This window comes from Elgaria multicarinata, chromosome 3 (assembly GCF_023053635.1).
Source record: "Elgaria multicarinata webbii isolate HBS135686 ecotype San Diego chromosome 3, rElgMul1.1.pri, whole genome shotgun sequence".
Lineage (NCBI taxonomy): Eukaryota > Metazoa > Chordata > Lepidosauria > Squamata > Anguidae > Elgaria > Elgaria multicarinata.
Window position 1 is genome coordinate 97524488 of NC_086173.1, and position 119043 is coordinate 97643530.

Genomic DNA, 119043 nt, shown 5'->3' on the forward strand with positions numbered 1-119043 from the left:
CTGGACGACAGGACAAGAGGCTCAGGGCTGGTCTCCCAGCATTGTTGCAGGACATGCTGCTGAAAGGCCAGTCTGAAGGAAGCCAGAGCTGCCTCTGCCACCTGCTCTGTTAGCCCAAGTGCTGGGTTTGCTCATGGGCTTACCCCTGCCGGTGGAATGCTTGGGCTCTGCACCTCCCTGGGCGCCACCCTGCCTCCCTGCAGCTCTGCTTCACCCGAGGCCTTCTAGGTTCCCTGGCTGAAGCCTGTGTGCTCCCAGTCAGCCATCCAACAGACCACCTGTGAATCTCACCATGCATTGCGGGCTCTTCGCCCAAGTGGAGCCGGGCTGGCACAGTTACCTTCTTGGCAGGCTGGATCTCCTCGGTGGATTTGGACCGAGCTTTCACTCCCTGCTTCTGAGGGGAGCTGGGTTGCTCCTGTGGCACAGGAAGGAGGGATGCATCAGATGGGCGCGTGGGTGGGTGGGGGGCGTGAGCCCTTCATAAACCCGTTCTCAGCACTGGGAATGAGGGGCAGCTCGGTGCAGCCACTCCAGAGAGAGATGACAGGATCTTCATACACACCCCATTTGCATGTACTCCTAGTGCTGCAGGAGCTCCTTCTGCATGGCAAGATCCCATACTATCGCAACTTCCACATGAACCATATTAGGTGGGGCGAATTTCACAGCTACATTCTATCTCTTTGTCACTTGGGCTGGAAACTGGGAAGGAGGGAGCCAGGTGGTTGGATATGGCCAGGATGCAGATGCATACCATGGTGGCATAAGATCTCACTACAGTGAAGCTTCTCCCATGCCACCAGCGGCATGCATCAATGGGACTGGCAGGGCAGGGCCAGCTGCACAGACATTCCTAGCAATAGCCTGGGGGAGCACACTCTGTGTAGCACTTACACCGAGGAAGCAACTGAAGAAGGCTCTGTGGGCTGGACTGGGGCCCCCCCGCAGGCCAGATTGAGGATCCCAGCGGACCAGATTGTGTGCTGTTTCAGTCACTGTAAAACAGCAGACAAGCTGGGAGTTCTGCACCCCTGGGGTATCCCTCATTCCACTACAGATGGCCCACTTACCACGAAGTGGCTCCTGGCACTCCCCCTTCAGCACACTATGAACGAGGGAAGTAAATATTGGCAGTGAACTGGATGAGCACATCTGACATCACAGAGCACGCTGGGGCGCACCTCCCAGCTTGTGTGCTGTTTCATGACGACTGCAAATTCCAAGACAGGAGTTGAGTCCCAGGAACCCCCGCAAAAAGTTAAAGGAAGCCAGAGCACACATTTTGAGGCAAAGTTTGCAGGCCTTTGAGACTGGCTGTCCATGGAAACGATATAGGACCATCTAGCAACCAGGAACTGAGAGGTGCGGCAACATAGGTGCCTTGACACGGAAACCAGTAGGGGGAGCCAAGCCTCTCATCAGTCCCTATAGTCCATGGCCCATGCTCCTATACCTGTCTGAGCAAGATTTACCGATGAATGGGCTCGCCCATGGCAGTTCCAATCTGCAAAGACTGGAAACACACTGATAAACTGCCCAGATTTGACCTCTTTTAGGTGATGCGTAAGATCTCAGGCAGTGCTCTTTCCCAGCCCTCACATCCAAGATCATAGTTTACTGTTGATAACTGGAGAATTAACTTGGGACCTGTTGCCTGCAGATCATGGGCTCTTTCATTGAGCTATGGCCCCTTCACAAGAGGATTTAGGGTTGGTGTGACACAACTGCGACACTCTGCACAGCACAGTGGCTCTCTACCAGATTACCTTGGGCAGGACCCTCTACACACCTGGGGGCTGCCTAGAAGATCTGAAAGCCCCATGCTGGCTGCAAGGTGGCGCTGCATCAATCATACAATACAGCAGCCACCTTTCAGCCACTGCGAGGCTCTCCCGCAAAGCTGCGACTTAACAAAGTTTTTCCCCAAGTGAGGCAAGTACAGTGCATCCACCGTCTATGTTCATTCTGCAGACTTGGTGGAGATGTTCCCAGGTGGATGGTGACCCCTGATTGGTTGATGTTCATCCATGCAGAGGGCAGGGGATGTGCCCAGCATACCAAAGGCTGCTGGAAACCCCGCAGCTTCCCTCTGCATCAGGATTACCCACCACCACCCTGCTGCAGAGAAAACCCGGGGTTTTGCTTAAGATAGCAGCAACCCAGCGCCGTATAGGCAGCCCCCTGATGGAACTAAACTTCCTTTCCCCTTGGGAAAAAAAGTGGGGGGTTGGGCACCATTGCTGTTTGTAGATGATAACTCACACCTCTTCCTCGGAGGTGCTGCTGAGCTTCTATATTGTGTCATCTGTGATGCAGGAGTGGGGGTGGTGATGAACAAACCGTCTGGGAAGGTTTCCCCTAAAACATCATCCCTGTCATACCTTTGTGTTCAGCTCCATGGCTTCTTCCTCTGGCCAGAGAGAAGATTCTGCAAGGAAGATGCACATCATCTGAAAAAACATTGATTTCTCCCCCTGCCCCCCCCTTACATACGTACACACACACACACACACTCCACCTCTCTCTTTGGGCTAACGCCAAAGGAAATATGGATCAGATTCCCTGTCTTCTGAGCATTGCAGTTTGGGTCTTGATTAATGCAATTCCCTTTCAACAGAAGTACTAATTTAGGAAGGTTGCCTTGCCTAGATCACCAGCAACAATGGACAGATAGTGGCACATTTTGGTGCTTAAACACAACGGGGCTGTGGTCTCACCAAGGCACATGTTCTCTCCTCTCCTGGAGACTGAGGCTTCTCCTGCACTGGAGAATGATGCAGTGGTGATGATACCCCCTTACTGCTGATGTGTAAAACCTCCAGTCTGGGGGCCAAATCTGGCTCTCCTGGGTTCCCCAGGTGGCCACGCCCCTTCCATTGGCCCCATCCCTTTCCCATAAACACTGGCTGGTGGTTTCCTGGCTTTTGTGCAGGTTTCTCCCCTCCATTCTAAAGGTTTGAAATGCCTCTCCTAAGGCTTAGTTACTAGCAGTCGGAGCTTAAAGCTACAATAGAGCTGGTATTTGGGGCATATTTGCCTCACTCCTTTTGCCCCACCCTATTTTGCTTTTGGCTCCACCCACTACTAGAGTGCATCCCCCCCGAGAGCTTCTTCGAAATGGGATCTGGCCCCCGAGCTGAAAGAAGTTCAACACCAACACCAACACCGCCCCTGCTTTACTGCATATGAGGCTCAAGTGGGCTCGTCTTGCCCTCATGTCCTGCCTGTGGGCTTCCCAGAGGCATCTGGCCGGCCACGGTGGAAAACAGGATGCTGGACTAGTCAGGGCCCAAAGAGAAGGACTAGGAAAATAGGCATAAAAGCAAGAGCAAGACAAAAGATAAAGATTTACTCATTGGGGTAGTTGGCTTGGTCAGTGTTTTTAGCATGAAAGGCACTGCAGCCCTCTGGACTGAATGTAACCACCTCATCTTTAGAAAAGGAATCAGGGCAAACTGGAAAACAACATTTCTTTTCCACGTCAACGAGCAACTGTTCCGTTTCCACCTTCAGTGGAGGCTGGTGGCTCTGATGTCAGTGGGGTGGTGAATCCGCTCTGGGTTTCAGACAGAACTCTAAAGAAACTAGCCATGGTGCTTCACAGAGTCTGATAAACTAGGAGTGGATTCACCAACCCACTGACATTGGAAGCCACCAGCCTTCCACTGTCCCCCTTAATTGATCTAATTGGAGCCCTCCCCTTTAGGAAATCCCATCTTTTTCATTTATGCCAAGAACAATTTGCAACAAAATGTTGCAGCATGGCATGCTCCTGTTTAGAGTTCCAGCCAAGCCCTCTTCCCTTCCATTTCTTCTACCCACTGCTTTTACATCCCCCACCCCCAAAACAGTCAGCCAGCAGTCTGTGGCCTCTAAGCAAGCTCAGTCCTCACTGAGCCACTTTGGAGTCTCCCCCTTACCTCCTGCTTAGGGTTTTTCTTTTTAAAATTGTACTTCTGCAAACCTTCAGGTGGTCCCTTGGGCCTCCTAATGCCACCTCCTTTGTGCATGGTGCCGTTTTGGCTGCAAAAGGATCCATACTCGGAGAAAGAGTCCACTCTTTGAGATGGTTTGCATGAAGGAGGAAGCACCTATATCAGGGGTAGGTAACATGGTGCCCTTCAGATATTTTGGACCATAACTCTCATCAGCCCCATCTAGCATGGCCAATCAAAATGATAAGAGTTGTAATCCAAATCATTTGGAGGGTGTCATGTTGCTTATCCCTGATCTGTGTGAATCTGCCCATGCTTTCTTTTCAGTCTGGCAAGCTGAATTGAAAATATTTTACTCTATTAATTGAAAAATATCATAATTTCTATTTGTATTTTATTTATCCTAAACATTTCTTTTACATGTTTATTGTTATGACATCCATCCATATGAGTGTTAATTATGATTACTATATTTATATTCATTTTGTTCCTTCAGAGCCTATTATTTCTATGGATGTTGAATTTTCATTTTGTACTTAGCATATTCCAGTTTCTCATTTTATTCTGTAAAAGCTTGTTATGCTGCTGTCCCTTTGTTATCTGGAGCCCCAACACCTAACCCAAAGGGGAAGACAGCTAAAGGCCTCTGGCCTAAATCCAGCACTCCACATTCATCCAATATCTTTCACAGACTGGGCGAGGTGGGGTGCGGGAACAGTATTATTATTCATCTGCACATGCGATTTCATTTAAATAAATGCACATTTGCTATTGCACCTGTGTTCTGCTTCGGGGTCCCTGGTTGACAGTTGATTTTTATTTATTTATTTATTTATATCCCGCCTTTCTCCCATACTGGGGCTCAAGGCGGTTTACAAGAGTAAAACATGTACAATGAAAACATATAAATATAAATTTACAAAATTTAAAAAAGAATTAAACTCACAGTAAAATTAAAAACATTTTTTTAAAATTAAAAACAGTAACAAATAAAAAATAAATAAAATCCACTGTGTGAACAGAGTGCTGGACTAGATGGACCCTTGGTGTAATCCAGCAGGGCTTGGCTTATGTTCTTGTGCACCCCTTGCCTAGCATCAATGCTAAGCATTAAAAAGCCAAATACAGCCAAAGCTAAACCCATATATGTCCCACTGATTTCTTTAAAAAACAAACCACCTTTATTTAGTACCCTATACAAATCTACATGTCCCCTTGGTTTTAATGGGAAAGTAAAGCACATAAATACCTTCCTGTGAAACCCAGGGGTGGATGGGGAATGCTTAACTTTGGCTGGACTGTGACCAGTAGGCTACACAGCAAGTAAAAAGGTACGAGAGGCAGGTACTAGAGTGGTGGGGGGAAGGTAGGCCACGTTTTTCTTCAGTGCTTTGTAGAATGCTACCATAGCTGTCCTGAGACAGTTTGCTACCTGAGGTCAAGGACAACCTCCCCACCCCACCCCCATCATACTACCTTCACAAGCTGACTGGACAGGCAGCAAAATTGGACATCAACACTGGTGACAAGGCAGCATCCTCCACTTAACTTTAGGGCAACAGGCTAACTTAAAGGAAGCAGAGCAGGCTACCTGAAACGCACAACTCTGTCCTCCAACGGAGAGGAATGGCCAGTGGGCTGCTGCCTCCTCCAGACCACCAAACATTGGCTGCCTGAGGCAAGTGCATCACTCTGCCTAGTGGTAGGGCCGGCCCTGAACTCCACCCAAAAAATCTACATAAAGCATAGCAAAAAGTTTTCTCCCCCCCCCCTTGCATGCTGTTACTGCATGCAAGGACAAAGCAGGACACTCTGCTATTTAATGCCCTTCCCACCCTAACTTCTGCCCATCTCCCCCATCCCCATGCCTTGGTCATAGCTGTGGCCTTCCCACCCCCTTCCTTCTACCAAGAAGGCTCTTTTCAGTTCAGATGGATGAAAAGGAAGGGAAAGAAACGATCGATACCAAGGGTGCTTCTGGATGAGGCTTTTATTGTGCTATCACAATTCCCCTGACTCACTCATGGGCTTTTATGGGGGCTCCAGAGAACGTCATCTTCAAGGTGTAACCTGTGTTTTTCTACTGCTTCTTTCATCTGTTTTGTTTCCTCAAAAATAGCCTGAGAAGGAGGAAAAGATGGAGTAGCTGCACAACATCTTTTAATTGGTAGTGTTAGGAGGAGCACTTCACCTGAAAACACCTCACATCCTCTGTGGAAAAGTCACTGAAATGGCGAGACCGAGAAGCTACCAATGGAGATGGCTCCTTTCCCTTGTTTTAAAAAAACAAACGCAAAAAACGTGATCAGCTCTGTCCCCATTTTCAAAGTTTTTTCAAGGGGGAGGAGGAGCAAAGCAGCTTCATTAGCCTGCTCAGCCGCCCTAACCCACAGCTACACCCCACTCCCCTGCTGAGGGGTTCCTTACTCCTAGGAATCTGCTTTAAAAACCCAACACTCTGCAGTTCGAAAGCATTGTCCTTTGAAGGGCTTCTCCATGGTACCCACAAGCAGGGCACATCTCCTCACACGCATCCTCTCTTCCTCCACAGGTGGTTCCCCAGCCTGGGTGGGATCCCCATGGGGGCGCCAAGGTCTCCTCTCCCTCTTAGTCTTCCTTCCTATGAGACTGAGTGGGTCCAGTGGAAGCTGGTGGCTCCAACGTTGGTGGAGTTTTGAATCCACTCAGGGTTTCAGTGAGAACCAGTCAGAACGTAAAGGAGCTATCCTAGGTGCTGAACCCAACCCCCAAATTTGGTTCGGCACCTTGGATAGCTCATTTAGAGTTCTGACTCGCTCTGACTGAAACCCAGAGCGGATTCAGAGCCCCACAAACATCGGAGCCACCAGCCTCCACCGAGTGTGTCTACAACCGCTAAGTCCCCCTCCCTTGGGTGTCGTTTCGCTCCTGTTCGAGAGCTCGTCAAGGGAATGTAGCCACTTGCCAAAGAGCGGGCAAAAAGAGGCAGCAGGACCTCAACTGGAAGGCGGAATTGCCCCGAGACGCAGTGGAGGCTCTTACTGCTGAAGCTCTCCCAAAGTCTGCTCGCCAAACGACGAGCCAGGAATTCGGACCTCTTGCTTATGACCTCCACTTGCCAACCTCGTGGTGCGGGATCGGGAGACATCCCAGCGCCACAGCATTGCAAGGAACACGAAACTAGCTAGGGCGTTGACATCAGCGGGGTTGTCTCCCCCCCCCGCAAGTGCCCCCCAAAGGGAGAGGCATGCACCCCCCTCCCCACCATCCCTGTCTCACAGCGTCCCCTAGTGCTGCGTTGAGGAAAAGTAGGCTGACACAGCGACCAAGCGCTTTACTACCTAACCTAACCAGCACAGCGCCCCCTAGCAACGCGAGCAGTAACTCCGGAGAGAGGGGGGGGACCCCCGTATTCCATGAATGAATGAATGAATGAATGAATGACCCTCCCCCTTGAAAGCAGCCAGATGCTGGGCCAGCTGCGGCGTCTCCCTACAAGAGCCAGCAAGCCCCTGTTGCTTACCTGTTCGTCTGTCTGACCTGTCTGCCGCTGACTCTACCGGCGGCTCCTGCCGTCCGGGATCGCAGCCTGCTCTGGCTTCTTCCCTCCCCTCTCTCATTCAGATAGTGAGGGGCCGGCACATGCGGTCAGGGGCAGCCAATGGGGAAGAAGCTGCCGCCTCCTCGGTCTTTAGCATGCGAGGCGGCGGCTCCGCAGGCAGCTCAGTGCCTCTGTCTGAGCTGGGCAAGGGGGTGGCTCGCAGCTGGAGAGGACCCCTCCCCTCCTTTCCCTAGTCAATTCAGCCCAGCAAAGCAGAGCGGGCGTGCTGGGCAAACACTTGCCGACATCGCGTGCTCAAGGGAAATAGCAGCTGCCCCGGTGCATGGGTGCGGCTCCCAGCTCAGCCCTCCAACATATCTCCTAATGATAATGATAACAATAATGAGAGATGTTGGAGAACTAAGGGCTGAACTAGGCACGTTATGCCAGAGACGCCTTTGCTGCTGGATCTGCCCCCGTCCCCTCCCCAAAAGATGAAGGCCTGTGCCCTGCAGGCAGGCAAGTTCTTTAATAACAACAAAAAATTATCAATTTATTATTTAATAAGCATAATTTATTTAATAATAATTCATTGATTTATTATTAATTTACTATTATCATTATAATTACAGAACATGCCTGCCCACAGGGCACACACCTCCACCTTTTGAGGATGGAAGGGAGACCCCTGCGGACCAGATCCAGCAGCAAAGAAGTTCCCAGAGTCTAGCTGGTGTGTGAGTTTGCATGATTGGCATATTAGCAATGTTTACCTACCTGTTCATGTGCATAGGAAATACACATCCTCATCTGGGACTACTGGAAAGAAATGGATTAGTGTCTTGGAGATTAAAACCTACCCCTTTCTTCTCCCCCAACCCCTCCCATTTGTTCCCTCTCCTCAGTCCAGCAGCCTTTTCTGGCTGCTTCCAGATGGAGGACTCTTAGCTTTTAAGAATCAGACAGGAATTGTGCAGCTATTCTGTATTTTCCTCCATAACTGATTTTCTGCAGTAAGGAAAAAGCTGTAAGAAGCAGTGAGAAAACACAGGAGGGGCATGAATGGAAGATGATGGCTGGACCCCCTGTAAAGTTCTGCGAATGAGGCGGGGGGGGGGGTTCCATAAAAGATGAAAGCACCTGTTGCCTCACCAAACATGAAGGGATTGGGGGTGGGGGCTTGCATCAAGAGGAAATGTCCATTTCAAAACACTTTTGTCCCTAGAATTCCTGAAATTAACTGCGTGCACAGACAAAAGCGTGCCTATCTTATGGCTTGGTGTGCTCATCATTTATGCACACCCTCCACCCGCAGCTGGAAACGCATGTGTACAAACACACAGAGACTCGTGACTTCATCTGCAGTGTATCTTACATTTTACAAAGACTGAAAATTACAAACTATATACAGGCGTCACCACCACTAGCCACAGAGGTGCAGTTGCCGCCGGAGCAGCCATGGGCAGTTGTTTTACAACACTGAGCAACACCATACGACAGTCTGGTACAGCAAGTGAGCAACCCTGGTGTTCCCCTGCCCAGCCAGCATGGGCAGTCCCAGGTGTGAAAGTCAGGCAGAACATCAAGAGTACAGATATCCATCCATTCCTGGAAGACAGCCTGGGGGTCTCTAGAGCTGGGAATGGGACCTAGCTGGGCCTCAACCCTACTCCTAGACCAGGGGAGGGGCCTGTGTAAAGCAGACCATAATACCACAACAGCTATTGAACAGGAAGGGCCTGGCCTTACTGCAAGGAATGTGACCTCTTGGAGGGGGGCTAGGACATGGGGTTGGGATGCTCATAGAGTGTTTCACATGACTGAAGGTTTCCCAGCAGCAGCCGGTGCTGTTGTTGACGATGATGATGATGAAGAAGAAGAAGAACACCGTGTTTGCAGCTTTAAAGGAGGAGAAGCCTGAGATTGGGCCCGCTCCTGCGACAGACACTGAGAGATGGAGGCTGGCCCAGCATCAGGGGCCTCATGTGTGCCCGTCTTCTCTGGGACAGGGTCGGAGGAGGAGTGGACCTTGCAGGAAACGCCATCTTGTTCTGGTACCTGGAGAAACTCGGGCAACACTAGATCCTCTTTGGACAGTAGCCCACGCTGGTCATTGACTCTGCAGCTCTGGACCCGGTTTAGCAGCTCCACTAGTCCTGGGGAGGGTCGGGGGAAGAGAGAAGAAACTCACTATAGATCTAGCCAAGCTTGACACCGTCATTCTCCAAACAAATACCAACATACAGCTCTATCAGAGTTTTCTGCTGCTCTACCCTTGTGACATATTTACCTATACAGCAAAATTTATAACGATTTTATACCGGTTTAATTGGCCTCTGCTAAGGAATCCTGGTAAGGGTGCTAGTAATTCTTTCTTGGAGAGCCCTTAGTGTCCTCTCAGGAGGAGCTACAATTCCCAGACTTCCTTGGGGAGATGAATTACTATTAAAACCATCTTACGGATGCAATCTGATACATACCTGTGAATCAGGGTGCAATCTTATGCAAGTTTAGACAGAAAAAAGTCCTACCACTCCTGGCTGGGGCATGCTGGGAATTGTAGGACATTTTTCCTGTCTAAACATGCATAGGATTGCACCCTTAGTCTTTGTGAACTCAGTGGGACTTGCTTCTAAGTAGACACACGTAAGATTGTGCTGTAAGCCTTACCTAGCTATGCCGCATCTCTCTCCTCCCTTGCATTTCCCCATTATGTTGCCCTTTATTCTTTTTGCTTTGCAGAGTTTATCTCTCTGCCACCTCTATTTTTTCTTCTATTTCCATTCCTCTCTTTCTGCCAGGAATGGGGAACCTCCAGCCTAGGGAGGTTAACTATACAGACTGTGGCCCCATCTGGCTGCCTCCCCAAGCTCCCACCCGCTGGCCTGGAGTTTAGTGGGAATAATAGCAGGAACACCACTGTGCGCCACTTACGGAATTCCCCTTCATGTGTCGTTTGAATGAGGGAAGGCATGGGGCAGGTGAAGCTGTCCTGACTGGGGCATGGAATCTGGGCTGGGGGCAGCTTTGCCGGGCACTGTTTTCCCCCAAATGGGGGAAGCCCACATGCAGTAAAGTTGTGGTCCAGATCATGGGATGTTAGGTCTGTGGAGAAGTTGGTGGTGGGGTCGACTGTCCCTGCCACCCAAAATAAGTTCACTACCCCTGATCTATGTTTTCTACCATCCCACTTTCCTAGAGCTGATGTGGTGTATTGGTTAGAGTGCTGGACAAGGACCGGAGAGCCCCAGGTTCAAATCTCTACTCAGCCATGAAGCTCACTGGGTGATCTTGGTCCAGTTACTGTCTCTTAGCCCAATCTACCTCACAAGGTTGTTGTGAGGATAGCTATGGGGTAAAAGGGGGAAATAATTTTGTATGACACTCTAAACTTCTTGGAGAAAAGGAAGGATATAGATACAATGTTTTTAAAAATCATAATAAGCCTAGACCAGCCTCCCCACCCTATTCATCAACCCATTTCCTTCTTCATCTTTAACTCCTTCTTCAAAACCAAAGAACTGATGTGCAGTGGCTAAGGTGTGAACTAGAAAGTGTCCCACATCAAGCCTCACCTCAGCCAAAAACTTCCTTGCTCTAACTTTCTTCATTTCTTAGTCTCAGGCCAGATCTACACCAAGCAGGATATAGCACTATGAAAGTGGTATATAAGAGGCAGGAGCCACACCAAGGAGGATATAGCAGTGTGAAAGTGGTATATGGTATGTGTCAATGGGCCCCAAGTGTTGCCAGTGCCCTTCAATACCACTATAAAGCCACTATAAAGTGTGGCTCCTGCCTCTTATATACCACTTTCATACCTCTTTCATAGTGCTATATCCTTCTTGGTGTGGATCTGGCCTTAGCCTCCCTACCCACTTTGGCGATATGGGGAGAGGCAAGGAGTTATATGGGGTATAAAATTTCTGCCTTCTTGCCACTGGAAATTTTGCACAGCCTCCCCCTTGGCTCCTGAAATGCCACTGAGCATTGCTCATGTATTCTGAAGCTCTCTTTGTAGTCATGAAGACTAGAAACTTAAAAAAAGGGAAGCGGAGATTCTCAGGATGCCTAATTACGTCTTGAGTTCCAAACTTCACACTCGAATGGGACGAACACCCAGCACTGCTGAAGATCCTTTCCTCCAGCAAAACTTTGAACAACAGTACTTTCATCTTAGGACACCCCTATCCCATCTCATTTGCAGGTACCTGACTATCCAGCTAATATGGACTGTGAATACTTTGGGCAGAGAAGCACTAAACATTCCCTGATTATGTTTCCGATTAGACATTTTCTTTCTTTTCCAAATAAGAAATGCATTTGATATTCTTAGTGTAGCCTACTCATCATTATTAATTTCTGAAGGCTCTGGGATGCAGATGCAGATCCAGAAGTATCATCACAGACTCCTGGACGCACCTGGGAATACAAGTCTAGTTTGACAACATTCAGTGGAAATGTGTAGTAATACCAGTAGATTCTCTGATGTGTATTATGTGCCTAGAGTCTGCTAAAATGTTTGGCTTATCCAGACTAATTTTTTGTTGGTTAGTTCCACAAGTCCTAGCTGAACGTAACACAGCAGCATCCCCATAAAATGGATGGGAATGAGGGCGTGGATAACTTTTGTGATGCAGAGATTGACAGGCTACTATTTGCCCCTTTAAAAAACAAAGCAGCTCCCCTCCCCCAGCTGATAGATGTTCTCTCTGGTGCTAGAGAGGGGGGGCACTCATTCTGAAATCAAGGGACTTAAAAACAATTAGCACTGGCTGGATCATGCCCCATCATTCTAAGCAGCCTAATAGCATTCAGCTGCATACATTCACAGGACTTAACATGTAGAAACGTATGCAGATTAACAGGATTCTGTTTGGTTCCCTGAGGCCACATTCCTTACTCTCTAGTTGTCAGCATCCCCTTGACCTTCCCTCTCTGGCTGGGGCTCCAAGTAATGTCAGAGATCCCTTACCTTCCAAGTCACAGGTGCGCCGGTTCTTATTATTCCTGGAAGGCCTGGTAAAAGAACAGGACATCTCTGGGAGTGGCTCAGCCTCTGTCTCTGCAGAGAGGTCATCCTGCAACCATAGTGGAAGAGGGCACGGTTAGAGCCAGGAAAGGGCAAAACCAGTACCTAGCCAAGCACCACAGCAGAGCCCAGGGATGGGGAACCTCTTTCAGCCCAAGGGCCGAATTCAGTTGCAGAGAAGCATGTGGAGGCTCGTGATGGGTGTCCCTGAAGGCAAAAGAGTGGCAAAAAAAATATTACAAGTGCCAGCATATTATAGCTTAAATCTCTTACTGCCAGTAACTAAACTTTAAGAACATAAGAAGAGCCCTGCTGGATCAGACCAAGGGTCTATCTAGTCCCGCACTCGGTTCACACAGTGGCCGACCAGCTGCCCACAAGAAACCCACAAGCAGGACGTGGGTGCAACAGCATCTTCCCATTCATCTTCCCCAGCAACTGGTGTATATAATCTTACTGCCTCCGATCCTAGAGATGGCATATTGCCACCAGGACTAGTAGCCATTGATAGTTTTCGCCTCCAGGAATGTATCCAACCCCCTTTTAAAGCCATCCAATTTGGCGGCCATCACTCCATCTTGTGGTAGTGAATTCCATAGTTTAACTATGCACTGTGTGAAGAAGTACTTCCTTTTATCTGTCCTGAATCTCTCACCAATCAACTTCGTGGGATGACCCCAGGTTCTAGTATTATGGGAGAGGGAGAAAAATGTCTCCCTATCCACATTCTCCAGACCATGCATAATTTTGTACACCTCTATCAGATCTCCCCTTAGCCTCCTTTTTTCCAAGCTAAACAATCCCAGGTGTTGTAACCTTCCCTCAAACAGAAGATGCTCCATTCCCTTGATCATTTTAATTGCCCTTTCTGCCCTTTTTCCAGTTAAGTGGCATTTCAACCTCTTACGGCTTCTCCACATGTATCAGAAATCCCGTATCCTTACCAGATCTTTGACTTCTGGAGTCTTCACAGGTTTAATGATTGGCACAATACACATACTCCCCCACCCTATTTTTGCTGGTTCCTCTTGATACGTTTCAATTTTACCACCTGCAGACGGTGCTACTTTATAGCATGATTTCAATTTATTACCACATTTTCAGGGGATTATAACATGGCGGATTTCCACTTGAAAACAGTGGGAGAGGCATCGAAGGATGGTGTCATGATATCATGAAAAGGACCTGCAAACGTCAGTGAGTGACCAGTCATGAGCATGCAATAAATCGGTTGTGTGAAGCTCTTATAATGTGAGGGGAAACTGCACAAATGCCGAGAAATCACCAAATAACTGGTAATTGGGGGTAAGGGGGTGGGGCCAGGGGAAGGAGGACATGGCTATATGAGGAGCCTCACAGGGCTGGATTAAGCCCCCTGGCCTCAGGTTCCCCATCCCTGGCATAGGCCTAATGCATATAAGCCACAAATGAGGCAATGCAACTTTTCCTGAACTGTACAAATTTACAGTGAATAGAGGAGGACTGCATAGCTGTTAAAAAAAAAGGTTATCTGCACAGCTAGTATTATTAGGAAGAATGCTAGGCCAGAACTCTCCTCACTGTGATCTGCATTTCTACATGCAGGGATATGTGTGTGTGTGTGTGTGTGTGTGTGTGTGTGTGTGTGTGTGTGTGTGTGTGTGTGTTTAAATGTAGAAGCATTTAGTTATGTGATTCCCTCGGCTGTGATGTGAAGTAGTGCTGTCTACGAACAGCTGTACATCTCCAGGGCCATGTCTCACCTCACTCTGATCACAAGAAGAGTTTGCTGTGGCATTTCTGACACCAGCAGGTTTCACCTCTGCAATAAAACACACGGATGTTAGATCTTGAAAGATCAGGTGAGCCAAGAATCAGACCTGGAGCCCAGGCAACAGTAGGAGCGTGGCTCGAACTAAGGACTCAGAGCACGGATGCAACAGCAAGACTAGGTAGAGAATGAATCCAGGTTTCCGAGAGGAACCAGCTTGGAAGAAGCTGGAGACTCTCGAACCAGAGCTCAGGAAACATAGATTGACTCTTCTTGGTTTGCATGTCTCAGCAGATAGTGCTCCCAAAGAGAAGAAAATACAGAGTTTGCCAATGTGTCTGGAAGGAGGAAAGTTGTGTGTTAGGAGATGGGGATGCAGGGAGAAGTAAAGTTGCCACCTTTTAAAAAGAAACAAAAAACAAGGCTCCCATGCTTTTAACAGCTGCATGACAGGCAAATCTTTTCCCATCATTGCTGTTTCCTGCTGGAGGACATCTTCACCCGATGAACATCTACTTATTTTTGTGAACCGCCCAGAGAGCTTCGGCTATTGGGTGATATAAAAATGCAATAAATGAATAAATAAATAATCACACTGCTGTTAAAGGCACAGGCACTCTGCCAGGAAAAAAGGTAGCTAGCCGCCTCAGTGGTCAGTGTCCCTAAGAATGTGATCATGGTGAACATGGAGCGGGGCACAGCACTGTACAGTATTTCCTCCAGGGGAACTTGGTTGATGGTGACAACTATCAGAGCACTGAGCGCATGTCTTGCATGTGGAGGACTCTCCATTTGGCAACTGCCCTCTTATGGCAAATGACTCTTCTAATGTTCACCATGAGCAATCTTGCACATCATTCTGCACCCAACGTTGAGCAGCCTTAGGGGGCTAAGATGATCTGTTTACCAACATCAACCCGGGAGGGAGGGGGTTACAAAAAGCAAGGTAGTCATGTACACTTCCCTCCCCTCCCTCCCTGGGATCTATCCAGTAAACACTCCCCTGTTTCAAACTGCACAGTGCTCAGCAGTCCACTAGCTACCCATAGGGGGATTTGCAAGGCCAAGGGGCCATGTTCCTAGGTGAGTGGCCGTGGGCGCCTTGGAGCTCCACATACCTGCATCTGATTCCAGCACAAGCTTCTGAGATGCCACGGTGCTCACCTTCTCTTCCATATTCAGAGCATGGGGTTCGCCAGGCTGCAGAAGGAGAGCAGAGTTAAGAGGGGGGAAGGGCCACGGTGGAGAGTCCTTTGACCATAGGCTGGGACAACAGCCCAGAGAGCTCCAGCTATTGGGCGGTATAGAAATGTAATAAATAAATAAATAAATAAACAAACATTGTGTAGGTGCTGCTAGAGCAGGCGGCCTCTCAACAAGAGGGTGAACAGGAACAGCCATGTACTGTTGTCACCTCAAAATAATTCATGGGCTCTGCGATCCTGGGGTCCCCTTCTAGGCTGGGGAACTTCCTCTGAATGGCTATGTTCAATTGGAATAGAACACTAGTGTGGACTCTGCCCTTACTTGTCCCATAACGCTGTCCTGGAAACTAGGAGGAAAAACATTGTCTCTAACATTGAGCAAGAGATGCTGAGAGCAACAGGGAGTATCATCTCTAAGATTCAAATGCAACCAGCAATTGCATCTCTACAGATCGTAGCACTCAGCACCCTGGCTTCATTTACCCATCTTATTTCACTTCTTCCCAGACCGCTCTCACCCGTCGGAGTAGCACCCGTGTAACATCCAGGCCGTACTTCTCCAAGATGGGCTGCAAGGCCTCCCGTAGGTGCTTCGTGGATTTCGCCAGAATGCGCACTGTCTTATTGATAGGTGTGATTTCCAATCTGTAAGGAGCCAAAACGCCATGAAGACGCCTGATGTGGGTGTGGCACACTGCATAGGGCAGCTTGAAGATGTTTTACACCCCATTAATCCACCCCAGATGAAGGATAAAAGAGTGCCCAATTCCTTCCTAGCATCTTATGTCAGAAAAACAATGATTCTAGCTCTGGGCTCCCGCAGGCAAAATCACAAAAACCAAGAGCATAGGAGAACAGCACAGGAAGGGGTCAAGATGACAGTTTCCAGTATTGGGCCTACATGTGGATCGCAGCAAAATGGGCAAAATGAGGCAGAGAGAAGCATGCTCATGCAGGTCTCCTGGAATAAAATCCTAATGCTTAGCCTCATGGGGTACAAATGAGTGAAGTTTCTTTTAAAAAAAACATTATTTCCTTGTGGCTTGGGATCTGAGAGGCAGAGACTGCTGTGGGACTGTGAGCCCTGACCTAAGTTTGTAGTGGCTTAGATAAAGGATGAGCAACTTCAGGGGAAATCTGGGGGGCAATTTCTCTCCCCCCCCAAATCCACCAGGGCCCCCCCCACACACACCACTGCTGAATTGCCGCTGAATTTTGGTGGTGAGGGAAAAGCCTTTAAAACACTTTAAAACAATGTGCGTGGGGGACAAATGCAAAATTGCACTCCCGGAATGTCTCCCTTGTGTGTGCTTTGTTTTAAAGCAAAAATGAGACTTTTTTCTTCACCACCACACAATGCCGACATTCAGTGGCATGTTAGTGGCGTAATGGGGAGGGGGAGGGAACTACAAAAAACCCCGCTCTGTGTGTGTGTGTGTGTGTGTGTGTGTGTGTGTGTGTGTGTGTGTGTGTATGCATGCAGCCTGCAGGCCATGTTTTGCCCACCCTGTCTTAGATAATGACATTTCAATGTCCCCAAGACAGTGGCGGTGTGTGGACATTTCCAAGAGAAGCACAGACCTCATGTACTGTCTGCTTGCAAACTCCAAATCTACTCAGCCACCAGTAACAAATTGGAGTATGAGAGACTCAAACCAGCCTTAATGCAGTGAATGGCATGATCAGCAACAAGCCCCACTGGACCATACATAGTCCCAGAAAAGTCACAAAGACAGAGAAGTTTTTTGTTTGTTTCCATTTTGCAGATGCAGATGGTCTGCCCTGTTGGGGCAGATATGCTGGCCCCATGCTGAGAAGGATGAAGCAAAGTTTCTGCTTGCTGGTTAAAGGGCTTCATGGGTGAACCCAGAGCAGGCAAGGCAATTAGAGATCTCACTCACTCAAAGCTGATCCTGGTCTCCAGCTTCACCTCCTGATCCATCAGGACTAAGCTCTCCTGGTTCAGTGCCAACGGCTTCTGTGAGAAATCAAGGAAAGGCAAACATATTAATGCAGCGGAAAGAACACGGATGCACTGCTTCGTGCACATCTGCACAGATTTGCATGGTGATTATGAAGGAATTGCAAAACTATAGAATAAGGTCACACCTATACAGGGGTGGTACCATTGGAAAGTGAAAGAGACCAGGGATACAATTCTGGGAAGATAGCTTTAAAAATATCCCACGTGGTGTAGTGGTTAGAGTGTTGGACTGGGACTGGAGAGACCCAGTTTCTAGTCCCCACTCAGCCATGATGCTCACTGGGTGACTTTGGGCCAGTCATGGACACTCAGCCTAACCTACCTCACAGGGTTGTTGTAAGGATAAAAGGAAGAGGAGGAGGGTCATGTGTGCTGCCTTGGGCTCCTTGGAGGAAAAGGTGGGACACAAATGTCACAAATGAATAATACTATAAATAAAAATAAATAAATATTGCATTAAAAGCATCATGTTATGTGAAAAAACTATCCTAATGACAAAGGGCTTTTCCTAGATTACACTGTATTGGTTACATTTTTATGATTGGGTATGAATCACCTCCCAACCCGAGTTTATGTACTGTACACCCACGTTATTTTTCACATGTCGCAACACATGTATCATTGCAACATCAGCATCTTCCAGCATTCCTCATTCTTCAACAATGTCTGCTAATCTTTCAAGATTCCTTTCCCTGGGTGTCCCCAGATGGCCAGTGGCAGTCACATGAGTCATAGAATCATAGAATAGTAGAGTTGGAAAGGGCCTACAAGGCCATCGATTCCAACCCCCTGCTCAATGCAGGAATCCACCTTAAAGCATACCTGACAGGTGGTTGTCCAGCTACCTCTTGAAGGCCTCTAGGGTGGGAGAGCCCACAACTTCCCTAGGTAACTGGTTCCATTGTCTTTCCAACCCAAGTGTTGCCCTCTTTCCTGGCCAGGCAATACTTGGGAGAGAAAGACTCTGCCACTGCCCTTTCCCTTCCAATGGTTTTGGCATACAGATGCCTCCCACAGCAGCATGGGAAGCTAGTTCGATACCACAGAAATCACCGGAGAAGGAGCCCTGTGAGAGCTCATGATTTGTGGCTGGTCACAATGTAGAGATGGGACCACAGGCCAGGTTGGCATTTATTTTTGTGAGAGGGGAATTTGTATTGGGTGACAGTAAGAAATATAGAATCCAGGCTACTAGTAAATATTTATTTATTTTATTCATTTACAAAATGTATAGACTGCGCTATATCTAGCAAGGTTCTTGAATGGGGAATAATAAAAAGAGAAAAAGAGCAGGAAACGTTTTTTTAAAAAAATAAGCATGTCTTCAGCAGGCATTGAAAACAAAGTAACATTGGTGCCTGCCTGACATCAGCTGGCAGGGAGTTTCACAGAGAGGGAGCCAATACGCTGAAAAGCTCTACTCCAAGTGGACTCCAGGCCCATGCAGAACCATCAGGAGCGTCAGATGACTTCAGTGACTGGGCAGACTGGTAAGGAAGAAGGCGTTCTCTCAAATAAATTAATTTTAACTTTGCTGTTTTAAATTTGTATTTTAAATTTGTATTTTTGCACTGCTGCTGTTTTTATCTTGATTGTGCTTTTATATTGTATTTTATATAATTTTGTAAACCGCCCAGAGAGCTTCGGCTATTGGGCGGTATAGAAATGCAATAAATAAATAAATAAATACCCTATTGCTCCTTGATAGCTCTTCTGCTATCAAGGAGTTATAACAGAAAGACTAATTTTTATCGGTTTATCAAAGCACTGCACATTCATTATCTGTCAGGTATGCTTGAAGGTGGATTCCTGCATTGAGCAGGGGGTTGGACTCAATGGCCTTATAGGCCCCTTCCAACTCTACTATTCTACGATTCTATGATTCTATCTCAGTAATCCTTACAACAACCTTATAAGGTAGGCAAATGTCACACTCGGGGTAGTGGTGGTGGTGGTTTGAGGCTGAGAGAATATTGGCTTGCTGAAAGTGAGTTGGAGCTGCAGTGAAATTTCAGTGGAGTACTTCTGAACTCATTGTTCCCACTTGAAGCCACTGTGCTACCCCCAACTGGACGACTTTGCCCACTGAGATAGATTAGAGATGTCCTGTGGTCTAAACTTTACATAGAAGAAGGGCTCACATAGCACCTCCCCTTCTTCTTAAATCCCCGAAGTGGTATCCTTCCAGGGATTCTTCCCTTTTCTCTGTAATAACCAGGGCCTACCTTTTCATTCCCCACAAGATAGATTTTGACATCAGGCAGGTGTAGGCCACGGCGCTGGCAAATTCCGGCCAGCATGTCCTGGACGGTGAGGCCAGGGCGTACTGGGGCCAGAGAGGCAGTCCCATCAGGCAGATAAATACAACAGTATTTGATGGGCTGGTTCTGAGTGTCAGATTCTGGGCCAGTCAGGCTCTTCCTGTGGTTCTGGAGGGGAAAGAATGTAAAACATTCAGCATTGCTTATGAACTCCTAAGCTTTCAATCTTCGGCTGGCTAGCCTGCTAGGCTGAGAGGTCAGGGTTCACATCAGGGTCCTAAGGCTAAGGGCCATTAAATAAGTGTGAGTTGAGGCATCCAAACTTACATATCTGAAATGTAACAAAAGAAGACATTAACATGAATTTCATATATAATAGTCACATGGTTTCCCTCTACCTATTTAGGGAAAATAGCATGTGTGAAAAGAGCAGCTCTCGGTTGCTCTACACACTATGGGGAATGAGGTAGTGGAATTCTAAGCTATACAGTTGCAGGTAACAAGTGAGGGACATTTTTTAAATGTTCCCCCATGGTTTTTTATTTTTAACCTTCCTCCATGTAGGAAACTAGCACATCAGTGGAAAGAGTTTAACTTAAGAGAAGGCATGTTAGATCCAACCATAGGTCTACCTAGCCCAGCACTCTGTTCCCAGGGATAAGAGCCAACCAGATTGTTTGGGGAAGCCCATAAGGAGAACATGAGGGCAACAGCCCTCCCCCACTGGTGCTCCCCAGCAAATAGTATGGAGAGATATACTGCCACAGCAAATGGAAGTTCTGTCTGACTGCAGTTAAAAGACACAAATAAAAGATATAATCCTATACCCATTTACCTGAGGGTAAGCTCCACTAAATGCAATGGGACTTGCTTCTGAGTAGACATAGGACCCCACTGAAATTTAGCTAATCCCCTTTAAAAGCCAGGGTACATCAGCATATCTGGGGCAGTGAATTTCAAGGCAAATATGCATTCTGTGAAGAATTCCTTCCTTCTGGCCGTCCTGATTCTACTCCCACTCTGTTTCATTGAGTGAATTCATTCCAGTATCTCTCTGATGGTATGGTAGCTTTATTACATGCACGGACTCGATGGCCTTGTAGGCCCCTTCCAACTCTGCTATTCTATGATTCTATGATTCTATGATCTTCATCCAATATGTGGATCTATATGGATATATATTCCCTTCCACAATTACAAGAGTCCAGAATTCTACCGCCCCAAACTACCTCTTCTCTTTCTGTGTAATGTGTAGAATTGTTAGCTAGGCAGGCAGAGATGATTATTGCTTGCTTTCATCTCCAAGAGCTCTCCCTTTCTGTGGGTGGCTCTATTTATATGTTCTTCCCTACGCCTGGAGTTGGTGATGCAAGAACAGTGCTTGGTTCTTTGTGCACGTGCTACTTTACCGACATCAGGTACATACACACACACACACATATACCCTTTTCAGATTCAGAAGGAACCACCAGACCTTTTGCTCCCAAGACATAGCTTTCTTCCAGAAAGACCTTGAAAGTAACAGATCTGGCAGCCTCACGGCCATATTCAAAGCCCCGTCACAGCTGGCAAACACACAGACACACACAGGCGCACACTTCCTGAGCTCTTCTTGGCTCCTGCTAGCAGTCCTCTCCTGCTACCAATCCTCTCCCCCGGGATAACTTCACTCTCTGCTCTCTTTTGATTGGCCCCTGTATTTAGAGGGTGGGGGAATGCCTCCCCACCAGCTGGTGGTGTAAGCAACATCTTTTCAACAGTTTCAGGGGTGGGCGTCCGTTGGAGGGGGGGGCGAGACAGCAGCAGCTAAAATACCAGTGTGCTCTCACTAGCAAGTCACAGAGAATTCCACACTGAAGAGCACTCCTCCACACTGCACAGTCATAGCCCATTATAGATCGTGTGGAGGCCGGATAGCGCCCCTGGTGCGACAGTCACGGCACAGCGTCAAGCAAGAGCCAAGCGCCCAAAATGCAGCAAAGGGAGCATGACCATACAAACATGGGTAGCATATAGCTTCACTCCCACAGCCCTGAACCTCCTGGCAAAACAAGTTCCTCAGGCACTCACCTCGGTCTGAGGGCTGTTGGTTGCGCAAGATGACAGGAAGCCCAGGTCCAGGCTAGCCGAGGAATTCAAAGAGCCTTGAGACTCACGCCACTGGGGTGGACCCTCACTGCCATTTCTCTCCTCTAGGACAGAGAGTCAGCAGGCTAGGTCAGATGTTTGGAGGATACATGACCTTTGGCCGTAGACCAATCATTAATCACCCCCTAGTGCCGTCCCCCAAATCAACTGCACAATAATTGTACCTCAACATTCAGCTTTGAACTCACCTCCCCAGGGACGTTCCCTCCGGTCTCCTTTCCGGAAGGATCTCCGAGGGCTCCGACCGGCCAAGTTGCCTGCTACCTCCACACCGAGTGGAAGTGATTTCCCTGCCTTTAGTTTTGTTTTCTAGAGGAAAGCCAGTGAGAGTGGGGAGGGGTCATCTCAAGGCATGCTGGACCTGGTCAGGAGGGGAAGAGGGAAACGGGCACCCTATAAGTTCCCCAAATGCCACCCTACACCCAGGGTGGAAGGGGAGGCCTTGTACCTTGCCATGTTCAGTTGGGGGGCTGCCACTCTGAGAGTGGGGCCTCAGTTCTGGCAAAGGCTGTCCTTGGCTCTCAGCCCTTGCGCATGCCTGATACAGCGGAGACTTGACAAAGCGGGCATAGCTGTCAAATTTCATCAGGTTGAAGATCTGAAGTGAGAAGCATTGGGTTAATCAACTGCCATCACTGTCCCTGCACTAGATATCCCTCCAGGACATGGATTTCAGCACCTCTGGTGGCTTCACCCAATAGCAAAGAGATAGTAAACAATGGAGATAGTAAAAAAAAATGCTCCAAATTAATGAAAGGACCATGACTCAGTGGTAAAGCTCCTGCTTTGCATGCAGAAGGTCCCAAGTTCAATCCCCGACATCTCCAGGTAGGGCTGGGGGGAAAACTTGCCTGAAACCCTGGAGAGCCATTGCCGCCAGTCAGTGTCAACAATACTGGGCTAGATGGACCAGTGGTCTGACACTGTATAAGTCAGCTTCCAATGTTCCTAGTAATTGGAAGAGCAGGTGGTGTCTCAAGCTTCCCATTCCTGCCATGTCCATTCTCTTACACACACATATACACACACACAACATAACTTAGCTGAGGTAGACTGTTCTTACCTGGAGTTGCTGGACATTAAACATATCAGGGGTGGGTGTGGCCAACATCTCCTCACCAATCCAGGCCTGCCTGTCAATGTTGACGGGGTTCATTGAATGGCTTGACAGGAACTCGTCATAGATGCACCGAGCCTCCCGGGCCAGCTACGGAGAAAGCATGTGGCATGAGAGTCCTGGTCTTGCTGCAGACCAGAAGCAAAAGTAGCTCATGCTGCTGCTGTCTGTGTTGCACGCACACACACACACACACACACACACACACACACACACACACACACCAGCCTCCTAAGTGTAAGGTAGAAGAGGAGAGCAAGCTGGGTCCCTCTATTCCTCTCACAGGGTTGTGCGCATTCAATGGTTCTAACCAAGCAACAGAAAAATATGAAATTGCTATTAATTTGGGTGCAAAATTCCATATTCTGAAAACCTTGCCTTTTTAAACAATAATCAAGCTTCTAGTTCATATGACAGGTAAGGTTTGAAAATGTGTGGGTAAACTCTCCAAAGCTAGAGACAGGCTCAGTAGGATTTCTGGACATCAATTGGGAGGGGGTTCATTGCAGTGCACCCCTGGACCTACCCTGTGACTTGCAAAAGCAGGGTAAATGTGTAAAATAGGCAAAATAGGCAAATTTCCATAATGGATATGGATTTCCAAATCTGTCTTTTCTTGGGGAAGAAATTGGATTTCCTGAGTGCAGAATTCTCTTCTTTTTCTTTTTATTTCAGCATACACAGCAGGGGGTGTTTAACCTCAAGCTTGCAGGCCAAATCTGCTCCTCCTAAAATTCCAATCCAGCCCTCCAGTATTTCCTGGATGACCACTCCCACTGGCCCCTCCCCCCCAATAGTTTCCCTGTTTCCGAGCCTTTGCCATTTTTCCCCATTCCAAGAGGTTGAAAGGCCTCTCGTAAGGCTTTAGGTACTGGCACTGTGACCTACAAGCTAACCTAGGCTGGCATTTTGGCCTTGCACCTTCTTCCTTTGGCCCTGCCCACCAATAGAAAGTGACTCCTTTTCCTAAAATGAACTCAGCCCCTGGGTTGAAAGAGACTGCACACCCCTGGTATACAGAGTCCTGCTCTGTGTGACCTGGGAAGCCAGGAGTCATTCTAACACTTCTTGGCATGTCCCTATCACTCAGGGGCCACGTTCAGATGCTACGATGGTCAAGGATGGGTTAATAGTCAACTCGCTGTTGGTTACTTTGTGAGTACTCCCCACACAATCAGAGAAATAACCAACCATGAGTTGGTTATAAGTAACTGTGAGTGGATTATTAATCCATGGTGTATTGACTAACTTCTCCCCCACCCTCCCTCCTCCTCCCGCTTGTATCCTATCATTCTTTCCTGCTGAAAATAGAGTTCTTCCAGCTCAAGTACAGTGACAGCAGCAAACTTTGACTGCTCTTGCCTAGCAACTGTGTAGCCATCAAAAATAACCAGCAGTGCCCCTCCATACAGCACGATAACCAACAGTGGTTTAAATAACCCACTCTGCACATTGTTGGTTATTTGCATGGTGGTTTAAAAAAATCCCACCACACAACACATTAACCCATAGTGGGTTAAATAGCCCACTGTGGATTATTTAACCCATCGTGGTTTATCATGTCGTCTGAAACCAGTCACACACACCCTTCTCAAAACCCAGGCAATGGGGATTCTGACAAGTGAAAAATGCACTGCCTGCAATCTTGCTACTTGTACAGGATGTAGCTCCCTGAAAATCTCAGCCTTCACTATATAAATCCCTTTCTAAATCCCATGATGGAAAACAGAGAAAGTGAATAATCCAGTTTGGAGAAATTGGCACCAAACTGACCCAAGTTGTATATTCCCCCTCTTAATGCAGAAGTAGAGTCTATTCCCCACCCCTCTTAGAGCTTTATCACACCAGCATTATACTGTGCAATCACTGCAAATTGGGTGCAAAGGACTCTGAAGTTTTCCATCTTATAATCTGCTTTTATTGTGAAGTACTGCCATGCACCCTGCTTTAATTGTGCTATAAAGGCAAAAGACTCGCTGTATTTTGATACTAGTTTTCGAGCGTATCATCCGAGTGGCCACTGGGGCGCAGGAGCAGGATTTGAAGAAAAATTAAACAAATGCTTACATCTGCGTAAGATTTAAAGATAAAGACATCAAAATTGGTACAGTAATAGATATTAAAGAGATCTTTAAGCATACCAAATTTGAATCAGATTGGGTCATGTGTTGATTTTTAATGATTTTTTTACATTTCCCCCCTTAAACACATTTCCTGGTATGCAAAGGATCTAGCCGCCCGGTAGCAACAACAACAACAGCGCCGACAGCTTAGCACTGTAGGGGATAATTCGAGGGAAACAGGTACGTGGGATGAAGCTTTTAGTCTACCCCTAGAAATCCTCTTACCTGTTGGGTGCTGCTAGCTGGGATCTGCTGGAACCGTTCACAGGCTTGCCAGAAATATACATTCTCGGCACTAAACTCCTTCTTCAGGAACTCCTGAAAAGAGGGGGATAGAGATGAAGATGATCCCCCGCTGTCCCAGAACTCTCACCATTTCATGCTCTGGGACAGCTGAGAGGTACTCCATGTGCACAGGCAGCATTGAGTCAGGTTTAATGATCATCTTTGCCAACAGTGCAGGATAACCAGGCAATATAGCCAAAGGTAGCTAGAGATAAAACCTCGGATGCAGCAGATAGCTGGAGGAGCTGGAGGAGCCAGAGAGACGGGAGAAGAACTGGCTGCCAGCAAAAAGTGGAGCCAAATAAAGTGAAACAGTGCAAGACAAAGAACGTGCAGAGGGAGATCAGGACTAACAAAAGTAGGGGATGGAACTCACTGTGAAGTAGGTGACACCAAGTCGGTCCTGCAGCAACGTCTCAAAGGACTCAGCCCAGCGGGCAACGGACTGCCCCAGGGAATGAGTGACACTTTGGGTGCTTGGCAGACTGTTCACACTGTTATTACTGCCTCGGGGCCCAGAGCTGTTTAACTCTGTGGAACAGAGAGAGATTTCAGATCCTTCCCAGGCCCAATAGCTGGAGTAATGCTGTGAGTCAGGGTTTGCCCAAATTGGCAATGCCCAAGGCCAGGGCCGGCCCCAAACATTTTGCTGCCTGAGGCAATGGACAAGCTGCCCAACTACCCAAATCCACGGAAACCAACTGGACTGGCAATTGAATCTTCCTTTGACAATAGCAATGAGGAAGCATCTTGCCCCACACCTGAGGGAAACAGGTTGGCTTTGGGGCTGCAAAGTTGGCATTCACGGGTTTTCAGTTCATTTCTCCCATTCTCTGTCCCCCAGAATCTGCCAGCTGTAACAGTGGCCTCTTTGTCTTATTTATTTATTTATTTATTATTACATTTCTATACTGCTCAAGATCCGAAGCTCTCTGGGCGGTTCACAAAAATTAAATGGTACGGCTCGCTTTGCCCATGTCCTGCACCAGAGCGTACCAATATGTATTGGGGCTGGAAGTGCCCAGTCTATGTTCTGTGATACATCCTGGGATATTTTGGGCAAAATTTCCTTCACCATCTAGAAGCAGAACACTGTTTTGAGTAGTTGAAATTGCTAAACTGAGTTACTGTGACCTGTGATCAGGCATTTCTGTTCCTTATTGAGTTGAGCAACCTTCACACCCTGCACACCTCCTGTTAGCCAGCAAATCCTGCAGCCATAACCAGGCCTTTGACCCCATAACTCCAACACACACACCCAAGACACAAGCCCTACTTACCCCCATCTGACACAGCCAGGCCCTGCAAAAGAAGGATGAGAGTGTTCAAAGCATTCTTTGGGATATGGACACAATTCAGGAGGAGCAGTACCCTGGATGGATGGAGTCTCTGCCCCAGTGCCAGACACCATCACAGGGCATTTTGGCTACACACAGATGCAAGTACAGGACAACTGCTATAATAAAGGTCCCAGGCTCAGGAAAAGTGCCACGCTGTGCCTCATCCTATCTCCCATGCTACTATAAAAGTTTACAGTAGCCAAAACCACCTCCTCCTCCTAGCAGTGTAAGATGGATGGGAAAGCAGCTATGTCATTGGTAGGCAAGAATAGAGTTAGGGCTGGCGTCAAGAGTAGGCACAGTAGAGTGCCTGCTGAGGGTCAAAACTCCTCCTCTCCACCATTGCAACCTGTTTGTTCACCAGCCTCTTGCTCTGGCCCAGGCAATGGTGGTGGTGGTGGTGGTGAGGAGGAGGAACAGTGCCTGCTTGCTCACCATTTCTCTGCCTGCCAAGCAAACAAGTGGTTGTGATGATGAGAAACTGGATGAGGAGCTATGGCAGCTGGTAACAATGATGGATTCACTGAGGGAAGTACTCTTTGATGGTGCCTGGTCCAAGGGCCCCCATCTTGTCTCAGCTGCCTTTAAGGAAAAGTAAATCAGAGGCTCAGTTCAGACAACATGTTAGTCAACGCCATGTGAAAACTCCACTCAACAGTTGAATTTTTAGAGGGTACTCCCCACACAACGTGTTCTAACTCCACTGTTGTGTAACTGTGGGCTACCGTGGAGCTGATTAAAATCCATTGTGACATTTGATTGACAGTTCCTCCACCCTTTCTCCTCCCCTGGTCCTGTTGATGGTATCCCATCAGCCATTGCTGCAAAGCAAAATCCCGCCAACTCTCTTAGAGCAGCAGTCACTCCTTTCACCACTCTTGCCAGGGAACTCTGTAGCCAATGGGAAAAGTCAACTCAACGCAACAGAAAACTCCATGGAGCCTAATACACAACACAATGGTTGTGCAGGAGCTCTCCTCTGCATAGTGTGGATAGAGTGTTTTCCAAAAGGCTCCACCATTACGTGGAGTTTTCCCGCCACACAACATGTTTCTCCACCGTGAAATGTGTTGTCTGGCAGGAAAACTCCATGCAACGGTGTAACAACTTCACAGTGAAGTTCTAGACCCACCATTGACTAAGATGTTGTCCGAACTGAGCCAGAGACGTTAGTTCATAATCCCAGGTCCACCTCAGACTGGATTACCCAGGTCCAATGGAATCTGTAGCTCAAAATTACTCTCTTGTACAAAGATAGTAGCGAAATGTCATAGACAAAGAATAGAGTCTCTTATGACCACAGACATTAATCTTGCCATAGTGCCACACAACCTAGTCAAACAAATCCCATACTGGTTGATGTGAGGGTGCTGGTGAATGTCATTTGCCCAAGTCACCACACTGGCATGTACAAGATTCCTAATACAAATACCTCGGTCTGGCTATTTCAGGTTATACAGCCCTGAAAAGGACTAATGGAAGCCATGAGATGGGACATGTTTGACACTTTGGTCCTTCTAATGTAGGACTGTTGAACATCTTTCAATCTGAGAGCCAAATTCAATCTTGGAGGAGCTCTCGGGAGTTGCATCCCAGTGGTTGGTGGACCCAAAACCAAAACGGATGGGACCAAAAGTACTAATATATTGTAGCTTAAAGCTTTTACTGCTGAGGAGAGGCATTTCAACCTTTCAGAATGGGGTGGATGGAGAAACTGCAGCACAAAAGCTGGCGGTTGAGAAAAATGGGGTGGGGCCAAGAAGAAGGTGTGTGGCCATCTGTGGAATATCAGGGGGCTGAATTGGCATTCCAGGTAGTCCAGATTTGGCCCATTGGCTAGAGGTTCCTTCTAGAATCAACAGGGAAATAACTTCCATATTAGAGCCTGAGCAGCCATTCCTCCCTAGAAAACCCATAGCTGGCTCTACTACAACAGAGCAGAATCTGATCTAATTTTACATTGTAAGGGGAAATACCCAAGGCACACAGCAGCTGCCTATATGGCAGTGGGTTGCTGCTGCAATAAGCAAAACCCCACACTTTTGCTGTGTCGGGGTGGGGGTGGCCAATCCCAACACACAGCAAAAGTGTGGGGTTTCCAGCAACCGGGCTCGCCATCTGCCAAGAAACACCTCTGCATTGAGGATGGAGCAAGGCTAGACGGCTGAAAGAACTGGGCATGTTTAGCCTGGAGAAGAGGAGATTGAGGGGAGACATGATAGCACTCTTCAAATACTTAAAAGGTTGTCACACAGAGGAGGGCCAGGATCTCTTCTCGATCCTCCCAGAGTGCAGGACACGGAATAATGGACTCAAGTTAAAGGAAGCCAGATTCCAGCTGGACATCAGGAAAAACTTCCTGACTGTTAGAGCAGTGCGACAATGGAATCAGTTACCTAGGGAGGTTGTGGGCTCTCCCACACTAGAGGCCTTCAAGAGGCAGCTGGACAAGCATCTGTCGGGGATGCTTTAGGGTGGATTCCTGCATTGAGCAGGGAGTTGGACTCGATGGCCTTGTAGGCTCCTTCCAACTCTGCTATTCTATGATTCTAAGTGTCATGTTCGCCTCACTCCATCCTGAAATGTCGGGGTAAGCCCCTACTTTGGAAACACAGAGCTTCTCTGAAAAGCCCTGTGGTGGCTTTGAGGTGGCTGCTGTGTCGTTTAATCGACATGGAGCCACCTCAGGGCTTCCAGAATGTATAGACAGCCCCACAGTCTCCAGGGCATCTATCTGAAATTCCTGATATGATCAGAACTATTAGGGAGAGCTTCATGTTGTGACCACAATCAAACAGACTCTGTCCATGAACCACACTGCAGAGATTAGATCTCCAAAGGCTCCTACAAGCTGATCCCGCACAGGAATGATTTGGGTCTCACCTTCTTCCTATCCAATGCAAACAAAGGCGACACCCACTTTCCAAGCCACCAATCAGGCTAAACAGAATCCTGCTTGTCCACCACGGGGGTCCAAGTACAACCATCTGTCATTTCTCCCCGAATCTATCCTGGCTTTTGGGGTGTTTTTTTTTTCATGACACAAGGGCTCCTGCACACCATTTTTGTAAGCTTGCATCTCAACTGATTACAGACCTTCCTTGCCTTTGGCGGCTGCCAGTCATGCTGAGTTGTGCAACATGATATCAGAGGCTCTCACGCCAGCCCCGTTGCCCTCTGCTCACAGCAGATGGCTCAGTGCAAGCTGGAGTCTCTGAAAGGCACCGTGATTTCACAGGCCACAGAAACCCTCACGCTCAATGTGACAAAAACAATCCCTGGGGGGAGTCACTCGAGGATCCTGCCCAGCCCAGCTACACACAAACAATTTTCTCAGTGCCCTCTCCTGCAAGTTACAAAGAATAGGGTGGGACAATGAAGTTAACAGCAATCAGGCACAAACAACATGAAAATATCTCAACCTCCCCATTACGGCAACATTACAGCTGAGCTTAGCACTTCTCACTAATCTTCCTAGATCTTGGTACCTGTGCAAGGGAAAGGCACCCTGAAAGTTGCTGCTGGCCTAGATGTCCTGTAAGGAGAAAGGCAGTGAACGCTGACCTTCCTGAACAAGCCAGCACCCCAGCCTCCAAATGCCAAGATCAGGAGAGGCTGCTTTCTTGGAGCATCCTTTATCCAGGGACAGAAGAAAGCAGAAAGAACCTTTCCCTCAGCCTCAGCACTCTCTGGCCTTGCCATTCCCCCCAGTAGCAGCTGTAAGTGTACTCACTCACCATTCGGCCATTTTGGACGCCCAGGTGTTTGGGTTTTCCCAGCATGCCTCGTGCTGCTGTCACAGGTACAGCAGAAACCCAGGACCATCAGCCTAGGAGAAGCCCCTCCCTGAGGCTGCAGCACGGCCCTCAGAGCATCCCCGGCAAGGAGAGAAAGAAGGAGTGCAGCTGCCTGCCACGCTCACAGTGCTGCACTCACTACCTCTTTTCTCTACCACAGGAAGTGTCACTATGGAAACCAAAACCACAGCTTAAAATGGGGTTTGGAGAGAGACTCCCTCCTTCTGAGAAAGCACAGCCCCACAGACACCTACAGCTCAGGGCGCTGTAAGCTCTCCAACGCTGGAGCAAAGCTTTCCCTAAAGGATTCTGTCACTGTATCGTCCAGAGCATCAAGAGCTGAAGCCAAAGAGATGTATTGGCACCCACCACAAGGAGCCCTCAGGGAAAGGAACTGAACAGATGCAAGCAAGGTAGCAGGGCATGCTCAGGCAGAAATGCTGCAGGAACAGAAGGAGCCCGAAAAACAACAAGCTGATGGGGACACAGCCTGTCAGCACAGGAAAGCGAAACTGTCCTAGCAGATCATGCAAGTCTTCAGGAACACTGGAAAAGTGAATCATTATTACCGCTCTAACAACAAAGAAAAACTTGCTTGAACAAAATCGAGAGCCCATAGGTCTCTAATCCAAGCTAGATGATAGGTGTAATGCCCAATGTGACATTGTCTGATGTCATGCTAGGATTTATCTGTTATATTTTTGTTCCCCCATCCTTAAAGTGGCATACTCCCTCACCCCCATTTATCTTCACAGCAACCCTGTGAGGTAGGTTAGGCTGTGAGCAAGTGACAGGCCCAAGTTCACTTAATAAGGTTTGTGGCAGAGTAGACCTTTGCACCTTGTCCTCCTTGGTCCTATTCCAGGGTTAAGCAACCTGGTGTTTTGAACTACAGTTCCCATAATCCCTGACCATTGTCCTTGCTGGCTGGGTTTTGTGGAAGTTGTAGTCTAAAATATCTAGATGGCACCGGGTCACCTAAGCCACTAGTCCAAAATTCTAGCCCAGCCTTCTCTAACCCAGTGCCTTCAGATGCGTTGGACTACAACTCCTACCGTTCCCAGACAGCATGATGGCTGCTCTAACCACTACACCACATTGTCACTTGGAAAGATGGCAGTTCTTGAGTCAGATTAGATACCTGGATCATGTTTAAATCAAAGTGTGATTATTATTTTTAAAGTCTGCACATAGTTTTACTAATGTTGAGCCTCTATGTATACTCCATATATATGTTATTGTATTGCTATTTCATGTACTTTCTGGAAAGATAAAGGATCACTGTCAGTCTGCTTCTTGAGGGTGACTTTCAGGAAACCCTCTTGCCTCTTAAGCCTAAGTACGTATGCTCCATAACTATAAAGCTATTACTGCCAAGTGATTCCAACAGCATTATAGAACCTGGACAGATTGTTACAGTGCTCATCAGCTGAATTTCTGGAGAATTCAGTGACCCCTAAGAATAGAACAGTTGGGCCAGATCTACACCAAGCAGGCTATGACACTTGGAAAACAGTTTGAAAACTGTGTATGGAGTGTGTCCTGGACCCAACAGTTGTCACTACTGTTATAAACCATTTCAAAGCAGTAGTGTAGACAACCAGATCCAGTGAAAGGCTATGAGTATGACTGAACACACCTGAATAAGCTGCAGATCCTAGCATGCCATACAAACACAATTGTTACTCCCTACTGGGGATAACACAGGTGGCACAACAGTGAACACTGGAGGAGGGAATTCACTAAGGAGCTTAGTGTGTGTGTGTGTGTGTGTGTGTGTGTGTGTTTATTTGCAAACAGCTTCAGGATTGCCTGTGAAGCCGTATAATTAGTGCTTTCTGCAGTGTGTGTGTGTTTTTAATTGTTAAGAATCTAAAACCAAATTAATCACATACAGCCATAGTTTATGTACAGAATAGCACCCCTGTTTTCTGTCAGGTCTGTCAGTCAGGTGAAGATTCTCAGGTTTTATGGCTTGCAAGAGGCAGTTATGAAAAATCCACTACAGTTATGGCATATTTGTTTCTCGTGGTCATTTATAACAGTCAGTTCCCAATAGTCAACAACAAAAAACAACAATGCTGTGCATCAACAGATTCAAGATATTACTGTTGCTATTTATCTTACCTGGGTGGATGCACTTTTGGACAAAGGCAAGAAGCTAATTGATGGATAGTGCCAAAGCACCAACTGGCTTCATCCATCCATTACAACAAGCACAGGTACCAGGGCCTCATTTCCTTGGAAGAGGCTGTGTGACTACATAGGTTGCATATTAATGTGTGGGTGTCTTCATAAACATGGCATGACTGCAGCCTAAAATGAATGCTGCGACAATGGCGCTTACGCTTTTAGCCCACCTATCCCATGCTTTCCTGTCACATCTGCTGTGCAATCAATGTGCCTTTAACTTGTCACTGAAAGTGCCCACACTTCTAGATCACTTAATGCAAGTGGAGCAAGAAGCAGTGGGAATGGATTCACTAACAAATTTATCTGCATTTTTCAAGGTTTGGACAATGATTGTGGGTGGTTCTTTCCCACTTGGCTGTGTGTTGCATCTATATATAGTACTTCAACAAGCACTTAGTATTCATGCCTGACATTCCAGCAAATGTTTAGGTTACATTCTGCATTCATTTTTAGTACTGCAGCAATCACAGCATATTTTTCATATTTCATGTCTATTATCTTTAGTACTCACTGGGTTGGATCCAGGATCTGCCTTCTGCAAGAGTAAGAGACCTTCCACATTGGAAGGGTCCCACTTGTGTAAGGTCCCTCCGCCCAGATTTTTGGAGATCCCTTTCCTACACATAAACCACTGCTCACCCAGTTCAATAGGGTCTCCTGATTCTCTGAGCAGCATTTGTAGGGGGCTGGAGGGGTTGCTATGGGAAGTCAGGGGAGCGGGAAGTCAACTCCTGCCCTCTTAGTTGATCCAGTTTAAATCTGGATCCAAGTGATATTGCTAACTTGGAAGGTATTTTCCACAGAACATCAGACTATGTGTGTGTGGCTATACATCTCTCCCACCTTCTCAGTATACTTCATACATCGGTTATTGCCTCCAAGAGCACAAGATAGGTCGGTTAAGGTCTTTGCACATGAAGGGACATTTGTGCAGTGATTGTTATGCACAATGACACCAGTTGTGACATCGCTGTTCAATTTCCAGAGAGGGCTCTATGCAGAGCCAGTGGAAGATATGCTGCTGCCTGAGGTGAAGGACAAAATGGCTCCTTTCCCCATTCCACATACAAAAGCTGATCAGACTGGAAGTTAAATCTAACTTCAACACTGAATGGGAGAGCACCCTCCATTGAAGCTGAGGGCAGAGGGCTCCTGTAGGGGGTTCAGGTCAGGCTGTGTGGTCCATTCCTTATCCCTGAAGCAGCTGCTTCAGTCTATCTAATGGTAGGACTAGCCTTGTGTTTGTCTGTTGCAGAAAACACACACACACACACACACACACACTAAAACAAACAAACAAAAAGCAACCCACCCTAAACCCTTTGTTGTAAGGACTGTGCTGTGATTATCCATTTGTTACAAGGGAATCTAGATCAGGGATGGGCAGAAAGTAGATCTTCAGAAGTTTTGGACTTCAACTCCCAGCATTCCTGACCTCTGGCCATGCTGGCAGGGCCCTCTGAGAGTTGAAGTCCAAAACATCTGCAGATCTATCTTCTGCTCACTCCTGATATAGAGGATTGACCCTGATTAACACACCTGTTGTTTGGAAAAGGCATTTCCACAGCATCTGTCGGTGGTGGTGAGAAAATGCAACTTCTCTTGTTTGAAAAGGAAGAGGATATCATTTTAGTGACAACATCAGGGCACCTACTGTATGTTGCCTATGACTTCACAGCGGTTTTGTGAGCGCCAACTTCCTCCCTCTGTTTCTTTTAAAACATAACAGAGGCAATGTGTTCCTTCTTTCTCTAGTATTGAAGTGCATTTACAAAGAAGAGGAAGAGGAGGAGGAGAGGCTATCCCATTTGTAGGATGGCTTCCTCTTCTTCAGCTGCAAGGCTATCCCTTCCTTCTGCTTTTCTGTGGCTGGGGATGGAGACAATCACAGTGTAGTTGCTAGAATGCATATCTCACCAAAGATGGTTAGCAGTGGTTTATTATTTGCACAATGGAAAGCTCAAGAGTGAGCTAAAATGGCTCAGCGTGGTTGACGTCTTGATGTAGATCAGCTACTTCTCACAAACTTTACACATTATTTTGCACAAAAGAAGTCGGGTGCTGAAATGTCAGGATGGAAAAATGGGGGGGTGTCATGTCATTGTCAAGTAGTCTCCCCCACCCCCATCTCTATGTATATAACTTGAAACTAAAGATTCTTATTTAGGGCACAAACCTATTCATGTTTCAATAGAGAGAAAAAGCCCTACAACTCTCAGCATTCCCCAGCCACCTATGCATAGGATTGCAGCCTTAATGACTGCCAGCACTGATGACTAGTTGATGTTCCGATGGCTTGGAATGCAAGTCACACCCAACTTGCCAGCATGGCATCTGAGACCAACTTCCTCCATAAGAGCATATGCCAAGTCATGGAAAAAGAGATGGTTTGAATTGCAGCAGAAAGACTATCTGAATGGTGGGGCTGGTTGCTTTTGTTTGCTTTTTGCTTTTCTTTGCTTTTCTTGCACCCAGCTGGCAAGAAAATAAAAGTTAGGGTGGATTGTTGTTGCTTTTGGGGACTGGTGCAGTTTGAAAGGCTAGCATTGCTTGTCTGGGAACTCTTCTTTCCCTCCGCCCCCGCCCCCATGCATATGTATAAATATACAGATTTGTATTTTGTTTTTGAACTATACATATTCAGCACTTTCTTTTCATTGGGAAACTGAAGGTGTAAAATGCTGCCCAAGAACATCCTGCCTGTGGGGGTGTAAAATCGCTGCAGAGTTCAGTTTACCCAGGGCCACATATGGCCAGCATCCTTAACATTGGTGTTACCCTCCTTGCTACTGTTTTAGAAGGCTTGGGTAACAAGATTTGGCCCCTCTATAAGGGTCCCCCTTGGCCTCTGGATCTCTTTGGCACATCTCTTTATGGTTAAGTTAGGAAAGGAGGACTGGGCTCCTGTATCTTTAACAGTTGCACAGAAAAGGGAATTCAAGCAGGTGTCATTTGTATGGATGTAGCACCTAGTGAAACTCCCTCTTCATCACAACAGTTAAAGCTGCAGAAGCCCTGCCCTCTTCTGCATCTGGTCACTCTAGTATAGCTAGAGTGACCCTACTTAAGCCAAGTGCCTGGACGAGGAAACTAATTTGTTCTCCAGCTCTACGTTGCTTTGTTAAAAGCAAAGGTAGCTATTCTGGCAATAAGAAAACATCCCAAACCCATATTAGTATAACACCTTTATTAGGTCAACTCAAAAGTCACAAAAATGTGCAAGCTTTCAATCCTCTCTCCATCCCCTGCTATTCCCCACCTAACAATCTGCTTTCTTACCACTGATAAAGAGATCTGGAGAGCTCAAAAGCTTGCACATTTTTGTGACCTTTGAGGTATTACTGGAGTAAGCAACTTGTCCGTCCACCCAGATGATTTGGCGTACAACTCCCATCAGCTCTAGCCAGCATAACCAATGGTGAGGGATGATGGGAGTTGTAGGCCAAAACTTCTGGAAGGCCAAAACATCTGGAAGACCACAGATTGTCTACCCGGTATTACACAATTACAGCTTTTGCTTACTTAGGCACTCTGGGCAGATCCACCCATGCTATCCAATGGAAAGACCCCAGGCTTTAAGGAGCAGGAAGTTGCTGTCTTCAAAGCAAAGCAGAGAGAAACATGCTCAAGGCAAACCAAGTGAAGATTCTTAACATGGATTAGTTAAAAAGAGCCAGTACAGTGTAGCCATTACCATGCCAGACTAGGACTGGGGGTGATCTGGGTTCAAATTCCCACACATTGCCTCTCAGCCTAGCCTACCAAACAGGGTTGCGTTCCATAAGAATAAATGTGTGGCGGTGGGGAACCAGGTACACCAACTTGAGCTCCTTGGAGCAAAGGTGGGATGTAAATATAAGCAATTCATTAAGAGTTACTCTTCTGAGCCTGCATTAACTACTCAGCATAGCTGGAATGGTGAAAATGTCCATCTCTTTGTCCACCCAACGTTACGACGCTCCAGAGGAAAGCAGGAACCAGGCTGGTACTGACTTGCACTGAACGGAAAGCACAAAGGCCAAACCTTTGTTAGCCCTACATGGAGCAGCTCTGGATATCATCCACTGTCGGGCGCAGCTGCCACGGTGCTCTGGATTCGCACGACGGCACGAAAATGCGGCAGCCAGACGAGCGAGCCCAGGGATTAGCTCCCGCCCGCCTCCTCTTGCTTTCATTTCCATGGCGACAGGGGCAGGAAGTAAACGAGAAAAATCTGACTTCATCTCCCCAGGCGGCACCGCCTGAGACTCCGGAGAATCTCTTGCTGCGCCCCAAGTCGCCTTGCTGTGCGCGCTCCATATTTGGGCAAGTCTCCGGAGAGAAGTGGGGGTACCGTGGGTGAGTGGGTGGAATCTTGCACGGGCGGTGGCCCGAGCCACCATCTCTTGTTCTCAGGGACCCCGGAAACACGCTGGAGGCAGCCTAAGGAAAGGGTGGGAAATGGTTGTGCTGTAACCCGTCCCCCATTCACCCACCCCCTCCGCCTGAGCACAGGAAGGAGCCATATTATGTAACGAGAAGAGGAGGCAGAGGAGTTGGGTGTCTGCTCATGAGCTCTTTGGGATTACAAAGCTGCTAGTCCCTCAGATCAGTTGCCCAGGTGCATTCATGTATTTTATTGTAGCAAACTGCTGCCTTGTGAGTGCTAATGACCTGAAAGGCAGCCAAGTGTTTTTAAAATAATAAATACATAAGGAGGACAGGGCTCCTCCTGTAGCTTTAAACAATTGGCAGAGAGGAGAAAATATCAGGCGGTGCAACTTTTCTCACCCAGGCAAAAGAGACAAGCTTCATCTGCTGACATTTCTTTCTCTGTACATGTATTAAATGTGCAGGATCCCGGTCCTCCTTTAGGTCTGATCCCCCTAGGGCAGGTACTAGGGGCCTCAGACCCAGGAGCCAAATCCGCCCCACCTGTGGTCCCAATCTGGCCTCTGGGTTTCCCCAAAAGACCCCATCCCCTTCCTCAGGACCCATTTTCTATCCCCCATTCACCATTTATTTTGTGGTTGCCTGACCTTTGAGCAATCCTCTCCCCCCCTCCCTTTCTGAAAGGTTGACATTCTTATTTTAAGGCTTAGTTACTGGTAGTAAAAGCTTTAACCTGCAACATGCTGGCATTTCTTGTATTTCCAGCCCCACAACTTTTGCCTTTGGTCCCATACTCTTTGCCCTCCACCACTGAAATGCCTCACCACGAAGCTCCTTCAGTTTGGCCCCATGCTGAAAAAGGTTCCCCAATGTTGCCCCAATGTGATGGCCACCAATTTGAATGGCTTTAAAAGGGGGTTATACAAATTCCCGAAGAAGGTTATCAGTGGCTGCTAGTCCTGATGCTACCTCCGGTATCAGAGGCAGTAGGCCTAGGAACACCAGTTGCTGGGGAACATGGGTGGGAAGGTGATGTTGCACCCATATCCCGCCTGTAGGTTTCCCATGGGCAGCTGGGCAGCCACTGTGTGAACAGAATGCTGGACTAGATGGGCCCTTGGTCTGATCCAGCCGGGCTCTTCCTACCCCTTCCTACTGTAAGGAATACAGGGCAAGTACTATTTTTAGATGTTTCCAGAGAAAATTGTCAGTAGAAGCTATTAGCATTTACATTGGTTAATTGTTATATTGAATAGAGGAGAAACGGGGGTGGGGGGAACCATGAATGGAATAGGGGGTGAGAGGGCTTCCTCATTCCAGATACAGCCCATTGGATCACTTGGATCTGATGAAGTAGACTCACTTAGGGCAGGGATGCAGAACCTCTTTCAGCCCAAGCTCCAAATTCCATTTCAGAGATGCTCTCGGGGTGGCATTTCAGTGGTGGGCGGGGCTGAAGGCAAGGGGGCGGAGCTAAAGGCATAACTGGTAATGCCAAAACTACAAGAAATGTCAGCTTTTTTGTTTTTTAGCTCAAAGCTCTTACTGCTAGTAACTAAGCCTTAGGAAAGGCATTTCAACCTCTTCGAATGGGGGTAGGGAACTGCATAGGGTGACCATATGAAAAGGAGGACAGGGCTCCTGTATCTTTAACAGTTGTATTGAAAAGGGAATTTCTGCAGGTGTTATTTATATATATGGAGAACCTGGTGAAATTTCCTTTTCATCACAACAGTTAAAGCTGCAAGTGCCCTGCTCTCTTTTGCATCTGGTCACTTTAGTATAGCTCCTGCAGCTTTAACTGTTGTGATGAAGAGGGAATTTCACCAGGTTCTCCATATATACAAATGACACCTGCTGAAATTCCCTTTTCTATGCAACTGTTAAAGATACAGGAGCCCTGTCCTCCTTTTCATATCATCACCCTAGAACTGCACAAAAGGTGTGTGGAGGGGGAAGGGACCATGGGCTTCTGGGGAACCGCAGGAGGGCTGAATTGGGGCCCCGGGTCTGAGTGTCCCCACCCCTGATCTAGTTCATGGAAACATTTGTTAGCTTTTAAGGTGCCACAAGCACTGCTTTTGCTGTTACAGATGAACACAGCCACCCTTTTGAAATGGCTGCTTGCAAAGCAGATTGAAGGGCTTGCCACAACGGCCGGGTGGCGGGGGGGGGGGGGGGAATCCCCATCCAAGCAGCCATCAGAATGTGTGGAGTCTGCCTGGATCCGTTTTTTGTCATGCTGCTGCAGCAGAGCTAGGAAAGCCCCCCTCTGCTGCCTTGCACCTTTGCAATACTTCCCCTTCCTTCAGATCAGGATTGAGTTCTGGGTTCTTCATCTACTGAACATGGGCATTAGATAATACTCCCATGGTTTCCAGGATGATGATGGTGACGATGATCTCTCTTTTCTCATTTGTGGCAGTTTTTCTAGACGGACATGATGGGCTTTGCCAAGTCATGCTACCTTTTACTTATTCAGAAACAACCTGACTATTGAACCTGTTTTAAGTATGACTGCTTTCTGGATGTTGGTGTCGATGTATTTTGGTAGGCCCAGTTTCTGAAGGTTTTCTGTATAGTTTTTTGATGTGATACTGGTGACTGATTTGTATAATGGAATAATTGTGACCTTTTTTTGTGGCCATAGTTATTTAACTTCCATAGCCAGTGCTGTACATATTTTCTCTTTTCCTCTTCCTTTTCTACAACATTTTTTGTCATTAGGTATTGCTATGTTGATGAGGTGTATTATTATTATTATTATTATTATTATTGTTTAGATAAATGACATACCATACTGTTTGTGGAGGAGCACGATGGAAACATTACTGCTATATGACTGCACGCATAAACATTCAGACTGCAGATGGCTAGATGAAGTTTTAAAATATAATTGTTTGCTGTATAGTTATGTGATCTTAAACTAATCTCAACACGTGGCGGGAACATGACGGTTGGTTTCAAAGATCTGAGACTGACAAACTTGGAAAGTGGTCAGAGAGGCAGCCCTCCATTCCCCTGTGTTCTTTTTCTCAGGTTCTAGCCATAGCCATGGCTATGCAAGAGCACCTGCGAGTGAAGGAATGTCACCGCCATGCCATAACGGCTCTTGGCTACCATACGGCTCGACGGGAGTGCCTCACTGGCTTTGAAGGTAAGCCCTAGTTGGAAAGATTCCCAAAGACAAATGCTGAAATCCATATTAGCAGGATCCCTTCATTAGACCAACTCAAAGGTCCCATAAGAACATAAGAAGAACCATGCTGGATCACAACAAGGGTCTGTCTAGTCCTGCATTCTGTTCACACAGTGGCCAACCCGCCCAGGAAACCCACAAACGGGACACGAGTGCATCAGCACCTTCCTGCCTGTGTTCCCTAGCAAATGGTATACATAGGTATACTGCCTCTGATACTGGAGGTTGCACTTAGCCATCAGGACTAGTAGCCATTGAGTAGTAACAAAATACTGTGCTTTTCAGTTCTTCAGAACGAATCCCTAGGCAAGATAGTAAATGAAGCAAAAGGTGAGGTGGGGAGGGGGGAAAGTAGCTGATGTTTAAGTCTGCAGTTGGTTATAGTCTTAAGGAAAGTAGGAGGGGGCTGTACTGCAGACATTTACACTACATGCGACTGTACTGAGATGGTTTCACCTGGGACCCTACCAAGAGTTGCTGGGAAGAAGAAACAAACAAACAATTGTAGATCTCCCATTTTTAAAAAATATACAATTCAGTTGTTTACTCAAAAGTGTTCCATTCTTAGGTGAACCATACAAGTGAACCAAGCTGGCTGGGGGCTGCTAGGAGTTGTAGTCCAACGTATCTGGAGGGCATCAGGTTGGGGAAGGCTGAACTAGACTGCTTTTTTATTGGCAAAGCTGTAGATCCATTCATTCATTCGGTTTATATGCTGCCTTTCCACCAAGAAAATGGTGCTCAAGGTGGCATTCAGATGGTGTGCTAGTTTAAAAAAAAAGTCCATGGAAGCTAAATTGGGTAGTTTTACCAAGTTGTTGGAAGGGATGTACTCTCAGGAAAGGTAAGAGTGGGTTTTGTTTAGTTCTCTCTGTGCAGTACAGCATTAAATGTAATAAACAAACAAATAAATACATTCTACTCCACTTCCAAGCCTGCTTTATACACGTGTACAATTCTTGGACAACTATGTCTCCACTGTATTAGTCACCATTTCCACCCTCAAAGCACAGCACAGTGTCAAATACATGTTTCAATGTATATCAAGAGCCTGCTTTCTGTTCCATCCACATAATTTCAGCATGTGGTCTCATGTCCAAATATTACTTCTGAATGCATGCTTCAGCTCATCAGGGAAATGCCCTCAGTCAAAAAACCTAACGGCCCTTTCCTTGAGAACCTATTTCTAGATACCGAGGGGAAATAATGGACTTCAGGTTCTTCCTGAAATGAGCTCCCAGCCAAACGAGCGGCCTGTCACTCTTTTTGCTCTGATAGATGGAGTGATCAAATGGTGGGACACGGAGAGCGGGCGCCTGTCCCTGCGCACCAAAGAGCATGCTGGCTGGGTCACCCACTTCCTGTCGTGGTCACAGGCACGGCTCCTCTTCTCTGCTTCCAATGACAGCTCTGTGCTTGTGTGGGCTGCAGGTGGCACTGTGCTTGACCGTCTCCTGGTAAGAATCCCACTTAATTACATTCCGGGGGTCAGAGGCGAAGAAGAAGAAGAAGAAGAAGAAGAAGAAGAAGAAGAAGAGACATAACATTTTTCTGAAACTGTATGTCATTGATCACACGTGCTAGAGCAGCCTTCTCCAACTCCCAGCATCCCCAGCTAGCATTGCTGGCTGGAAATGTGCTAGGAGTTGCAGTCCAACATATATAGAGGGCAACAGCAGGTTGGGGAAGGCTGTTGTGGATTGAGCATGCTGGGCAGTTGCTTTTCAAGGAGCTCTCAAGCCACCAAGGAGCACACTTGGGATATCTGAGCACTACAATTCCACCTTAGGCAGAGATCTGCCCTGCCGGGATTCTTGATGCCTCCATTAACTCAGTGGCTCAAGGTTGCCAGGATATGAGGAGCATGTCCTTGTCAGTATTCCGTATAAATATAATGTTTGACCCTGAAGGGTGCAGTGGGATATTCTTTCTGTAAGACATGACTAGATTTAGCTGTCCTTTGGGCTTCAAGTGCCCTGCTGATCAGGGTTTGACAACTATCGAGCTCTTCCAATAGAGTCTTGCAGGGCAACTGCTAGATCAACCTTCCCCAACCTGGTGCCCTCTGGATGTTTTGGACTTCAGCTTATATCAGTCCCAGGAGTGTGGCCAACGGTCAGAAATTTTGGGAGTTGTAGTCCAAAATGTCAGGGGGGCACCAGGGAGCATAAGACTGGGATAGATCATGCAGCAGCGATGGTGTCTTCCGTCCGGTCCCTCAATCCCTCTCTTTTGTGTGCATTCTTCCTGTGTCCAACCAGGCCCTTTTTTCCCCACTCCAGCTGGGCTACCCTATCTTCACCTTGGCAATCAGCCTGGCTCGGCATCTCCTGCTTTGTGGCAGCAAGGGACGCCTGATGGCTTTCCCCTTGGATGAAAAGAGAGACTCTGGGCACACGGTCAACATGAGCCAGGGCTTTTCTGAGCAGACCCACACGGACATCGTGTCCTGCATTGCCTGTCTAGACAACCAAATATACACCACAGGGTGAGTTAGGACATGGGCAGGGCCGGCGTCAAGGGTAGGCATGTTTGGGTGCCTGCCGAGGGCCCCCACCCCAGCAGGGGCCTACTGTCGAGGACCCCTGGCCTTGCTCCCCCTCTTCACCATTGCAACCTGCTTGTTTGTCTGCCTCTCGCTCTGTCCTGAACAACAGTGGCACTGGGAAGGAGGAGCAGGAGATGTTGCTGCCTGCTTACTCACTGGCTCTCTGCCTGTCATGCAAGCAAGTGGCCATAATGATGAGCAGAGGTGGTGAGAAGTTAGACCGGCTGAGGGAGGAGCCCCGGGGAGGGTGTCTTGCCCAAAGGCCCTCTAAAATCTAGAGACGGCACTGGAGGTGTGTCTGAAGAACTGGCTCCGTGTGCAGGCAGATGGCTCAGAATACAGGCCCTCTGGGATGCCAGTGGGGGTGGCTGCCCTTGGCTAGACACTCCCTGATGTGAGAATCTGCCATCTTACATCACTCATATCATGCCGAGCCTGATCAAACGGACCCTGAACAGTCGTGGCAGGGAATGGGAGGGTGTGTGGCAACGTGACAGTAATGTGGCTACTGGATGACTGTGAAGGATAATGGAGTGAGTCATATAATTTCCCTGAGAGTCGAAGGAGGGAAGCCACATGTTTCCTAGGCAATGGAAGCTCTCTCTTAACTTCTGGGGCTGCCACTGGGAGGTTCCACTGAGGTCAGCTCCCACCTTCAGTAGATCGACTCTCCGTGCCCCTTTCCAGGTATGACAAGAGGCTGCTGATCTTTGACACCTATCAGAGTCCAGGGAAGAAGGGCTTGACAACCAAGCACTGTGTCTCCCGTGCCCACAATGCAGCCATCACCCAGCTGTTGTTGGTGCGCCAGCAGGAAACCACAAGGTACAAGCTCAGCATAGGACAGGGGACAGAGAGGCTAGATGGGATCGGGAAGAGGATGCTGTTCTCCTGCAAGCCCTACCACTGTCTAATTAGCTGGCCTTCCCCCCCTAACCCCATGCCAAAAGTCAGTCTGGTGTTGCATTTGCATTGCAGCTTCCCACCCTGCTCTCATGACCACTACAGGCAAAGCGTGGGAAGTGGGCAAAGTCTGTATAGGTTTTCCCTTTGTTCACATGAAAACGGTCCCGACTGCATGGCCCGTATTGGTCCTGCACCATGTTGTGGATGGATGGGGGACAAGTGTGAGCGGAGGTGCTCACTTGTCCTCATGCAGACTGTGAGGGATCAGATGTGTATTCAACACACATGTAGCCCCTTTAAAAGAGCTCTGCGGATAGATTCACATGGGGAGCACAATTTTTCTCCTGCTCCTCCCCACCCCCTCCTGTATGGTTTGTTTTTGCATATTACAGTTTCCTTCCCTTCCTGAAAAGTTGACACAAAGAGGGGGAAGGGACAGGTAGAAGGAAATGCCCTTTTCTCTCAATGGATTTTGTCATAAGGGTTGGGCTGTAACAAATATAGAGCAAGAGGGTTTTGGAAGGGCAGTGTTGTTTACTGCAAAGAGGAAGAGGAAGCTGCAGGTTTTAAATGGAACTGCTGCTGGGGAGGGAGCAGATTTGAGTGTATTAGGGTGGGGTGGGGGTATAAAACGACACCCTTTGATGCAGAAAAGGATGAGAGCAGTGGAGGCTGGTGGCTCCGATGTCAGTGGGGCAGTGGAGCCACTCTGGGTTTCAGTCATAACCAGTCAGAACACTAAAGAGAGAGAGCGCCAGTGTGGTGTAGTGGCTAAAGTATTGGACTGGGAATCAGAAGATCCAGGTTCTAGTCCCCATTCAGCCATGGAAACCCACTGGGTGACTTTGGGCCAGTCACAAACTCTCAGCCCATCCTACCTCACAGGGTTGTTGTTGTGAGGATAAAATGGAGAGGAGGAGGATTATGTATGCCATGTTGGGTTCCTTGGAGGGAAAAAGGTGGGATATAAATGCAATAAATAAATAAATAAATAAATAAATAAATAAGCAAGCTATCTAAGCACCTTGGCTAGTTCCTTTAGAGTTCTGGCTGAAAGTTGGCGCAGATTCACCACCCCAATAACATCAGAGCCACCACCCTCCACTGGATGAGAGACTCCCTTCGGTTTTCAGTGATGCACTGGAAATCCAGGGTGCTTCCAGATGGAGGGTTCTTAGCACTAAGGCATTGTACAGCTGCTCTGTCTTTTTCCCTCTTAACTGATTTTTTTCTGGTAAGATAAAAGGCGGAAGAAGCACAGGAGGGCTACAAATAGAATATGGCAACGTTGTCTGCACCTCCCATAAAATGAGGAGGTGTCATTGCACAGTAAAAGTGCCATCTGGAAGCACCCACAGGATTGGGTGTAGGGCATAAAGTCGTAGCTTGGGAAACCCAAAGGCATCCTTGGCCCGCCACCTCACTGCCGTTTCCTGCTTCCCTGATCTCTTCTGCAGGGTGCTCACGGGCTCTTTTGACCAGACAGTTGGCATCTGGTCCCAGGATGGGCAGCTGATCCAGCGTCTTGGCCCCTTCACTGGAAACATTACTGGACTGTGCTATGTGGCATCCGTTGGCGTCGTCTGGATCACCAGCGGCACATCCCAACCTACCCTCTATGAGCCCCAGTCTGGGGAAATAGTGAGTGACACAAAGTGGCGTTTCCTTTCATCCACAAGGAGGGCTCCCCTCCTCCCCTCTGCTGTAGGGAGCAATGGACTTCCTCTTGTACGAAGCCCTCTGCTGGCAATGTTTGGGCATTGCAGCTCCTTCAACAAGCACAGGAAAAAAAAGAGGAAAGGTGGAAAGGGCCTTCGTGTGTGTTTTTAAATTTTATATATAAAGAAGGGTATGCTGGATTTTCTTTTCTTTCCTGTCTTTGTGTGTTGTGGACAAGATAACCAACTTCCACAGTAGTTTGCATCTCTATTTCTTTCTATGTGTGTGGACACACACATGTATATGTGTACACACACACACTCACACAGTCACACACAGTCACACATGGAGACTGTGGGCCTGTTCAGACAACCCAGTAAGCCTTGGTTAGGCCACTAACCCTTCTGCAGCAAATGGTTAGTGAGTGTGTTTAAACCATGATTATGTAGCCACCACAGTTAGGATCGGTTCATTTCACAAGACCCGCTAAGCCATTCTGTTTAGCTCAAAATGCTTAGGCACCGTGGCTTGGAGTGTCACCTGAACAGGGTCTATAAAAACTAGCCCTGACCAGTTAGGTTTCAACAGAGTCACAACCTTAGTGGAGAACAGTAGACGCTGAAGGGCTGCTCATGTTGTGTGAACGGTTCTCAAATTTTTTGCCGAGAAGATTCACACGCAGAATCCTGTTGCTCGCCCAGTTTATTCATTAAGCAGAATCAAGTGGCGGTTCTTTCCATGGAACTGTACCACTGCAGGCGGGATTGCTGCATGGGCCGTATTCAGGCATGCAGTCTCCCACTTACAGCAACCTGAAACAGGACAGTCTAGGGAAGCTTTGCCACTTGATTGGACAGGATGTTTACACATTAATGGGCCTGGAAGCTGAAATGTTTGAGCCCTGTCATGCTGCGCTGGCTCCGACTTGGTTGCCTAGTGATCCATGCATGACATGCTTTGAATTATTGCTGGGCACTAACTAAGGATGCTTGGGCATCAATGTCTTATGAGGGGAGGAATCAAAGCACAATGACAAAGTATATGTTTCACAAGCAAGAGGTCTCATGTTCACTCCCTTGGGTTTCCAGTGAAAAGGATCTCAGGAAGCAGATGGATGAGATCTCCACCCCGAGACCCTACCAGACAGAGTAGACCTAGGATAGGCAAAGTGGGGCCCTCCAGATGTGGGACTACAATCCCATCAACCACATCCAGTATGGACAATGGTCAGGAATTATGGAGATGATAGCCCCAAATATCTGGAAGGCACCAGGTTGCTGAGCCCTGGAGTTGACAATAATGGTACAGGGCAGCCTCCTCTGCTCCTATAAAGGCCAACGATTCTCTAGGATGGCCTTATTTATTTATTTATTTATTTATTATTTATTACCATGTTGGCCAGGGCTGATGGGAGTTGCAATCCAACACATCTGGAGGGCAGCAGATTGGGAGAAGCTGTTCCAGGATGATTTTTCCCCCTTGAGGAATTGCCCGACCTTAGTCAATCTTAACTGCTAGAAAAATCCCTTGAATGCATTTCTTAACGCCATATGAAAAATTGTCTTTGCTAAAGAGAGAGCTCTTCGATGGACCATATTTCTTGTAACAAACTACTCCTCCTTTGCAGCCCAGACCCATTTTGCCTGATTGATGGCATGATACAGATGACTTAAAGAGTATACACAACCGTTTTATATGAAAAATTACTCTGATCCTCTCTCAAATGCCAGGCAGCAGATATAATTGAGATTAAATTCTGTCTCTCCTGAAGTCATTTCCTTAGCTGTTGTATCCTCCTATTTAGGGGGACTCTTCAACAATATGTTTTCCATTTTCTGTTTTCATGCGGTGGATGCTTCAAAGGCTGCTAGGGCCACAAACAGTGTATTCCTGGATTTCTAGACTCTACCAAAACATATTCAGAGATGACATTTCTTTGTAGCTGTTAGTAATTCCAGAACCAAAAGTGTTGCTGAACTTTCAGTGACTTTGCTGAATGGCTGGGAACCACATGGTGACAACAGCATTTCACAGTCCCCTCATGAGTTCATCTTTTCATTTGATCTTTTTCTGGCTCCCCAGTAACGACAGCTCTTATGTACAATTCTGCATGGTAGGGAAGGAATAAAGAGAGATGGGTCTTTAAATGGCCACCTCCTGTGCCCATCTGTTTCCAGGTTTCGCCGTTCATATCCACTTTCCAGGGCAGTCAGAAGGATGGGCCTGTTCTCCAGCAGCTCTTCAGCCTGCCAGACTCAAGGCATGTGATCGGTGAGTATCCCCAGATAGAGCACTGGAGCCTCCCTCAGCATCTGCAGTACAAGTATCCTCACCTGGTCTCCCAATCACCTATGCGTGGATTCTGCATTCACCATCCTTCCTTATCTGTAGATCAGGGGTGAAAGGGGGAGCGGTCTAATCTAGCCTACAGAGGTTCCCCATCTGGCCTGGGGAGGCTTGGATGTCCTTCAGGGGGTCCTCCTCTCCCCAAGATCTTCCTCCGCACAGCCCTCCTCCTGGCCTGGAAGTTACCAGGCCTTCGGGAGGAGGCAAGAGTATGAATCCTCTTATTATAACCAGGGTATGCCCTTCATTTAGCAAGCCACTCCCGCTCCTGGTGCTTGCAGGTGCCTCATGGGGGAGACAAAAAGCTTCTCAACATTTGGAAAAAAATTGTGTTGCCTTGCTGTGGCTTTCTGCATCCACTCTCTTTCTGGGATGTGTTCGGCCACATGGTTTGAAATTGAATACTTCCTCAGTCCGCTTGCTCCATATTCTCAATTCACTTCAGTGAGACACCGCCATCTAGTGATGTAATGGTGCGATTTCCTGGATATTCCCACATTATCTCTGGGGTTTTTAAGCCTGCAGTTTCCAGGAGATGACACAGGAGGAGCCCTGGATTCTGCCAAGGTAATAAACCCGCAACCTTCCGTGAGTGGCTAAACACTATAAATCGCTCGTTTAGAGGAGCTCGCAGGATGAGCAAAGCACCAGCTGGGACACAATGATGTCAAAGGCTGTGACCCAGCCCCTGATGCCACCAGCAAGGCTCTGCCCCCTGACATCATCCAACCTGGAGGGGCTTGGAAAGGGGGGCAGTCTGGCCCCTGGCCTGGAGGGAATATTGTTCCCCACCCCAGCTGTAGATCACATTCTTTGATGTAGCTTGGAGAAAATAAGCCCAATGGAAGAGATTTGCACAAGCTCATGTGAGGGTAGGCATCCTGGTGCCCTCCAGTTGCTTTGGACTACAACTCCCATCAGCCCCAGCCAGCAAGGCCATTGGTCAGGGATTGTGGGGGTTGTAATCTTAAACATTTCAAGGTCTGGTTTCAAATCACCACTCAGCCATTAAGCTTGCTGGGTGACCTTGGGCCATTCACGATCTCTCAGCTTGGCCTACCTCACAGGCAATGGAGGCTGGTGGCTCCAATATCAGTGAGGTGGTGAATCTGCTCCAGGTTTCAGTCATAACTCTGTGCCTTGACTAGAGTTCTGATGTAAATCCAGAGCAGATTCTACCCCACTGATATCGGAGCCACCAGCCTCCCCTGCTCACACGGTTGTGAGGATAATACGGAGAGACAGAACTATGTATGCTGCTCAGAGCTCCTTGGAGGAAAGGCATGATATAAATGTAATTATTTGATGTAATTAACCCATTGAATGATGCAGGCCCAGAATGATGCGAAGTTTTACACTTCGGAGGAACTAGAGCTCTCTCAGTTTGGCACATACACGAACTCCCACCACTGTCTCACCTTTATATCCAGATGTGTAGCAATTCCTGCTTTGCACAAACAGGAGGAGCAGATGCACTCTTTTCTACGTTCACACAGTGGGATTTCCAGTCTCGCCGTTCATCCTCCTCAGAAATCTTATAAGGCTCAGTGGATGGCAAGAGCTTTCAGAATAATCCAAGTAATCTTTAAGTAACCCAAAGGGTTTATTGCAGGCAGCGCATGCAGGACATTCCCTTCTCCTTTCAGGCACAGCAAAGCCACAGCAAGTGCTGGTCTGGCGCTACAGTGAGTTGGGCTGCCTGACAGTGCTGCCTTGCAGACGCCCCCTCGAATGCCTCGCCTACGGTAAGTGGCCAAGCTTGTGTGTCACTCTGCCCCAGCTCCAGTCCAGCTCCGGGATGTTGTCATTCAAAGCCAAGGGCGCCTGACCTGGCCAGGCCAAGCCAGCTACTGGTTGGGCTTAAACTTTACTTTCTGTGTCCAGCGATAATCCCTTTTGTCTGGTTTCCCCAAGCCCAAGCCACCTCTGGTTGACATTCTGAATGTATCTCCACCACTAGCCAAGAAGGAGCCCATTTTGCTCTTCAGCGGAGACAGCAGTGGGATGTTGCAGAAATGGGAAAGGAGCTACATCTCTCCCTTCATCTACAGGTAAGCTTTCCTCCCTACAGTCCAGAAAGAGTTGCCGGGCCCAGGTGCGTGACATGGGGTCCAAGAAGTCCCTGGTACAAGGAAAAGCCATGGGCAGAGGCCAGCCTGAGAGTTTAGAAGGAGAGGCAACACAGCCCTTGGCATGTGAGACATTGTAGCTGACAAGCACCCAAGTAAAAGGCCCTGGGTGGCTTCCAGAATTATGGAGGAACTTAAGTATTAAGCATGCTGCCCTTCATTTGATCCTTAGGATGACTGTGCCATTAGCCTGGGACACTTGCCCTTGGCAGGGGTGCAACGTTGTAGGAGTGCTATCATCTAGGAGGAGCCTCCCATTTCTCACAAGAGCAGGGATGGGGAGCTTGCGGCCCGCATGCTGAATCCGGCACCCAGGCCTCCCCATGCAGCCTTTGGTGTTTCATACAAGGCCCTGCCCCCTCTGAGGGGATAGGAGAGGAGACAGGAGAGGCAACTGCGCTGACGGCGCAGTCTGTTTCTCTCCGCCTTTTCCTTTCCCGGTTGGGTAAAGTGAGGCCAGAACAAAGCTGGCTCCCCAACTGAGGTGCCATCTGGAGGACCAGTGACTAGGACTCTTGTGACTAGAGTTTCTGAAATGTCACTTCTCCAGCACCTGCTCTCAAGGCTGGCCCTATCATTAGGCAGAAGGAAGCAATTACCTCAGACAGCAGATGCTGGGAGGTGGCAGCAAGGAGTTGGAGGAGAGACCTGTGCGCCGTGCAGCCTGCTCTGTTCCCCCTGAGTTAGCCTGCTGCCTTCAGGTGCAGTGGAGGATGCTGCCTCATCCTGAGTGCTGAAGACAGGTTAATCAGCCAGCCCAGGTGGCTTTTGAACATGGCCTGGGTGCCATCTTTTTCTTCACCCCAGGCAGCAAAATATCTTGGGTTGGCCCTGCCCATCTTGTTCAGTAGTGCTATGCAAACACTGACCCTGTTCAGATGACACGCTAAGCCATGGTTTGGCCGCTAACACTTTTGCAGCAAATGGTTTGCGAGCATGTTTAAACCGTGTTGATGTCGGAATGGTTCACATGAAATGCTAAGTTATGGTTCACATGACATGCTAAGCCATAATGTTCAACTCAAAATGCTTAACTGTTGTGGCTTAGCATGTCACCTGAACAGGGTCACTGGGTGCTTGCAAACGAGTAATGATCTCCGCCTGTCCTAGGGACCTTTGCTATCATCCCCCAGCCCTCTCTGCCTCTTCCGGTCATTAGGCCAGACCAACCCCCTACTTTGTCCAGTCCACAGCAATGGCTCTATGACACACCCACCCCGGTGTGTCCCTGTTTCATTCAGCAGGGAGTCCTTTCGTGTAAGCAACGGCCAACTTCAGTGGCGAGGCCCCTTGGCACAGCAGCGGGAGAAGAACTGCATGGAGGAGCTACGACCTCGCCCAGATTCCCCCCGGAAATGGGCAAAGGCCTCTGGTGGGCACCCAAGTGGCTACACCAGGCTCCAGCGCACAGCCAGAGTCACACCAAAGAACAGCGTAGGCTTCACAAGGTAATGGCCAAAGTACGCTCTCTGGGAGCATGTCTTACCATAACAGAGAGGCTGCTGTGTCAGTCATCCTGAAGAGATCAAGTCACTTCTGTTTCTTCCTCAGGACTCCATTTGCTTCACAGGTTGGTGCTCCCTGGGGCCATTCTTCCCTTCCTCCTGCCACACGGATCCGCAAAGGGGCAGTGATTGGAGCCCAATTTGGGCACAGGCACTAGACCAGGGATATTGAACTGCTTTCATCCTGAGGGCTGAACTCCATTTCAGAGAAGCTCTTGGGGGCCGCGTTCCAGAGGTGGGAGGGGCCAGTGGCAAAAAGAGGCGGAGTCAAAACGTCAAACGTTCCAGCATATTTTAGTGTAAAGCTCTCACTGCCTGTAACTAAGGCTTAGGGGTGGCACTTTTAAAATGGGTGTAGGGTGACCATATGAAAAGGAGGACAGGGCTCTTGTATCTTTAACAGTTGTATTGAGAAGGAAATTTCAGCAGGTGTCATTTGTATATATGGGGAACCTGGGGAAATTTCCTCTTCATCACAACAGTTAAAGCTGCAGGAGCTCTACTGCAGCTATACTGTGACCAGATTTAAAAGAGGGCAAGGCACCTGCAGCTTTAACTGTGGTGATGAAGAGGAAATTTCACCAGGTTCTCCATATATACAAATGACACCTGCTGAAAATCCCTTTTCAATACAACTGTTAAAGATACAGGAGCCCTGTCCTCCTTTTCATATGGTCACCCTAAATGGGTGGAAATGTGCAAAAGCAAGGAAATAATCAGCAGACAGGGGGAAGCGGGTGGGCCTAGGGGAAGGAGCATGGCCATTTGGGGAACCCTGGAGGACTGGATGAGCTGACTTTGCCCCCCAGTAGGCCGTGCATGCAGACTCCTACCAAGGCTTGGTACTCAGAACTGCCACATTTGCCAAGAGAGCTGAAATGGCAGGGAGTCCAGTGGCTACCTTCTCCAAGCTGGCCAGAACGGAGCAGAAATGGGCAGGGAAGATGGGGCTTTGGGTGTGTTTGTTGTGAACCAAGGGCTGATGGTGCAAGGAGGGCTACTACCTCTGTAACGAAGTCCCGGGCCTTTGCCAGGGCCCTTTTTGCTGAACAGCTAGACATTCTGGTGGTGTCTGCGACTGACGGGAACATTTATATCTGGGAATTTGAGAACTTGGTTCCAGGCGCTGAATTCCCTGTCCAGGTGAGAGCAAAGCCCTACCCCAGCCTTCTTCCCATCCCAGTCCCAATCCTCTAGAACAGAGAGGCACAACTGAACTAAATGGTGCACCACAATGAAACTAGTTTAACCACCATGGTTGAAGGGAGGGAGGCAGAACTCACTTCTGTGTGGTAGGTAATCTGCAGGGAAGGAATGACTTCTGCCCTCCAAGACAGGAAAGCTACATCAGGCGACCACATAGCTTTAAGAAGCAACTAAGACAGGGGTAGCCCACTCTAAACGATGGTGTGGTGAGCAAAACAGCATGAATTTCTGTCCCATTTTCAGCCCAGGGCACAGGTTTGGGCACAGATAATCTCTGTTCCACCACTGGTAACCTCGATTTACGAAAGAAAAGCAGAGGCTGATATTTATCCTAGAGGAAGGCACAGACCGTGGTGCAGGACACAGGTGTTTTCATTCTTACCAGTGGGTGAACCAGGATGAAAATTTGTGGACTTCCACTCATCCTTGGGTATGTAGCAGAAAGATATCCCAGTCACCTAGAAAAGGCAGACTGGCAGCTTTATGTGAGAAACAACTGAATTAAAAGGTTCATTAGATTGAAACTATTTTAACTGCCACAGCTGCTCCCAAATATATTTTTCCTGGGTACTGCAGGGAGTTGTTTTTTTCAGAGATGCTGAAAATTCTCGGGGTCTTAGCTTCTCCAGTGAACTACTGTTCCCATGGTTCCTTGGTTGGCAGCCAAACAGGTGTTTTTGGAAGTTTATTTGATCATTTACAGCTACAGCATGTCATCCTTTCCCAACCTGGTGCCTTCATGTTGGGCAACAAAGCCCACCATTCATGCAGGCTGGGGATGATGGGAGTTGTAGTCTAGAGAGTGGGGACGGCTAGTGCATAATAGGAAATTCCTGCAGATACTAGGCTTATTGCAGGAGTGTCAGGAGGCTCCCTTAACTGTTGGATCATTTTTCTCCCATGCTGTAGCAATGCTCACCTCCATTGGACCAAGGCTCTAGAATGCTAGCAGTGACCGGTGTCCAAGAGGAGAAGGCCCCGGACCCCTCAAGCTGTTCTGTAGCAGGTGAAGAAAGGGTTCTGGAGTGGGATTCGAGGGAAGGGCAGATGAGGTGCCGTCTCAGAGGTGCACAAAAATTAACAGCCTGACACTTTTCAAAGCTATTCTTCTTCAGAGGCACTTAGATGGACAACCCTGTCCTTGTCAGGACTGGGAGGTGGAGAACAGTCTGAGGTGACCCAGGAGTCATGGGACAAACCAGTTGTCAGGGCCGAAGAGGAAAGCAGAACTGAGGGACAAACCAGGTGGCAGAGCCAAAGAGCAACTGAAATATTGGAATAGGCCAGAGCTCAGGACGACCATGTTGTTCAAATAAGGCTCAGCTGGAACAGGAAGCCCTATTTCTCATTGATAGATTGATTGATTAAAGGAAGTTAAAGGAAGCCAGATTCCGGCTGGACATCAGGAAAAACTTCCTGACTGTTAGAGCAGTGCGACGGTGGAATCAGTTAGCTAGGGAGGTTGTGGGCTCTCCCACACTAGAGGCCTTCAAGAGGCAGCTGGACAACCATCTGTCAGGGATGCTTTAGGGTGGATTCCTGCATTAAGCAGGGGGTTGGACTAGATGGCCTTGTAGGCCCCTTCCAACTCTGCTATTCTATGATTCTATGATTCTATGATTGATTGATTAGCTACCCTATTCTCTAAGCTCTCAGGGGGACATACATGATAAAACCAATGACATCACTTAAAATCAAAAAAGAAAGCAGCCATGATACTGCTGTCCGAAAGGATGCAATGGCAAGCCTGGGTGGGCAGAGTCAGCCTAGGGCCTGAAGGTTCTTCACTGAGGAGATTCCACTTGCTGTTCAGTGGCTCACCACAGGCCACCACACGGGGCTGCTGACCACAGATCCTGTCAGCTGCTCCTGTCAGTCCCATGCATGGTCTAGGTCACCGTGTTTTGTCCATCTAAGTGCTTCTGAAAAGTACCTTCAAAACATGTCGGGCCATTAAATGTTTTTTCCCTTTGAGACTCCATCTTTCCTCCCACTGCTCTGGTATTGGAACCTTCCCTCTTTTTTTTAGGACCAAGCAGGCTGATGTTGTCAAGCATGGTATACTGTGATTAAAAATAATATTTATTAGGTACATCTTGGGGGAGCCTCCGGGGTGTTTACGGAGATTCCCCCCTTTTTTCCTTTTTCTGGCCTGCCTCTCATGCCAGTATTACCTTAAACAGGCTTGACCTGCAGAACAGTTCTATGTGGGCATACAGGCATGGTGACGGCACTTACCTTGGCAGGCAATGACACCAGCACCTACTTCCCCTACCTGGTAAGTAAACAAGAGAACAGGTTTGGGGGAGATCATATAGGGATCTTACAAATCAACCCAAAAAGAAGACAGAAGAGGTCACTAGTTTGCATTAAATTTGCATATGATAATATAATTCTATGAGACAGCACCTCTTCTGTTGGTGGGCAACAGGGATGGAGTGGAAACAGGCTATGGGTGCAGGAAGAGCCTTCATGGTATGTACTGTAAACACAGGGGCAGTGAGTGGGCGGGAGTGATATGGAGGGCCTCACTCTGCACCATTTGTTTGCAGCTCAGTGGGGGATGGGATGGAAGGCTGTGTCTTTGGAACTTACAAAACCACTCCTTGCAAAATGCCTTTTCTTGTCTGCCTGGAAACAATGGGCCCATCCTGGATATGGCCTACTGCCAGCAGAGGTGGGTGAGTCTGTCTGTCTGTCTTTAGGGAGAAACTGTGCCTACGTGGTAAAGCAGTTGCTCTGCATACAGAAGATCCCCGGTTCAATCCCCAGTATCTCCAGGTAGGGCTAGGAAAGAATCCTGCTTACAGTCCCAGAGAGCTGCTGCCAGTCATTGTCAGTAAACTTGGGCGGTATTGAAATGCAATAAAATAAATAAATAAATAAAAATACTGGGCTAGATGGACCAACGGTCTGGCTCAGGATAAGGCATGTTCCTATGGCCTTTTCTAGACCATGGGTTAGCCCAGTGCGAGCCCCAGGCGAGCCCCTGTGCATCCAGATGACATACAGGGGATCCTGGGCCCAGGCAAGGGTAACCCTCCCTTGGCTCAGGATAACCGGCACCGCTTTTGGCCCAGTATTTCCTGCAGCCTTGGGCTGAGCCCGAGACTGCAGGCGTGTAGACCGGTCCGCCGTTTTCCCGGCTACCGCAATTACTCACAAGTAGCCTGGAAAAGCGGCGGACAGTGCAGCGCTCCTCAGGAGCACTGCGGCCATCAGTTCAGGGTGGGGAGATCGGGGGGACATCGGAGCCAGAGCGAGGGTGGGGAATCACCGGGGGGGGGACATGGTGGGCGGGGAAACGGAACCAGAAGGAGATGGGGGAAATGGAGCCATGGGGAGAGGGGGAGGACATCGGAGCCAGAGCAGGGGGACATTGGAGCCAGGGGGAGCGAGGAACCCTTTTTTTAAAAAAACAAAAAACCTTACCTTTATCATTGGTGCGCTCCTGTGCACATGACCCTTTAAAACTAAAAAAAATGGCGGATGTGACAGGTCCTTCCTGCAGCCCATCGCGTCTTACGTGTAGACAGGGGTGATGGCCCATGCTACTTGTAGCACGAGCTCGCCCCTCCTGCACGGATTCCAAGGTAGGTCTAGCAAAGGCCTTTGTCTCACTGAGAAAATGGGGCAGCCACAGAATGCTTTCAAACAGCAGTTTTATCCTTTGAGAGCCCCAATTGGGAGGAAGAATATAGCCCTGATATGTCTCCCTCTTGGCAGCGGAGGCAGTACCAGATGAAGGAAGGGTGAACTCCCTCTTGCAGGGACCCCATCGCTAGGTTTGGGCCCAGGGCTGATCATTGGATTTTGCCCAGGCTTTTGTTATCCCTGCATCCACAGCCCACATCCTCCTTGTCCTGGCAGGAGGAAATTTGCCTTCTCTTCTAGCACTGGTGGAGTTTTTATCTGTGCTTTTAATCCTCACTGTGCTGACCTGGTCCTCCTGGCTGAGCTGAGTGGACACCAAGCCACTGTTGTCGCCTTGGTCTGGCATCCACTGGAAGACATGTGGGTCAGCGGTGCTGAAGACGGCTCCATTCGGCTCTGGGTAAGCACTTAATCAGATGGTGACTTCAGCCCATCTTTCATAGATGGAGTATATTGGCTGGCAGGGAGGTAGGAAAATCATTGAGCTGCTGGACAGCCAGGATGAATATGTGACCAATATATGTTTGGGGGAGTCATTCATTATCTGGGGTACAGTTATTATTAGAAAACCAATGTCCAGAACAGGTATTTTACAAGGTGCCTTTGCAGAGTGGGTTCTAATGCTCAGGCAGAGATTGGTGCTGGGAGGGTCTGTAACTTAGTGGTAGAGTCCCTGCCTTGCATGCAGAAGGTCCCCGGTTCAATCCTCAACTACTCCAGGTAGGGCTAGGTCTTGCCTGAAACCCTGGAGAGCTGCTGCCAGTCAGTGTTGACAATTCTGGGCTAGATGGACCCATGGACTAAAGCAGCTTCCTATGTTTCTCCACTGGAGAGTTCTCCTTGGTAGAGGTTTGGATGGCAGAAGCAATTTATATGGTTCACACAGAGAGAAGATGGTGGATGCTGCGTACAGGACCTGAGAGCCCCCAGAGGGATCACTTGCCTTTGCATTGACCAGGTCAATGGCTGCATCATTGCAGGGGTCCATGACACCATCAGGTAGCCATGGGGTGATGCAGATGGGGGAGGATGGGATGAGATTACAGGCCAGCTTTGGATGTGTTTGTGGCTCTGCCTCTTTCTCCTTGCAGGGTTTATGACCCAAACTCTGGGGTGCAGGTGCAGAGTTACACAGGGCATCAAGACACCATCAGGGGTCTCATCCATATTCCAGAAATGGAGCAGGTATGAGGGACTGGGACCACCCTGTTGGTGAACAGCTCCGGAGGGCTGGGACCTTTCCCACTCTTAACTCTTTAAGCCATGGTTGAAGCAGCGCAAGGCAATGGATATGCTCCAGTGATGCGTATCCAAGCCCTGTGGCACTGAGCCCAAGATGTATCTATCAGCATCCCAGGTGCATGTTGATGTCATGTTGCTCTTCGGTGGGGTCATGTTCAGTTTGCGGAGCAGAGTGGCTTTGGCAAAGGATTGCTGCTATGCATTGTGTTGACCTGGGACGCCTCCCACAACCAAATGGTATGCATGTATGTCCTTTTTTTTTAAAAAAAAATATCCCTGCTTTATCTTACAAGTAATTCAAAGCTGCTCACCACACAGTCATTCGCTTAGCAAACCTGTAACGCAAAACATGGCAGGGAGAGAGAGACGCAGCCGTTGTAGTGGCATATCTTCACCAGTGTAGCAGGGACCCCAAAGGAGCATCCCACTGGTGTATCCCAGCAATTGTCCCAGCATATCCTCTGTGGCAGCAGTATACCTTGCATTGCTCTAGTGTGCCGAGGCTTCTGCTGCATCCTATATAGCCCCTTAACCGGTATGTCTTCCATATGGGATTGCTATCAAGCCATAACATAAAAAAATGACCCAGAAATACACAGCAGCAGAAACAGAGATAAACACATACATGTGATCATCTAGGGCAGTGTATTAGACAAAGAGAAGACTGAAAACATGATTTCTATTTATTAAAAAATCTGACTGGTTCCACTAACAATAACTGGGAGTAAATTGGATCCTGTTGAAAGAAGAGACTTGCCTCTTCACACCCCAGCCTGTATCTAAGCTGCCAATGGCTGCTTCAAGGCTTTTCTCCCTCCTGCGTGGGCCAAGCAAGAGTTGAACTTCCAATCTAAGAATATGCCTGAGAAGCTTCTACGGCAGCCTTTCCCCAACCTGATGCCCTCCAGATGTATTGAACTACAACTCCCATAATTAATGGAGGCGCCAGGTTTGGAGAGGCTGTTCCACAGTATTGCAGAGGATTCTGGGGTGCCTGTTCAGTTCATAAGGGGAGGGGGCGTTAGAATGCAGATGTGCATGCTGGGCAGGTTGGCTAACTGCTTACACCCAGGCTGTGCCTTAGAGACTCCTGGAGGTATTGCTAAGGATTCTGGGGCACACCTTCGATTTGCACAGGCAGTCGGCCGTGCTGGAAGCATGGTGCAAGAACCAGGACACACACACAAAGACCCACTACCTCTAGCCCAGGAGCAGTCGCTGGCATCATACTGCCCCCAAGTGACTGACCAGGCTCTTTCAGCCAGGCTGATTCCCTACATGGGTGACTGAGCAATCTCAAAAGCTTCCTGCAAGGCAGCTTCCTAGTTCACTGCTTGAATGCAAATCTGTATGTTCTGGAGAAGTCCACCCATTTACCGAGAAGGCTGCACAAGGCTTGTAGTGGTGTCACCGGGGCTGGCCCTATCATTAGGCAGAGTGAAGCAGTTGCCTCAGGCAGCAGATGCTGGGAGATGGCAACAAGGTGATAGAGGAGAGATCTTATATGCCACACGACCAGCCCTGAACTTCATAAAATAGCCTTCCACTACTGTAGAAGCAAGATTCAACGGCCAGTCCAGTTGGGTTTTGTACATGGAATGGGAGGGGGTGCCATCTTGTCCTTTGTCTCAGGCAACACAATATTTTGGGCCAGCCCTGGGTGTCGCTCATTCCACCCTGCCCTGCAGCTGGATTGGAGCCCCACCCAGGCAGAAGACCGGAGGGGGAGAGGATTGTGGGTAAGCACTGTGCAACATGAATACATCCAGTCCCTGAGGAGCCCCATGCAGGGTGGGTGCTGGTGCTGCTGGGCTCCTGACTTGTCCTCTCCTTTTGCTTCCCAACAGTATGTGTCAGTCTCGCTGGATGGCACAGCATGCATGTGGAAGGCCTATCACCGGGGGAACAGCCTGAGGCCCGGGTCAGTCGGTGACTTTGCTCTCACGCCGTAGACTACCCAGAACTGGACGGAGTGTCTGCTTCCATTTACACAAAGGCTGCATTTTCGCCTGTGAAAGTGTGAAAACACCCAAGCCGTGTCTGCAAGATGCTTAGAAACTAGCAAACATCTGGGTGGGGCTTTCGGTGATCAAAAATGAGGCGTCTTTGATGTGATGCTTCCTGTTCCCTCCCTTTCTACACCCTGCTCCTTGTCCTCTATGCATCTCCTTCCTCTTTCTCACCCACCCTGCTACAACCCTGAACCCCGCCTTCACAGTCCATGCACAGAATAAAAATCGATGTTCTGTGAAAATGCAAGTTGTGCCACGAGAATAAATTGTGCCAGCAAGGTATGTAAAAAGGCAAAGTGCATATTGTGGATAATTAATTGCGAGCTCTGCCGGTGTCCATGTCCTGCTGCACGAAATCAGATTTCAGCTTCATGGAGATGAACCATTTGCACATCCGGGGGGGACCACAAGAACTTCAAAAGGCCAGACGCAGCCAGCGATTAGGTTTCCTCAGCCAGCCCGAAGCTTTGCCGAATGTATTCACATCACTGAGCCATCCCTGGATAAGCGATGCATATTCATCTCCTCCGAAATAATGGGGCCTAGATACAGAGTGTTGAAAAATCCCCACCCAGCATTAAATGGCCATGCATTTGAACAGAACGTCTTTCCAGATGTATGATCAGAATTTTTAATACAGTCAATGTGCAGTTGTTACCCATTTGCTACATGGAATCTAGACAATGAACCCTCCAGGGTGTGCTTTGGTGGCAGGGACACCACATTCCCTATTCCGGATGTGCCGTGCATGCTTAGTACACTAAGAAAACTAAATTCTTCTTCCAGGTAGCACATCCATTCCTATTATAATTACTAGTTGTTAGACAAGTGAATAACTATACTGGATTATATTAGTGTATATGATTATTCAAGGGTGGGGGTGGGGATGAGGGACAGTAACTCTCGACCACTTTGATCTCCATACCGTTTTGTGGCTTTTCAATTTATTCTCTTTCATGACAGACCTCTTTGCAAACATCCAGTCAGGGCGTGGAGCAGCGCTGCACACTGGGGGTGGCAAAGGTGCTGCCATCGATGTCTGTTATGGCATTCAGTTAGACAGACTGGCCATAGCTAAAACCCGGGCCCAGTCTTTACGGTGACACTTCGGTACGCGAGGCACCTGGCTCCCGCACTTACATTCCTTCCCAGCATCTGCACGGGAAGGAACACAGACTTTCCCCGCTCTCTACAAATAAAACAAAATGAAAAAATGGGGGGGAGAAGAACAGGGCCGTTCCTCCCCCCTTTTAAAAATTTCATTTTTTAAATGAAATTTAAAAAATTTGTACACAGCTGTACACAGCTGTACAGATACAAATAATTAAAAAATAAAAAAAGGGGAAGGAACGAGGCAGCCAGAGGAGGACGCGAGGAGAGGGATGCCGGGCAAACCACCTCTCCTCCTGGCTGCCCATTCCTCCCCACCCCCTACGTTTTTTAAAGAAAATATTATCTGCATCTGCCCAGTTGCACAGATACAGATAATATATTTTTTTTAAAAAAAAAAGTGGGGGAGGAACGGCCCTGTTCCTCCCCTCCCCCCCCAATTTTTATTTCTTTTATTTTTACAGAGGCGCAGGGTCGCCCCCTTCCCTGTCCAGCCCATGGCGTCCAATCAGGGAGCACAATGGGCTGTGACAAGCGTCCGCTGCCAAAAAAAGTCAGAGTAAGTGCCCGGTGTTTTTGGAACGGAGTTTCCGGGGTGTGCCCCCGGATGGCCTCGCAATGGCGGCTGCATCAAGTAGATGATGTGCCGCTACCACGAAGCCACCCCGGGGCAAACCCTTCATGCAGTCAGGTCCCTGTACTGCAGCCCAAACAGCTACAAGACATGAAGTGCAGTTCTCTCTGTGAAGCCTGTTCAAGCTCCCAGTTGCCAGGCAGTGGTAAAAAAAGTGGGGGTGGGGGTGGGGGGAGAAAACCCCTCTCTTGTACTGGATCTGTGTCCTGGGTGAGCCTAGCGCTGCCAAGCTGGCACTTGCAGGCGCATGGGGCCTGACAAGTCAAAGAAGCAAGAGCTTCCCCCCTGACAACAGCCCTGCTCTCCATCAAGAGTTTTACATTCTTGTTACGTTCTTCCCAGAGGACATGCAGGTCCTCTGGGAAGGGTTTACTCAGCCACAACTAGGCTGGCAACTGTTACCCAAAGGACCTTTTCTTCTGCTGCCCCCAAACCGTGGAATGACCTGCTGCAGGAGATTCGTCAGCTTAGAGCTAAGACAGCCGTAAAGACTCGTCTGTTCCGGCAGACCTACCCAGATGAATTTTAAACTTAAGAATTTTAAGATGCTGTGATGGTTATTTTAATATGGAATTGGTTTTATATGCTCTTTTAACTAATTTTGTGTATTATATTTTATTTATGAAAATGGTCCATCAGTGGCAAACCACGACAGAACACTATCAAGGTCACGAGCTAAACTGTTTTATTGCATTTGCCACAAAACTGGTGGCAAATCCGTCATTCCTTTTTTCCCATCACCCCGTGGAATTCTGCAAGGAAGAGGCAGCAGCAGTGTGGCCCAAGTAGGGAGGAGGATAAAAATGGCTCCTGGATCTTCCGAAATTGCCCACTTCTGATCTATAGCATTGTTGTTGCGCAGGGCTGGGGAATTTGTGTGGCCCTCTAGACGTTGGACTTCCAATTCCCATCATCCCCAGCCAGCACAGCCAAGGGCCAGGAATCATGGGAACTGTAGCCCAACAACATCTGGAGGGCAACATATTTCACACCTCTGTTGTAGAGAGAGACATGAGAATATAAGAAGAGCTGTGCTGGATCAGACTAAAGTCCATCCACTGCAGCATCTCGTCTCCAGCATGGCCAGCCAGAGGCTTACGGGAAGCCCACAAGGAGGACATGGAAGTGACAATTTCCCTCTCCCCAGTCCCCCTCACCCCCTAGTAACTGTCACGGCACAAGGCCTCTGAACCTCAAAGTACTGCTTAACAGTCATGGATAACGGCTGCTGATGTAGGCCTTTCTCTGTTAGTAATTTGAATAAAATCCCCTTTAAAAGCCTTCTCAGCCAACAGACGTCATTGTGGCTTGCAGCAATGAATTTTGTATGTTCATTATGCAATTTGAAATACTTCCTTATATCTATGTTTCATCTACTGCCAATTAATTTCCTTACTATTATGAGGGGAAAACATTGACTTTTCCAAGCCATGCATATGTTTATAAGCTTCTGTCGTGCTTCCCCTTAGTTGGTGATATTTTAAATTAAAGGGCATCAAAAACTTTAGACTTTCCTTGTAGAAAATGTAGTGCAGCCCAGCCCCTTAAGCTTTTGGGCTGTTCTTTCTTTCTTTCTTTCTTTCTTTCTTTCTTTCTTTCTTTCTTTCTGCACCTTTCCCAGCTCCACAATACCCTTTTTGAGAATCAGAAACCAGAGCAGTTTTCCAAATAAGGCTGCACCACAAAGTTATATAAAGACATTACGAGACTGGACATTTTATTTTCAGTCCTTTTCCTAATCATCCCCAGCCTGGAATTTGCCTTCCCCCCTCCCCACCGTTGCTACCTATTAAGTCAATGTTTTCATTGCGCTATCCACAATGCTGAAGTTGGTTACTAGTTCCCAGTTCTTATTTTCATGAAAGGTCAAAACAGAGCTCAATCAGTAAACTGCGTAAGGGCCTAAAATGTTTATGCTCTTGCAGGCAAAGCAAGCTTTGGATTACCCTATAACATCTATCTGCCCATTCAAAACCATTATTTTTGTATAATGCACACTCAACTGTGATGACTCTCAGATGACAATTAGAAAGAAGATGTCTTTCCTGGACAGTCACAGCCAGTAAAGATCCCATCAGTGAATATGTGAAGTTAGGGTTTTTATTTACTTATTTTTAATTATCCCAATGTGCATCACGTTGCCATTTTGTTCCCCATTCAGCCAGTGTGGAGAGATCCTTTTGGAGTTCTTCACAGACGGCTTAAGCACTATCTTGAATAATTTGGTATCATTTGCAAACTTGGTTCCCTCTGACTCTCCTGGCCACCACATCTCATTGAGCTGCAGGATTCTAGAAGAGTTTGGCATAAAGAATGGGCCTACAACCTCAGGGCACCCAGTAAATTAATTAAAATATATTTTGAACCAAGCTGCATTTCCTAAAGTTATATGAATTCAGACATGCATGGAGGGAGGCTGGATGTGAGAGGCTGGACATCCAATATGTGCATCCCCCTGAAAAAAAAATGTTTTGAGAAAATATGAAATACCATTTATTTTCTATTATTACACCTACAATTAAAAAAAACTACTTTGTTTCTGTTTTACTCTGCCCAGGGGCCTCTCAATAGGTTAGTCATACAAGACAGGAGAGGTGCTCCTTCCAACCAAAGGAGCCTCATTAAGCCTTAAAACGGCATTAGAAAAACATTTACAAAATTGCTGGGATTGAACTCGCTGGCAGAAAATCCGGCAGAGTTAATTTCCACCCAAATTGTTTCCTTCTGCGGCTGGGCTCCCCATCCCTTCTTTGGGGAAACCACAACCAACCTTGTCAGACCACCTGGACACAATTCCCTCCTGAACTGTGCAAGATGGGAGATGCTCACCCAGGGAGGTGTTCAACTTGGGTTGGGTGACATGGCATCTCTTTCGTCTGTAGCTTCAGTAGGGAGAACTAGACTGGGTCAGGCCAGGGCGACAGCTGGCAAGGGGGGATTTACCTATGGTATTACTAAACACCCTGGGTAAATGGAGAGACACAAGCTAATTCTGGAGCCATAATCCTCTTCCTTCTGCCTGCTGGAGCCAGGCATGTCAGTCACGCAGCAGGGACCTAGCCGCCAGCAGGAGCCACTTCCACGGCTGGCTCTGCAGAGGATGTAGAGAGCCTGACCATGGGTGAAGTCCAGAAGGTGAGTAAATTCTGATCCCCACAGCAGACAGCTTGGGATGCAAAGGGGCTTCATTCACAGAATGACACTTTGTGCCCGCTCTGGGGCAACATCTGCTGCCAACCTACTCCCCAAACGCAATTTCAGAGACAAGACGTGTTGGTACGATAGGGTCATACTTCGTGTCCGTAACAAAATGTTGCAGTGTGGGGTGTTCCTGTTCACTCTTCTATCAGCCATACCCTCTGCAGCAATGCTCCATTCCATTCTCCTTCCCGCCTGGTTTCCCCTCACTCACCCAACAGTCAGCCAGCATTGTGTACTGGCTAAATATGCAAGGTACTCATTGGGCTGTTTTTAGGGTTCCCCCAGGGGTTTCCCCCCTCCCCACTGCAGAGGTTCAACATAGAATCATAGAAAAGTAGAGTTGTAAGGGGCCTATAAGGCCATCGAGTCCAACATACAACTGTAAACCTTGGGGTTCCCCCAAGCCTTCTGAAGCTTCCTCTTGTACAGTACATGGGTGGTGCTACCTGAACATCAGAAATAGAGGAAATGATAACCGAATGCAGCAAAAAAGAACTATGGTACCTGTGGTACAGGCTGGTAGAATTATTCCCCTAAGAGGGAAAGCCAGGTGGTCAAAATATGTAGCCACAATAATAAAGAGAGATAAAATGTGAGACATTTCAGTCCAGCCCTGGAGCTGGTAAAGGCTGGGGCATGACACCAAGGTCAGCTCTGAAAACTGGGAGGAGAAAGCGAACAAAAGTGTAAGGGGAAGACTCAAAAAGCAGTTTGGGTCCTCTGTAGGAGACAGCAGCTAGGAACTCACTCCTACAGCAAACACAGAAGCATCCACTGTGCTTCTGTAAGACACGAGGCTCAGCCTTGTCACTTCTTTTTCATGTTCTGGGTCATAAACAAGAACAAGGTTCCCCACCCCCCGGCCATCACACCTCCCTTTGTGCACCGCAGGGGCTCCTCTCGGTCATCCAAAAGCTTAAAGGCTCTGAAGAACAGGAGTTGCGGATGGTCCTACTCGGGCTGGACAATGCTGGGAAGACCACTTTGCTAAAGCGTCTGGCATCAGAAGAGGTCAGCACCATCACCCCCACACAGGTAAGCACCACAGCAAAGAAGATCAGAATTGAGGGGTGGGGATGGGGCATGCGACAAGGTTGAATTGGTTAACTTGTTACATAAAATCTTAGGGCATGTCTAGACGATGCCTTATCCTGGGGATCGCCCTGGGATCATCCTTGTGCACTCCTGGGGGCAGTGAGGGATGATCCCTCCGTTTCCCCGGGATTACCAGGACGTCTTTTAGCCCAGTTTTTCCCACGGTCTTGGGATGATCCTGAGACCGTGGGATGTGTGGGTGGCCATCCTGGTTTTGTCCCAGCTCCTCGTAAGTAAATGTGAGGAGCCGGGAACCAGGCACAAGGCACAGAGCTCTTCAAGTGCTTCATGCCCATTGGGGGTGGGGAGGGGATCGGGGTCGGGGCTCTTTAAAAAAACCTCACTCACTTTTGCACTGGAGCACAGATGCACTCCAGGTCCTTCTCTTTAAAAAAAAAATGGTGGGAGCGACGTCCTCTTTCCTCTCTGGACGTCGCATGGCGCGTGTGGACTGAGGGGGAGGATCTCGCGATCAGCATATTGCGAGATCCTCCCTCTCCCCTGGTGTAGATATGCCCTTAAAGGAGCAGATTGGCAAGCTTTGTCCTAACCCACAGCTTTCTGCAGATGCTCCTCACATCCATACCATGCAGAACTGAGACACACCTCCAGAAGATGCTAGCAATAGTTCCTTGGCCATCAGCCACCTATGTCAGTAGCAATTGTGGTAGGCTTATCACTAGAACATTGGTATGGGAAGGGTGAAGGGTATAGTTACCTAGTAAACTGACATATTTGATTAAAATGTTGCTCCTCTCAGTTCTCAGCATCAAGCCCAAGACATTTTATTGCCCACCTACACAAATCATAGTGCATAGTACCCAAAGCCAGTCATGTTATTTGGGGAGCCATAAAATCTCATACGCACCTCTCCCCTTCCCTGGTAATAGAAATACAATAATAACAAATAGACAGCAAATTATTTGCTGCCCTTTTATGACACCCCAAATCTGCTGCCTGAGGAGGCTGCCTCACTTTGCCTCATAGCAGGACCGGCCCTGAAGCTACAATAGGCTCAAGCTACATTACATGCAAGCTCACTATAATTTGCAATATTTGGGGTGTATAAGCACCACACCACCACTTCTCCATGGCAAACCATCGTCCTGTCTGGAAATTCTTTGCTGAGAAGCAGCAACTCCACGTTAAAGACAAATGTAAATGTAACCAATATCATGATGGTCTGTTTAAATCAGTAATTTTTTTTACTGATTTGGATGTTTGGGGGTAGAAAAGCAGTGGGGTGTGTCTTTGCACATGTGAATATTTACAGAAGTCTTCTCCCCTGCCACTTCTCAGCTTTCTATTGCCTCTATCAGAAGCAGCTATTCCTAATTTAATTATAATAGCCATTAGGCTACTAGTAGTTTCCAGAGAACATGCAGTTTGGGCCTAAACCACTTAGCTGCAATTATACAGGCTTACTTGGAAGTAAACCTGATTGAACTCAACAAGACTTTCTTCTGAGTAGACATGCAGCAATGCTCTCTATGTCCCACTGAAAATAGTGGCATATACAGCATGTTTGAGTAAATATGCATTGGGTTATATTGCAAATACCCCTCCTATATTGCCTGTATAGCCATGTGAATTTAGCTGCAGGAGCTTTCCATTTGAAAACCTTTAGAAATGTATTCGGGATCACAGACATCCGTGCCACAGACACCAAAAAGCCACATAATCTGTGACCCAGCCACTCACTGGCAAAAAAGTGGCAAGTTTGTCACATTGTATGAACCAACATTTTCATCACAAGCGGTAGCTTCCACAAAACCACTAAGATATTGAGCTTCCCCATAGGTGGTTTGCTTCACCAGGTCTCCAGATTACAGAGAACCTGCTATGGTCATCCAGTGGCTGTTCTGTCTCTCCCCTACAAACCTCCTCTGCTTCCTTTTCATAGGGATTCAACATCAAGAGCGTTCACTCTCATGGCTTCAAGCTTAATGTTTGGGACATAGGAGGACAGCGAACCATCAGGACCTACTGGAAAAAGTATTTGGGCAGCACGGACATGCTGGTAAGTATAGGGCCTAGCCACCCCAAACTGTATTTGCAGTACCATGCCCGCAGGAAAAAGTGGGCTACAGTGTCAACCTAGGGTAAGGACACTCCTACTATTAGGCAGCTCAAGCTGACCTGTATCAGATGGTAAATAAGAGGGCACCATCAAAGGACAGCAAATTCTGTTTATTTGTATTATTATATTTCAACAGCCTATTTCAAAAACGAAATTGTCTTGGACTGTCTTAAGGGAACCATATTTTAAGGGGACCAAAGAGTTTTGGCCTTCAGTAATTTTGGTTGCCTATCATCCGAGCTGATAAGAGTTGGCAGTCAAAAGAACAATGGTGGGCAGTAGGTGATACCTCATTTTTGTGGTTACAGATCTACGTTATCGACAGCGCTGACCAGAAACGCTTTGAGGAGACTGGACAGGTAGGATAGTCAGTTCCCGCCTTCCAGTCCCAAAACTCCATCCTGTATCAGGAACACATGGAAAGTTTGTTCAGCAACCTGAATTGCATCACACCATAGATAATCTGTCAGGTGAAATGATTATCAAAAATAACAGAGTCTAAAAGTGGAGCCAAGTGTCCAACTTGCTGACTTGGTGCCTTAACATCACAACTCCTCACTTTTCATAGTTTAGTGTGCATCAACTGTCATCTTACAATGCTGGGAATTTGCTGAGACAAGTTCTAGGCTGGGATGATGACAGGCAAGGTCATGTCTACAGCTGGCAACATAATCTCCTCTAGGTGGGTTCTGATGTCACTTCTTCTGATAAGCCTGCTCATCAGAAGAAGTGACTCGATGGGTTGGACTCGATGGCCTTGTAGGCCCCTTCCAACTCTGCTATTCTATGATTCTATGATTCTATAAGCCATTGTGTTCTCTGGATTTTTGACAGGAGTTGTCAGAACTAGTGGAAGAGGAGAATCTCATTGGGGTCCCTTTGCTGGTGTTTGCTAACAAGCAAGATCTAGCAACAGCATCCCCTGCGGCTGAGATTGCTGAAGGACTGAACCTGCACACATATCGAGACCGGGCATGGCAAATCCAAGCTTGCTCAGCCTTATCTGGTGAAGGAGTTCAGGTATGATGGTGTGTGTGTGCAAGTACAGTGTGTGTGTGTGTGTGTGTGTGTGTGTGTGTGTGAGAGAGAGAGAGAGAGAGAGAGAGAGGCCATTTCCTGCCTGTCCCCCCCCTCCCGGATCATCCCAGGATCATCCCTGTACATCCAAATGAGACACAGGGGATCTCAGGAGCAGGCAGGGACAATCCCTCCATTTTCCTGGGATAATCCTTAGGTATAGAAAGGGGAGGAGAGAGACAGACAGAAGGGGATATTGCTGGAAACAGGTCTTGACAAGGGCTGTTGCTCACTGCCTGCTTTTATCTTTTTAGGATGGGATGAACTGGATTTGCAGTCAGATCACAAGTCGGAAAAAGTGATAACGCTGAGCGCAGAAATGGAATTTCAACTCCACATAATTCCCAGAGGCCATAGACACAGACCTAATGGTACAAAAGGTACCCAGCAGAACGTATAACCAGGACTTCACCCAAAATCCCAGGTTGAGAAAGGAATGTTCTGAAATAGCTGACTTGATCAGCAAACAGCTTTCTCCTCACAACAGGCATACTTGAAATTCAGAATTTTGAAATCATAATTGCAACAAAGTGTCTACATGAAGCAAGGAAAATCCCAATACAAACATCAAGCACAAAAGGAATATTGTCATTGGGCATGTACTGCATGTTGACTCTGCAAACTCTTTGGTAGCATAAGCTCACCTATCAACACACTACATAGTGTCCATGGCTTTAAGATATGCTTTTAACGGTTGCACTTTCACAGCCATTACTGGACTCCAAAATTACATTCTACAGCTTCCAGCTCTTGTAATTTCCATTTCCTCCCTTTTGCATTTACTGATGGCAAATTAAACTAATGACAGTAAAAGGTCTCTGAAGTGGAATAGCTATGCCATTTCCTGCATTCCTAACTGGGCAGAAAATCAAGTGGAAACAAACCAGCAAGTAAGATCTCTAGGGAAAATATTTCATCCTGTGCTTGATACCCTCTGCTGTGGAACTGACCCGGAGGAGCAGCTGTAGAAAATTCAATGGATCCCTGAAAATGCAGGATGTAAATGTGTCCAAGACATGCACCTCTTGCAACTGACAGTTGAGACTGCCCACTGCTCAGGGCTAGAAAATGAAAGCTCCAAAAAGACTCCTATGAGTCTTTCTACTCATAGGACATATGGAACAAAGGCTGGAAAAGAGATTGCGCCTCTTAAAACTGAATATGCTCTTGCTGGTCTAGGAACTCCCACCACCAGGGGCTGTCCTGAGGTGGGACTATAACAGGGCAGTTTTGTTTCAATAAAGTGTCCTGTAGCCTCTAGTCTGGTATTAATTTCTGAGTTGGTTGATAAAAGGTTGGCAATGAACTGAGAAGGGTTCAAGGGAAGGGCACATACATAACACTCTGTGTAGTGAAGGTTCAGTGTCAGATGCACCATTACATGGTTTGGATGGTTAGCCAACTAAGGAAATATTTTAAAAAACTGTGAGGGCAATTGTGTGGCCTCCAGGCAGAAACTCTGTGCAAATGGGATACAAATGGGATGTCCTATTTATTTATTTGTAACATTTATATACCACTGAATATAATAGAATCCCTCAGCAGATCACAATATTCATATTCATCAGAACTTGAGCACAAGGACTATGCACATACTCCCCAATATGTGTTCATTCTGAATGCACAGTCCATATTATGTCAAAAATGGAGGGTGCAGATTGTGCATGTGGGGTTGTGCCAAGGTTCCTATCAATGCATGAGCCCAGCAGGCATTAAGCCTTCTCTCTTCTCCCGCTCCCCCCCCCACCCCGCACCACACCCTCCTCTCATATACACATTCATTTTCTGTTTGGACATCTGCAAACAGAAGTCCTACACATTCTTACTTGGGAGTAAATCCTTGGATTTAGCAGGACTTCTACATAAACATGTATAGCAGGGAACATGTGGCCCTTCAGATGTTGCTGTACTAGACCCATCAGCCTTAGTCAATATAGACAATGGTGAGGAATAATGGGAGTTGCAGTCCAACATCTGAAGAGCCACATGTTCCCCATCCTAGATGTACAGGGTAAGGCCAGTTCTGTATGCAATGTAATAAACAGCATCTTATAAATATAGTCCTTAATTGGAATATAGTCCTGGCTGATGCACATTTTTCTGTTTCCATGAATAGACAAGTTCTAAAATTTGCACATTATTTATTGTCTGTTGATATTTTTTTTGGCCACAGCATCTAGGCTCTCTTCCTGGAACATGTAGCCTCCCCAACACACACAAAAAACAGAGGGCAGAGTATTATTAACGGCATGAAAACATTAACATTTGAACATGTATAATGTAAGTTTCCAACAGATGTTGAAAACTGGAAAAAAAATTAATAGCATGAACCTGTGGAACTTAGATTCTTAGAAGTAAATTGAGTAAAGTCTCATTGACTTCAATGGGAGGAAGAAATTAAAAATAGGGTGCGTGACTGCCATTAAACATCGTTTTTAGTTTTTGTGGTTATTTTTCCTCCTCTCCTCTCAGGCTGAACACGGATAGGATACGGGAGCTTTTCCGCCGTTGTAGCAACGCGATCTTCTCCCCACGTAATTGGACATAACGATTTTTAATAAATAAATAAATAAATAAATACAACCACGCTGTAGGTAATGTAGGGTTGCTCTACCCACGCTGAGAAAGAGATCGGATCACGATATTTCTGCAGTGCAGTCGAGTTTTATTGTTCCCATTTGCGAGGCTAGGAGTGGTCAGTCGGGCTGAGAGAGTGGCTTACAACAACCTTGTTATGTAGTCCACTGCTAATATCCCTGTATTGTAGATTGAGAGAGGCGGTGAGGAGGCCGAGAAAAAGCGGCTTACGACATATAACGCCCAATATTTTTTAGTGGGAGGGAAGAAGGAAGGACTGCTGAAGAGGAATAATGTATAACAACGCGACTCCAGCCACTTACGCGCAGACACGTTGAGCTCCGAACGGAATCTCAAATAGACCGGAATCCGGGGGGGGGGGTGTATGTGTGACTCTTCCCTTTTTCTATCTCTATGACTGTTAGGGGCGGAGTGTCAGCCATAGAGATCAGACAGCGACATAGACATTCTTATGTCTATAGTTTCGGTTTACTTCCGGGCTAGGAGTCGACCGGAAGCAGGAAGACGAGGGGCAGGAGGGAGTAGAATGATAGCGGGTCCGGGAGGCGGTGGATCCCCGCGGTGCCTGCGAGGGCTGGCGGCAGGAATGGTGTTATCGCCTTTGCTGTGTCTTCAGCTCCTCCTGGCCGTGATCGCGCCACGAGGAGCCACAGAGCTCACCGATGGCAACAGCGAGCACCTAAAACGGGAGCATTCGCTCATCAAGCCTTACCAGGGTGCGTGGGATGGACAGGGACTATCAGCCTGCTGATCCATCTCCTTTCTCTCTCTTGTCTTTCTCTCTGGAGCCCTTTCGGAGCCTGGCTTTCCACGCGCTGTGTTGACCCAAAGGGAGGGGATGGTCCTGTCATTTCAGGAAGTAGAGAGGAAAAACCACAGAGCCATGGGGATAGTACTGTTCATTTTACACGCATTTACATTCTCAAAGATATCTAGCACATAAAACTCCACAAAGCACCCTGAGTACAGGATGGCCCCTTCAGTTTGGATGCCACTAAAATTAGAGATCGGAGCACAGATATTCAGAGGAAAGTCCAAACTACCTGGTAGATAAGGTATTAAAACCTGGTGGGTTTATACCCACCAATTTATGTCACAATTGATAAATTTCTACTGAATAGTAGCAGAGGAAGCAGGAGAAAACTCAATTTCTGCCTTCTTTGCAAGAGGGTAGCAGTTCTGGACTAAGCTTCACTCCTTATATTGTTGCTTGTAATTTCTTATGTTCTCTAATAAAAGGATTACATTTATCCGTAGCTTATGATTTCTGTGGTGTCTTCTATGTTTTAGGGGTTGGCTCCAGTTCAATGCCCCTCTGGGACTTTCAAGGGAGCACCATGCTGACTAGCCAGTATGTCCGACTGACACCTGATGAGCGCAGCAAAGAGGGTTCTATCTGGAATCGAGTGGTGAGTGTGGTTTCTCTATGGGAAAAAGTGGTGGAGTGAGACCAGCAGTGCCTAGTTACAAAACTGTGCATTGTCCTTGTTGAAGGATTTTGTGAAGCACTCCTCAAGGTGTTTAGGGCTGCTATACTCTGTCTTCTAGCCCTGCTTCTTAAAGGATTGGGAGCTCCATGTTCACTTCAAGATTCATGGAACAGGAAAGAAGAATCTACATGGGGATGGCTTTGCCTTATGGTACACTCGGGAGCGCCTCACTGCAGGTACTGTGGTCAGCTTAATAGCCAGGATTGTAGTCCACTTTCACGAATTCTGGACTTCCACCTACACTTAGGGATGAATAGGTTTCTGGGTCCAGTTGCTGAAACAAGCATAATAGAATGACATGCAGCCCAATCTTATGCCTGAAGAATCTTGTAGCACCTTAAAGACTAACAGATTTTTTCTGGCATAAGTGGTCAATGTCCATGTAATTTTATGCCAGAATAAATTTCTTAGTCATTAAGGCATCACAACATTTAGTTATTTTTGCTGCAACAGACTAACGCAGCTACCCCACTAGAAATCCTATGCATGTTTATTCTGAAGGAAATTCTCAATGGGCCTTACTCCCAAGTAAGCATATAAGGGATTGCAGCTACCCATGCAACATGGGTAGTATTCTTCATACCCAATCAGTCCTATCTTGAGACGTTGGCTGGCAACATGGCTACCTTTTTTTATGGAGATGATGCTCTCTGTGTTTGATCTTCAGTGTTCTCCTTGCTGGGTGGGTGGAATTTGTTGTTCAAAGGTGCTTTGTTTCCCTCAGGCCCTATTTTTGGCAGCAAAGACAATTTCCATGGATTGGCCATCTTCCTGGACACATATCCAAATGATGAAGCTACAGAGGTAAGTGGTGACAAGAACTTCTTTTGTGGGCTACTTCTACTTGTAAGATGAATCTGGGTTTCAATGTTAATTAGTGGGAATGTTGCTCTACACACTTGGAGCTCCCATTTTTAGGTTTCTTTTGCAAATATTTATGATAGGAACGAAGTACAGCATGGTGAAACATACTTTTTTAAAAATTATGCAGCGTGTATTCCCATACATCTCTGCCATGGTGAACAATGGATCCCTGAACTACGATCATAGTAAAGATGGACGCTGGACAGAGCTGGCAGGTTGCACAGCTGACATCCGCAATCAGAACCATGACACATTTTTGGCTATCCGTTATTCTCGGGGGCGTCTGACGGTAAGTTACATTGAATAATTTGTTGAGGGTTTGCCTTAGATGCATGCATGTAGGGGTTTCATAGCTAGTTAGAATGTGAATGACTACTTATGACTGGTGCAGTCAGTGAGAAACAAAAAGTAGTGGTGAATATCCAGACCAATATAATGTGGCTTATCCAATTTCTGTTTCTCAGAATTGAGACTCTAGCCTTCTTGTAGACTTTTTCAGGTGTTTGGGAGAGAGAAAACGGAAGTATCCTTAGTATCCAGGTTTATACTTATTTTGCAGGTGATGACTGATGTGGAGGACAAAAATGAGTGGAAAAACTGCTTTGATGTTGCAGGAGTCCGGCTACCCACTGGTTACTTCTTTGGGGCTTCTGCTGGTACAGGAGATCTATCTGGTGAGGACTATTTGCCACTGAGGTGGAATTGGCAGGGTTTCCTGAATGTGGTGGTCTAGTTAATGTAGAGTAATTATTAGAGGCAGTGGACCTGTTCTATTCACTTCATTGAATTGGACACTAGAGGAACAGAAGCCCAGAGAGTTTCGGCTGTTGGGGGTGGTATAGAAATGCAATAAGTAAAAGTCAGCTCCTGGGAACCTTTAAAGGCGCATTTATTAAGAAATATATAGTTAGAGCAGGGATGCACAACCTTTTCGGCCCTGAGGGCTGCATCAGGTGTCTACTACAGTGCTGGGGGGCCTCATGTGTATATATACATGCACATTCACGTACAGCTCACAATTGCGCACACACACACCACTTGCTCACATTGTGCTTGTCTTGTGTACATTCCAGTATTAAAACACCATCAGTTTCAGTGAGGGATGCGTAACTTGGGGGTAATTTGTCAAGGGCCAAAGACCCCCTATGCATCCCCTCATATACACAAACTATCCCCATTCACATTGACATCCACTCATTTCTCCCCCAACTCACTCACACACATGTTCTGGCTTACAGCTTTAATCCTTCCCTGCCCTTTGCTGAAAAAAGTGAAGAGAGAGAAAAAATCATTCTAGGAAATGGCCCTGTAATTCCTGCCATAGCAGCCTCGTTCTAGAGCATCGCCAGTGCAGGCAGGAACCTTCTAGTACAGCTTCCTAGGATGCTGTAGGAATGAGGGGCTATAGCTCAGGGGTAGGAGCACTTGCTTTGCATGCCAAAGTCCCGGGTTCAATCCCTGGCATCTTGAGGTAGGGCTGGGACAGAATCCAGTCTAAAAACTTGGAGATCTGCTGCGAGCCAGTGTTGACAGTACTGTGCTTGATGGACCAATGTTCTGATTCACTATAAGCAGCTTCCTATGTTCTTAATGAAATTTTTGTTGGAGGACCCATAGACTGTTCCTTGAGCAGTATTTCCAGGGCGTGGTGTGTGTGTGTTTTATTTTTATTTTTTGGGTGGCTGCTGGTGCTGGGAGGTGGGGTGTCTTGGGGTCTGCCAGACAGGGCTTCCCTGCGAGCCATACTTTTTGCACCCCTCAGTTAGAGGAAGATTTTATGCCTCTAGATGCATCACAAATTGATTCTCTGTTTCCTAGACAATCATGACATCATCTCAATGAAGTTGTTCCAGCTGATGGTGGATCATCCACCAGAGGAAGAAAACATTGACTGGACGAAGATTGAGCCTAGTGTCAGCCTGCTCAAGTCACCCAAAGGTGAGTTGTTGGTGCTTCTGTCTTGAATGCTTTGTGAAGCAAATGGGAGATCACCCTCCAACATGAGCAAGCCACCCCGTATCTCTTCAGGGAATGCTAAACAATCAACATGAACATTTACGGAACAGTATTTGAGCCTTGATGCAAAGCAATAGACCGAAATGAAAATCTGGGTGTCCTTTTTTCGAGAGCAGACGCTGCAATCCCAGTTCAGGCGTGCAAGATTGTAGCTGTGGTCCTGAGTATACATTCCAGTAAATATTTCCTACCAAATTCATTGACACTTGTGTAAATTTTTCAAGTAATTGTGTAAAATCAGTGCTGTGTTGTTCTTTTGGATGTAAACTTATGGTACCTAGTTAACGCTTCTGCAAAAGACCTCTTTAATGACTCAGAATGTTGTTGGCCTATATTAACCCATTCCTAATCTAGGATAGGAGCATGCAGCGTATGCAAATCTCAAAGCTTCTTTTCTTCTCTCCTTTAGATAACGTGGATGATCCAACAGGAAATTTCCGTAGCGGGCCCTTGACAGGCTGGAAGGTGTTCTTATTGCTACTGTGCTCTCTGCTTGGCATCATTGTGTGTGCTGTGGTGGGAGCTGTGGTCTTCCAGAAACGCCAGGAGCGGAACAAGCGGTTTTACTAGTGGGGGAGTGGGTTCAGATTCTGGGCGTTTGGGGAATATTTTTTACAGGGGGAGGGAGAATTGTATAGACTCTGGTTTCTAAGAGGCTCTTTCAGAGAAATATATGGAATATTTTCATATCTCTTTCGTTACTTGGCCATACTAGCCAGGCAACCTGTGTCAAACAATCAGGAATGTAGGGTGCAGCCCTACTTGGGAGCCTGTTATTTTCTCTTTCTGAATGCCATTCAGAGCCAATAGCCCCCCTTTCAAAACAAAATAAAGGAGAACAGCAAACAAAACTATGGTGAAAACTTAGAAATGGTAAGTATTCCTACTCTGTGGGGCATGGCTCTGCATGCCAGCTAGTATTTGCTGGCATTGTCTTTATCAGGGTGATATTTTCACAGTCCTTTTTACTCTGCTGGGGGCAATTTTCCTGCCTGGCCCATAAACAAACTTCAAGGTGGGTGTTATGAATTGAATGTATTTTGCAGTCTCACTGGTCCTGAAACTTTTTATTACTAGCAATTTCTGTATTGCTGGGAGCGAGACTAAATTACACCAAAACAACTGGTGACCATCAAATGTGATTTTCCCCTTTGGTGATGGAAAGTGTGCTTGTGTTGGGAGAGTGGGGGCTTGATTTTTCCGGTTACTGTGGAGTATGTGATCCAACTTAATCGCAGAACCTCAGACCCTATCTCATTAAGCGTCTGGGATGAGTGATTCTGGTTTCAGCAGTGTACTTTGTCATAACCACATAGCTGTGTGTGCATTTGAAAGATGATAGGTTGAAGAGAGGGTATGTGAAATAAAATGAAAAACTCATCTTGTAGTCTGTCTTAATTTGATGGAGTCTGTGAATGAGTGAATGGTGGGTCAACTGCATTTGCTGTTACTGGATTGGGTTCATGCTGGGTTTTAGGATATGTGTATTGCTTCTTCAGATACTGTGTAGAACGTGGATTTTCTTGATTAAATATGTAAGGAATTCTATATACAAAAAAGAAGCCCCAATCTCTTAGCTCATGTAGGTTCATAACAGCCCAATAAGTAAGTTAAGTTCATGTTTTACATTTGTAACCGTAACCACAGGAATTACAGTTCTACAGTTTAGAAGAGCATGTAGTACAAGATATTGCCCCAGTTTGCATGAGTTGTTTAAACCATGGGCTGGCAGGACCAACCAGCAGTGAGTGAGTTTGCTGTCTCCTGTGCACTCATTGCTTCTGCTTTCAATTAACAACCCAGGTATGCCCTTCTCCTATCTTGTTATCCTGATGTATGAACCTGGAAACTCTGGGTTGTTCAGGGGCTAATTGAAAATTGATGGTGGAAGCGATGAGCAGCAGGGGGAGGGCAGTGCACTCATCTCTAGCAATTCCTGGGTTAAACAACCCAGGAATAGCCATTACTTGCGAACCAGCTCAGTGGCAGGAATGTAGGGTTGTCAACCAGGCTACTGCTGTGTACACTTCTGTTGGCTTCTATGCTTGTCCTGCTATGGTAAAGCTGTTATCTCACAGTGGCCCATACTTCTCACAGGACACTTCTATTGTAGGTCCAGCCCTTAATTAGAAGGTGGCCCTGTTTAACACCCTTAAGCATATCTGCAAACTAGATCCTGTTTGTGGGAACTAAGGAAGGTTCATAGTCCAGTAGTAGAGCTCATGCCTTGCACGGTCCCAGCTTCAATCCCTGAGCATCTCAAGCTAGATCTGGAAAACAAAACTCTGGCCCCATTCAGAAGACATCTTAAATCACAGCTTTATTATTATTATTATTTATTTATATAGCACCATCAATGTACATGGTGCTGTACAGATAACACAGTAAATAGCAAGACCCTGCCGCATAGGCTTACAACCTAATAAGTTGTAGTAAACAATAAAGAGGGAAGGAGAATGCAAACAGGCACAGGGAAGTGTAAACAGGCACCGGGTAGGGAGAAGCTAACAGTATAGAGTCAGAACAAACTCAATATTTGAAGGCTATAGGGAAAAGAAAAGTTTTTAGCTGAGTTTTAAAAGCAGTGATTGAGAAAGCCAGGCTGTGTCAGAAGACACTGTAAACCATGGCTTTAACCACCGTGAATAAGTCTTTTTGCCTTAGTCACTGGCCTGGTTCAGACAAAACGCTAAACCATGCTGCTTAACCACAAAATGGTTGTGGTTAAGCAGCATGGTTTAGCGTGTTGTCTGAAGCAGGCCACTGTGGTTAAAGCTGTGGTTTAAGGTGTCTTCTGAACAGGGCCTCTGTAAAACTGCAGAGTTACTGCTAGTCACGGTGAGTAGATGGACAGTTTCCTATATTCCTAACTACTGTGATATTTGGGGTGGGGTAGTTAATGAAAACCCGCGACAGGCATGTGAGGTGGGAAATAAGGTAAAAGGGTGTATAGGATGTAGGAAAGAACTGGGCAAGTTCCTGCCCGGCTCCAACTCCATCCTCGCGGGCCCGGCAGTGGGGAAGAGGGCTGGATGTGCCAGGCGGGGACGACGGGCCGTGCAGAGCGCCAGGACTAGCCCCACGCCTGACAATACTAGCTCCTTTTCGCTCGTAGCCAACGGCACAAGGCCGCCTCGGCTAGTGAGGCTCGGGGAGGGCCTCCCATAAGCGGCCCAGCCCCCTGACGCTGCTCTACTTCCTTTCGAGGGCTCGCCGGGAGTTGTAGTGCTGCCGCCGCCGCCGAACCCTGTGCTACAGCGATTACGTGGCTTGAGAGACAGCGCGGGAGGCGGCGGCAGGCGCGGCGCGATGGCGGCTCCCGGATACAGCCCGAGCGTGTTTTGGCAGCTGGTGTTGGTGGCCGGGCTGGTGTCCCCCGGGTGGGCTCTTTATTTCCACCTGGGCGAGACGGAGCGCAAGTGCTTCATCGAGGAGATCCCCGACGAGACCATGGTCATCGGTGCGCGGGGAGGGGACCGGGGGACTGGAGGCGCGGTGGGGTAGGAAGGTGGCCGAGCTGGATGTGGGGCAGTTAATAGGAGTGGCGGTTCGGAGGCACGAAGAAGGGTTGCCGATGAGGAAGAGATCGGTGGGTTTAGGCGCTGTGGGAGAGGCGGATGTTTGAGGAAACGGGGTGTGTAGAAGAGGGTGGGGGTTATGTCTGGGAATGAGCGGTGTTAAGTTTTTAACGGCCAACTTTCCCCTCATCCTGCTCTGTTCTGCCTCACAGGGAACTACCGGACTCAGCTGTACGATAAGCAGCGGGAAGAGTACCTTCCCGCTACTCCTGGCCTGGGCATGTTTGTGGAAGTGAAGGACCCCGATGAAAAGGTACATAGGCACACGGGTCCAGGAGTTTGCTTATTTTATTTATTTGTTGCATTTATATTCCACCTTTTTCCTCCAAGGAACCCAAGGTGGCATACATAATCCTCATTCTGTCCGTTTTTATTCTCACAAAAACAACCCTGTGAGGTAGGTTGGGCCGAGATTCTGTGACTGGCCCAAAGTCACTCAATGAGCTTCCATGGCCGAATGGGGACTAGAACCCGGCTCTCCTGACTCCCAGTCCAACGCTCTAGCCACTGCACTTGACTGGCTCTTGTGTGTATTTCTCAGTCTGAGGGTGGATGCATGTGGTAGGAAACCAGAGAACACTCTTGCTGAAAATGCACAGGGAGAAAAGCACATGGTGTGACGCAGAGGTGTGCACGAGGTAAATAGATCTGTTTCTGCCCATATGTCTATTGGTAGATCTAATGGGGGGGGGGTGTGTGTGTGGAAACAAAGCAGATCCCACAAGTGGACTTCAGGCTGGTGGGGTGGGTAGACTTCAGGCTGGCAGGATCTGCTTTGTTTTTTTCAAAGAACCAGGAGGTCTTATCAACTGCAGCCAGTGGCTCTGGCAGGCACATATGCTAAATTTTAAGGAATGGTGTCTCTGAGCACAGGCTTAGCCCAAGGATTTCTGATCAGTATCAGAAGCAAGCAAACAAGAACTTTCACACGTGAAAACGCCCCTGGTTTCCATTCAAGAGTTCTCTCTCAGCAACCTAAGTTGGGGGAGAGGGCAAGCTTTTTAAGGCACAATCCTATGCATGTTTAGGCAGAAAAAAAGGTCTACAACTGGCTGGGGCATGCTTAGGGTTGTAGGCCTTTTTTCTGTCTAAACCTGCACAGGATTGTTCCCTCAGTTGATGTTAGACAGTTGGCAGTAAGATTGATATATTGCAAAGCATGTAGAGATGTAGCAATAGATCCTGATCTGCCTCCTACCCACCGCTTTCTGAGCATTTTGGCTGGGTTATAAAAGCCTGTGTTTGGTTACGTTCCTGTGGGGTGCTTCCAGATGGAGGGATCCTAGGCATTGGGAAGGCAGAGGACTATAAATTGAAGGTCAATATCAACAGTGCACGAAGAAGTGAGATCCATAATAAATGCTTTGTCTGGAAGCACCCCTGGTCCGGCCTGGTGCCTGGCATTTGGCATTCAGGTGCACAGCTGCTAGATCTGGGATGAAGAAGCAGAATGGCACTTGTGGTCCTTTGTTCCCCATTTTGTGGCAGTTTATTCCTCTTTTTGTGAAACTGCCAATGCCATGGGCTCATTGTATAGATGCTTCTGGAACAGTCAGTTTTGGCTAAATGAAAAATCATTTGGAGATTTTTGCTTTGGGGAGCTCATGGGCAAACTGTTCATTATCCAAGATGTCTCCTGCACAGAGTCTTCAAGCTGTACCTGCTCCACCATGAAATGCCAGTAATATATGCGTATAGAGCTCTCAGTTCTACCCTTATCCCCAAAGAGTTGTCCAAGCAGCATGGCTTTTGAGAGATTAATTTAATAATGTGCTTAGACAACTGTACACTGTCATATTCACCCACCCACCCCAGACCCTTTCAGTGAATTAATTAATACAGTATTTATTGTTACAACAATGGTCACTGGAACCAGAAAAATAGGGCATAAAATACATATAATTCATAATCAATAAAACTTATTTATCATTCCACATAGGGTGTGGGAAATTATCTCAAGTTTAGAAACTGAATGGTGAAATTTGCCATGGCCTATAGGGTCTGCCTTTTATGGGATGAAAACAACAATTATTTATTTATTTTAAATATTTGTTGGCTGCCTTTCAGGGCAGAAGCCCTCCCATAGCAGCATATGATAATAAATTACATAAAAGCAGTTAAAATATTGCAAGAGAAAAAATAAAATGCAGTAAAACAACAATAAAAGCCAACAATAAAGCCAGCAACATTGGCAGTAACAGCAACAACAGTAGTTATATCAAGAGAAGGCCATGGTAAAATTATGTTTTCAAGGCCTACTTAAAATCCTTCAATGGCAGACTTCTGGAATGGCGGACTTCCGATGGCAACTTCTTCCAAAGATGTGGGACCACTGCAGAGCCCTCTCATGTATAATCACCCACCTCACTGCTCTCACAGATGGGCAAATGGGAAGGGTCTCTCTTTCTGATCTCAGTATGTGGGCAGGCTGGTATGGCCAAGGGCAGTCCTTCAAGTAACTTGGTCCCAAACCATTTAAGGCTTTAAAGTTCAAAACCAGCAGTTTGAATTGGGCTCAGAAACACACCGGTAGCCAGTGAAGCTGGTGCAGTATAGGTATTATATGATTGAACTACTTCGCCCCCACCAATACTCAGGCAGCTGTATTCTGCACCAGCTGAAGTTTCTGAACTGTCTTCAAAGGCAGCCCCACATACAGTACATTACAGTAGTCCAGCCTGGACATCACTACCATTCATAATCAATAAAACATGTTTGTCATTCCACATTGGAGGTAGCTTATAAAATTTATAAAATTTGAGCCCGAAAGGGCAAAGGTCTTCATGGCAAGTGATGTCTTTTTGTGGAATGTAAAGAGAAAAATCATTTTTTTCCAATTCAGGCTAGTGAGTTTTCTAAAAATTGTATTCTAACCATAGAGAAAATAAGACACTGAAACAAGTAATGGGGAGATCCCATTGCCACATGTGCATAATCTAGAATCGTTAAATTATTTTATTAAAACGTTCTTCTAAAATGGCAGTTACCATTTGCTGCATCCTAAGCTGGGTTAGGGCATTTCTAAAGGTAAAATTGGAGATAAGTTTCAAGGAGCTCTCACATTCAAACATAAATTTAAACCTTGTATAGCAAAGTCCTGTTTTGTTACTTGTGATGGTACACAGGTCAGATTGAATAGAGAGACTATGAACCCATTCTCAGAATACCAGCTTGCTCTCTGTCACAACAGCAAACTTCTATTATAGCAGTAAAAATTACATAAGAAGACACCTTTCCTCAGACAGCGTCTACCTGTTTGTAAGTCCTTTAGGGGATTTGTAGTTTATTATGCTACATCGGCTTGACAGAATGTTGTTGGTTGAAATTGACTGCAATGATGAACTTGTCCTAAACATAGACTCCACTTGGAATGTTTAATACATAATACATAGTGAGAAGGAATGAGGGATGAATGGAAAGATTACTGAATTCTGAGTCTTTTTTGAGCTGCTTATGTGTGAACCTAGAACCCCAGCATAAACATATTTCTGGAATACTGGGTTTTTTCACATCTCTGTTGTTCTTTTTATAGGTGGTGTTGTCCCGGCAGTATGGCTCAGAAGGCAGATTCACCTTTACTTCACATACACCTGGGGAACATCAGATCTGCCTGCATTCCAATTCCACCAAATTTTCCCTTTTTGCAGGAGGCATGCTGGTAAGAGGACCCAAGTGATCGTGGAAGGGAGGGGTTTGTTAACTGGCTCAATTGCAAAACCATCGCAAGAGGCCTCTTGCCCTGGAGAGCATCTGCAGGCCAGAGGTTTGATTGTTGTTTCTAAATCCACTGCAGAGGGTCCACCTTGATATCCAGGTTGGGGAGCATGCCAACGACTATGCCGAGATTGCAGCCAAAGACAAGCTGAGTGAGCTGCAGTTACGTGTGCGCCAGCTCTTGGAGCAGATTGAACAGATCCAGAAAGAGCAGAACTACCAGCGGGTAAGAGGGGTGGGGGAAGACTCCAGCTCACTGCCAGAGCACCTCCTTTTCATGCAGAAGATCAAAGGTTCAGTTTCTGGTATCACCAACTAAAAAACCCAGGCAGGAGACGATGGACAACGACCACGCTTTCTGAGACGCTGAAAAATCCTGCCAGTCAGAGTAGGCAATACTGGGTTAAATGGACAAATAGCCTGACATGGCATCAGGAAGGCTCCAGTAATGTTCTCTGAACTGGAACACTGGGGAGGGACGTTGTCAGTGTGGCTTCTCACACTATGCAGTTCTTTTGGGGGAATGGGCCTCATTCTAAGAGGTAGCATGGAGCAGGAATAGAGTACCTCCACCCCATGGATTGAATGCAGCCCATGGCTGTTCCCCATCTGTCCTGTGGAGGTTTCCCTCCCAAGCTCTGCCCCCTCTGCAGGTATGTGAACAAGGCAGACAACTTGGCTGGTGCCCACAAGAGCTGCCCCTCAGGTGCTTCTTAGGTCCCTTTTTCCACACAGAGAAAGGCAAAATGGGCTCCAGGAACAGATGACATCAGGAAGGGCAAGACCTCTGGCTGGAGACCCCACTCCCTGACGTCATCCAGCCTGCTGGATTGGTTCCCCATCCCTGTTATAGGGGAACATCTGTGTCCATGACACTTACTGTTGCACTGTTTGCTTAAGGCAGGCATACGGCTTTCCAGATCTATCTGTTTCCCCAAATCAATCCGTGGAGAAAAAGTAGCCCATTTGCTCTTGATTATGGGGAAGAGGCTTAAACTGCATTTGTTTTTTCTCTTTTGCTCAGTGGCGAGAGGAGCGCTTCCGTCAAACCAGCGAAAGCACGAACCAACGAGTCCTCTGGTGGTCCATTGTCCAGACTCTCATTCTTGTAGCCATTGGAGTTTGGCAGATGAGGCATCTCAAAAGTTTCTTTGAGGCCAAGAAGCTGGTTTAAAAATGGGGTTGGGGGTGACATCAGCAAAAGGCCTGCATTTCTCACAGGAACAGTTCCCAGTGCTTCGTGTGTCTGCACTGGCCCTTCTTCTCTCTTCAGTCATCCTTTCCACCTGACTGGTTATTGGCCAGGGTACTTGTCATCTACCTCTCTCTGCCTCTGCCCCTCCTCCTTCCCACCGGTCAGCATCCCATCCTGCTGTGATACCAGGGCCGTGTGTTGGCGCCATGAGGCACTGAGTTCTCTCCAGACAATTGAGACTTTTCCACCCCTGCTGCCTCTCATGGTTTTTAGCAGCAGGAAGGCAGCCCTGTGTTCAGCTTTTCTCCTGCCTGAGAGTGTTCCTCATCAAAATTAAGACTCTTCTTTTGGAAGGGCACTCAGGACTTTTTCTCTATCCAGCATCACAAATGTCAAAGCCAAAAAACAGGCGGCAGTTTTGAGCCCTGCTGAGCCCTACTTGTATAAGCTCTGTCTTCTTAGTGCCACCAGTATGTTGCTCAGGAGGAAAGCACTGAATGAAAAGATCTGGAAGCTGTTCCTGCAAGTCTTCTGTCCTGTGTATTCATAATGTGAATGGGATGCAGAATGATTTTGGGATTAACTGCTTATGGGATTGGTGGAGTAATACTCGGGTCTATTTCGAAATTACTTGCATGAGTGTTTTGGTGTGGATGTGATAATCTCTGGGCAACTAATCTGGGATAGCTAAATATTAAAATTTACTTGACTTTCCTTAGATTTAAATCCACTATTCCTGTGTACTTGCAGCCACTGTTCTTCAGATACTTCGTTTTCTCACAATGTGAGCTTATGAGCAGTTGCAAACTTGGTTCTACAACACTGCTGCTCTTCTAGCAAGAACATGTGATGATACATTTGTTTCCTGCTGCTCCGCCAACCCAATCCTAACTTGGAAATTAGCCCCACTGATTTCAAAGGAACTCTTTCAAATAACTTTGCTTACATTTGCACCCCAAGTCTCCTTGGGATTTGTTTTGCTGAATACATTTTTTTGGCATCCACTAAAAGATTGTATAGTTATCATTCCAAAATTATGGAAACATCTCCTCTTGTCCTTTCCCCTAAATTTGGGGTTGTGGTTTGGGGAGGGGATGAGAACAAAAAGATTGGCTCGGTTCAGATGTAACAATCTCAAGCCAATAAACCATTTATTGGCCAAAGAATGAGAATTCTGCCTATGTACTCCTCATACCCTTATGCACCTAGCTTTGAGACTTATATCCTAGCTTATTCGGTTTCTCATCCTAACAAGCAGTGCTTGTAAGCGACAGTGCTTAAGCCATAGTTTCTGAGTTTGAAAGTCATGGGAAAGTATGTGGTTTAAAAAGCGAAGATATAAGCATTAAACCTGGGGGTGTGAGGAGAGGGTGCAGTGGCACATGAGCCAAGATCGTTGCATCTGAATTTGGCCATTGTGTGTGTAGGGTTGAAGTGAAGGACTGATGCTGATCTGTTCTTCTTTGTAAGCCTTAGTTCTAAATAAGCTTGTGTAGAAGCAGCTGTCTTGGGTTGGCCTGTCATGTCTGTCTGATTAGGATTTTTGTGGGGACTGACACATTGAAGATTGGGTTTTTACTATGTCTGCGGTTGCACCATCTGCGCTTGCCCTATCATGGAATGCTTTCCATGCATTTTTTTTCTATACAGGCTTGAAACTTTTCACTTGCTTTATGTTTTTCATGAAGGTTGAGCAGCAACAGCTTCACAATATGTAAATCGCTACTCTACATAAGTAGATACAAGCATCCTCTTCCCTTCCCTAAATGTGAAAGGGAAAATATGTTGTCTGAACAGAATGCAGAATTGTTTACTGAAGGTAAGAGGGAGAGCATAAATTCCTGGGAACAACTGCAAGTTCTGTGACTCAATTGGCACCAGCCAATTTCTAAAATGAGTTTTACTGATCTTTTGTTTGCTGTTGACATGTTTTGTGTAACTGGATTAGCAAAATGGGTGGTGGTACTATTGCTGAGATACTTGGGAGTGGCCTCAGGTTGCTAAGGAATTTAAGTCTGACAAATCCACTCTAAACTGTATTTGCTAAACGGTCCAGCATGTGAAAAGCCATAAGTTTGACTTTCTGAAAGCAGAACTTGCTAAATGTTGGGGGGCTGAATTTAGGGCATTAAACTGGGCCTTTTGATAGGGGTACATGATCCACAGTTTGGTGCACTGGAAGATATCGTTCTAGACTGGTGAAGGAGGGGATCTTTGTAGACTTGTAGAGGAGGATTCCTGTACTAGTTTGGTGAATGCTGGTCTGCTATTAGAAGGGGTGGGTGGGTTGGAAGTGGGCTTTTGGTGTGTTTTTAGTTTCCTGTATCCAGGCATTTGTGATGACATTTGTGATGATTTGTATTTGTATCACCAACTACATCAGACTTCCCAACCTGGTGTACTCTAGAAGTTTTGGACTTCAACTTCCATCAGCCCCAGCCAGCAGAACCAATGGTCATGAATTCTGGCATTGTAGTCCAAAATATCTGGAAGGAACCCGATTTAAGGATAATTACACTATCCATTTAAGGAGTTCCAATATCCTAGCCACGTTTCCTTTATTCTTCTGCTTGCAAATGAAGCAAGTGAAGTTGTCTGATCTTACTGCTGTGGCCAGCTATTGACAAAAACTTGAGTGATAATTTAAATACTCAAAAGTATTTAAACTGCAAACTTTAAGAGGGAGAATAAAGAGCTTCAAGAGTGAGGGCGTAGTTTTAATGAATGAAACATGCTTGTTTTATGTTTTGAGGCTATTTTAGCCCTGGTTGCTACTGTATTACATAACGAGAGAGAAATTATTAAAGATGGTCTTTCCTTCTAATAATGAGTGCTAGCTTTATTACATTCTAAGATCTTCCACTTTTTTTAGAAGTGTAAAATGGCACATTGATGTTTTAGTAATATACCTGTTTATCAACATTTTAGTTGTCAGACAGATAGAAATAAAAATGCTGTGCACAAAATTACCCAAAAGTGTTCCTGTTCCATCCCACCCAAATTGGAATATCTTGTAAAGCCACCATTCTCCCAGCGCTGTCTAGAAGTCCCCCCTAGCCTGCTCCACTTAGCCTAGAAGCTCCATTTAGATCAAGGATGGGTAGCTTCAGGCAGTTGGGGGCCATTTTTGCGGTAGTGGTGGCGGAATGGACAGGCCCAGGTGAAGGGAGAAAGTGGGCAGTAGATCTCAGATTTGAATCTACTGCTTCTGTTTAGCTTGGAAAAAAGGAGACTAACAGGAGACATGATAGAGGTGTACAAAATTATGCATGGTATGGAGAATGTGGACAAGGAGGCATTTTTCTCCCTCTCAAAATACTAGAACCCAGGGTTATCCCATGAAACTGATTGGTGGGCAATCCAGGACAAATAAAAGGAAGTACTTCACATAGCTCATAGTTAAATTATGGAACTCACTGCCACAGGATGTGGTGATGGCCACCAATCTGGATGGCTTCAAAAGGGGGTTGGATAAATTCCTGGAGAAGGCTATCAATGGCTACTAGCCCTGATGGTTGTGTGCTATCTCCAGTATTCGAGGCAATAAGCCTTTGAGCACCAGTTGCTGGGGAACATGTGTAGGAGGGTGCCGTTACACCATGTCCTGCTTGTTCATCCCTGGCCGATGGCTGGTTGGCTACTGTGTGAACAGAGTGCTGGACTAGATGGACCCTTGGTCTGATCCAGCATGGCTGTTCTTATGTTCTTCATTCCACCGCTGCCGGGAAACTTGCCACGTCTCTTTTTTAGCGGCGCGTCAGGGGTCCTTCGCCTAGGAACAAAAGTTGGGCGGAACAGCTAATGAGGAGCGCGTTTCTGGGGGAGCGCGCTAGCTGGCGGACCTAGTGTCCTAGCCAACGTGTCTCGGGCGGGGAGTCCTGCCGTCAAGGCGGCAGGATGTTCCCGTCCCGACGCAAGTCGGCTATGTATCGTCGAGTAGGCGGCAGGTAAGTATCCTAACGGGGAGGGGATTATGAGAAAGAGGCGCTAGCAAGGAGCTGGAGGCGGAGATACGGGGGAAGGAGTTGTGGGCTAGAAGCCCTCAGGTGAACCTATTGTAGTAGTAGGCATCAGAGGCTAAGCTGGTTTAACCGCTACGCTTCAGTTATCCATCATTCCGTCGCACTGTAGAGTGACCAAGAAATAGAAGCTACTGCAGCTGCAATGGAGATAAAAACGGACATGGTACGCCGAGTGGATCTCTTTCGTTTTTCGGCAATAAATAAATAGTTTACTTTCTCGATAGCAGCCTGCCCCAACCTGGTGCCGTCCAGATGTGTTGGGCTGCAACTCCCATTGTGGCCAACACATCTGGAGGACTGCTGAATAAGAATGAATGGAAAGCACAGTGGAGGGGATGAAACCCAGTGCCAGAGGCTTGTATGAGAAGAGACCAGGGGAAAAAAGAGCTGGAGCCTTCCCTGCCCTTCCTCTTCTGATATTTTGCTTGAAAAGTAGTAGTAAACTGTGTTGTCTGAGTCATGCATTTCCTCCCCGTAACCATAGTCATCTGTCACACATCAGGGGTTAGGAGGAAGCGTTTCCAAGCTGGAGGATGTAACTTGAAGCAGACCCAGCCGCGACTTGTACCTTCTGTAAAGAGCCCATTTCAGATTAATGTGAGGAATAGGAACTGGTGAAGCATAGGGGCTAACGGCCCAATCCTATGCATGTTTGCTCAGCAGTAACTTCCTCTGTGTTCAGTGGAGTTTAAACTTCAGTAACGGTGCATAGGATTGCAGCCTAAGAGTCTGATATAGGAACCCTTGGTTCAAAATAAGCTTTCTGTGTAGCTTAAGCAATCCAAGAGCTCTCTGCTTCATCCCCATTATGGGAATAACACTAAACTACTATCCAAAAGTCTTTTATTGCCTTAGTCTCTGTTAGATATAAGTAAAATAGCCTAATATTGACTGTGGTATGTATGTGGCCTTCCTGGCCCCTCCCCCTCTTACCAGTGCAGCCCTCCACCTGAAAAAAAGTTGCTCACACCTGCCCTTTATTAATACCACCTTCCCCCAACCTGATACCCTCCAGATTGTTGAACTACAACATGGGCAGCTTCTGAAGCAGAAACCAGGGTGGGTGGGGGGAGCGCATGAGTGAGTGGGGTGGGACTGATGAGGGAGGCAGCAGTGGGTGGGGTCAAGACACACTAATTCATAGACGCTCTCGCTCTCTCTCACACACACACAAGTCTGTGTGCCCACTCCCTGCTAGTGATCCTGATCCTATAAGCAGCAAGAAAAAAGTAATCTTATCTGTAGAGATCACTGGGAGGGGTTTAGGTTAAAGCCTCTCTCCTTACCCCTCAGCAGTCAGGATCACTGGAGGAGTGAAGATGTTTAACCTCACCCACCCATCACTCTGATCCTGACCAATATCACTACTGCAGAGCACTGGAACGTGGTGAGGGCAAAGCCTCTTCCCACCCAACGATCCTGATCAAGATCATTGTTTTCCTGCTGCTAGCAGCCAAAAACAGCAATCTGTTCTCCCCAATTCTAACTGATGGCTGATCAGCAGGGCTCTGGGGAATAGAGGGTGGGGTTCTCTGAGGCTCTGTAGGTTGCAGAGATAATGGACAAAGGCAGCGCTTTGTGCACTACAAACCCCATTATCCCCAGCCAGCATGGCCCAACTCATCTGGTGGGCACCAGGTTGGGGAAGACTGGCTTAGTGTTAATATCTTCTCATCTCTGTCTAGTCTCAGCTACTTAATTTTCATATTATGGTAGTGATGTTATGCCGAGGTTTTGCTGTTGTGGCACGGGCAGAATGAGGGACTTGAATTCCAATCCCAGTGGAGATGCCCACTCTAACAGATATACTTACTCTGGAGAAGCCTGTAGTGGTTTATGTATGTCTATCTTTCCCTCTTTTGCACTTGGGGTAGTCTAGCCCGTCTCACTGTGTTGTACTGCCTTGTTTTGATTTTGCTTCAGGTCCTGCCGGCTGCTGGGCATCCTACCCCGGAAATGCTCTCTCTTTCAGCTCTTCTTTGTTGCTCTATTGCTGGGTTTTCTTTCCCTGTTGTGGCTGCAGCTCAGTTGCTCAGGGGATGTGGCTAGAAGTCAACGAACTGAGGGTACGGTGCTTCAGAAACCCTGCCCTTTTGAGCCTCTACCTCAGCTTCCTGATGACCCATCATGGGGACCCCACCGCCTGGCAGTGTTGGTGCCTTTCCGAGAGCGCTTTGAGGAGTTGCTGGCTTTTGTGCCCCACATGCATCGCTTCCTCAGCAGGAAGAAAATTCGCCATCATATCTTTATACTCAACCAGGTGGATCATTACAGGTACTGTTAGGTATGGGTGTCCCCCATGCTCATAATCATGCTCTTACTCTTCTATGCTCTAACCTATTCTGTACTTTAGATTTGGTATGTTCTCTTCTCAGAATGGCTTTGGATGCAACATTTCTATAGAAGAAACTGAGAAATGGGTCCACCCTATTCTCTGAAATAGAACTTTTGTATTTCACCTTCCTGGGAGATGTGCAAGTTGAAAATCTTGACTGAAGTCACTCACTGGCTCAGTGAAGCAATGCTTAGATACTGCTAAACATTCCGAATGATCTAGCCATCCTAGGTCCCTCTGGCTTTTCCTCTGTACTTTTCTATAAAGCAGGACTGATGCTGTCTTGTCTCTGGCACTGCAAAGATTATGCTTTGTTAGAAGATGGAGCAACATTTGCTTTTTAAGCCTTAAAGACAAAATTATGTAACAAGCAGGTGATAGTTCTAATTCGAAACTAATATTTGTTCTTGAGTTATAATTATTCCCTTGTGACAGTTTGTTACTAAACTATATAAAGAGAATTAGTTGTACACATTAACTTAAGTTCTATTAATTCTTTTGTTGTGCCTGATTGGATCAGTGTATCTCTTACCTGTTGCTCTGGTCTGATGGGGAGCTTGAGTGGGGAAGAGGCCTTAGGCTTCAGTTTGAATTCTGTTGTAAGTGGTCATTCTGTTTCCTTGGTGGGTCTCTCTCTCTCTCCTGAAGCCTTGTGCCTGCTTTTCCTTTTTTACTTCATCAGTTTGAATCTTTTAATAGTTTGAGTTAACTTAAAGCCCCGTGTCACATAGAATCATAGCCCATACAAGAATTCTTTTGTAAAGTAAGGATTTACTTTATTCTCCAAAATAAAGTTTTTTTTCAAAAGTTATACCCTCAAGTGTTAGGGTGACCATATGAAAAGGAGGACAGGGCTCCTGAACCTTTAACTGTTATATTAAAAAGGGAATTTCAGCAGGGGTCATTTGTATGCATGCAGTACCTGGTGAAATTCTCTCTTCATCACAACAGTTAAAGCTGCAGGAGCCCTGCCCTTTTTTGTATCTGGTCACTCTAGTTATACTGATCTAGCTGAGGCTGCACTCCCCTCAAAGGGCCAGGTACACAACTTTGGAGTGCTCCTAGAATAAGCACTTCCTGTTGCAGTGCAGGTGTCAGCAGTAGCCGGGAGTACTTTTTAAAATCTATTTAAATAAATAAATGAGCTAGGGTGACCTGCTAGAACTAAGAGCAAACCTCACATATTCAGCAAAGAATTACTTAGGGTTATTGAACAGGGGTGGGTAGATTTCAAGCTTATGAGATCTACTTTGCTTTTTACTAGCATTCTGAGACCTACCAACCAGAATCTGGTGCAAAAGACATACACATTACATTAAAGTGTTCTGACGTTGTTTTGAGTACCAGAACTGAGCAGCATTCACAATACTTCCACACAGAAATCCACTCCTGCTTTCCCCAAGCTCTTTTCATTTCAGCAGTATAATTTAGAGTGGGGTGGGTGGGAGGGGAGGAGTCATTTTGTTGCTGCTCTTGTTAAAGAATTTAGAGTGAGAAATCCTTGTTCATCTACTGCCAGTAGATTGAGATCTAACTTTCTTCCCCCCCCCCCCCCCCCGGTTCTAAAAGATGCTAAAGTCTACTGCACACTTTAACAATCGTCCAAAACTTCCACCCACAAGTCTCCTGAACAATTACTCCACAACCTCTATATGCTGGGGGTGGGGGGAAGTGCTAATGACAGGGATTATATGCACATGATATTTTGTTACAGCGGTGGGTAAACCATGGGGTCTTAAATAGCTGCATGAACTTTGAATTCAGTTATCCCCCAAGCAGTGAATTTAGCTCCATATCATGCATGTATTACATATGAGAGTTGGAAGGAGGTGGTAATGATGGAAAGGCTATCCAAAGCAGCAGTATGTAAAAACTCCATTTGTTCTTCATAGTTGTATAGAAATAGAAATTATTTCATTGATTAATGACCACCAGAGTCTCAGCACTTAGTAGAATACCTTTTCACCCTACCTATTGAATACCATAACATTCCCGTTATGGTGGGGGGAGCTTTTAGCCAATGCTAAGATAAGATCCTGTAAGCAAAAATATGTTTTTGCTCTCTTGTCCTATGTGCATGCCAACAGCTTTTTACACCATCTGCTACCATTTGATTATGTGAGGAGGGTGCATTGTGATGCAACACATCGGTACCCTAAGCTTTGGAATCTAGCTTTTTTTATTGCAAATTCAGAATCCTGAATAATTTTGGGATGTATGTTTTAATCAAATCCTCCTGACTGCAGACCACGTATTGAAAATATGTAGTACATGATGAAGAATCAGAAGTGAATGCGAGTCTATTTGGGGTTTCCAAGAGGCAGAGCTGCTTCACTCTGCAAAACTCGTTCTCTCTTCCTCTTTGTGAGCCATCCCTTTCCTTTTATACATCTATTTCACTTCAACTCTTCTCATGCTCTCTTCCCTCATTTCCCTTTCACTACTCTAGTCCCCGAGGAAAATATATTCATTCTAAGAGTGGAGGGAACCTCTTGATGAATGAAGTGCATTTGTTCATTAGGGCATTATTGCATCAATTGGTCTAGTTAGAGAATCTGAGAGATTTGTTGTGGAATTCTGAACTCTTTATGTTGTCTGTCTAGTTTCTGTTGGCCTCCTACATTAAAGATTCTCTTTTCCTGCTGGGGCCTTTTTTCGAACTCCTCATGAGTTGGAGAGTTGCTAGTGAAGTGTATAGACCAACAAACAATGACTAGCTGCATGGGCTGAGCACTTAGTGGTGGCTAAGCTTTCCTTTGGGACTTGGGTCCAATCTGCTCACATTGGTCTGTTGGACAGGTTCAACAGAGCATCTCTGATCAATGTGGGCTTCCTGGAAAGCGGCAATGACACGGACTACATTGCCATGCATGATGTCGACTTGCTACCTCTCAACGAGGAATTGGACTATGGCTTCCCAGCTGCTGGCCCTTTCCACGTGGCATCACCTGAGCTACACCCTCTCTATCACTATGGCACCTACGTGGGTGGCATCTTGCTGCTCACCAAACAGCACTATCGAATGGTATGTGAGTCCCCAGTTACTTCTCACAGAACGAGCTCATGGATTTTTTTTACCAGAAAAGACCTTGCTAGTTATTTTGATGGGTGGAAGGTGCCAAGCTACTTGGTTTCGCTCAGGTACTCTGTGTTTACTGGCTTCAAGTAGAAAGAGCCCCACTCCCTTAATCCCTAAGATGAAGAAGTCTTGAGGTAATGGTGCTGGCATTGCCTCAGCCCATTTGACAGTCTCTGCCCCAAGTCTCGTTGGAGGAAATGCATGTTGGGATGAACTGTTTTTTTTGGTCTTGTTTCAGTGTAATGGAATGTCCAACCGCTTCTGGGGCTGGGGCCGGGAGGACGATGAATTTTACCGCCGCATCAGAGGAGCTGGACTTCAAGTGAGGATGCAGCATGGCTCTAGCTGGAGGTTGGGGACCTAACCTTGGGACTCAGGTTCTCGGTGCTCTCTGAGCCTGCTACCAATCTCTTCCCCTGCTTCCCAAAGACGGATGTTTAGGCAGGTCTTCTGCCGAGCAGTGTGGTTTTTGTGTTGAATCAAGATGTCTGACCTCAGACAATTGGCTCATGCAGGCTCTGCCATTTTGTATTTCAGCTCTTCCGGCCCTTAGGCATTAAGAGTGGATACAAGACATTCCAACATCTGCATGACCCGGCTTGGCGTAAGAGAGACCAGAAGCGCATTGCTTCCCAGAAGCAGGTGGGAGTTCCTCATGTGCGCGGTGGGTGAAGGCTGTCTTTGTCTTGGAACTGAAAGCTGTTGCCTTACCTTTGTGGGATCTGGCCATGTAGAACTGTATATTGCTCAGACGTTCTTGCTCTCACTTAACAATTTACTCTAGCCGGTGGTCTTACTCAATATTGAGTGGCATTTGGAGGACATAGAAATCTGTATGGGTTGAATCCCATAGAACAGAGTCTCAAACGTCTTCATGATTCTATTATTTTGACCTTTTTAAAATTCTGACTTTTAAGACACACATTTCTATCCCAGATGGTTTGGGATAAAAACTGTACAAGGTAAGCAATTAAAACTAGCATTAGAAAGCAGGAAATGTATCTTTTGCAACCAGCATCACTTCCCACTCCTGTCCCTTAGCCCCTCTGATTTATTCTCCCCAGTGTTTCAAAAAAGGTATCAGCTCTCCCTGTCTTTTGACTGTCACTAAATGAAATCCAAAATGTCAAACAGCATCCACCCATGTATTGCAGTCAGAACAAAGCATGAAAATATAAAGTTAATCATGCAAATGTGTACAATTGTAATTGCAAAATCTGGGAGCTTTTATCTGAGGGCTGAGACAAATGTTCTCCAGTGAATATTAACGTGACAAAAGGCTTTGGGGGAGCCTAAAAGTCTCCGCAAAGACCACAGAAATGTTTACCTTTTCATACCTACTTGCTAGTGCTTGCAACCCATTGCTGATTTGGCACCATCTTTTTGTTTTAAAGCCACCCTTCTACCTAATAATGATGTCATCTCAGTCATATCTGATTAGCGAAGCAATGATGTCAGTGTTTGGTAGGCCGATTTGAAGACACTCAAAGAATGGTACCAAAGCTACAGCTCACAATGGAGCCACTGCCCGAATGCCAAATATCAAGTGTACAGGCAGGCAGCTGGAGTATATATTGGGAGGCGCCAGCAAATGCCAAAAACTCCCCACCTCAAAACAAAAACAACATTGACAGCGATTTAGTCTCCGCTTGCTTATTCCACTCTTGGCACTCTCTGACATTGATCAAGCCCTGTTCCATGATGGCATCCCTTGCTTTCTTACTCTGGACCTCTGTACATGACGCATGGCATTTTTGTCTCCACTTAGGAGCAGTTCAAGGTGGATCGTAGCGGAGGCTTAACCAACCTCGAATACAAAGTGGAGTCACGCACTCCGTTGAGTGTGGCAGGAGCTCCCTGCACAATCCTCAACATCTTGCTAGAATGTGACTCCAGTGAGACTCCCTGGTGTGTGTTTGGGTGAGCTGCCTACCACGTAGACTGCCTATTGTATTACTGTTGCAGCTGGTTGCTGCTGGACTCTCTGAAGGCAGGTCCTTCTGCAGGAACCAACAACAGAGCATAGATGCCCATGGCTCAGATGGTTAAAAAGAGGGCTGAGGATCCATACCAGTTGACGGGTATATGTCGGGCATTGCCTCTTCCATGTGGATACTGCAAGGTGACAACGAATGCAGAAGTGCTGGCAAGACTAAATGGCCTGAGTCCCTGCTCAGACTGCTTGCCATTCCAAAGGATGTTGTCTTGGCTACCTACATCTCAACAAGCTAAAGGACATCTCAGACTCAGAGGCTGGGCCGTGACTAAATTGTCCTCTTTCTACCAGCCAGGGCTCCAACAGCCAGGTGGTAAAGGGCATCTCGGCCTGTAGACTTGTTTGGGAGTTGGCTGATACTTAAAGGACTTACAGGATCAGCATCTGGTTAGTTTGTTGGAAATTTGCTTCTCTCATGATAAAATATGCATAAATGCCTGCTGTGAAACTCTCGTGCCACCCCACTCACCCACCCCGACTCTTCCTCCGGGGGCCTCCTGTTCAATGGACACCTTGCCCTCTGGCTGTGAGGGTGTCATCACCTACCACCTTACCTAAGCCCATTGTGGTAAGGGATGTTGTTTTTGGGGTCTCCAGGGCTGTAAAAGTGTTTGGCTCATTGCAATAAAGCCATTAATGCGAGTGGATCCTGAAGGGACGTTATAAATGGGATGTGTGTGAGTGAGTGCCCATAGGCCAGAGACAGACAACATCGTGCCCATGGGCCCCTGTGTGGCCCCAGACACCTTTCATGGTGCCCTCTCTCTCCCACTTTTTTTTAATTAACAAATTAGTTCTGTTGGTACTGAAAAGTGTGGATTCAAAGGAGTTGTTTAGTGCATTGGGACTCAGATCCCACCTCGGCCCTATACTCCCATCTTTTGGGTAGGTTACTTGTCCTTTGTGACTAGCCATGCCTCCCATGAAAGCTGTTTAGTGATGGTGTCCACAACAGTTTCTCAAATTATCAAATGTGCCCACAAGGCCCCCAAAGGTTGCCTGCCTCTGTTGTAAGCATGGCCACAAGTAATCCAAGTCTCCTGGTTTGAGCCTCCTTCCTTTTCCTGCCAGTGGGCCTGTTCAGACACAATGCTAAGCCATGGTTAGGCTGCTTTTGCAGCAAATGGTTAGTGAATGTGTTTAAACTGGGTCAATGAAACTTTCTACTCTTGGAATCTAGAACCCTGACCTAATCCTATCCTTCTAAGCCAGGATTAGCCTTGATCTTGCCAGGCGCACCTTAAAGCCAAAGACACTAGCACAGTTGCGCGCGCGCACATATATATTATCTAAATATGATGCATTTGTACACTCCTGGCTACTCCAATAAGTCTTTTTCACCAAGTGATTTAGAAACAAAGCTGAACCCTGCACATCAGGAACCCAGGCCAAAACACCTACGACAGAACTGATAGCTCCTATGCAGCTGCAGCCGGCATCTGTAAAAGTGGCTAGTCACAGAGCTGGCTGTGGAGATGCTGGTAGTCTGCTGAAGGCTCATTGTAGAGAGGTGAAGGGTCTGTGCCCGTGGCGGGATGCCACTGGGCCCTGCCACATGAAGGGGTGGAAGAGATGCTTGCCAAGCCTCCATAGAAATGCCTGCTCCTTCTGGACTCCTCTCCTCTTTCAGAGGCTTAGCTTTTTTCTTGGGCTGCTGGGTAAAGATGCTGCTGAACTGTTCCAGGCTACTTGGATGCTCAGAGAGACTTGCGTTCGTAGCATTGGAGGAAAGTTCCCTGTAGTTACAGGACATAAGCTTCTGCAGCTGAGTTTTGGATGCAGTTTTTTCCCCAGTAGAAGTAGCTGTAAGGGGTAGAAGAGAGCGAAAAGGGTTAGAATTGTGCTTTCCCAGGGCCCAAAGCAGTTTCCACGTAACAAGCTTTTCTTTTGTGGCTGGGATATGATGTTCCACAGTTGATGCTAAATTGTAGAACTTTGTGAAACAAGACCTCCAGAATCTAAGGAAGATGTCCCAGGATACCTACATGTGCTACCCAGTGCAGAATCTGGGTTCTGGGGTGGGTGGGTTTCCCTCATGTGATTGTTGGATACTTAGACATCAAAATGGGCTTTCAACAGGGCTTCTAGCTCCTTGTTCTTTCACCTGGCTTCTGAGCTCTCGTGCTTGCTTACTGTCTCCCATTCTGTCTACTCCTTCCCTCCCAGTCTAGCTATTGTCTAAATCTTCCAAATTTTGCAGACAACCCATAACACAGCCAAGAAATGCAACTCAAGTTGATCTGCATAATTTATTGTGAGTGCCAAATCTACATTCCCTTAGCAAAAACAAAACCTTGTGTATCTTTTAGGCAGAAGCATGATTACACTTACCTGTGGCTGAAGTGACCAGGGCAAAAGGGAGCAATGCAAAATTGAAACTCTTGGGCTGTTTAGCCTGGTCTTTACAGGCAAGATGTGGAGAGAAGATCCAAACGGGGGCATGTGCTCAGCCAGCCACCCTCACGTACTCAAAGCATGTGCGGGGAGGTTGCCAGGCTAGCTCCGCCATTGATGTATGGGCCTTGAGCTTTTGATTGACCCTGGGATGGAGGAGCTCTGCCCATACATGCAAACGGATACTTAGTACCCCCTCTCAGGCTTGCTGAATGTTTTGCTGTCAGTAGGGGTGAGGCTAGCCTGCACCACAGTTCCCTTGTGCACGCTTTCATCTTAACCCTTCCCCCCATAACTAGGAATGTTGCAGAGATCCACGACAGAACCAAATTAGTTCGGATTTTTGTGAATATGACCTGCGGATTCTGCAGCAGACCAGCTTTCCCTCTGTCAGGCAGAATCTGCAGACTAGTGGACTGTTTTCCTAACCTTCGGGAATTTTGCACAAATTTCATCGTAAAGTAATATGAAAAATGTTTTAAATACAGCTAAAAGTGTGCATTTTCCCCAAAGGCTAAAGCATGAAAATGCACATTCGGGGGGAAATTGCGCACATACAAATTCAAATACAAATTAGGGCAAATTCATAAACTAAAAAAAATCTCATTCTGTTGATGGGTGGACGATGGAGCGAAAGGTGCCTGACAATCCGTGAACACAGACGGCATGGATTTTACACAATCCCTACATCCCTACTGATAATACAAACAGAGGAGAGCAATAGTTTTCTAAGGCTCTGAAATCTGCAGCGCATATCCCTCTGATGCCAACCTCCCTGGTCTCGCTGTTCAGCGATGTGAAGCTGCAGCAGAAACTGGCTGTTACTAAGTGCTGAGAGCTATTTTTTCAATAGGGTAAGTAGTGTATAAAATTATTAAATACTAAAAATAATAAATTATGTGAGCGGCTGATCAAGCACTTAAAAGTCTTCTTGTCACCGCTTCTCCGGTTCTTCGAGTTAGGTTTTATTCCAGAAGTAAGGAAAGATGCTAACAAGTGATTGAAGCGGTGACTCAGCTTGAATGGCTGCTGTCTATCTGAAGAAGGGTGCATGAAATAAAGGGGGTCTCGCCATTGTTGGCACTGAATGAGTTGTTTTGATCAGCTTACCAGTAGAGCAGCTCTACTTCCTTTAAAGAATAATGGCAGCTCTGCTTCAAGTAAGCTTATGCTGTATGTCCTAAAGGTTAATTATGTGAAGCCAATCCTACTCTGAAGTCAGCATGGAGCCAGCACTTGCTTGTGCTGAACTATCCCATAGGGCAGCTTTTTCCAACCTGGTGCCCTCCAAATGTTTTACACTTACACTCCCAACTGCCCGAGCCAGCATGGCCAAAGGTCAGGAATGCTGGGGGTTGTAATCCAAAACACCTGGACGGCAACTAGCTCTGCATGGCAGCATGGAAGGGAAGAGATTAAGGTAGGCAGAGACTTAATTTGGTGGAGTCTTTGCCTTGTACAGCTAAGGCTCCTCATGCTGTCCTTAAGAACTTAAGTGCCATGCTGGATCAGACCAAGGGTCCATCTACTCCAGCATTCTGTTCACACAGTGACTAACCACCTGTCAACCAGGGACCAACAAAGCAGGTGGAACAGCACCCTCCCACCGATGTTCCCCAGGAACTGGTGCACACAGGCTTACTGCCTCAAATGTTGGAGATAGCACACAACCATCAGGGCTAGTAGCCATTGACAGCCTTCTCCTCGAGGAATTTATCCAGCCCCCTTTTAATTCACCTGATACTGTGTGCAAAGAGCTGCCAGGCGTGGGTCCAGATTTCACTGCTGAGAGCTCCAGCTCAGTGTTCACACTAGAGGAAGATGAATCCTTGTTGTTTGCCTGCATAAGAGAGCGTATGGGATCAGTGCCGCATCCTTGGAGCCATATATGCCACTGCTCCATCACAGGTTTCCGACATCCCCCCAACCTGGTGTGTTTACAGTGAGGTGCTCTATAAAGCTGTTTGAAGAATTAGTAGCGTGTAGTCCAGGCTGCCTCGGTTCCCAGCATTTTCATCCCTGTTAGAGAACAGTTTCATCAGGGAAGCAAAGGGGGAAAGGGGGGTCATCACTTCTAGAACTCCCAGTTTATTTGCATGGGGCAGGGAACAGAGGATTGTTCTGTCAGCCTTCCCCAACCTGGTGCCCTCCAGATGTGTTAGACTACAGCACCCCTCATACCATTGGTTAAGCTAGCCAGTGATGGATGGGGCTTATAGTCAAGCACACTTGGAGGGCCCCAGGTTGGGAAAGGGTGCTCTGTATTACTCTATGTGGGCAATAGAGTTCTCTGCCAGACCAGCACAGTGTAGACATCCAGATGTTTTAGAGCAGGGGGGAGGAACTTCTTTCAGACCAAAAAGAGAATTCAATTTCAGAAAAGCTCTGGGGGGCAGGAAATTCTAGTGGTGGGCGGGCCACAGGCAAAAGGACAGGGCTAAAAAATACCTGTAAGTTGTAGCTTAAATCTTTACCGTCAGTAACAAAGAAGAGGCAATTTAACCCTTTTAGAATAGGGAGTGGGGATGCACAAAAGCTGGGAAACCACCAAACAATTGGTGATTGAGAGAAAGGGGTGGAGCCAGGGGAAGGAGGTGTGGCCAGATTGGGACCCACAGCCTGTAGTACCCCCTCCCTTTAATTTTGACTGAGGATTTTTCCAGAATTGACACTGAGAACACTTCCTGTCAGTTGCGAATGCTCTTAATGTTGTGGGATGGAAACCAGAAGAGAATTATTCAGAAATTGATGTACATCCCAACTTATGTAGGTTTCTCTCCGAAGTTACATGTGAGCAAGGTGAAGTGGACTGAAAAGCCTCTTGTGGAAAATGGGCTAAGTGTTTCCAGCTCCTTCTAGCTGAACAGGCAATTGCCTTCAACACTTGCACTTGTGGAAGAAAACCCAGAAGTTCCACTCTGGTGTACACATACCAAGCTGGACGACAGAGATGCTTCTTTGTACACCTTGTACTTCTTGCCTTTCTTGCTTCCACAGAATCTGTTAAAAAGGGCCCAGGGCCCACGAGAGTTAAATGCTGGCTCACTGGTTGGGGATGAGATCTGTAAGAACTGGATGTCGAGCTGCAGCTGTCCTCTCGTCTTCTCCTTCTTTCCAGGTCGAGATTGCAGCAAAAACCACCTGCAGTAAGAGAATGCAACAGTCCCTACTGCAGGTGTCTGACACGCCATTCTTCTATCAGATACCACAGCAGTATCAGGTTCCCTTTCTTGACGCTTACAGATGGCACTACATAGGGCATCAAGCTCCAGTTTAAGAACATAACGAGAGCCCTGCTGGGTCAGACCACAGGCCTGTCTAGTCCAGCATTCTGTTCCTACAGTGGCCAGCTAGTTGCCTCTGGGAAGCCCGCAAGTAGGACATGAGTGCAATAGCTTCTTTGATACCGTGTACTGTGGGTGGATGCTGATGTTAAGTTGCCAAGCTGGAACTCACCACAGTGAATGTAACCATGTTGTAAGCTGATCATCTGTAGCAGCCTGCCAAGTGCGAAGGAGGACTTTGCCACTTCCCACGTTTTCTGATTGGGGCAGATGTGTGGAAACGTTCTTGGCACTTAGCAGGATCTTGCGGCCTACCAGCTTCCTGCTTGGTTCTAGGGCTACCGCTGTCAGTTGCAGCGTAGTCAATGGCTGACTTTATTCACATGAGAGATACCCTATCCTGCACTGCAGATGATCAAAGTGGTTTGCCTGAATGGTTTGGTGTAACTGGATCCTGGCAGGTTCTGTAATTGGGCATGCATGTATTTAACTGCTCATTTCAAACAGCTTGCTAACCAATGGTGAAGTGCACTAAATCATATCAGTATGCCAAACTGCACAGCTGATTGTGACAAAGACAAAATGCCTCCCTCTTACTTCCAGTAGCCCCCTTTTCCTGCTAGTACCTACTAAATCCCACTCCCTGCCAAAACTAGGCATGCACACACACACAATGTGTGTGTGATATTAAAAGGAACTAGATAATTGAATTTTGCCTATCTTGTTTGCAATTGCTTTTCTTTATTGCAAGTTCTCACGTTGTTGCTCCTGGCTGTACAGTTATGCACCCATTCATCCTATTCTTGCTGTCCACTTGCTAGGGCTGGGAGAACCCAGGACCATCACCTCCAAGCTATATCCCACATCCTTTGCCTGATGCCACTCTGTAGCTTGGATAGGTGAGTTCTACAAGATGGATGCTCACTCGTTTTTCCTCTTCGTTTTGTCCTGAAAGAGTTGGGAGAGAGGCAAGCAGACTCTGCCCAGGAACTGGTTGAAATGATGTAAGGACTGGTGCATGACGGTTAGGATGAGGCCATGCTCTTCTGAGTCATCCAGCACAGTGGGCAGCTGCAACATGCACTCTTCGTGCCATTCAGGACTTAGGCTGTGTGGCGCTACAGATGTCCTAAATTTTTGCTTTTGTAGCTGAATCACAACATAGGGGTTGCTGTTGCCCGTGGTTCCCTTGGCACGCAGGGAGCAGGCACGCAGGACCGTCAATTGCAGGTGGGTAGGGTGCCACGCCGGCTCCTTTTCTGTGTCCTCATCCACCCTGCAAAGACACATTCTAGTATTATTGGTGGGTTTGGGGAAGGGCAGGGGGAAACACTTCTGTAATCTATGATATATTCTAACAGCTGGGCTAATATTATTCTGCAGAAGAGCGGGAGAGGGGACAGCTGGGTAAATTAGGCAATAAACTGGCTGAAAGATAGCCAACTCTGTCTCAAGACTGGTTTTGCATATTCAGCATCAGACCTGGAAAGCAAGGGCTGGTAGGCAGGATTTTGACCTAATGACAGACAAAAGGCACAAAGTGGATATTGTGTAAAGTGTCCATGGCTATAATTCCAAAGCCACAAGCAACTTGTGCACTAGGGGAACAACCAAACATTTCAAGGAAGAGAATCAAGGCTACACCTATGTCCTCCTCTTTCCTCTCCTACCCATATCACGAAGAACTGACTTAGCCTAGGATGATGAGCATCTAGATGATAGTAGAAAAGCAAGGAGAATAATTCCATGGTAGACCCTGCCCTGGGAGAATAAGGAAAGAGCAGCAGGGTAGATGGCTAAAGCTGGGGGGGGGGGGGAAGAATCATAGAATAGAGTTGGAAGGGGCCTACAAGGCCATCTAGTCCAACCCCCTGCTCAATGCAGGAATCCACCCTAAAGCATCCCTGACAGATGGTTGTCCAGCTGCCTCTTGAAGGCCTCTAGTGTGGGAGAGCCCACAACCTCCCTAGAGGATGAAACAGGGTGGGAGACAGGTCTGGCCGAGACAATGTTATGCCTGAGGTGGAGGACAAGATGGCACCCAATCCCCATTCCATGTTCAGAAGCCAACTGGGCTGGCAGTTGAATCTGGCTTCAACACTGGCGATGGGATAGTATCCTTCACTGCTAGTTTAGGGGGTTCAGGACAGGCTACTGCATACATAGTGTTGTCCCCTTAAAGTTATTTTAATATTAAAATAATTGTACTTTATTAACCATTTGCCATCTGCCCAAACATGTTATTGGTCAGATTAAAAACTCAAAATAACTACTGCTACTACTAATAATAATAATAATACATAGGGCTCCCTTTGTGCCTAGTCCGGAAACTTCAGCTACCGTATTTCTTCGATTGTAAGACGCACACTAATTTCAGTACCACCAACAGAAAAAAAAAACCCTAAGACACACCCGCAATTCTAAGACGCACCCCATTTTTAGAGATGTTTATATGGGGAAAAAAGTGTGTCTTAGAATAAAAGAAATAGGGTAGTTCAAAATATGGTAGCCAGGCTGGTCACCGGTACACCTAGAGGTGACCACATTACACCAGTTTTAAAATCTCTTCACTGGCTGCCAATTAGTTTCCAGGCGAAGTATAAAGTGTTGGTTATCATCTTTAAAGCCCTACGTGGTTTAGGTCTAGGCTATCTGCGGGATCGCCTTCTCTCATACAGTCCACCCCACACACTCAGGTCCTCTGGGAAAAATCTACTTCAGCTAGCAAAAACTAGATTAACAACTGTTACCCAGAGGACCTTCTCTTCTGCTGCTCCCAGACTGTGGAATGGCTTGCCGGAGGAGACTCGTCAACTTAACAGTCTATCAGCATTTATCATAGAATACCAGAGTTGGAAGGGACCTACAAGGCCATCAAGCCCAACCCCCTGCTTAATGCAGGAATCCACCCTAAAGCATCCCTGACAGATGGTTGTCCAGCTGCTTCTTGAATTTAAGAAAGCTATTAAGACTGTTCTCTTCTGGCAAGCCTATCCAGTGTAATTCTAGGATGTTTTAAAATGATTTTAGGATGCTTTTTAAATGATTTTAGCATGTTTTAACAATGTATATTATGTTTTAATTCAGTTTTATGTATTTTATATTTACTGCTGTTCCCCGCCTTGATTAGAATGGAGAGGCAGGTAAGAAATAATTTATTATTATTATTACATTTATTAGTTGCCAAAAAAAAAAACACTTTTGGGGTGACATAATAAAAACAAATGCAATGATAAAACAAATAAGGGTGTAAACCTCTCCATATTTAAACAGAAAAACGCCTACAACTCCTAGCAATCCTACCAGCCATATTGGCTGAGGAAAGCTGGGAGTTGTAGGACTTTTATGTCTAAACATGCAGAAGGTGAGCTTGGGGACCTGTGCATACAGTTAGCCACATTGAACACGATGTGACTTACTTCTGAGTAAACACACACAGGGTTGCACTATAAAAAAATCAAAAGCAACAATTTAATATAATTAGAATAGGAGAAATACAGATCAAAGCTGCTAAAATATGGGAAATGATGGATTTGGTGGTTAAACATACAATTGAAAACAAAACAAACAGCAGTTAAGACTTTTTAAAAGGTTTTTTTAAAATAATAATAATAATTGTAGTGTCTTCCCATTCCATTTACAGAAGCCAACTAGACTGGCAGGGAGCTGCGTTCAAATTCCTGCCCTTCAACTAGTTTCTGTCTGCCTAACCAGCAGGATAAAGTGTGAAAAGCCCATCTGAGCTACTTTGGAGGAAGGAATGGTGGTGTACAAATGTGATTAATAATCACTATTTTTCCTAGCGTGGGAAGAGACCGACATTTAGCTGGCTTGCTATTTAGATGAGGCAACCGTTTACCCGATCACCGGCAGGGACCGTGTCCCGCCCTGGGTTACGTTCAGCTCCATGTAGCCAACTCCTTCTCGCTACTCCCTCAACGGCTCCCAGGGTGAAGCAAAGAATTCCCTTTCGAGAACGTGGAACCTGTAGTTCAAACAATCGAGTGGGCGGGGCTATATTTAGCCCCGCCCCTTCATTCATCAAAACTTCTCTTGCTGAATCTGCATGTTGCTCGGTTGGTGGGCGAAGTCTCGCCTAGTGCTGGCGGGAATGGCGATTCTAACGGAAGGAGGAGAAGGGGTGGGGGCTTTGGCGCTCGCAACTTGAGCGAAGCCGTACCTTACGAAACTCCCTCTTCTTGGATCTGTCCACCTATGAAAGTGTTCAAAAAGCTTGACCTCTTTTGCTTCTTGGCCGCACTACTCTGCAATCAAAGTAAAAAGGCTGAATATTGGCTCAGGCTTTGGGAGGTGCTCGTGGTTGCATTAAAAACCAAAACACAAATCTACAAATTAATTACGTCCGGTACTCGCATGGCTTTTCAGTTGTAAGGAACACCCCCCCTTAATCATTTGAGGATATCCCTGAGTCAAACGAAGATGCTGTGCTGTGGAGAAATGAGGATTTGCCACACGAGTAAGATAAAAACAAAAAGGAAACAAAATTTAGCCTCACGGTACCCGAAGAGTTTGCACATATCTTTATTCCGCCGCCCCCACAAAAAAAAGAAAAAAAGCGGCGTATTAATTGACACCCTCTATAAATCCGAGCATAACAATACAGTGACGAGAGTATAGTGGCTTGGAAAAAACCCTGCTGTCTCTCTTTGCTCATCCTATGATGGCGGCGATGGCGGGGAATGGACAATAGCGCCATTTGGAATATGTCCCACAAAAAGCAAAGAACTTGCCTGATGAAGCGATCTGAAGATCTCGAAAGCTTGCAAATTTTCCTGATCTTTGGGTAAAGGCGTTACACAGTGATGTGGATTAGGAGTAGGTGAAAAAAGCACAGGTTGCCAGTAACATCGCTAACCCTCTAGGGGGCGCTCGGTCTACAAGGCGGCGGCTGCCGCGTCGGTTCATCCTTCGGAATAGAAGCTGCGCGTTCGCTTGTTTTGGGAGGAGGCCAAAACGAACAACCTTGTTCTAAAATTAGAAATGTGGCAGACAAGAGCTGCAGGAAGCTACCGAAATGGCCTTTGTGTTACCCTATTTTAATGTATGTATGGGAAAGACACTTGTGATTACACGCCTTTACTGAACTGGAGTGCTTTCTTCAAGGCCCTTTGTTTTCCCAGCTGCTAACGTTTTGAGGACACCCTTGCAAAAAGGAATGATGAATTCACCCCACACCCCAAGTAGCTTTATTTAAGTAGTAAGTTCATTTACTTCACTTTGTCATGGTGAATTCTTCTGAAAACTCAGAGTGGTGGGGTTACCACTACCTGTTCGCAAATCTGTATGGATTGCTCAAATTTTAGGAGTTCACTTCGTCATAAATAGAAAATGTAATTAGGGGTGGAGTTGGTATATACATTTCTTACAAAGGCAGAATTGCCCACACAAATCATCTTCAGCCAGTACTGCCTTCAATTTCAAGCATACGTGCTTAAGAACTGGCTTTTAGAAGCTGCAAAACAGCAAATATGCTTTTAAGAAAATAATAGAATATGTGTTTTTTGAGAAATAATACACAGTACTGAAATCATCATTCCCTTGAATAGTGAACTCGGGTGATGAGTGCCAACAAAATTTAAGCCAAAACAAAGCCACGAAGTAATTGGGGAGTAAGGGGAGAGATATCAGCACACATTGGAGCACTCTTAGATTTGCACAAGTACAAAAAAAATATCTTTTTTAAAAATGAAGGGGCCACCCCTCCCCCAAAATCCCAATGAAAACTGAAGTGTCTGCTGGAAAATAAAAATGGAATATGGGAATGTTCCTTCAGAGTTCTGACTGAATTCAATTTTAGGTTGAGATCAAGTCTTTTAAACATTGTTTGATCAATCAGAAATGTCCTCTTTTACATATCTATCTAGTAGTAGGTTCAGTTTTTCATATGCCCAGCTGCCTTAAGACTTGTGATTAACTAATGTCCCAACAAAATAAGTTTTCTAATGGTTTGTTTTGTTTTGGCTGTCCCTTCTTTCTGTCAAAATTATTCCTCTCTTGTCCCCACTGTAGTAGACTGGTTAACTTCTCCTTATAACCTTTAGACAAATTTAACTCTGAAACTGCATTCTTCAAAATTATCTGGGTTGGCCTTGATTTATTATTTTAGTCCTGTTGCTGGTCCATCTTCTTCTTAGGAGTCAGCAGCACACCCAATATTCCTTTCTCTTTTGGAGATTTCAAGGAGTATTCCGGTTACAGAAAATGAACACAAGCTGTCTATTAAGCTGGGGTAGATGAAAACGTAATTTGAGTTCACATACTAACACACACATACAAGAACCTCTCAAAATTCACAGAAATAATTTGGGATTTCACAAATTTGAATGTGGGAGAAAGTGAAACTGACAGATCCATTCATCCGGGCAGAGGGCTTTGAGTGCTTAGCTCTTAAAAGATCTGGGTTTGAATAAGCATTCGGTCCGGTTAGTGATGCTGAATTAGGATTGTCATTTCTTTTTTTCCTGACAGGCTCCTCATCTTTAACAGCCTACATGGCAGGTAGGTATAACATGGTCCTCTCCGTGCTGGGAATAGCTGTACTTGTTGAATTTGGCCTGTGCAGATGGGTAAGAATTCTTTTTGTTTTGTTTTGTATTATTATTATTAGAACTTGCCAACATTCACAAATTTCTTCTTAAATGGGATGGAAAGAACTTGTGAGTTGGGGTGGGGGGAACAAAATGTGGGTGAAAGTGAAAGTGACAGATTTACCAATTATTATTAAAGAGGTGGGCGGACACATCCTGCACCAGCTGCAATCTCCAAACAGCCTTTAAGGACAACCCTATATAGATCACATTACACAAATCAAGTGTGGAGATTAGGGAGGAATTTATGTTGCACATTAATAGTAACAGAAATACATCAGAAAAATGCAGTGGGTGTTCCTGAATCCAACTATGTGGCACTGTGACAGAAAGAGGCAGGCGATGCCCCCTGACCCCTGTAGCACCAGGAGCCTAAATAGAGGGCACATTAGCATCTAACAAGCCACCAAGATTGAGGAAATGGATGATGTTTCATGGGGCCAATCCTGTCTGGAGGTGTAAGGTGGGACCAGTCTCCCACATGATTTGATCTGTTGCTACTTGTTCTTCGTCCAAGAGAAGGATGACTAGCCGCCACCACCTGGTTCTCCCACCCCCTCTGCAGCCATTGTCTTTGCTCTTTAGGGAATTTGAAGCGACAGGAAATGTTATTGTTCTGTATGTGTTGCCCAGAATACATGCCTGACAGGTCTCCTCCCCACAAAGGCTTTCAGTTTACACAGCATACTGCTACTGCAGACAAGAATAACGACAGCACAATACCCAGGGAGTGGAGACAGAGGACACACTGGCCTTCTTTCTGCACATCCTTCCATGCCGTACGTATGTTCAGAAGTGGGGTGCAATTAGTCCCAAGGGGTGTGTGTGTTTGTAACATTTATCTCTATCAGAAAAACTGGGTCTCCATACACACTGAAGAGCCACTCCTATACAATTGTACAATTAAGAGCTGGTAACCCACGAATGCGGAACTTCAGGCTTGGGAGCCAAATCCAGCCACCCTGGGGTCCTGATCCGGTCCCCCAGGGTTCCCCAGATAGCCACGCCCCCTTTCCCCCACCAATCGCTTCCTGACATGTGCATTTCCACCCTGCCCACTCCTCAAAGGTTAGAATTGCTCTCCTAAAACTTAATTACTTAAATACGAGACCCACCATAACATGCTGATGGGGGAAAGACAGCTCAGCAGGTTGCATGGAAGCATGTGCAAAGGCTCACAGGTAGAGCAGCAGGACTACACTAACCACTAGGCTGAACATGCTATAAAATAGGAACCTTGCTCTAGTGCAGGATGGGCAGAAGGTAGATTAGGATCTACTGGGAGATTGGTGATTTACAATTGATGATTGGCAAGGGTTTCTGATTCCCTATTGTTTTACAAAAGACACACACCCCTTCACACACACACTCACAACAGTTAGTCTGTTAGAATCCATTATCTGTAATAACTCAGATGTAGATTTGAACTTGTAAAATACAGGTCATCCCAATTTATGGCTTCTAGAGTGTATATTAGGTGATTAGCTCCACCCTGAGCCACCATTTTGCATCTAGATCTAGGGCTCCATCACACCAACGATTTATCGCACACTTGCCATGCCTGGTATGCAGTTTTGCAGCTCGATACTCACATGAAGTTGTCCACATCCTGCACTCATTTCACCTCTTCCCCTCCATGTTTTGTTTCTTTTTGGAGTCTGGATTATTTTCCCTCCATGCAAAATGAATGTGTTCCTCCCTCCCGTGTTTTGCTGTCATTGCATTCTATCCAACCATCCCATTCTTTGTTTGGGGGCGTGTGTGTCTAAGGGCGGTCTCGCTAACAAAAGAGGAGGGTGGTGCAGTTCTCCACTCAACCATGAAGGGTGAGGTAGGGAAGTCCCATTTAACTCTATGTTCTTACTCCTGAGTAGGCATGACCAATGGAAAATGCAGCCTCCTTGCCCACAGCTCCCTCATTTTTAAAGATAAAGAGATGAAACTTGAGAGCTCTTAAGTAGAGCTTTCAGCATGCCAAGTTTGAATCAGAACGGTACAACCCTTGATTTTTTAAAGGAATTTTTAAATTTCCCCCCTTTAAACCTTTTTCCTAATAGTCAATCAGTGCGAAGGATCAATTTTCCTTTTATCATTACTTTTGAGTAAACACATATAGAACTGACTTTTAATAGTGTGGTCACTCAGAAGCTTTTTTTTAAAGTCTAAAACAGCAAACTGGAAAGAAGTGCTCTGCAACCCTATGCTTACTTCTGAGGTCTTACTTCTGTTTACTCAGAAGGAAGTCTCTGTTCAATGGGGTTTACTCAAAGGTAAGCACGCTTCTGATTTTAGTATGACTTGGCTGTAAATGCATTTGAAATCAATGGGATTTACTCTTGAGTAAGGGAACCATCAGATCCCTATTTTATGAACTTGGAGACGCACGTCTTCACCTCATCAAAGAAAAGGAAAATTGTTCCTTCACACTGGTAGACTATCAGGAAAAGGGTTTAAAGGGGGGATTTTTTAAAAAAAATCCTAAAAAATCAAGGGATGAACCAATATGATTCAAACTTGGCATGCCTAAAGCCCTCTGTAAAAGCTATCACTGTCCCAAGTTTGATCTCTTTAACTTTAAAACTTACGCAGTTGTAAGCATTTTGGTTACCTTGGAGCAAAGGAGGGGTCCTGACCACCTTTGCAAAAGAAATTGGTTAAAATGATTGTTCATCTGCCCACCCTTTAAACATGAGCAAAACACACCTTTACTCCTTCTCCCCGGTAAACCTTTCCCAAGCCAAGGGGCAGCAACAGTCTTGGCCCATGTGCTCCCTCCTGCTTCCTACAAACAGCCTCCCTTCCTTGGAGTTTGTTTAATATGATCTTAGGGGAAAGTATAGTGTGTTGTTTTACTGTAATTGCGTAGTTTGAGGCTGCTGTACTATTGTATTTGGCAGGAATAAAGAGATTTTTTTAAAAAATAAAGAATTAACTGCAGGGGAAAGGAGAACGTAGGGGGCGGGGCAGGAGATTTTGCCAGCATAGTCACGCTCCAGGTGAAAAGATACATGAGCTGAAAGACCGCAACAACACAGAGATGTGAAAGTGCCCAGTGCTCAATTCGCTAAGGAAACAAAGGGGGAAACAGTGGATGAAAACTGGATTTAAAAAGTAGATGTGATGGAGCTCCTACTCCACTCGCATTCCCATCCCACCATTATTTTGCATTCGGCTCTGGTCATTAGACCTCAGCATTCCAGTAAAAGAAAAATACAAAGCAGATCTCACAAGCCCATAGTCTGCCCACCCCTGGTCTAGTGTAGTTACATGATACCATCATGTTCATGGAGATGGGATACTTTGAAATTCCCCACAAGGCACAGTGGCTGTGATACTTAATTGCATGAGAGGAGATCCATGGCCAGGTTCTCAGGTGGTGGGAAAACTGAAAATACTGTCAACTTACACAACACACAGAGAAAAAATGATTGTGTCCACTAAATGTACTGTGAGGATAGAGGAGCAGGACATGGCGAGACCTCTGTTGTGACTCTGTCAGAGTGCTTTTCAGAGGACAGGTAGTCAGAAAAATGTGGAACTTTCAAATGTGGTCCCATGTGAGTTTCTCATGTCTTTCCAGTTGCATGTCATTCAGCTTATTCACTGTGTGTCATTTTGAAGTGAAAAGGAAGGCATGCCGCGCTGATGTGTAGACGGCACTGTGAGATGGTGGGTGGCTGCTTCTGCTACCTCAGCTTTCATGGGATTTTAATTTCAGTAGTTGAAAATCCTGGGGAAGCTGCAGGCTTGCAGCCAAATCCACGCTTTTGCTTTATGTATTCATTATATTTTAAAACTGCCCAATAACTCAGGTTCTCTGTGAGGGTTATACATTCAAGACATACAATATAATATAACAATAAAACAGGTCAGGTAACAGCAAGATAAAGCTAGTAGAAGCACATAATAAAACCCTAATAAAACCAGAAGGAGGGGAAAACCTTGCAAAGATCTAAAAGTACTAAAACAGTGCCTAAATAGCCTGGGAAAATAAAAAGGTCTTCACCTGGTGCCCCCAAATTCCATAATGTAGATGCCAGGTGAGCCTCTCTGGGGAGGGCATTTAACAGATGAGTCACCACCACTGTAAAGGTCCTCCTCCCAGTAGCCACCTGCCCTACTTCATTTGGCAAGGGCACCTGGAGGATACGCAAATATGGAAAGAAACGTCCCTTCAAGTAACCTTTCCTCAAACCGTTTAGAGCTTTAAAGGATAAAAACAGCACTTTGAATTGGGCCTGGAAATGGACTGGCAGCTAGTGTAGATGCCAAAGTATTGTCAAAATATGATTGTATCAGCCATCCCAGTTAACCATCTAGTTGCCCTATTTTGGGCTAATGGAAATTTGCAGGCCATTTTCGAAGGCAAACCCACGGGTAACGCATTGCAATAATCCGAACAGGAGGTTTTCAGAGCATGAATAACTGTTTCAAGGCTATCACTGTCCAGGTATGGGCATAGTTGGTGTATCACCTTAAGCTGATAAAAAAACAAAAACGTTCTGCACCGCCAAGGCTAACTGCCTCTAGTGACAATGCCAGATCAGGAGCAACCCCAAATTATGCACCTGATCCGTAAGGGGGAAAGGAATCTGCTCCAGAACAGGGTAAACTTCACTCACTGGACAGATGAAACAGCCACAGACACTATCTCCATCTTGTCTTTATTTAATTTACTGGCCCTCATCCAGTCCATTAACCTGCCCATTCAGGGCCTCCACTCAGGATCCACGGGGAGGACAGAACCTTCACTCAGGATCCACGGGGAGGATCCTCCACTCAGGATCCACGGGGAGGATAGCATACTCCCACAGGTATGCTTGAGGGAGGGAGAGGCATCATTGTGCTTCGATATCCATCTAGCAGAATGAGTGCCACAAATAGCACAGGCAGTGCAAGTTTGTAGCACACCTGAACAACAACAGGAAGGCCCATGAGTCAGACCTGCCCCCTGGATCTCTCTGACCTTGCTGCTACCTGGTTCAGGTGAATAAGAGGCAAATATATATCAAGTCTCAGGGCCTGCATTTGTAGACGTAGTGTGGGTGAGAGTGGCGCCATCTATTTTGCCCTTGTAGCCTTGATCTGTAGCACATAGAGCAAATACAAACATCTGTGGAGATATTCATTTGTTGGGGATGTGAGAAGATCAAGGATGTGACAGGAAGAACATGTTTAAGACTACAGATTTGGAAAATATGTCAGGCAAAGTGCCTAGATGTTAATGGCAGCACTGGTGACGAAACTATATGACAGAAATGATACTGAGGAGAACTAGATTAATGTGTTTGTGTGAATATTAGAGAAGATTATCTGCAGCAGAGACTGTGTTGGGAAAGGACACCTCTGGTTAGGAGTCACCTGATATGATGGGAAGGAAGTTCAAAAACATAAAGGTTTGGGCTTGTATTTTGTGGAGAGAGGGTTACAGGTAGGGTTGCCAAAAAAAATAATATGCATCACCAAAAAAAGAGGATAGTGATTTGCATAAAATGTGCATGTGCTAATGAATATGTATAGTTGCACATAGAAATCATTATTCTAGTTTGAAGGGAAATAGAGTACGTCTCACCATAGGGTGGAAGACTGTGACCAAGGGGGGATCTACACTACTGCTTTAAAGCGCTTTATAACAGTTTTGACAACTGTTGGGGCCCAGGACACACTGCATCTACAGGTTTCAAAATGTTTTCAAAGTGCTTTAAAAGCAATAGTGTAGATCCCCCCCAGGGGAACATATGTTCAGTCTCTTGCCCACATGACCACTATTGATGGGCCACAATTCTTATGGATCTTTCAACCAGACTTGGACAGGGCAGCCCCATCCAAGAGAGGATGCCTTCAAACAAAGGACGGTCCTCTGTAAAACATAACCACCCTAGGGCTGATGTCTGTGCCTGGGAATTTATAGCAGGGGAGGTTAAGGAGAGGTTTGGAACATGTCATGGGTAGCTGGAGGAGAACACACCCAGTGCAGAGCATGTGTTAGGAGCACAGCATGTAATTACTAAGCCAGAAGGTGCTTTGCCTGGGTTCCTGTTTTGATCCCAACTGTGGTGTTGCTGGCATCCCTCCCAGGTGTAACCATCACACCCAGCCAGGAGGCTCCCTGACAACACGCCCCCGATCCCGGCTTCATGAGCTTGTGACAGCTGGGGAGGGGACGGAAAGGAACACAAACCAGAATGTGGCTAGGAGGGAGCAAGTCTGACTCAGAGCCATTAACTGTGTCATGTCTTAGTCGCATAATGGGATGGTGGAGCGGAGCAAGGGCTTGCCAAGCCAAGTTTAGTTGTACGGCTGCCCAAGGATGGGTGCTTTGGAGAATTAGGCTTCTTGGAATCACATTGCAAATCTGGCCATTCTTGTGTACCAACAGGCGGTGAACAGTTGACACACTGCTTCCGACACAACCCACTTATTTCTTATTCTAAACAGTGAATTAGACAGAGTGGACACACTTCTGTTTTACAGTTAAAATGCCGTTGCTCTTCATTCTCCAAACTCCCAGAGACCCTCAATCTAGCTTGCTGCATAGGACATTGTTCCAGTGAACAACAACAACATGATAAACTCTGAATGGGATCAGCTCAGTTGGTGGTGTGTAGATCAGCTGACCCCAACTTGGTGCCCTCCACATGTGTTGGTCTGCAATTCCCATCATTCCCAGCCAGCACGGGCATTTGGAATTTCTGTCCAATACAGGGCACCAGGTTGGGAAGGCTGGTGTAGCTAATTGCAACCCAATATGAGCAGAACCTGTACTGGCTATAATGGCCAATGCTATCTGGCACGCCATAGCGTTTATCCCAACGATAGCAACAAATGAAATTAAGGCTACAATCCGATGCACGTTCACCTGGGAACAAATCCCACTGAACTCAGTAGTGGGACTTCTGAGTAAACATGCATGAGGTCATGCTGCATGGTCACAATCCTAAGCATTACTTACTTGGAAATGTCCTACTGAAATCAATGGAACACTGGGGTATAAACTGCCCTAGTTTATGTTGACTCTGATGTTCAAAAGGAACACTGGATCTGGCCATTGTTGACTTTTCCATTTATTTTGGGGAGGCTGAAAGTGCCAATCTGATGTCAAACACTGAAATTAGAGTCTGCAAAATTCAGAATATATGGTTTGAAATACCTTTCTGTTTCCTGATTTGAGAAAAAAACATTTGAAACACTTCCTACTATACATATTCTATTTTTTATTATTATTATTTTAGGAGTATCAGAGGTCTTTGGCATCTTTCAGGAAATCCAGACTGTGCCACTGCTGGCAAGAATCACAGGGCTTTTATCAACTCGCCCACTGATTCTCCATGGCCAAGACTTCCATAGAGAAGAAGAGGAGGGAGGGGGAGCATGTTCAGCGTTGTGTTGAGTTAATCATCTTTAGAAGCAGAGAAGAATCCTGCAAGGAGCCCCCTGTGCGGTTGCATTATTTTGAGCCTCTTATTGCTCAGAACGATGCTCCAGCCATGCTGGAGCAGTTTATTACATCAGAGAGCCAGTGCTGGAATCCCAGGCAGATTTCCAGACTCTGACCTGCAAATGGCTGGGAATTTGGGATGCTTCATCATGCAGTCAAAACCTTTCATCTTCAGCCAGTTGTGCTTCCTGTTATTGACTTGTGTGGGTTTCACAATCCAGCTCACAAGGAGATATATCAAGGTGCCGTGTGTCGTGTTAGCTGCAGGGCGATGCGCTTGGCAAGTCCTGGCAGGTCTGAGCTGCCGCAGCACAGCAGATCCTCTAAGGGTTAATGATTGCACAGAAGCAGGCTGCTGCTGCGCCTGCTGCAGTAATTTAAGCCCTGCTCGGACTGGGCCCTTCGTATTTTAGCCTTTAAATTCCTACACGCTCTGGGGATAGGATGAGAAATTATAGTGCAGTACAGATTGCAGATGTATTGATGTGTGGGAGCAGAAGGTAATTCTGATCATCTATGTATAACTGGGTCAGCCCTACCGTTCAGCAGTGAGGCTCTTGCCTCAGGCAGCAGATGCTGGTGGGGTGGGCATGTGGTATCCCATGGACCATTGCTCTTCAGCACCCCCCAGCCATTTTTCTCTATTGGAGGACAGAGCTGTGCGTTGCCACATGTCCTTCGCCCCCAAAATTAGCTTCCTACCCTCAGCTATGGAGGAGGATGTTATCTTGTTGAAGCAAGATTTAACTCTAATCCCTGTCGGCATCCGTGCATGAAATGGGTGTGAGTTTCTGTGTGCCTATTTTGTCTTTTGCCTCAGGCAGAAAAATGTTTTGGATCAGCCCTGATGTGTGATAAGGGAGACTGGCCACTTCGGGACAGACACTGTTTAGCGGTAAACTCAAAGATATCTCTGTGTCTGTATGCAGAGATCCAGGTGATTTGGATATCATAGCAGACCCATGACTAATTCTTACTCAGAAACCTATCCTGGGATGAACCCCTCAAGAGAATCAAGCTGCAATGCAGGATGCTCACAATAGCCCTCCTAAAGACGGAGGTAAGGAATTCTTCAGTTCACAATGATAATTGCAGCTCTGTTCCTTGGCAGAAATGGCCCCTTTCTGTCTGCTAGAAACATTCATTTACCTCCTCTCTAAGTTCCCTCTGGCCCTAGAATCATCATAATCATTCAGCAAAGACACAGAACTATAGGGCAGGAAGGGATGTCAAAGTTAAACCCTCTATTCTCAGCTGTTTTGAGGATTAACCAAACATCTAATCTCAAAAGTTCACAAAAACTGAGCCAAACTAGGAGCTCCATCAGATGAGCGTTTTACTGCACGCGAGTTGCTGGGCACAGATTTCCGCAGGTCCCTCTCACGACATTGTCTGCCTCCCGAGTGCCTCCCACCCCTTCTAGCCTTCTTCCTTGCCACACACACAAAAAAACAACACCCCAGTAAGTCTGACTTATTTATAAAGACGGAAGTTGCTGCTATCTCCTGCTGTGTGCAGGAGAAATAACACAATCAAACAGCCCACTGAATGGGCCACATGGACATTGTTTACTTCCTCTTCTGAAAGAGGAAGTAATGAGGGACAAACGTGGGCAGAGAAGCAACAGTAAGCAACTGTGATTTCCCTCCATGTGATGACGCTCTAGATGTTATGAGGGAGCCATGGCCAAATCTACACCAAGCAGGATGTAATACTTTGAAAACGGTTTGAAAACTGTGTATGGAGAGTGCCTTGGGCCCCAACAGTTGTCAAAACCATTCTAAACTGTTTTAAAGCAGTAGTGTAGATCCTGCCTATGTCACTTCCATCCCATATTGCCCATCAGGCTACATTGAGCACTGAAGAGAGGGTGCTTTACCCTCCTTCTGCCTACAAATTCTCCCCTGCCAATAGCCTCTAACAATTTTTAGTTAACCCCCCACCAACTCCAGCTGGGCTCTGAAAACAGAAACAAACCTATCTGAGAGGAAAGTAATAGCCTATGAGGAGAATTGGCTGGCATAAGAGGAGTTAAGCTTTATTCCCAACTGCCCACTGACCCTCCTCTATAAATAAGTGCTCCTTGCGCCTGCATTCTTCACTCCCTCAGCAAATCTGGGGTTGGGAACCATATGTGTGCTGAGGTACTGTCTAGTTTTTGGCCCTTACATTCAGTGACAATGGCAGAGATAGAGGAGTTTCCTTATCTTAATTTTGGCACACAATCCTTCAGCACTGATTCAGCCTGGTGACAGTCTGTTCCCTGTGAATGCCAGACGACTTCAACTGTAGTCAAACCACTCCTATTCTCAGAATTCACGAATCCTAAAGAAGTTTTAAATATATGTATATAGGAGAAGAATGTCAGGGCTGTCTATTTCTTCACATTTCTATTGGGCGACAAAATTATTTCCACACACATGATATGCCTAAGGGAGCATATATACATTGCGACATATTATCCACTTTGGAAAATAAAGGATTGAAAGTCCTGTTTTGTTTTGGCTAACATAAGCAGGAAACATAAGAAAGGGGGAAATTTACTTCCATACGATTTATGAGTTTACTTCTAAGGCCAGTCACCTAGCAGTCTGGATTATTTATTTATTTATTTATTTAATTTCTTTATATATTGTCCCTTTTTATCAAATTGTAGGGTGTTGCACAAAGTGCATTAAAACAACAATTAAAATAAAATACAAAGAGAACACAACAAACAACAACTTCAAAACTCTACCAAATTATTTTAATAAATAACTCTACTAAACTAGGGATTACAATAAATTATACTGTGAATGAGCCTACCACTTGAGTAACAAACATGTGAGAGATTTCAATAAAATAACAGTAATGTTTCATAGCTGGAAATCTCTCTCCAGCCTTTGGTATGGAATATCCACCAGAGTTTGGGGATGTAACACGTACCAGCTAGGTAGCGCAGAGGAGTCAGTTTAGAGATAGAAACCGGAGCCAGTTTAGAGATAGAAGCACAGAGAATCAGCCAGATAGTTCGGAGGGCTTTGTGTGTGTCCCGATTATAGCCTTGGGTGATGGAAACAAAAGAATCTGAGACAAGATTGGAGATGGTGCAACCTGCTGCAGGAGCCTATTTATTTCCAATGTGTTCAAGTTGTATATTTATAAATAGTTAATCCCTAAATAAAGCCAAGGTTACAAAGGCCCCATAACTCTCACTTTCATCCAAAAGAAACGAACACATTCTAGCCCTGGACTATTCAGCGTTCAGGGAACACGACATATTATCCATTGTGAATTTTGCCTCATGCACTGTGTGTGGGAATCCTGTCCAATGGGAATTGCTGACTGCAGCAGAGGACCTCTTGAGACGTCCATGTTGACTTCTGTAGGTCCCTCTTAACCCTGCTGATTTGGCTGCCTGAAGTTTTGGAAGTGCTGATAACCTTGGCTCTGACATGAAGAATTTCTCTCATTCAGATAGCTGCGAAAGGCAATAATTGACTCAGGGGGTCGCAGTACTTCCTTACCCTCTAATTTCACCACCCACAAGCTCCAGTACAGCAGAAGCATTCTGTCTGTCAGGAGTGCATAGTTTCCCCACATTGTTTGAAATCTTTTTTTCTCCTTCCCGGGGCAGGGGGCTCTCTGATTGCCAGATTCTCGTTGATGCCTCTCCTCCAGCTCATGATCCCTGCCGCAATTACTTTCCCATGTAAAGCAATGCTGACACATCAGGGGAGGGTTGAGTGTATTTTTAGCCTCTTTAATGTGATTTAGCAGCTGGAA

The 119043-nt window shown here is 46.6% G+C and overlaps 7 protein-coding genes across 9 annotated transcripts; 6 read left to right on the forward strand and 1 right to left on the reverse strand.

The window, feature by feature from the left end:
- Positions 1 to 8812: 8812 nt before the first annotated feature.
- On the reverse strand, positions 8813 to 30799 carry RGS14 (regulator of G protein signaling 14). Its single transcript, XM_063120996.1, has 15 exons — positions 30441 to 30799; positions 26644 to 26665; positions 25740 to 25894; positions 25304 to 25396; positions 22902 to 23045; positions 22287 to 22436; positions 22027 to 22147; positions 21761 to 21882; positions 19655 to 19858; positions 17347 to 17423; positions 15964 to 16090; positions 15359 to 15440; positions 14233 to 14291; positions 12434 to 12539; positions 8813 to 9614 (listed from the first exon to the last, which is right to left on the reverse strand). Exons 1-15 carry the CDS (start codon positions 30483 to 30485, stop codon positions 9271 to 9273), a joined length of 1851 nt encoding a protein of 616 aa, XP_062977066.1. The 5' UTR covers positions 30486 to 30799; the 3' UTR covers positions 8813 to 9270.
- Positions 30800 to 40014: 9215 nt separating this feature from the next.
- On the forward strand, positions 40015 to 54963 carry LOC134395408 (uncharacterized). The gene is made up of 13 exons (XM_063121570.1): positions 40015 to 40020; positions 40104 to 40221; positions 41542 to 41720; positions 42546 to 42751; positions 43499 to 43636; positions 45175 to 45358; positions 47554 to 47647; positions 49369 to 49467; positions 49683 to 49773; positions 51093 to 51299; positions 52391 to 52499; positions 53472 to 53568; positions 54746 to 54963. Exons 1-13 carry the CDS (start codon positions 40015 to 40017, stop codon positions 54961 to 54963), a joined length of 1746 nt encoding a protein of 581 aa, XP_062977640.1.
- Positions 54964 to 55133: 170 nt separating this feature from the next.
- LOC134396781 (uncharacterized) lies at positions 55134 to 59449 on the forward strand. The gene is made up of 5 exons (XM_063123353.1): positions 55134 to 55239; positions 56433 to 56616; positions 57103 to 57215; positions 57308 to 57401; positions 59306 to 59449. The coding sequence occupies exons 1-5, from the start codon at positions 55220 to 55222 to the stop codon at positions 59408 to 59410; spliced, it is 516 nt and encodes a 171-aa protein (XP_062979423.1). The 5' UTR covers positions 55134 to 55219; the 3' UTR covers positions 59411 to 59449.
- A 4840-nt stretch (positions 59450 to 64289) lies between these two features.
- LOC134396783 (ADP-ribosylation factor-like protein 3) lies at positions 64290 to 69149 on the forward strand. Its single transcript, XM_063123354.1, has 6 exons — positions 64290 to 64349; positions 65307 to 65450; positions 67414 to 67530; positions 67899 to 67949; positions 68425 to 68610; positions 68922 to 69149. The coding sequence occupies exons 1-6, from the start codon at positions 64332 to 64334 to the stop codon at positions 68967 to 68969; spliced, it is 564 nt and encodes a 187-aa protein (XP_062979424.1). The 5' UTR covers positions 64290 to 64331; the 3' UTR covers positions 68970 to 69149.
- A 2567-nt stretch (positions 69150 to 71716) lies between these two features.
- On the forward strand, positions 71717 to 77019 carry LMAN2 (lectin, mannose binding 2). Its single transcript, XM_063121571.1, has 8 exons — positions 71717 to 71981; positions 72556 to 72674; positions 72814 to 72931; positions 73480 to 73559; positions 73747 to 73908; positions 74179 to 74293; positions 75438 to 75557; positions 76045 to 77019. The coding sequence occupies exons 1-8, from the start codon at positions 71717 to 71719 to the stop codon at positions 76203 to 76205; spliced, it is 1140 nt and encodes a 379-aa protein (XP_062977641.1). The 3' UTR covers positions 76206 to 77019.
- A 1884-nt stretch (positions 77020 to 78903) lies between these two features.
- Positions 78904 to 86949, forward strand: TMED9 (transmembrane p24 trafficking protein 9). Its single transcript, XM_063121001.1, has 5 exons — positions 78904 to 79095; positions 79366 to 79466; positions 82746 to 82871; positions 83007 to 83153; positions 83952 to 86949. The coding sequence occupies exons 1-5, from the start codon at positions 78945 to 78947 to the stop codon at positions 84099 to 84101; spliced, it is 675 nt and encodes a 224-aa protein (XP_062977071.1). The 5' UTR covers positions 78904 to 78944; the 3' UTR covers positions 84102 to 86949.
- A 1014-nt stretch (positions 86950 to 87963) lies between these two features.
- Positions 87964 to 96201, forward strand: B4GALT7 (beta-1,4-galactosyltransferase 7). 3 transcript variants are annotated; one of them, XM_063121002.1, is made up of 6 exons: positions 87964 to 88069; positions 90068 to 90418; positions 93279 to 93504; positions 93797 to 93880; positions 94096 to 94200; positions 95327 to 96201. In XM_063121002.1, the coding sequence occupies exons 1-6, from the start codon at positions 88020 to 88022 to the stop codon at positions 95480 to 95482; spliced, it is 972 nt and encodes a 323-aa protein (XP_062977072.1). In that variant the 5' UTR covers positions 87964 to 88019; the 3' UTR covers positions 95483 to 96201. The 3 variants fall into 3 exon arrangements, with proteins under 3 accessions (XP_062977072.1, XP_062977073.1, XP_062977074.1); XM_063121004.1 differs by having other exon boundaries at positions 87991 to 88069; positions 90168 to 90418; XM_063121003.1 differs by lacking the exon at positions 93797 to 93880.
- Positions 96202 to 119043: the final 22842 nt, after the last annotated feature.

Coding starts and splice junctions, on each gene's coding strand:
- RGS14 (XM_063120996.1), bottom strand. CDS start 30,485: ATGCTGGGAAAACCCAAACACCTGGGCGTCCAAAATGGCCGAATG. Junction 25,397..25,739: donor TTGGTGTCACCTACTTCACA/GTGAGTTCCATC, acceptor CCCTCTTTTCAG/GAGTTCCTGAAGAAGGAGTT. Junction 22,437..22,901: donor TTAATGTCCAGCAACTCCAG/GTAAGAACAGTC, acceptor TTCTCACTTCAG/ATCTTCAACCTGATGAAATT.
- LOC134395408 (XM_063121570.1), top strand. Junction 42,752..43,498: donor AACCAAATATACACCACAGG/GTGAGTTAGGAC, acceptor GCCCCTTTCCAG/GTATGACAAGAGGCTGCTGA. Junction 53,569..54,745: donor CTCAAGCTGTTCTGTAGCAG/GTGAAGAAAGGG, acceptor TACCTTAAACAG/GCTTGACCTGCAGAACAGTT.
- LOC134396781 (XM_063123353.1), top strand. CDS start 55,220: ATGGCCTACTGCCAGCAGAG. Junction 56,617..57,102: donor ACGGCTCCATTCGGCTCTGG/GTAAGCACTTAA, acceptor TGGTTCACACAG/AGAGAAGATGGTGGATGCTG. Junction 57,402..59,305: donor ATATTCCAGAAATGGAGCAG/GTATGAGGGACT, acceptor GCTTCCCAACAG/TATGTGTCAGTCTCGCTGGA.
- LOC134396783 (XM_063123354.1), top strand. Junction 67,531..67,898: donor TGGGCAGCACGGACATGCTG/GTAAGTATAGGG, acceptor TTGTGGTTACAG/ATCTACGTTATCGACAGCGC. Junction 67,950..68,424: donor GCTTTGAGGAGACTGGACAG/GTAGGATAGTCA, acceptor GATTTTTGACAG/GAGTTGTCAGAACTAGTGGA.
- LMAN2 (XM_063121571.1), top strand. CDS start 71,717: ATGTCTATAGTTTCGGTTTACTTCCGGGCTAGGAGTCGACCGGAAGCA. Junction 73,560..73,746: donor CAAATGATGAAGCTACAGAG/GTAAGTGGTGAC, acceptor AAAATTATGCAG/CGTGTATTCCCATACATCTC. Junction 74,294..75,437: donor TGGTACAGGAGATCTATCTG/GTGAGGACTATT, acceptor TCTGTTTCCTAG/ACAATCATGACATCATCTCA.
- TMED9 (XM_063121001.1), top strand. CDS start 78,945: ATGGCGGCTCCCGGATACAGCCCGAGCGTGTTTTGGCAGCTGGTGTTG. Junction 79,096..79,365: donor CGACGAGACCATGGTCATCG/GTGCGCGGGGAG, acceptor TCTGCCTCACAG/GGAACTACCGGACTCAGCTG. Junction 79,467..82,745: donor TGAAGGACCCCGATGAAAAG/GTACATAGGCAC, acceptor TTCTTTTTATAG/GTGGTGTTGTCCCGGCAGTA.
- B4GALT7 (XM_063121002.1), top strand. CDS start 88,020: ATGTTCCCGTCCCGACGCAAGTCGGCTATGTATCGTCGAGTAGGCGGC. Junction 88,070..90,067: donor TATCGTCGAGTAGGCGGCAG/GTAAGTATCCTA, acceptor ATTTTGCTTCAG/GTCCTGCCGGCTGCTGGGCA. Junction 93,881..94,095: donor TCAGAGGAGCTGGACTTCAA/GTGAGGATGCAG, acceptor TTTGTATTTCAG/CTCTTCCGGCCCTTAGGCAT.